Below are 103907 nucleotides of genomic sequence, written 5' to 3'. Positions count from 1 at the left end.
CTCACTTTGTAAAACAGGCTGGCCTTGAACTCACAGAGATCCATCTGCCCCTGCCTCCCAAGTGCTGGGATTATAGGACTGTACCACCACCACCACCACCTGAGGATTTTTGTTTTTTTAAATATAGGTTCTGGGGATCCATCTCAGATCCTCATGTTTACATAGCACAAAACATTTTTTTGTGACCAGGTCTTAGCCTAGGCAGGTTATAACCTTTAACTTCTGATTCTCTTGCCTGCACCTCCTGTGTGCATGCCTGACTTCTAGAGTGTTGGGGATTGAATCCAAGCCTCCGTGCATGCTAGGCAAGTACTCTGCTGACTGAGCTACATTCCATTCTGTCTTTGGGGAATGTTGTTTTGTACCCTTGACTGGACTTGAACTCATGGTCCCACTGATCAGGCTCAAGATTGCTGGGAACATAGGTAAGTGCCATCACACTCAGCAGAAAGTAGAATTTGAGAAGCCTCATGACTTTAAAGCTGTGTCTACTTGAAGTATGTGTGTAAATGTATGTGTATGTGTGTGAATGTGGTAGTGATTCAGAGTTTGGCCTCCACCAAGCTCAGACTGAACCACCAAGAGAACCCAGGAATAAAATTGCAGCCCTTCACCCCTTTGCACAAGCAGCAAGGGCTTTTTAGCATCTCTACAGCTTAGCAACTTAGGAAAGATGGCTGCCTGGCCAGATCTGGTTTCCCTACCTTGTATGGGACCAGCTAGCAACTGCTTTTCTTCTCCTGCTCCAGGCATCTGGGGGAGGTCTGCACTGCCTGCGTTCAAATCCTGGCTAGACCACTTCTTAACTGTGATCTTGAGAGATCCTAAGGTCTCTGAGGTTCAGTTTTCCTGCATATAGAGTGGGAGTGAGTGTGCCGTAAGTCAGTGCATATGGCAAGCTGGGAACAGTGCCTGGCATTAGGCAGTATGAGGAAGTGTCAGCTGCTGTGATCATGGAGAATGAATGACTGCCCACATTGCAGGTAGCAGGACGGATAGTTTGTCCATGTATTCATTCGCTTATTGGACAGGTATTTATTAAGAACCTAGACGGTGCTCATGGTTAGCAGTGAACGAAACACAGATGTTCCTTTTGCAGAGAGCAGCTTCTAGTGGGACTCAACCTCCCCAGATCACGGCTTCTCCCTGTGTAGTGGGGAGCTGTCTTTGTCCTCTGTGTCTCCAGACATGGAGGTTGGAGGAGGGGTATGACTTGCTGAGATGGTTGTCCCATTATCCCACTGTGGCAATACCTGCCTCCTTCATAGAGGAAGCTCACCATGGCTAGGAGCAACCAGGAAAGGGTTGGAAATTCTCACAAGCCCCTCTGCATCCGTGATGGTGAGGAAGGCTTCCACTCTCCCATTCACTCCAGGTCACAAGGACAAATGGAGAACTTAAGCTGGAGGTAATAACAGTGTGGCCATAAGGTGGCACCACTTCCAGGCCCGGTCATAAATATAATATAAACAGTTTTTTATTGTTGTTGTTTTGTTTTTCCCCAAGACAAGGTTTCTCTGTGCAGCCCAGGCTGTCTTAGAACTTGCTCGGTAGACCAGGCTAGCCTTGAATTCAGAGATCCTTCCGCCTCTGCCTCCCGAGTGCTGGGATTAAAGGTGTGCACCACCACTGCCCAACTAAAAATAAACTTTTTAATTATAGCATAGTGCAGGTCATACTATCACAAACATGCATGAAGAATTGCATGTCACTTAGAATGAGAAAGTGTAAAAATGGTCATGTTTTCGGGGCTGGAGAGATGGCTCAGTAGTTAAGAACACTGGCTGCTCTTTCAGAGGACACAGGTTCAGTTCCCAGCACCCTCATGGTGGCTCACAATGGTCTGTAACTCTGGTTCCAGGAGATCCAATGCCTGCTTCTGGCTTTCCTGGGTACTGCATTATGTGGTACATATATATACCTGCAGGCAAAAATACCCATACAAATAAAACAAAAATAAATAAAATAATCATGTTTTCTTTGTAAAATATGAAGGACATTACTTATTATAGAAAAAAAAAACGAAAGCAAGGGCTATGTTCTATCTCTTTGCTTATGCTATGCCGAGAGGCTCAAACATGCATCTCATTTGTATCTCCACTACTTGATATTAAAGCATGGATAACTGAAGAGTATGCAGTAGCTAGGCATGGTGGTGATGCTTGTAGTACTCAGAAAACTGGGCAGGAAGATAGAAAATTCGAGGCTAGCCTGGGCTATGTAATGAGACTGGTGGTTTGAATAAAAATTACCTCAATAGATCCAGAGGGAGTGGCAATATTAGGAGGTGTGGCCTTGCTGGAGTGGGTGTGGCTTTGTTGGAGGAAGTGTGTCACTGCAGGGGGTTGGGGGGGGGGGGGGGGGGGGGGGGAGGGCAGGCTTTGAGTCTCCTGCTTAAGCCAGGCCAGTCTGTCACTGTCTGTTCCTGCTGCCTGTGGATCTGGTGTAGAACTCTCTGCTACCTCTCCAGCACCATGTCTGCCTGCACGCCACCTTGCTTCCTGCCATGACAATATTGGCCTAAACCTCTGAAACTGTAAGCCAGGCCCAGCTGCATGTTTTCCTTTATAGGAGTTGCCATGGTCATGATGTCTCTACACAGCCTAACTAAGATAGGCCCTGTCTCAAACAAACAAACAAACAAACAAACAAACAAACAAACAAACACAGGCAGACAAACAAGACCCATGAAGAGGAGATAGCTGAGGGAGCAGGTAGCTGCTGTTAGGTCTGATGACGTGTTTGCGCTCTGTCCCCGGGTCCCATATGGTAAGAGAGAACTCCTGGAAGTTGTCCTCTTACACAGACACACACACACACACACACACACACACACACACCAAGTCTTTTTCTGTTCCGAGAGCCAGCTCCCAGATAATGACATGGAGACTTCTTATTAATTGTGAAAGCTTAGCCTTAGCTTAGTCTTGTTCCTAACTAGCTCTTATAACTTAAATTACCCCATTTCTATTAATCCATCACATGGCATTCTCTTCCATCTAGCACCTTCTCTTTCCTCTCCATGTCTCCTGGCATCTCCTGTGCACCTCAATGCCTCCTTCTCTTCTTTTCTCTCCTGGAAGTCCTGCCTATACCTCCTGCCTAGCTATTGGCCATTCAGCTTTTTATTACACCAATAACAGCAATACATCTTCATATAGTGTACAAATAAACCACGACACACACACACACACACATACACATAATAAACATAGTTTTTTAAAAAAAGAACAAATTATTTGCTAGAGGCCTGGGGAGATGGCTCAGTGGTTAAGAGCACTGGCTGCTCTTCCAGAGAACCTGTGCTTGGTTCCCAGCACCCACACAGCAGCTCACAACCATTTGTGACTCCAGTTCCAATGGATCTGAGGCCCTCTTCTGGCTTCCACAGGCACCAGACATACATGCAGACAATCATAGACAGGGAAACAAACAGCCTCTGCCAGACTTCCAGATCAAGAAACAGATCATGATTATGAGCCCAGGTTACTGGGTCCCAATTATATCTCCCTGGGCTATTGGAGGCACCCTGGGGTGGAACCCCAATGGGGGACACAGAAGCCAACATCATTGACACAGCACAATCAAGCTGTCAGTCCCACAGTGTCATTTAATCTCCCTTGGCACCTTGTGAGTCAGACACCAAATTCTGCCAACTGTGGCTGAAGAGATTGGGGGGGACTGAAGAGATGGGGAGGCTGAAGGATCAGGTGCCACTGGCCCTGAATGTGCAGAACCACTGAGCAGTGATGCTGGGATCTCCAGGTGGTCTCTGACTCTCCATGCAGCAGTGACATTCTCTTCTTCAGGCCAAGTAGTATGGAGTGGGGGAGGGAGAGCAGGCCTTTGCCTGCTGCTGCTGGCTCCACCCAGGTGTGAGCTCTGAGCTCCATAGTTCCATACCACTCAAAGCGTGAGTGGGTACTGCCTCTCTGAGGATTCATGTAGGAGGCATCTTGACCACTTGCGCTGGTCTCTTTCTGCGTTGGGCACCTGGCAGATCTGAGCCATTTCCCACTTGATTGCTTGGTGCTGGTGACCTCTGCAGAGCTTCTTGACCTCTCTGAGCCTCAGCTTGACACCTTTTTGGCATTATAGTCGGAGTAGATATTGCAGGACAAACAACGCTCGTGACTGGAGTGGGCCCTTCTAAGTGGGAGGTATTTCTTTCTTTTTTGTTTTGTTTTGTTTTTTCTGTGTAGGGTTTCTCTGTGTAGCTTTGGCACCTTTCCTGGAACTCACTCTGTAGTCCAGGCTGGCCTCGAACTCACAGAGATCCTCCTGCTTCTGCTTCCCGAGTGCTGGGATTAAAGGCGTGTGCCACCACCGCCGGCTAGGTATTTCTATTTCGGAAAAGATCCACCAGGTTCTCTCCATATTGCTGTGTATTTTCTTTCTTTCTTTCCCCTATAGAAATGGCCACTTTATGTTTTCTTTGCCCGTTTCTTGTCTGTTTTCTTCTGTGGAAGTTCACAGATGGGAAGCACCGTCTGATGGAGTAGAGTCCACATTGGCCAGAGCAGTACCTGGTACCTACTAGGTGCGAAGAAAAATTTGTCACCACTAGGAGGCGCTATGCCATGCCCCTTGGCTTGCAGTAACACTACCCTTCCAACCGCTTGGAGATTTCCAAATCCTTCCTCTAAGACTTGGCCCTCCAACAGGCCAGGAGGGACCTTCATGAATAGCACTCAGTGCTGTTGGAGAACTGGATGGGGCGACTCAAAGGTGAAGAATGGCAGAAATTATTTACCCATTGTATAGATCCAGCAACTGAGACCCAGAGGGGTGTCAAACGATTTGCTCGGTGTTTCCCAGCTGACTCCCCTTGAAAGCGTGTTGACTCTCACAGTGAGGGACCAGAGCCCACTGGGGAGCAGTCTCCGGGTACAGAAAGGTCACATCCCCCTTCCTTGAGTTCTGCCTGCGCCATCACCACGTGTGGGCAGGGGAGCCGCAGGCGGAGGTGTGGGGGATGCAGGCGCCCAGGAGCGCTCGCTCCGAGCATCTTCTCCAGGCCTAAGGTAGGGCGACCTGGCTCGCCTGCCAGAGGGGCTCGGCTCTGCCCGCCCACCGCGGGGCGGGGCGCACGCTCGGAGGCTCGGGGACCGCGCGGGGCTGAAGCGTCGCGGGCTCCTGCGCGCGTCTCCCCGGCTCGGGAGCCCCTTGCCCGCCGCGCCGCCAGCCGCCGCCTGTAGTGTCCAGCCCGGCGGCGCTTGCCGCAGTCGCCGGCAGCGGATCACCCGCGAGCGCCCAGGTAGGGAGCGCGGCCGGGAAGGCGGAGCGCGGCGCTGCGCTCTTCTGCCGAGCCGCTCACCCCGGCCCAGTCTGGCCCGGCCCAGCCCGCGGCCTCCGGTACCCCGAATCCCACGGAGACCTGCCTTCCGCGCCTGGGTTGCGCTCCCGCTCCCGGGCCATCCCTTTGAGACCCCCACTCGCCACAGCTTGTGATCTAGCGTACGCACACGCCCACCCTCCCCAGACAGCCTGCACTGGCCCGAGGGTGCGAGTTCGCCTCCTTCTCCCATCTTCCCAGCTGTGCCTCTGGCCAGGAGCCCCACCCCCATCTTGTGCCATCCCAGGTGGCCCTCTTCACCCCAGGGCTCTCTCATCCAACGCCAGCCTAACTTTAATTGACTCGGCGCATCAGGTACCCCTCCCCAAACTTCTTACCCGAGTTCTCCAGGTGGCCCCACCGTTGGAGACAGCCCCACAGTCCCTCCTCGACCTCTTCTAATCACTGCTTGGTGACCTAAGGACCCCGTTTTTGTTACATACTCCTCCGGGGCGCAGTTTTTACCCAGCTTCCTTCCTCTTCTTTTGGTTTTATCCTGTCCCCGCATCCACCATATCCCGTCCTGGTCCTCAACCCTAGTCCCCATGGTCCCAGAGCCGGGCCCTGTCAACAATAGCAGCCCAGCCTGGGGGCCCGGGCCACCGCCTCTCCCAGGGGGAAGCGGCTGGGTAGCAGCCGCTCTCTGCGTGGTCATCGTACTGACAGCTGCGGCCAATTCGCTGCTGATCTTGCTCATCTGCACGCAGCCCGCGCTGCGCAACACGTCTAACTTCTTCCTGGTGTCGCTCTTCACGTCGGACCTGATGGTGGGGTTGGTGGTGATGCCCCCGGCCATGCTGAACTCGCTGTATGGGCGCTGGGTGCTAGCGGGCGGCCTCTGCCTGCTTTGGACCGCCTTCGACGTGATGTGCTGCAGCGCCTCCATCCTCAACCTCTGCCTCATCAGCCTGGACCGCTACCTGCTCATCCTCTCGCCGCTGCGCTACAAGCTGCGCATGACAGCCCCGCGGGCCTTGGCTCTCATCCTGGGTGCCTGGACTCTCGCGGCGCTTGCCTCCTTCCTGCCCCTGTTGCTGGGCTGGCACAAACTGGGCAACGCTCGGACACCTGCCCCCGGCCAGTGCCACCTATTGGCCAGCTTGCCTTATGTCCTCGTGGCATCCGGAGTCACCTTTTTCCTGCCTTCAGGTGCCATATGCTTCACCTACTGCAGGATTCTGCTGGCTGCCCGCAAGCAGGCAGTGCAAGTGGCCTCGCTCACCACGGGCATGGCTGGTCAGGCCTTGGAGACCTTGCAGGTACTCACCGTGAGTTTGGGGGGACTTGGGCTCTTGGGCTGGGAAGGAATAAACAGCCATTGGGAATCCACTCAGTGACTGTCTCATAGTAAGCGCTTGCTGCTGATCCTATAAGGCCTCATGGCTCTGCCTTTCTAACGAATTTCAAACTCTGACTGTGGTGGGTTAGCTGCTATATATGGATACGGAGGAGGAAGCTGGCATGCTTCTCCATGACAGGCCCCGTCGTGCATCACATGTAGGAAACTTAGAGAGCATTCACCTCATGTTCACATTCCTTTCTCAGGGCCTGTTGGTCCTGCCCACAGGTCTAGGCATACCTCCCATCCTGTTTCCCTCTGCTAAGCCACTGCCCCTTCTCACCAGCGAGCCTTGATGGACTCCAGCTGGCCCCCACTACGGTCCACTTTCCCAGCTGGAGCCAGAGAGACCGAAAAGAAAGTGGTCATGTTGTTTTCCTCCTGCATCCCCACCTAGCTTACCATCTCAGAATGTGGCCTGAAGATCCTTCCAGGCGAAACTCCACCCTTCCTTTCTCCTCTCCCGCTCTCTCCCGCATGGTCTACATCAGCCTCAGGACCCCATGGCAGTCCTTAAAGTTACCAAACTTAATTCTGTGCCAAGATTTTGGCTTTTACTTTGAGACAGAGTCTCATGTAGCTTCGACCGGCTTCAGACTTACTATGTAGCTTAGGATGATCTTGAACTTGTGATTTTGCTGCCTCTGCCTCCCAAGTGTTGGGACTCTAGGTGTGAGCCACCATGCCCAGCTTCTGGTCTCTGCATTTGCTGTGCCCTCTCCTTGAATGCTTTTCTCTGGAGCTGCTCTTGCCTAGCTCTCTTTCAACCCACTCTTCCCAGCTGACCCTGACTTCCGGTCTGCAGGCCCATTGCCATCACAACCCCTCTGGCTTGCTGACTTGGGAGCTGTGTGAGGCCAGGTCAGTTTCAACCCCTGGTACACAGCTCAGTAATAACCTGTGAATAGGGCGGGGCTCTTGCCATCCAGGTCATACTGGACTCCAGGCTGAGGTCCACCCTGAGGGGTGAGATGTAGACTGACCAGGCTTGAGCTTCTGAGACTTAGGTCTAAATCTAAGCCACTGGCAAAGGTCCCAGTTAGACTCTGCAAGGACATCTTGGTATAGCCTCAGGTGAAGGAGGTTCTTTGAAGGTGGTAGCCTTGGGGTCATGTAGCAGCAAGGGAGTAGGCTGAGATGGGAAAGGTACCAGTCTCTGGGCAGCCCCTGGGGTAGCTGAGCTATAGTGCCCTGAAGAGAGGCCCGATCTTCCAAGGTCCGGTCCCCTAGGACAGTGGTGTCAGGATGGGCAGGAACCCTGGCTGCAGCTCTCTTTGCCTCCCTCGGCATTCTGAGAACATTCTGGAGTTCCAGCAGCTGTCTGTGGTCCTGACACAGAGGCAGGATGGATACCCCAGGCCTTCCACGCTTTCCTGACCACTTTGGAGGTTTCCTTTTTTGTTTGTAAAGATTGACTTCATTCTTGCTCGGTGAGTCATTCCTGCCTTGTCATGATTTCATTGACTTTCCCATTTGTCTTGAGACTGAGAGGTGACAGCCCCTGCTTCTCATGTGTGTAAATTTCCTGGCCTCAAAGGCAGGTGGCTTCTCCCGAGGAGTCCTGAATGTGAATGAGCTACAGTCAGTGTTGGTGATGTAAACAGATAATATACGATGTCCCTATACAGTGGGGGCTTGTTTCTTACTCAGCAAAGAAGTCAAATGGTTCAGTGGTTAAGAGAGCTTGCTGCAAAATCATGAAGATGGGAGAGTGGATCCCAGCATCCACATAACAAGCTGGGCATTCCACAGTCACTAATAACTCCATGCATCAGTGCTGTTTCTTGGATTTGGTGCATGTGAGAGTGAGCATGCCAGCACACACACACAGACAGACACAAACACACAGACACACTGAAACAGCAACACACAGACACACACACATAGACACACTGACACAAACACATAGACACACTGAAACAGCAACACACAGACACACAGCCACAGCCACACAGCCACACAGCCACACACACACACACACACACACACACACACACACACACACACACACTGTGTAAATGAAAACTGTGAAATACAAATGGAAGCTTCTGGGTTCTTGAAGACACTGACTGACTGGCACAGGCTCTCCAGGGGTCTGCCACGGAGCCACCCCTCCCTTGCTCTCTGAGATTTTGTAAAGGAAGAGAATCATGGGGGGGGGGGCTTCTCTGCCTTCCTGTCTCTCCCACCCCCAACCCCCATCTCAAGTCTGTCAATTGGTCTCTACCTGATATTTTCTTTGTACCCCTCATTTATCTTCTTACTTCCATGAATGTGTTCAGAAAGAAAACATCCTATCTCTTCCAGGAATGGAAAACCAGTATCCCTTACCATGCACAATCACAGGAAACATAAGTGTAGGAATGTCAGAGGGGCCCCACCAGTGTTAGTGAAGCGTTTTTGGTCTGTCTGCTGTGCCTAAACCTGAGGCTGGCTGTCTCGTTATGAGTTCTAGGAGGGGTATTAGGAACAAAGAACACGCCCTCTCTTTCTGGGAAGACAGCTCACAGCTCACACCCTGTGTTTGTATTTTTAAGTTTTAATTTATTATTATGTTTGTGTGTGAGCACATACATGTGTGCCAGGATAGGTGTGTGGAAGACAGATGGCAGTTTTCAGGAGTTGGTTCTCTTCCCTACCACATGGGAGCCCGGAGTCTAATCAAGCTCTGGGCAGGTAGGCGCCTTGACCCGCTGAGCCCTCTCACTGGCTCTGTGAGTTCTAAATTTTTCACTTGTAGCTGAAAAGTCCTGAATGCTCGTTCTTAAGGAAGCTCTGTACCAGACATCAAGGATGTTAGAGGTTGGCCTGTCGGGCTCCCTGTCCCAGCAGGGCCCCCACACAGGTGTTCTTTTGGTGAAGTGAGCCAGCTGGTACCAGGATGGCACATGGTGACCTCAGGACCTGTGCAGGACCCTCCCACAGTCACACGTTGTCTTGAGCAGTGGGTCAGGCACCAAGCCAAGCTTGGTGTCCAAAACACCTGCTGAGCATCTCTCCCTCAGCCCTGCTTCATAGTAGGGAAACTGAGGCCCAGAGAGAGCAGATGTGGCTAAGTGACAGTCGATCAACACCATGATCAGTGACATCATTGTGGTGGTATTGTGTTCCCCAAAATATTGTGTGTTCCCCAAAATAAACTTATCTGGGGTCAGAGAACAGGACGGACACAATATTAAACATGAGGACAGGCAGTGGTAGCACATGCCTTTAATCCTAGCACTCAGAGGCAGAACCAGGCGGATCTCTGTGAGTTCAAGGCCACATTGGAAACAGCTAGGCATGGTGACACACGCCTTTAATCCCAGAAAGTGGGGGCAGAAAGAGAAAGATTATATAAGGCATGAAGACCAGAAACTAGCAGCATTTGGCTGGTTAAGCTTTTAGGCTTTTGAGCAGCAGTTCAGCTGAGAGCCATTAAGATGAGGACACAGAAGCTTGCAGTCTGAGGAAACAAGACCAGCTGAGGAACTGGCGAGGTGAGGAAACTGTGGCTTGTTCTGCTTCTCTGATCTTCCATCATTCACCCCAATAACTGGCCTCAGGTTTGATTTCATTAATAAGAACTTTTAAGATCATGCTACACATCATACCATGTCCCCTGATAACTGTTTTCCAGGTACTCCCTGAGCCTTGATCTGCCAGTGCAGTCTGCACCATGTGGCTCTGACCCAGGTCCCCATTGCTCTTTCCCCACATTCTCTCTGGAGTGGTTTTATTTTAACAGGGTTTCTCTGTGTAGCTTTGCGCCTTTCCTGGATCTGGCTCTATAGACCAGGCTGGCCTCGAACTCACAAAGATCCGCCTGCCTCTGCCTCCCGAGTGCTGGGATTAAAGGCGTGTGCCACCAACGCCCGGCTGGAGTGGTTTTATTTTGTCTCAGGCCTGGAAATACTGTCTACGAGTTGCCAGGCCAAGCCCTGCTCAAGTGCAGACAGAACTGTGCACTTTCCAGGCTCCAGACTGGGCCCACAGGGTCTTTTCCATGTCAGTAGATGGTGAGCTAGCTCCTTTTTCCAGTCTCCCAGGCCAGGAGCTCTGGAAGCAGCCTGGATGCCTCTCTGTTTCTCACACGTGTACCCAGTCCTCTCCTCTCTACCTGTGACACACGTCCAGGCTCTGGGCATCTTGCATCTCTCCACTGCCACTTGGGGCTGAGTCCCTTTACCAATGCCTGGGTTACAACAGTAATCTTCTACCTGACAGGTCCTGTCCTGTGCGATGATGCTCTATGCTTGGGACAGCTTTTGTCCCAAGACTCCCTGATCCTTGTCTATATTCTCTTCTTTCTCCCCTTGATCACTCTTCCTCTTTCAGCCACATTGGCCTCCCTGTGTATCAAGCACATTCCTGTCCCAGGACCTTTGCACATGCTGTTCCCCCCTTTCATTTCTAGATGGTCCTTCTTCAGCTTCTGCCACATCTTCTGGTTTCTTCTGTTCTCATGCTTCTGAGTAGGGACTGCTACCCTTCCTAAGTGCTCTCCAGGCCGCTGCTCTCCCAGCAGCTTCTGTAAACATCTTGCCAGTTGACGGATGATTGATTGATGGCTTCTCCTGAGTAGGAAGCGAGCAGTAAGAGGACAGGAGCTTGTCATGTTCGCTGCTGTGTTTTCAGCACCCAGAACCATGCCAAGCCTATCACAGCCACTCAGCCTGTGTTGATGGTGGGAAGGAAATGGACACAGAGCTGCAGAGGGCCCGGGGCTCCACCCTGGCTCACACGGCTGCTTGTTTTCACCTCCTGCAGGCTCAGTATATGGAATGAGTCCTTAAGCTTTTCATAACATGAATTCATTAGCCCAACCAGTGGCATGTGTTAGACACCTACTGTGTGCAGGAGCTAGTGTGTGTGTGTGTGTGTGTGTGTGTGTGTGTGTGTGTGTGTGTGTGGCTTAAATTTATGCTGGTTGGAGAGATGGCCTTTGACCTTAAGCACTAGCAGAAAGGGAGGAGGGTAGATCTTAGAGGAGGAGAGAACTCCAAAAGCCATGTTCTGTGTGTAGCTGAAGGCCTAGGCAGTCACAGTGAACCCTGAAGCCAAAGGATATCCTTTCTGTCCCCAAAGCCACCATCCTACTCAGAGATGGGACGAGCTTTCAAGTGAGAGGCATGTCTATTCTATCTCTCTCCTCCCATGAAACACCTGCTGGAAAGCCTATTCATTTTCTCTCCCCTCCTTTTTTTTGTGGAATCTCTCTATGTAGCCCAGGCTGGCCTAGAACTTACAGAGATCTGCCTGCCTCTGCCTCCCAAGTGCTGGGATAAGCATGTGCCACCCTCATGCCCAGCCTCATTCTCTTTTAAAAACAGTATCTATTTTATTTTTAACTGTGTGTGTGTGTGTGTGTGTGTGTGTGTGTGTGTGTGTGTGTACATATGTAACTGCATGTGTCTTTGGAGGCCAGAGTTGTTCAATCCCCTGGATCAGGAGCTACAAGCAGTGGTGAGCCACCAGACATGGATGCTGGAAATGGAACTGGTCCTCTGCAAGAGCAAGGCATGCCCTTAACTGCTGAACTGTATTTCCAGCTCCAAGCCTGTTCTCTTGGCTGGTGAAGCATCAGACCCTCCACTGCCCTGCTTTCAAAGCCACTTGGCTGAGAGCGAGCCTTCTGTGTGCCTGTTTCCCGAGTGCCGGGACGCTGCCTGCCTGTGGAGGATTGTGTGGGGTGTGGCACTCTTGCTCCGTCCACTTGGGGTTTGAATCTGTTCCTCCTTCTTTGTCTGTTCCTCCTTCTGAGCCGGCTTATCCTGAAAGGCAGCTTACCAGGCATGGTGGTGCACACCTTTAATCCTGGCACTTCAACTCAGGAGGCAGAGGCAGGTAGATCTCGAGATTAAGGTCAGCCTGATTTATGTAGTGAGTTCCAGGCCAGTTGGAGCTGCATAGTTAGAGCCCATCTGAAAACCACAAAACAACAACAACCAGAAGGAAAAACAAAAAAACCAAACAGACATGGAGGGAACTTGCAGTCTGGAGGTGGAGATGGTCTTAGCACTCAGGTCCACAGGAAGGGTGAGGATAGATACAGACAAGGCAGCATGAGGCCCGTCCCTTCTAGGATCAGCATCTCTTAGCTCTTCTCTTTACCAGTGTGGCCTCTAGTTCCCTGCAGACGGAAAGGAGGCAGGAACAGGCCCTCCAGTCTCTGGCATGGGCGACATAGGAGCTAGCCAGCATTTCTCTCTGCTGACCCACATATGCCTCTGTGTGAAAATGGCCTTTAAAGAGCCACTCTTGGCCAGTGGTTCCCACCAGGTTTCCCAGGATTCCCAGAGGCTGGGGGAGAGGGGAGCTATGTTTAGAACTGTGGTATTGGGGGATTTGTGGGGGATAGAGGTGTCTCAGTGACAAGATACCAAGACAGTGAGTTATGGGGAGGGAGGAGAAAAAATAGAGATGTGTTAATGCACACTTGTTACTTTGGCATGGGAGAAAGGCTGAGGCAGGAGGATTGCTGTGAGCTTGAGGCCAGCCTGATTGACCAAGTGTGTTCCAGGACAGCGTGGGCTACAGAGTGAGGTCCTGTCTCAAAACACACACACACACACACACACACACACACACACACACACACACACACATACCCCTCCAGAACTGAGGGAGGGAGGGAAGGATGGAGGGAGGAGAGAGAGGACTGGATGGAGGGGTATTCATCCTTGGCTGACCCCAGAGAGTCAAGAGCATTGTTAGGCAGTACCAAGCTTCAGTGTGAGTGCAGAGAGAGGCAGGAAGGGCGAGCCAGGAGTTCCCCCTCTGCCTCACCTAGCTTTTGCACCCTCAGCTCCTAACCCGCTCTCATATCCCCTGCTCCTGGGTGCTCCTCTCCCCATGGTCTTTCCCCTGCCTCCCTTGACTTCCCCCTCCTCCACCTACCTCCTATCTTCCTCCCAGCTGTGCCCTCCCCTCCCAACTGCACATCCCTCTGTCTCAGTGACAAGTTTTCCCTCCACCCCCACCCTCTGAGGAGGAGGAGGTGACATTCACTGTTGGAGGAGGTGGCTGTGGCAGCTGCGTGAAGGTGGCTGCTGTGCTGAGCTGGGGCCTTGGAGCAGAAACTTGGTGTTCCCTCTTTCAGCCCCTGCCTGCTCCTGTCACAGCTGGATGACCTCAGAGAAGTCATTTGGCCTCTCTGTATCTCAGGGCTAGAGATGACTACCCATAGGGCATGGAGGTGATACACGGTGGCTCTGGCACATAGTAAGTAGGTTCTCAACAGGTTCCCCCCTCGCCTGTTGGTGGTAGAATAGACAGATAGCTCTGAGGACTTCTGTCTTCTGTCCAGCCTTTCCAGGGAAAAGATTGCCATGGTGGTCACCAAGAGCATCACCATTAAGTAGGTGAGACTCGTGGGATGCTTACAATATATATTATAACAGCTAACCTACATGGCACTTCCAGGGTTTGAGGAGCTGTTCCAACAGGTTTACACTACCTTATTTAACACTTACCACATGCCTGTGAGGTGGATAGTGTTAGTGGTGTCTTTTTACAGAAGAGACGAGAGAGGCACTGTAGCTTGCCAAACTTTGCTCAACTGCCAGAAGAGAGTTGGGGTGGGAAGTCCTGTGGTCTGTCTGGCTCAAGTCCATCTTGTCAGCCTCACATGTGACTAGACGACTATTGAATTGTTTTTAACATTTATTTAATTTTAATTAAATTTTGGATTTATTTACTTATTTTATATATTTATGTATTTAAAAAAACATTTATTTATTTATTTATTTATTTATTTATTTATTTATTTATTTATTTATTTATTATGTATACAGCATGTATGCCTGCAGGCCAGAAGAGGGCACCAGATTTCATTACAGATGGTTGTGAGCCACCATGTGGTTGCTGGGAATTGAACTCAGGACCTCTGGAAGAGCAGTCAGTGCTCTTAACCTCTGAGCCATCTCTCCAGCCCTATTTAAGTATTTTTATGTGCATGATTGTTTTGTCCACCTGAATATATGTGCAGCGAGTATATTGTAACACCCACAGAGGTCAGAAGAGGGCATAGGATCTCCTGGTACTGGAATCATGCATGGTTGTAAACTGCTATGTGGGTGCTGGGAATTGAACCCAGGTCTTCTGAAAGAGCAAGAAAGTCATTTTAAGCACTGAGCCATCTCTCTAGTCCCATATGTAAATTTTTATGTGTACCTATGTGTGCCTGCTTGTCTGTATATGCACCACATGGGTGCAATGCCCATGGTGGCCGGAAAAGTGCATCCGATGCCCTGAAGCTGGAGTTCCAGATGGCTGTGAGCTGTTCATTGTGAGTGCGGAGAACAGAACTCAGGTCCTCTGCAAGAGCAGCCAGTGCTCTTAACTGCTGAGCCATCTCTCCAGCCCTTGATCCTTAGCAATTTAAATAATAAGGGAATTTATACATGCAGTTCCTTTTAGTTTTTCATGATGTTAGGTGGTGGAGCCCAGGACCTTGTGCTTGATGGGAAAGTGCTGTACACAGCCCAAGAAGTACAAGCAAGAGAAAAAGATCCTTTGAACCTGGTCTCGGCACTGCTGGTGACACTCCTGCCCACTTATGGCTCATTCCATGTGCTTCTGGATTTGTGTCAGGTCCTCAAGAACCAGTGTTTCATGTTAGTGCTTACATGATGGAGGCATGTTATGTGGCCACCAACCTCACTTTATAATACACCCCTTCTGACCACCATGCTCTTTATCTATATTTATTTATTTACTTTAATTTTTAAAAAAGATGCATACATTTTATGCAGTTTTGTATTTTGCTTGGATGTCTGTATGTGCACCTTGTGCATGTCTGTTGCCTGAAGAGGTTGAAGTGGGTGTTGGGTCCCCCGGAACTTGAGTTATGGATGGATGTGAGCCATTATGCAGGTGCTAGGAATTGAACTCAGGTCCTCTGGAGGAGCAGCAAGTGCTCTTAATTAACCACTGAGTCCCTGTTTGAAGAACAAATGACTGAATGCTAGGGCTGAGGATATGACTCTGTTGAGAGAATGCTTGACTATTTATTTTTGAGACAGGGTCTCATGTATCCCAGGCTGGCCTTGAATTTACTGTGTAGCAGAGGATGGTCTTGAACTCCTAATCCTCCTGCCTTTACCTTCTGAGTGCTGGGTTACAGGCATGTTTCACTATACATGGTTTATACAGTGCTGAGCACGGAACTCGGGGCAAGCACTGTACCAATTAAAGTACATCTCCAGCCCCTTGCCAACTACATTAACATTTTTGTTATATCATATTCATTCATTGTGTGTATATTCATTTTGTGTGTGTGGTGGGTGGGGCATTGTGCCATGGCATGCTTGTGGAAGTCAGAGGGCAACTTGTGGGAATCAGTTCTTTATTTTTTTCCCCCCAAGACATGGTCTGACTATATAGCTCTGGCTGTCCTGGAACTCATTATGTAGCCCAGGCTGGCCTCAAGTGCACAGAGATCCTCCTGCCTTCTGCTTCCCCAGTGCTGGGATTAAAGGTATGTACCACTATACCCAGCTTAGTTCTGTTTTTTCCTCCAGGAACCAAACTCTTGTTGTGGGACTTGGTAGTAGGTACCTTTACCTGAGGGGCCATCTGTCTGGTCTCAGTGCAGGAAAAAAGTGCTGCATCCTAAGGTGGGAACATGCATGGCTTATTTGGCTGCCTGTCCTTGGGTGGACAGCCAGTGGCCGTGGTGCTCATACTTGTCTATGCCATGCATATAGTTGAGTTGTTAGCTGAGCAGGAGTGTCCATGTGGAGTTGCTGGCCGGAAGGGGCACTGCTGGATTGCACTGGATGATAAGTCACCTTCTGTTACTGGCACATTCCACAGACATATAAAGGGACATACAGACAATAGAAGGAGGCCTAGCAGGGGTGGGCATGGCTCCTGGGGAGAGAACAGTAAGACATTGGCATCACCCTGTGCATGCATGTGTAGTCTACACTCTCTCAGTGGCTCTGGGAGCTGAGGATCATCTCTCTTGTAACCATTGAGCTATCTCTAAGGCCCCCATCCTCTCTCTCTCTCTCTCTCTCTTTACAGTTGTAGACAAGGGACTCTTTCTCAAGTTTGTAGAGCTAGTGTGGGGTGGGGCTGTGATTTGCTGCAGACCACCCATGATAAAGGCTTAGCTTTTGCCTCTGCCAACCTTTCAAGGCCAAGGGGAAGAGACCAGGGCTTCTCCCTGGCTGCTCTTTTGTGGATTTGCCCCTGATACTCATATCATCAGATTTCACCTGGAAAATTCATTACAATGTGCTTTGCCCTTCGACTTACATTCCAGAGCAAGACCCTGAGTCCTGCAGAAGGGCAGCTCAAAGCTGGGGTTCCAGTATTGTAGACAGGCCTCTGCTCTGCAAGCCCAGTTGGCAGGGAGCTAGGCAGAAGACTGTTCCTGTGTGAGAGTGCATTTGGCTGGCTTTGAAGCTCCCTGGCTCCGATAGAACCTGACTTTGCCTCCTCCACCCCCTCTCCATCTGTAGAGAGTTGCCTGGGAATCTGGTTCCCTTCCCACCTCTGCCTGATCTTTGCATCTCTCCACACCCTTCCCATCTCTGGCTGCCTCCAGAACCCAGCCAGGCATGCTGGAACTTACCTGTCATCCTGGATCTAGTAAGACCGAGGCAGGAATATTTCCAGTTTGAGGCTAGCCTGGACTACATGTCTCTAAATAAGTTAAAAGAAAAAGAATGAAGCTGGGCAAATCCCTGAATTTAAAACCCAAGTATGTAAAGGAGGCAAGAGCATAGCTAGGAATGTGGCTCAGTTGGTAGAGTGCTTGCCTAGCATGTGTTAAGCCCTGGATTCCATCCCCAGATCTGCATAAACCAGGTATGGTGGCACATGCTTGTAATATTCAGGAGGTAAATCTTGGAAAATTAGGAGTTCAAGGTCATCTCCGGGGCTCGAACACAGGTCATCAGGCTCAGTGGCAGTCACCTTTACTTGAGAGCCTCATGCTTTTTCTTTTGTATGTGTGAAAATAAACTTTTATGAGTATTCTTTTCTTGGGAGATGTTTCTCATATTTTCAAAAGGGTCTCAGAGTTCAAGGTGGTCCAGCCTCGTTCCAAGCCTCATAATGATCTGGGACAGATGGCTGCCAGGTGGCAGCCTCAAGCTCAGATCTCTCCAGGTGTTTGTCCCCTTCTTGGTGTGCTGGGGAGTGTCACCTTTCTCCTTCCCTGGTCCCCACCAGTGTTCACGAGGAGAATGGAGTTGGATGTCAGTCTGGATTGGAAAGGAGATGTGGTCACCAGCCAGCATCCCTGTGCATTTACACAGGACCTCATCACAACCATTTGCTTCATGCACATAGTAAAAAGGAACACTTCTGTTTTGTGGACCATGAGGGTAAAAACCATAATTCCAAAACGTGCAGGGAATCCATGCACTGAACAAATAATCTGCTCTTCGGCCATGACTGTTTTTCCTCAAGTGTAGCTGAGTCTTGAAGTGCCAAAGCTTGGAAAGTAATGGAGCTTCTTATGCTGTGTGCCCGACTGTGTTGAATGTCATTATCTATCCATCCACCCAGCCACCCAACCACCCAGTCAACTACCCAGCCACCCAGCCACCCAGCCATCCCATCCATCCATCCACCTACCCAGCCACCCACCTACCATCCATCCATCCATCCATCCATCCATCCATCCATCCATCCATCCATATTATTTATTCTTGAGACTGTGTCTCCTGTAGCCCAGGCTGGTCTCAAGTCATTTTGTAGCTGAGGGTGGCCTTGAATTTCTGAGCTTGCTTCGATTCCAGGCACTCCCTACACCTAGTTTGTGAGGTAGCAGAAATGGAACCCAGGGCTTCCTGCATGCTAGGTAAGCACTATCAACTGAGCTACATTCTGATGCCCCCATGTGTTGAGTATTGGTCTTGCAGGAAGGTTGTTTGTAGCTATCTACCTCTGGATCTGAACTGCCTCAAACTCCTGTGAACTGCTGCATGGACAAGGTGTAGTGCAGGACCTGGATCAGGGCTCAGTACAGGCCATGCTGGAGGCTCAGCTTGAGGCCTTGGGCACACGAGGACCTATGGGCAGACTGTGCTGTGCTTAGTGGTAATGTCAGGTTTGGTCTGCAGCCAGCATCAAGTTCAGTATGGAACTGGAGTTAGACATGGTGCTTCAGCTGGGCCTCAGGCAAGGACCAGGGCTCAGTTATTTGCTGGTATACTAGGACTTGGTCTAGTATTAGGGTTGAGGCTCAGCCTGTGACTAAGATCAGTCAACTTATGTGGCCTTCCTTTCTACAGGTGCCCAGGACCCCACGCCCAGGGATGGAGTCGGCTGACAGTAGGCGTTTGGCCACCAAGCATAGTAGGAAGGCCTTGAAGGCCAGCTTGACCCTGGGCATCCTGCTGGGCATGTTCTTTGTCACCTGGCTGCCCTTCTTTGTGGCCAACATAGCTCAGGTAAAAAGAAATGACTGTGAGGGAAGGTAAAAAAACAAAACAAAACAAAAAAAAACCCCAACATGCCTCACTGTGCAAAGGCGGGAGGGAGGAGGATGGCTCATCTGTGGCACCTGTGTCTGTGTGTCTGTCCCATCCCTGCCGGGTGAGGTAGCCTGGGTCCCTGCTCAGGAGCAGGTGTGATGAATCCTATCCCCACAGGCTGTGTGCGACTGCATCTCCCCAGGCCTCTTTGATGTCCTCACGTGGCTCGGGTATTGCAATAGCGCCATGAACCCCATCATCTACCCACTCTTCATGCGGGACTTCAAGAGAGCCCTGGGTAGGTTCCTGCCATGCATCCACTGTCCCCCGGAGCACCGGGCCAGCCCTGCCTCCCCCTCCATGTGGACTTCTCACAGTGGTGCGAGACCAGGCCTCAGCCTGCAGCAGGTGCTGCCTCTGCCCCTGCCGCCGAACTCAGATTCAGACTCAGCTTCGGGGGGTACCTCGGGCCTTCAGCTCACAGCTCAGCTTCTGCTGCCTGGAGAAGCAACCCGGGACCCCCTGCCACCCACCAGGGCCACTGCTGTGGTCAACTTCTTTGTTGCGGACTCTGTGGAGCCCGAGATACGGCAGCATCCACTCAGTTCTCCCACGAACTGACCAGCTCAAGACCTGGCCAGAGGAGAGCCACATTCCTGAGACCTCAGCCCACTCTCCCTAAGACTGGGAGGTGGTAGGCCTCCTGGGAGTCTGCTGAGCTCCATGAGACATCCTCAGCTAGCCCCCATCTTCCGCTACAGGCCCCTTGACATGAGGGATGACCAGAAACACCTCTGCAGGGTGTAGGGTGCTCCAGTGTGGAGTGTCATTGTGGTTAGTGTAGTGTGGCTGGCGGAGCTGAGGGAGACGGGCCATTTGGTTCAGGCCAGCAGGAAAGCAATCTGTTCGTAGTCCTTTCTCTTTTGGTGAGCGGAAAGAGCACATCCATCTAGACACCCCGGTTCTTGTCTGGCCCAATCCCCTGCTATCCAAAGTGCCATCAATGGGCTACTTGGGTCTCTCACAGGCTCTGGGGAGTTTATTCAAAGTGCCCACCCTCTCCACTGAAGATGTGCTCAATCAAAATTGTATGTTCATGAGCTTCCCCACATATGTGTTCGCTGGACACTTCAGACCTGCCAGCCCTTAGGATGGGGATTGCAGCACTAAAGAGCACCTTAGGGGAAACCGGGCAGTCAGAAACATGACCCTTTCCTCAACTGTATATGGCAGTTTGGGTCTTGGCACAGGTCTCGAGGGACAGTAGTGTTACCACCTTATAAGACAAACTGAAGGCTGTGCCCAGCACCCGTGAAAGGTCAGTAGGTGGTAGATTCTGTGGCTTTAACCCCTGGTCAGCCAGGGCTTGGCTCTCGTAGAAGGCTACCAAGCACCTCTCTCTTCTCCCCTCCCCTCCCTTCCTCTCTTCCCTGTTCTTACCCCCCTTTTATTATTATTTTCCCCTAGGGTCTCATGTAGCCCAGGCTGCCCTCAAGTTCCCTGTGTGGCCAAGGATGACCTTGAACTTCTGATCCTTCTGCCTCTACCTCCCAAGTACTGGGATCACAGGCATGTAGCACACACCAGGTTTATGTGGTGCTGGGGATGGACCTCAGGGCTTCATGTATTCTAGGAAAGCAATCTATCAACTGAGCATTGTCCCCAGCAGCCCACCCCCCTTTTCTGTTAGGACAGCCTTGCGCATACTAGGCAAATGCTCTCTGCCCAGCCACACCTTAGTTAGCCCCACTATTCTTTTCCAGCCTAGGTTCCCATACCTTAACTCAGGCTCCCAGCTTCCTTGTTCTGGTGGGTGGGAACCCCGCCACTCAGGGACCCTTCCAGCCCCGTCTGCCTCTAGAGGCCCAGGGGCTGGTGACAGATCTTGTGCAACCTCAAGATTGGGTTTCCTCCACCCTGGGCTTCCTGGAGAGGAAGCGGCTGATGGAGGCGGACCCAGTTCCTCACCCTGCCTCTTTGGTCCTTCCTAGGGTCACTGAAAGAAAGGACAGCTGCTTGGGTGGGTAGAGCACAGTTGAAGAGGAATGTCCCTGACTTTGGGGGGAAGCCACAGACAGGCAGGTGGGCTCCAGCTTGGGCCTGCCTTTTGTGGGCAAGGGCAGGGGACTCTTTGACTCCATGCTTCTCTGCAATGAGTTCCTTTTCAGCTCTGTTCCGGGTCTTTCTTCAAGCCCTTATTATGTTCCATCAACCAGGTTCCCAGGCTTGCCCAGAGTGACCAGGAGCTCTCCTTGGTGCTGATCATATTCAACTGGGCCCTGGCAGCAGGGTTTTTTGGTGCTTGCCAGGGTTTCTCTGCCTCAAGGCCTGCCTGAGGGACTCAATAAACAAAGGCTGAAGAAAGGGCCGTGTGTGGACTGGATCTTATTGAGGCCCCCGGTGGTGGGAAAGTAGCTATGTCTCCACCCAAGCGTCCTGGGCTCTGATCTGACTCTGTGACTAGCTTGCTTTGTGACACCCCCGCGCCTCCCCCCCACAACAAATCACTGCCAACTGAGCCTTTTCCACACAGACACAGCAGCTTGTCCTAAAGACAGCTTGAGTTGGGTAGGTGTCTGTAAAGTGAATAAGTGATGCACATTGGAGGGCATCCAGTTTCTGCATGCTATGACACCTACAGCCTTGTATGGGTCTTATTTCTCCATGTGCACAATGCGGGTGGGCCACCTCTGTCTCTGACACCCAGAGGAGGTGGAAGAAACAAAGAGGAGGTTCTCATGGATGCAGATGCAGGGCCATAGGGCTCGGGTCTGAAGTCTCAACCAGCTAGACTTCATGGCGACTCCATCACTGATCAGCTGTGTGGCCTTCAACAGGCTTTATAATTACACAGAGGATCAGTTTCCCCAGAACAAAATAAAAGGTAGCCATGAAGGTCAAGAGAAAAGCCTTTAGTATTTATTGGCCCCCTCCCTGTGTGTAATCCACATTTACCACCAGGCCCAGCTATCTCTATGCCGACTGTGAATTCTGCCTTTATTCCTCTTGCTATAGTTCTACCCAGGGCCACCATGTTCCCCAAGCTCAGGGTGGAGTGCCATTCACATCACATCTGTGTCTCAGTTCCTCTGCACTTGTGCGGCTCACACAGGCTGCACATCTGTACAGGACCGAGCTGACTGGACCTCCCAAGAAGAACAGAGGGAGGAAACTGCCTCATTGGCACCTGAAAACGGGGCTGGTGGGCAGCCCTGGAGAGCTGATAAAAGGTCAAGAAGACACTTGGTTCCACTGAAGTTGGAGGAAGAAGGAGCATAGGGACCTCCTGGGCCTCTGGGAGGGACCTGCAGGGCAGGAGCCTCCACTGGCCTGGGGCTGGTTGACGTTGCAGGTCACACAGTGTTTCCTCAGGAGCAGGTGCTTTCTCCATTAGTTCTCCATTGTAGGCTCTTTCTGTTTAAGAAAGGCACTTGGGGGAATTTCACACTTCCAGAACTCTCTGAGGAGCCCAGAGGTATTAGAGAGAGTTGCATACAGAAGTCTGGAGAGAGAGTCCAGGCTCCTGCTGGGGTCAGTCCAGTTCTGCACAGGACTCCTGGGTCCCCTGTGTGCAGTCAGGGCAGCCCAATGGGTTAGGACCCACACCATGGCTGCAGATCAGGGGCCCTTCTGCTGGATTGGTAGCCGTAGGGAGCAAGGCTTCTGTGGATTGGTCCAGCTCTGTTGGCATCTGGGCTAGCCTGGCACTGGAAGATATGGCGGTTTTGAGACAGTCTCCTGGGCTAGGTCCCTGGGTTTGCCCATCCTGGTGGATCACCTCATCTGTGGAGACTGTGGATGTCTGGAGAGGCTCTTCTTGGGGCAGGCTGCCAGGGGCCAGTGGGAATCCCTTCTCACCCCAGCCTGGCTTGGTGCGGATGCCAACAGCCTTCAGGATGACATCCATTTGCTTTGCATAGTCCAAGTGCCCATTGACCTGCAAGGAGACCATGAGTGAGGACCCTGGTGGGAGGTGGGCAGGGCCCACCCTTTCCCTGGGATCCATGCTAAGCTCTACCCTCAGCCAGTCACTCAGTATCCCAGGGTCCCAATTATTGATGGTTCTCAAGTCCAGAGTGCACTTACGGGGGTAGGAGTGGGGATTATAGGAGCTGAGCTAGGGAAAGTTGAGGAAAATTTTCCAAATGTGTGGGTCCTCTGGGGCAGGAAGGCCCATCCTGATAGCTAGCAGGCAGAGGGGGGGTGCTCAGTGTTTGATCTTCAGTAGCCACGGGACCTTGGGTGGCTTTTCTGTCTCCAACATTAGGAGTAGCTCACCAGAGGGTGCCTGGGAGGGTTTCCCCAGGAAAAATCCCAAGTTGGAAATAAAATTTTGTCACAGCCTATAGGCTCAGTGTCTTCACAGCTCTCTGGTCCCCGTCACACCTCTGCTTCACCCAGTTCCCCTCCTAGGAACTCCCCATTTGCTCTCCTCAATGTGTGCTGAAAACTTATCTCCTAAAACAGCAGTGTTGAGAGAAGAGGCTTTGGGCTCTGTCTCTGGCTTGACAGAGAAGTCACCCCAAGGACAGATTTGTTACAAGGCCAGCTTGCCACTCCACCATGAGATGATGCAGCCAGAAGCCGCCACTAGACGGCAGTGCCACAGCCGTAGGTACCAGTTGCCACTGTTAAAAGTCAAATAACCTGGCTGGGCGGTGGTGGCGCATGTCTTTAATCCCAGCACTCGGGAGGCAGAGGCAGGCAGATCTTTGTGAGTTCGAGGCCAGCCTGGGTTACCAAGTGAGTGCCAGGAAAGGCGCAAAACTACACAGAGAAACCCTGTCTCAAAAAACCAAAAAACCAAAAAAACAAAACAAAACAAAAAGTCAAATAACCTTGTTCTGTTCATGGTACATCATGGTACCATGCATGATCTAGTCCCAGGCATTAACCTGGGTCCAGAGGGGTCAAGATGAGAAGAAGCAGTGTTGTGAGAGAATGGGTGTCTTTTCTTACCCCCATCCCCGCCGTGCGTGCTTGTGTGTGTGTGTGTGTGTGTGTGTGTGTGTGTGTGTGTGTGTGTAGGACAAAGATCAGGGGTCTTCCTTAATCTATCCCCCTTATTTTTTGAGATAGGGCCTCTCCCTGGCCCTGGAGCATCTCTACTTGGCTAGACAGGCTGTCTAACAAGCTCCAGGGATCCTCCTGTCTCTGCTCCCCCCTACCCTACCCCAGCATGTTCTGGGGACCTGAACTTAGACCCTCATGCTTTTGTGGAAAGCACTTTGCTGACTGAGCAATATCGCCAGGCCCCAAGGCATCTCATAGAGGTGTCTCCCAATGTGGGTCAGTGCTAATGCATTTCAATGGAATGTGAGAAGTACATGCAGAGCATAACACACTGTGCCTGGTGCTTAGCAGGCGCTGCATAAATGTGTGTTCTCTGACTTCAGTTTACCTCACGGGGGAGACGAAGATGGGGACTTAGCTGGGCTGATCCATCTGGGAGCCCAAGGTGGCTGCGTAAGCTCTAGCCATCACTTCTGAATTCCAGCCAACAGAAACTCCAGACCCACAGGGACAAACACTAACCAGTTCCCTATGGACAAATAAGAGCTGCTTCCCTGAGCCTTCTGAATCCTGGGGAAGGCCTGGTGCCAGGGCTGTGTGGGAACAGGCAGCCAGGAAGGACAGTGTCCTAGCCATGGCTGCAGCTGATTTCAGGTGACCATCATACCTACAGCCCACAGCTCTAGCCTCCTGGCCATGCACAGTCCCCCAGCTCCTACTATAGAGAGACCCAAGATGGAGTCACGCTCCATGTTTACAGTCAGCAACAGGAAGGCCTCACAAGGGCAAGGTGGATCACGGGTGGATATGACACAGCTGTTGTTGACCCAATTTTCAGCCCGTGACCATCTCCCCAGCTGTCCCACTGAGCCAAGCCCACTGCCCTGTACAGCCAGACATCACTCATGCAAAGCAGCCATCTTCCATGATGATTCTGGGTAGAGGGTGCAGCCTCGGGACACACCAGGCAGCTCTCACCACATACTGTCAATTAGCAAAGGCTCATTAGACTATGAGCTGACAGACCATGAACTTGAGGAGTCATCGGGTCCATGTGGGTAGGAATGGACTCCAGCATTTCCCCTTTCCTGCTTTGCAAGAGACCTGGCCTGGCTGCCACCACCCCATCTGTCTGTCTCGAGGCCCGGGGTTCGCTGGCGTCCCATGCTGCTTCTGTAAACTGAAATGACAAGAACCCCAGCACCATGTGGGCTGGCATGAGCAGGAGACCACGCGGATACAGGCGTGCTGGCAGGGCTGCAAACTGTTGACAAGATTTAGGAGTGCAGGTGGCACAAATGTGTGGCCGAGGGCCCAAGCTCTGAGGTGGCGTCCCTCGGTTTCTGGCTTGAATTTACACGTTCTTGACCGTTCATTCTCCAGCTGGTGGTGTTGGGAGGGCGTGGAACCTTTAGGAGGCAGGTCACTAGAAGTGGGCTGTGAATGGATGCCCAGGCCCTGACACCCCCCTCCCCACCCCGCTGCCGCCGCTGCCGCCCTTTGCTGTCAATCCACCCCTCTGCTGGCCCCTGCCCGGGCAGACTGCTGCCTTGTCTAAACCATGAGTGCAAATAGATCCTCGCTTAAGTTATTTATGCCAAGGAGCAAGGTCACAAGTGACTCAGAAAGTCACTAACATGCCCGTGTTTGTCACTCACTGCAGCCTCAGTTTCCACATCTGAATGACGGATCAGCATGTTTTCCTGGGACCTTTTGCAGGGTCACCTGGTGCTGGTGCCATTACTGACTCTTGTGCTCTGTGGTTGGCCCTTCGTTAAGTTCTAGAGACCAAGGACATCCTCTGGGATACGGAGAGATTTATCCTGGACCAGGGCTTCCTGAACAGTGTCAAACAATGAGCCTTGGGGTGGTAAGATCCTCCACCTGCTGCAGCCCAGGGCAGCATCCTAGCCAGGCCAGGGTTCCTTTATCTCCCCCAGAGATGGTCACAGGGAGGAGGGATGGGACAGGTCTGCAGCCGCTGGTGCAAAGGGAGCTGCCTGGCAAGTCCTAGCGAGGGAGCCCTGCCAGCCCCTCCTCCAGCAGCGAGCTGCCAAGGAAAGCCAGGGACACAAAGGCAATGCTAATTACCTCTAATTACTCAGAGGAGGAAAGCACCGCTTTGCCGAGGCCCCTAATGTGATAAAGAGCTATTATTAGGCAGAAGCTGAACCAAAGCCAAGGTGTTTGAGGAGGGAGGGGTTGGAGAAGTGAGGGGTGGTGGGGTGGCTGAAGAGGAAGGGGCTAGTATTAGGGAGCATGCATGAGCCCAAGGCTCTGGGCCCTGCATCTTAAGTAAATTCCCCATATGATGGACTCAGTGCTGGATGTGCTCTTGCTTGGCCAACATCAGGGTCTACTGCTTTGAGTGTAGACAATGTCCTGCACCTGAGTCCTCTGCTTGCTTTGGTTATTGCTAGGGCGGGGGGTGGGGTGAGGGTGGGGGTGGGGTGGTGGTGGTGGTGGTGGAGGGGCAGCTCTGACTGGTGATCGATCTGGTTATTGCTTCGGAGGTCCAGGGGTGGGGGTGGTAATTTAAAGACTCTAGGGGTTTCGATCCAGCCCTGTGAATTGCTAGTCGAGAGACAGGAATTCTTCCAAGCTTTGATATCCTCGTCTGTAAATGGGACACAACTGTTTCTGCCTGGCAGTAGCTTGAGGATTACAGCCAAGGCGGAAAGGCTCGCATGGAGCCCACAGGAGGCAGGTCCGTGCAGGTACCATCTCCAAGTGCTGCAATGACCTGGGGTCCCTCATATACATGCCAATGGGGAGCCCTTGCGGGGACAGCCCAGGACTCACCACTGAGGACAGGTCCACGTTCTCCATCCTCCGGTCCTGCAGCAGCACGGGCTGGAGGCCTGCGACTCGGAGCTGCACAGATGATGTGCGGTACACGAAGCTCAGCAACCAGTCTCCCCTTAAGGCAGAAACAGGCACCGTCAGCCTGAGCCTGGGTGGGTTGGGCCTCTGACCCCTGGGCGACTGACGAACTGGACACAGTTGGACACTGTGTAGCCTGGGTTGGCCTCACAATCCTCCTGCCTCAGCCTCCAAATTCTGGGATGCCAGAGTGGTCGGTTAGACACTCTGAGGGACTCTCACTCACAGCGGGTGCCTCCTCCTTCCTCCTCCTGAGATGAATCCCTTCAAATGGGAATCCCACCATTTGCTCTTTTCCTGCAGGCTCATCCATCATAGGCCCTCTGCTGTCTGTCCCTCTGCCTTCAGCTGTCAACACCAGAACCTCTGGTTCAGTCGTCCCTCTGATTCTGACCTCTGAGCCCTGCGTTACTTTACAGTGTGGGTTGCATACTTTTGCTCAAACCTGCAGCCACCTCCCCGTCAAGTCCCTCAATGTATGTATATTATATACATGCACACATATCTATTTACATAATTTTTCTTTAAATTGTAATATTTAAGTTGGGTTCCTGGGGCCTGGGAAAGCACTCTGCTCAGTTGACAGGATATTTGCCTAGCATGAATAAATCCTGCTTTTGACCCTCAGCACCGCATAAACCAGAATTGGTGGTACATGTCTGTGCATCTCAACAGTTGGAAGGTGGAGGCAGGAGGATCCTTGGCGATATAGAGTTCAAAGCCAGCCTGAGCTCAATGAGAGCCTGCCTCAAAAAGATAAAGGTCACTGTTTCATCCTTTTAGCCTGCCCTTTGATTCTGAGCTTAGAGTGTCACCTCCTTCAGGTGACTTGGTCATCATCATCCTATGTTTTCACTGCAGGTCCCTTATCCCAAACCCTTGAGACCTGTGACAGTTCATGAGCCTTGGGATGTTTACAGCTAACTAGCCTGTAGCCTGCAAAATACAGGATACTCACTCTTGCAAGCTTGTGGTGAGGGGCTGCTTTTTTGGGAGCTCGGGGTTACTGTTCAGAATGAAATGCCGAGGGCATCTCCTCAGACTCCAAATGGGGCTGCTCCCCCAGCCTAACCCCAGGTCCCTCCGCTTGCCAGAGGACTTGCTGCCAGGGGGCTGGCTCTCTCTGAACTGACAGCTGCTTCTTCCACCTTCTCGCCCTGCTCAGAAATCAGGTTCCCAAAACAGAGCCCAGACACCTCCACTGCCAATGGCACACACGTGCGTGCCTGAGCCTCAAAGGACTCCCATATGGATCCCTTGTGTGTTTCAGTCTCAGGTGTCACCTCCAGGCTTCCCCCTCCAATTCTAATCTGCCGAGTCATCCTGCAGGTGACCTTGGGCCTGATGCAAGGGTGAATCCTACAAGACCCTCCTCTGTCCACAGCATCCTGCAGGGTGGGATGGTTCCCAGATCTGAACCTCCTGCCCTGGCTGCACTGCTGACAGCCAGCAGCCAGCTTCTGGTATCTTCTAGCACAGAGGCTTCTTGTCTCCAGCAAGGATGTGGGGGGCACTAGGTGCTCAGGAAATATTATTTCCTCCCCCAGGGCATGAGGTTCAGACAGACCTGCAGTAGCCATTGATGATTCTCCCAGACACCACCTTCCGGAATGGTTCCCAGTGCTTGGGGTCCCCTTCTACTGGTGCGCCCAGAAGGACCACATCCTCGATGATCCCTTGGCAATCTGGTGAGAGATACCAGCAGAGTCTGTCAGTGTTCCAGGTCACAGTGGGTCCTGATGGGAGGGAGATGGGTGATGCACGTGTGGGATGGATGGAGAAAGGCAGAGGGTGACTGGGGACTTAATAATGACAAAGGCAATCATTGTTGTGCACATATACATACACACTTGCACATGAATACACACACAAACATTTGCCTATATTGTTCTATTATTAATAAAAACTCAGGAGTCAGATATTAGGTTTAAACCTGATAGATCCAAAGAGCGGCAGAGGCGATCAGCTGACCCTAACTCTCCACGCTTCCCAGATTGAAAAGACCGAGAATCTCCTGAGCCCCTTCTGATATCTTCCTGTGCCCCTCTATCTGGGCCCTCCAAAATCTCTATGGCCAATTCTGGTCAGCTAATTGCTGACTCCATCCCCTGATTCAAGGTAAACTTGGAGTGTCTTGGAGTGTAAGTGTGAACAAATATCCCAAAATACACACACACACACACACACACACACACACGCATGGCAATGGGGGGTAGGTGAAACTTACAGGGTTCCAGGCCCTGAGTCAGACCCTCACATGCCTGATCTAGTCCTGCAAAGTGTCACTGTCACAGTTAAGGTAAACATCTGCACAGTCACACAGACAGCAAGTGACACAGCTCGAGTTGGAACAGGGCAAACACCCACTGAGAACATGGATGACCTGCCTCCCTCTTTTTGAACCCTTCCCTTGGAAGATGGGGAAATGGCTCAGAGAGGGGTTGGTAGCAGCTCAAGGCCACACAGCCAGAGAGACTCCAGCAAGGACCGGAACCCAGAATATCTGGATAGCTGTGAGGTCCCTGGGACCATTCTTTCTTTTGATGCAGTATCCAAGAGGGATGCTGTGAATCTGGGGCCAGGATTGCCATTCAGATGCTTCCTTTGCCCTAGGGGATTCCATCACCTTTCCTTTCCATGGCCTATTTGCCATGGGACAGCTGGTGGAGTGCCACACCTCCTTATGGCCAACAGGGACAATAGCAGGATTTCTGAGCAACTGTTAGATCTAGGGAGAGCCACAGAGAAAAACCTAAAAAGGCACTTGCTTTTACCTTGAACCTCCCACGGTAGTCCAGAGTGAACGTAAACCAGGTTGGGTTGGACATGCATTTCATCATTCCTTCACTAAATCCCTCTTTCCACACTAAATCATTCAAAAGATTTGCTCTCTGTATGGGGGTAAAACCTGGACACAAACTACAAGATGGGCCCCTAGTAACACACAGGCGTGGGCGAAGGGAAGCCGGCAAGAACCACCCACCGCAGAACCCTGGATGGGGATCAGAGGCCATTACCCACCCTCTGAAGGTTCTAGAAGTGGAAAGGACAAGAGGAGGCTGTGTTAGGAAAAAGGAGAAAGGGCGGGGTGAGGGGGGAATGTACAGCATCAATCTACTGTTTGAAGATGGGCATGGGTCACACACCAGTGATCCCAGCACTGCTGAGGTGGAAGTGGGAGGGTCAAGAGTTCAAGACCATCGTTTGGTATGGAGCAAGATCAAGGCAAGTCTGGAATACAATCAACCAGCCCACCCCTAAAACGAGTCTGAAACTTTAAAAACCCAGATAATTTAGGCCTTTCAGGCAGGGAACAGAAACATCCTTCTGAGGGGTTGGGATCATCACTCAGGGTTAATGTGTGTGTGTAGTGTGTGCAAGGCCTTGCATTGCAAAAAAAAAAAAAAAAAAAAAAAAAAAATCCTTATCAGGTTGCACCTTCAGTATCTTCATAAGAACACGTGATCTGGAGGAAGTGAGATAGCTGACTGATGTTCCAGAGGACCTGGGTTCAATTCCCAGGCCATCCCGTGTCTGATCTGTGGTAAGGCTGTGGAGTTGGTACAGAATGCACCCATTTTTCCAGACCAATGAAAGATGCCGAGGGCCAGTGAGATGACTCAGGGTAAAAGTGCCTGAGTTTGATCCAGGAACCTACATGGTAGGAGAGACCGAGTCCAATTGTCTTCACACCCTCACATGGGAAGAGAGACATGCAGGTATGCACTCGTGTGCACACACATCTCCCTCCTCATACAAACATACATGCACCACACTCACACATACAACACACACAAACTCCCACTCCTACACACATACACATATACAACACACACAACATACATACACAGCACACACACATACAAAGCCCACACACATACCCCCCCCACATTTACAACACACACATAACACATACAAACAACACATACTCACACATTACATACATAACACACACATACATACATAACACACACATATACATACACAACCCACACACATAATGCCCCCACCCCACACATAGACACACAAATAAGTAAATGTAAAAATGTAAAAATGCCAGAGATGAGCATTTAATGGCCCTGCTGTTCTCTTGCTGTGGGGACAGTGTCTGATCATTTTCTGGTTCGGTGTCCCCTCCAGTGAAAGTTTGAGGTATTAGGTACAGACCCACAGGGCTGAGGATACAGCTCACAGTAGAGCACCTGCTTAGAATGTTCCTTCCACCCCACCCCCAGAAGCTTATAAATATTCACATTCTTCTGCAAAAGGGGTGAGATCATCTTCAAGTTCAGAAGTCACAGACACGGGCAGCCTCTGTGCTTGGATTTCTCACTTTTGCCTCAGCTCCTTAGCTCTTAATCATATTCTGCTGTTACCATGGGGTGGGTGGTTCTCCACCCCGCTATAACCTATAACTTCGGCCTCCCATCAAAAAGGAAAGCTTGTCAGTCAAGCCTTCAGCCTCCACTCTAGGACTTTCTGTCATCCCATGCGTGGTCAGGCATCCTTCTTTCCACTGTTCTTTTTGCGTTTACCAATTCTGTTATTCTCTAGCCCGGGAACGACCCATTTGTCAAGACTGAGGAGGTGGCAGGTGTCATGCCCAGCATTGAATGAACTGGGCGAGCTGGTGGATGTCTGAAAACCCAGCATCTGAGAGGCAGAGGCAAGAGGATCAGAAGTTCAAGGTTGTCGCAGTTTGAGAATGATCCCATAGGCTCATAGATCTGAATGTGTGGTCCCCAGCTGGTGACTGTTCAGGAGGAATTAGGAGGTGTGGCCTTGCTGTGGAAGGTGTGTCGCTGGGGGCAGGCTTCCAGGCTCCCTCTTTCTCTGCCTGCTGACTGTAGATCAGGATGTAGCTCTCAGCTACTTCTCCAGCACCATGCCTGCCTGCTTCCATGCTCCCCACCACAATGATCACGGACTAACCCTCTGAAACTGCAAGCAAGTCCCCAGCTAAATGCTTACTTTAATAAGTTGTCATGGTTATGGCGTCCTCTCCTAGCAATGAAACAGTAACCAACACAAAGGTCACCCTTGGCTATATTGCTAGTTCTAGGCCAGCCTGGGATACACGAAACCCTATGTCAAAAACAAAACAAAACAAAACCCCAACAAAGTGACTGGAGAATGCCAACTGCTGACAGGGCATGGAAGAGTATTTAACTATTGTTTCTAAATCTCTTAAAATATTTTATTTTTATTTATCTGTTTTGTATGTGATAGTACAAGAGTTGTATGTACAGGTGCCCTTGGAGGCCAGAAGAGGGTTCCCTGGATCCTATGAGTTATAGGCAGTTGTGAGTTGCCTGATGTGGGTGTTGGGAACTGAACGTGGATCCTCCGCAAGTGCTCTTAACCACAGAGCCAACTCCTTAGCACCACTTTAAAATTTTTAAGTACAAATTAAGCAAATGTTCTGCCACAGCCATCTTCCATCTCTGGTTTTAAAATTTTAATTGTGAGAAAATACATATAACGTTTCCCATCTTGTCATTTGTTTGTTTTGAGACAGGATTTCATGCATCATAGGATAGTCTTGAACTTGCCACCTTTCTGTTTTCTTTTCCCTACTGCTGGGATTACAGGTGTAGGCCACCACTCCAAGTTTATGAGGCCCTGGGGATGGAACTCAGGGTTTCATGTATGCTACACGAGCACTCTACCAACCAGAGCCCCATGACCAGTCCCTACCACTTTAAAGTGTTCAAACCAGGGGGCTGGAAAGATGGCTCAGTGGTTAAGAGCTTTTGCCACTCTTGCCTAGGACCCCGGTTCAGTTCCTAGCACCCACATTGGGCAACTCACAACTACCAAAACTTCACACACGAGGGGATCTGACACCTCCTTCTGGCTTGCATGGACAATTGCACTCATACCCTCACACATAATGGAAGACTGAAAATAAATCTTTAAAAATAAAGTGTTCACTCAGTCGCATGGAGAGCATCGTGTCATTGTGCAACATTCTTCCTTCAATTGTTCGTTCGTTTGTTTGTTTTTGGTTCTTTTGGTTTTTCAAGACAGGGTTTCTCTGTGTAGACCTGGCTATCCTGAAACTCACACTCTGTAGACCAGGTTGACCTTGAACTCACAGAGATCCGCCTGCCTCTACTTCCCTAGTGCTGGGATTAAAGGTGTGCACCACCACTGCCCAGCACCGCCCAGCTTCTTCCTTTGCTTTAGGTCAGCATTTTGCTCTCAGTTTGCACCTCTCAGCTGCCCCCTGACCTCCTGGGGTGACACTTTAACCACTTGGCACGCCTAGACGTCTAGAGATGGCTGGGCTCCAGTTTTCCAAAACCCATCCAGGACCCAGAAGGGACTCCCTTTTCCCAGTGACAGCCTTGAACACTATGTATGTATAAATTCTAAAACCAAACATTTAAAGAACATGCCACAGGGGCCAGCTTCATCCCTGGGAACCACCACAGCTGGCCTCACCTTTGCTAGTCCCCCTGTTCCCACAGCGGGCCTCGTTAAAGGGAAGCCAGTGTGCACAGAGCTTTTGTGTCTCCCCAGATGGCCAGAGAGGCACAAGCACACTCCCCATGCCTGTCACGATGTCAGTAAGGAGACTCTCTCAGCTGGAAAAGCCAGAGTGTCTCAAGTCAGACCTGCAAAGTGGACGGTTCCTCCCCTCTCATCAGGGGTTCATGTGTGCAGAAAGTGATAAGGTGGGAATGGGGGAGAGGCGGAGGCAGCATCTGCCTGTCTGCGGATTTGCAAGCAAGGCCCTGGACACGATCTGAGCTGTGTCTAACAAACCAAGTCCACTGAACAGATACTCACACACGCACCCCATAGAGGGAAACTACAAAGGGAGAAGAGAGATGAATCGGGAGAATGGGGGCTCTGACGACAGTGCTGCCCCCACGGGAGGCTTGGCTCACACAGCAGGACATCATCTAGAGGAACCTGTGTGGCCATCTGATCAGGGTTTGGGATGGATTCTTCAAGGGGACAACCAAGCTTTCATTTCTGCTCTCTGATACCCACACAGAGTGAGACAGCTATTACTGCACCCCAGGAACCTCAAAATTAATCTGTTCCACCTGGCTTCTCCTGGCTGCCCCCCAGGTTCAAGCAACTGGTGGGTACAGTTTCAGGGCTGGGAAATCAATCACATCAAACGTGATTGTGGACTGCGTGTTATCGTGGCGATGAAAGAGCCATTTGACTGAGCCACTGACGTCCATGTTTCTCTGCTGGTGTCTGGTGACAGGCAAGTTAATGTCCGGTCAACTGGGAGTGTACGGATTCTAGGGTTGGGCTATTCAAATAATTCTTCAAAGAAATCTTTTATTATTATTTTTAAAATTACCTATGTGTATGTCCAGGTGTGTGTGCACATGAGTGCAGCACCCAGTGGATGCCAGAAGCTGACAGACCCTGGAACCAGAGTTACAGGCAGTTGTGAACAGCTGGACATGGGTACTGGGAATCAAATTGCGGTCTTCTGAAAGAGTACTATGTGCTCTTAACCACTAAGTCATTTTTCCAGCCTGCCCCCTCTTTTTGAGACGGGGTCTTAATATGTAGCCCCTTGCTGGCTTGGAACACATTATATAGACAGATGGGCCTAGAACTCATGGAGATCCACCTGCCTCTGCCTCCAGAGTGCTGGAAATAAAGGCATGTAGCACTATGTGTGGCTCCCTTTTCTTTCTGTAGAAGAATTGTGTGTGTGTGGTATGGGCATGTAGCAATGCATATATGTGTGCAGGGAGGGTGGAGGCTGGAGGCTGACGCTGGGTGTCTTCCTCAATCACTGTCTTCCTTATCTTTGGAGACAGCATCCGTCACTGAACTGGGTGCCTACTAACTGGCTAGGCTGACTGGTCAGCAAACTCTGGGGCCCCACCTGTCCTCTGTCACAGATGTGCCCAGCCAAGCCTGGTTGTCTTACATGGATCTGAACTCAGGTCCTCATGCTTACAGTGACAGGAACTTTACCGACGGAGTCATCTTAACCACCTCTAACACCCACCCTACCCCTTTAAAAATTGTTTTTTCCCCCTGTGGGACAGTGTCTCCCACTTTTTGAATTTGTAATCCTCCTGCCTCAGACACCTAGTGCTGAGATACTAAGCGTATGCCACCATGCCTGGCTCTATTTATTTATTTATTTATTTATTTATTTATTTACTTACTTACTTATTCATTCATTCATCCATTCATTCATTCATTCATTTATTTATTTATTTACTTTAACCAACATCACCTCTTACTTTAGGAAAAGTTTGGGAACAAGTGATCCTGGAAGGTAAGCAGACCTCCTCTTTTCTATCATGGGACATCCAGCCTCAGAGACCTACAAAACCTTCCTTGGTCACACAACAAGTACCACATAAGATTTGACTATTTCTACATTTCATCACCCTCCTTCCTTTCTCACTTCCCTTTGTGATCTGACACAATTTTGACTAAATATGTTTTGATACCTATGATGCCTTCTGAAACGGAGTTATTACAAACAGATCACAGGTACCCACAAAGATGGCTACTTCCAGATGGTACTTGTGAGAGACATCCTGGCACCCTGGCACCCTGGCAGCCTGATGACTGGGCTGAGGGCACATCTGACCCATGTGTGAAACCAAAGTGGGTGAACAGATATGGCTAAGAAAGAGAGAGAGGCCCATGAAAATATCTGTTACTTTCCATCCTTGAGAATGGAACCTAGGGTCTTGCACATACTAGACAAGTGCTCTGACACACAGCTATTCCCCTAGCCTTTGGATTTTTAATACACACTGTGGAGGTTTGAATGAGAAGGACCCAATAGGCTCTTATTTTGAATATTTGATGTCCAGCTGGTGGAACTATTTGGGAAGGGTTAGGAGGTGTGGCCTTGCTGAAGGAGGTGTGTCCCTGGGGGTGATGAGCCTTTCTTATAGCTCTCTCTGCCTCACGCTTGTGGATTTGAGATGTGAGTTCTTAGCAATGGCTACAGCACCATGCCGGCTTTCCTACAGCTATCCTCTCTGCCAGGACAGTCATGAAGTCTAACCCTGTGGAACTGTGACCCTCAAATTAAACACTTTGCTTGATAAGTTGCCTTGGACATAGTGTCTAAGACAGAAGTTGGTACTAGGGAGCGGGCCATTGCTGTGACTGGCCGGACTATGCTGTTCTTTGGAGGAAGGTAGACAGAAGAGCTTGGGACTTTGGACTAGGAAGATGGTTGAGTGTTGTAAGTGAGGCTTAGTGGGCCATGCTAGTAGAAGCTTGGAAGGTAATAGTGCTGAGAGAAATGTGGACTGTGGAGGCCCAGATCCAGAGGTTTCAGAGGGGAACAAAATTAGCAACGGGGCTAGAGACCATTCTTATGCTACTGTGGCAAAGAATGTGGCTTTTTTGTTCTTGTCTGAAGAATCTGCCTGAGGCTAAATTGAAGAGTTTTGGTCTGGTTTTGTTGGCTGGAGTTTGTATTCTGACACACAGGATCTTGGCTTTCCCATCAGAAAGGTTGACATCTATTTACTTATTAACTGACAAGATCTCACATAGCCAAGGAGGGCCCCAGACTCACTGTGTAGCCAGAGCTGGCCTCCACCTCTCAGGTGCTGGGATTCCAGGCATGCACCAGTGTCCCTTAATTGAGTATATATAATTTAGAAATACAAATTCTGGTAAACTGAGGACGGCAATCTGTAGTTGGTTGTTTTTACTCTTTGCTCTTTTGGGGCCAGCCACCAGCTCCCAAATAAATCCTGCAGACTCTTATTCTTTCTTATGAATGACTGGCCTTAGCTTTAATTAACTTTGCCAGCTTTTCTTGATTTAAATTATCCCATCTACCTTTTGCCTCTGGGCTTTTACCTTTCTCTATTTCTGTATATCTTTTGTTTCCTTCTTATTATATCTCTGGCTGTGTGGCTGGACGGCTACTCCTTATTTTCTCACTCCGCACTCGCTCTCTTGTCTAGATTTCTCCCTCTATTTATTCTTTCTACCTGCCAGCCCCGCCTATCCTTTCTCCTGCCTTGCTATTGGCCATTCAGCTCTTTATTAGACCAATCAGGTGTTTTAGACAGACTCAGTAACACAGCTTCACAGAGTTAAACACATGCAACATGAAAGAATGCAACACATCTTTGCATCATTAAACCCATGTTCCACAGCATAAACAAAAGCAACACACCTTAAACTAATATTCTCCCACAGCGAGCTAGGCAGGAACAGACTTGTTTCCTATGTGCTTGCGCACACTCGAGTAAAAGTGGCAGCCGCTGCTTTGCGCAAACCGTGCCTGCTCAGCAGCTCGCAGTGAGCAGTGTTCATTCCCAAGAGTCTGCTAAGCAGGCGTGGCTGCTCCCGAAAGCTCAGGACTCACTTCTGGAAAATTCTCAGGCATTCAACTCTCTCTCTCCACTCCTCTTTTTAGGTTTTGCACTAGGTGGCCGAGGAACTTCCTCTTTTCCATTCCCTTATCCCCCGTCATGATGCATGACGGGTAATTTCTACAACTGGATCTTGTGGAGGTTTCTCTCTTCCTCTGTCTAACCTGCCATTGCGCCCTCCAGTATGGTTTCCACCCTGCTTTCTCACGCCCAGAAATTTCATTTGGTCTACTTTCAATCTCTCATTTTTTTTTCTTTTTATTCTAGTGTCTTGTTCATCTGCTGGTTTTTTCCTATCTTTAAATTTTCAGACAGAATCTCTACATGAAACCCAGGCTGGCCTGGACCGCATGGTTCTCCTGCTTCAGCCTCCTGGGTGCTAGGGGCAGAGGGCTCTGCACTGCCACCCCTCTGGCTTCTTTCTACTTTTTCCCCCTTTTTGAGACAGGGTCTCACTATGTAGACCTGATTGACCTGGAACTTGATTTGTAGACCAGGCTAGCCTCGAACTCACAAAGATCTGCATGCCTCTGCCTCCTAAGTGCTGGGGATAGAGGTGGGCGCCACCACACCTCTGGCCCTTTTCTACTTACTTTCAGTCTTTAAACCTACGATGTGGACAACTGTAACGTGCTGCCTTTCTAAGCATGAGGTCTGAGCCCGCGGCTTGATTCCTTCTGCCTCGGCCTCCTAAGTGCTGGGTCACCGGCCCCCCGGCCTCCTAAGTGCTGGGTCACCGGCCCCCCCCCCCCCCCCCCCCCCCCGCCTCCTAAGTGCTGGGTCACCGGCAGTGCCCTCACACCCTCCCAGTACCTCCCAGTACTTTGGTTTTCTATTCCTTTCATATCTCTTTGCCTCTTGGGGGCTCAGCTCAGCACTTCCAGGAGTATCTGCTGCAACTTCATTAGCATTTCTGGGGTATTTGTAATGGGAGAATTTTCACTGCAATGCAGTCAGTGGGGAAGCTAATTAGTCTATATAGTCGCCACTCTAGAAATATGCTAATACAGACCTGTTTCTGCCCACCCCTGACCTGCTCTCACGGTTGCTCTCTTTGAGACAGGAGCTCATCTAGAGCCCAGGCTGACCTTGAACTTGTGGTAATTCTTCTCCCTGAGTTCAAGTGTGAGCTATGACATCCATTATTTGTTTAGTTAGTTTTAGTATTTCGTTTCGGCAGTGAGGAGGAGGTTTAAACCCAGGGCCTCACACATACTGTGCAAATTCTCTACCACTGAAATACATGCAGCCTCTTCCCCTTGTATGTATTTTATTTTAATTTATTTATTATTATTTTTTTCTGAGACAGACTCTCACCATGTAGCCATGGCTGGCCTGGACCACGCTCTTGTAGACCAGGCTGGCCTCAAACTCCTAGAGGTCTTACCTGCCTCTGCCTTTTGAGGGCTGGGATTAAAGATAAACACCACCATACCCAGCTCTCTCCCTGTTTTAAAGATGGGGTCTCACTCTGTTGTACAGATTGGCCTTGAACTCTTAGACCCAAATAGTCCTCTCGCTTCAGTCTCCTAGCTGAATAGGCAGAAGCTTTGCGGCTCTTTACTCTATCTCTGGATCGGCTGACGTGGCTGTCAGCAGAGAACAGTGGTTACTCCTTGCCTGAGCAGCCCTGTGTTGCAGAGTTCTCCATGCCAGGACTGAGGCCCGGCACAACCCGTGTCTCTCAATGTCCTTGAAACACGAGAATGTGTCTGTGGACCTCCTAAGTCTTGACTCCCATCTTAGAAGAGTCTCCATCACCAGGTGGCTCCCCTTAACCCAGAGAAAACAATCCTTCCTTGAATGTAGCTTCCCCTCTTCTCTGACTGGACTGTGCCCCCATCCCACGAGCCAAAAATAAGCCCTTCCTCCTGTAAAGCACCGCTTGTCAAGTGTTGGGCCACAAGAGAGACTAACACCACACTTGGCCATATTCTCATCTGGAAAATGTCCCAAGAACCCTTGCGGGCTGTTGGGATGGCTCTACGGGAGGCTGTCTGGAAACAACCATCAAACGGGTAAATATCAACCCCTTCTCTGCTTTGTAGATTTGGTGCCTAATAAATGTTTATCCAGTAAAACAAAAGCAAGGATCACACTGGTGGCCATTTCTCAGGAAATCTGAAGAGCTGCCGAGTTCTGCACAGGCTCCCAGTGCAAGGCAGACTCTCCAGCGGGGGCTTCTAAATGCTAGCCCCGGAGATAGGAACACAACAAGTGGCTGATGGGCCCTCTGCTTCTGTGAGGTGTGCCCCCCAAAGCCACAGCAAGGTGGAGCTGTGCTGACCACAGCTCCGAGGTGTCTCTAAGTAGGACAGGACCTGAGAAACCGGCATGGAAGGTACACCATACAAAGTAGAACACCATCCTCATGAGACACTAGGAAGAGCCCTGATGTGCATGTCAGCAAGGGGCGGACCTGCTGCATCTCCTAGACCAAATACTCTGTGACAGAGTCCTTAAATTCTCTGAGACCATTCTCTTGAAAACAGGGATAGTAGTCAGAGGGTGGGGGTTGAGGGGAGGGAGGAAAAAGGAAAAGAGGGTGGGAGAGGGAAGGGGCTAGGTAAAGAGAGAGCCTGGGGGGAGGGGAAGAGAGATGGGGGGCAGGGAGAGGAATGGGGGTGGGTGATTACCCATAGGTAGGAAGGGAGGCTGCTGGACAGCCGTGCCTGTGGTTCTGAGCTCCACACACACTAGCTCTCCCCTCCTTGGCGCACTGGGGAGGGCACAGTATTCTCCATCAGAGCCCTGCCAAGGCTGGGCAGGGCTGATTAACTCCACACTGTGATCACTCTCTGAGTGTGTGATTAGCACACGCCAGGCTCACGAAGCTGCACCAGCTAACAGACACTGGATTACACAATGTAAAACTAACCAGACTCCAGACTCCAGACTTGTGGCCTAATTAAGTCTTCGGGTCCCTAGGCGCTCACCAAAAGTCACAGCAGTAATTATCTGAAGAAGTCCCTGCTGCGGTTCCCTGGGGCCAGTTCTCAGTTCAAGCTGATAAAGATCTTTCCAGCCTGACATTCTGCCCATAGCTCCCAGTTTGGGACCTCCAACCTGACCTTTCTAATGAGTAAAGGCCAGAGACACTGAGGTTCCAACGGCTGGCTAATTAAGTCTGAACAGAGAACCTAGTCCCTTTAAGGAAATGGCTCAAGGCAGACTGCACATGCTGGGTTGAAATGGAAGGCCTTGTTCTCTGTGGAGCTGGCATCTCCATGTCCCCATGCATCCCCTGGTCAGTACTTTTTGTTTTTTTGCCTTGACTAAGAGGAAGCTGATAGCTAAATTCATAGCATAATTACTGCACAGGCTAATAATAGAGAAACACACAGTGTCCTGCTCTTTTCTTTTTTCCCTTTCCAACTTGACACAAGCTAGAGTCATCTGGGAAGAGACTTCAATGGAGAAACCAAGCTCAGCCTGCAGGCAAGTCTGTGAGGCACCTTCTGGATGAGTGAGTGTGGTGGAGGAGGGCTCAGCCCACTGTGGGTGGTGCCACACCTGGGCTGGTGGTTCTGGGGTATATAAGAAAAAAGGTTGAGCAAACCATGGGGAGCAAGCCAGTAAGCAGCACCCCTCCAGAGCCTCTGCATCAGTTCCTGCCTCCAGGTTCCTGTCTTGAGTTCCTGTGTTGGCTTCCCTCAGGGATGGACTGTAAAAGTGTAAGGTGAAATAAACCCTTTCTTCCCCAGGTTGCTTTTGGTCATGATGTTTATCACAGTGACAGAAATGCTGAGACATAGGGTAATAATAACTGTAGCAAAATCTCCTGCATGGCTACTGCTTCCTGGCCAGCCATGGACCTAACTGCTGTAGAGATCTATTCCCACTTAACTGTATGGCTAGTTCTGTGAAGAAAGCATCACTGGGCCCTTTTCTCAGGAGATTGAACGTGTGGGATTTGCTTGCTCAGCTGGGAAGGGGGCACAAATGGGTTTGGATGCACTTCTGCTGGATCCAGGCTCTACTCTCTTGCATGGAACCTTCCTGATGGCTTTATATCTCCCATACTGTCCCACCCTTCTCTTTGTGGTATTGGGGACTGAACTTGGGGTCTTGTGCATGCTAGGCAGGCACTTTATCTCTGAGTCATACCCTAGCTCTGCTATGCACATTGATGTATTTTCTGGCCTTCACCTCACCAGAGCCAAGATGGGGATAGCAGTGCCTACCTCTCAGTGATGTTGGTTTTACTCAGTTAGAGAAAACAGGCAAAGCCCTTCACACATGGCCTGTCACACAGTCCACAGCCAGCAAGTGGCAACTGTTAAAACCCAGAATAACTACCACAGGCAGTGGAATCATTTTTCTAATCAGCCTAAGGTTTGGAGCGTTGAAGTGACTTGCCCAAGGTCACCCAGACAAAAATCAGCAGAGTCTGGACTTGAATTCGAGTCTCTAAACTCTACATCCAGTGCTCCTCTGTTCCTCTGATTCTCCCCTGTTGTCCTGCATCTCAAAGACACTTGGAAGGGTGACAAAATGAGTCTGTAGATGGGGGAGGGATGAGGAGCCAGCTGGGGTGGACAGAAGTGAGGGACCCCAGGGTCCAGCAGAAGCAGGCTTTTTAATTGCTTAGCAAATATGCCCCCAAGGCATGCTGGCTCAGTGTGGACCGCATGGACAGAGCCACCGGGCAGAGACAATATGTCGCGCCCTTAATTAATTCCCTTCAAGTCCCTCTAGAATGAAGAGGAGAATAAATGCATAAATAAGCTGAAGCAGGAATTGATTTCTTGGTTCATAGGGCTTTTTTTCCTGGCGGAGCCAGCTAGTATGAGTCAGTCTGAATTGAACTCCCTCTCTGTCCAATTTTAAAAATCTTTTCAGAGCAAATACATAGAAAAAAATGAAGGAACGGTTCATTATGATCTGGGGCCCGGGGTCTCTCAGTGAGTGCTACAACTGAGACCCTACTTGGCAGCAGACATCATCACCTTTACCCCTGCCACCAGCTGGCATCATTTCCAAGGCAAATTTATGATGTCCTTGGCTGGTGAGACAGTCCACTATTGCGGCGGGGGAGGGGGGCACTGTTTATCTCGGGTAATTCTGGCATTGCTCATATCCTGCTCACTTGGCAGGTGTGCTTCCTGTCTGGGTTTTGAGAGGGCAGCGGGGGTGGGGTGGGTATCCACACAATCCATGTGAACTGCTAGGCAGGCTAGAGTGGAGCATCTTGGTGTGGCAAGGTCACTGGGAGGCTTGGACAATGGTTCAATCAGTTGGCTCATGCATCCTGTGGTGTCCTTTAGGCTAAGGGGGCTCAGGACCCTCTCCTTCAAAGGCCTTGGCTGTTTTCTTCTGTAGGAGGAGCTCGCAGCATGCTTCATGGCTGTCTTCATATATCCCAGTCATAAGTCAGTTAGCTGGAAATATAGAGGCAGCAAAACGGTTGTTCTGGGAAGCTGGTTTTAGTGACGGTGACTATCTCCTAAGCCACATGCTCAGTGTTTGAAGTGGTGGAAATAATGGTCTACACTCCAGGATGCAGTGTGAAGAGATAGCATCCTTAACCAGGTGGCTTCCAAGACTGTGATGTGCAAGGCAGGGAGAGCACCCATTTCAAAGCACCTGCTATGTGCCAGCGGCTGGGTTGGATGATGGGCATCCCCACTGCTGGCTCTCCTCCTCCACCTCAGATCCCAACCTATGTCTCTGGGAGGGCTTTTATTTCAATCCACCTAGCTCTGCGAGGGTGAGAATGTCTCTATCATCTCTCCACAGCCTGGTACAGAACTTGGCACACAGTAAGCACTCCACAAAGGAGCCAATGGAGTGGAATACCACTGTGGTCTGTGATCTGGGATGTGGCTGTGGTTGAAAGCACACCACTAGGAGTGGCTGCCATAAAATCCTATGGTGAAGTAGGAACTCTAGAGTTGGGGAAAGACCCTAGTGAGTCCATCTTCTCTAAATTCCTGTTTCTTAATGTGTGTGTATATGTAGATGTATGCTTGTATGTGGAGGTCAGAGGTTAACCTCAGTGTCACTCCTCAGGGACTGTCCACCTCATTTTTACTTGAACTCGACTTCTTGGCTAGACTGACCCTAGGAATCCACCTCCACCTGGCTCTGCCTCCACAGCACTAGGATTACACACCGCCGTGGCCAATTGCTTCTTACGTGGGTACAGGGGATCAAACTCAGGTCCTTGTGCTTGTAGGGCAGGCACTGCACCCACTGAGCCATCTCTCCTGTCCTTACTTCACTATTGCTGAATCCCAGCTTGCATGTAGAAAACAGAGGCGGGATTACCTGTCTCATGGGTTGGGTGAGACTTGAGGAGAATGAGTATTAAAGTATAAGCTGATGAAGGAGCAGAGGGTTGGGCCTTCCCGGGTGGACTGTAGCAGCCATTCCTGCTACACACTCATCCCCACCCTTAGTGCCCTACATGTCCAGGTGCCTCTCCACCAGCCCATGCCCTGAGTCCTTGCACAATGGGCACAGTCTAGAGCTGACTGCTATCAAAGCAGCTCTTGCTTTGGCTGGGATCTGCCTGGCCGCACTCCCAGGGTGAGGGGACCCAAGGCTGGGCAGTGGCTTTGGCTCTGCCCCTTTGCTGCTGATACCCTGGGTGCTGCAGGAGAGCTGGAGGCTGGGCTTCTGAGCTCCTGGGACCACACACGGAGGCTCTGCCCTAAGGGCCTCAGGGCTTGCTTCATCTGGGTTTCCTAGGAAGGTTTTCCACAACTTCCAAGCTGGAAGGATTGTTCTGTGAGGGAGAGCTAGGGAAGGAAGTTCTCTTACTGCAGACAAAGAAAGTGTGGCTCAGATATTTGAATGCTTGATCATCAGGGAGCAGAACTGTTTGAGAAGGATTAGAAGCATAGGGGGCGTGACCTTATTGGAGGAAGTGGGCCCATGTCAGCCAAGTGTCTGTGCCCCTCTCTACTGCCTGCAGATCAGGATGTAAAGCTCCAGCTCTATGCCTGCCTGCTTCCCACCATGATCATCATGGACTAACTCTCTGAAACTGTAAACAAAGCCCCAATTAAATGCTTTTCTAAGAGTTGCCTTGGCCATGGTGTTTCTAAGACAGGGCCCGTATTGTCTTGGCTGACCCCTTAGCTGAGAATTCATCACAGAGGCCAGAGTCCCATTGAGGCCTTCTGGATGCTAGTTTCTAGTGTGGGTTCAGGAAATAGAGCCTGCCCACAGTATTGTTGTTGTGGGACTGTGAGGCCCCAAAGTAGACGCAAGAAGACTAAGACGTCTTGGCTTTCAGCCCTTCAGCACCTTCTAGGAGGCCATCATCTGTCCCTTCCCTATGTTAAGGACATCTGCATTTCTGATGAAATGTGGCATATATTACTTCAAGATAAAAGCCCTTTAGGGGCCAGAGCATGACTCACATTCTGTGACCTTACAGAGGAGGCGCCTAGTGAAGTGTTAGGCTGAGTGGCTATAGCTAGCAGCACACCTGGCAACCCACAGTGGAAACTCTCCATCGTTCTATAGCTTTAAGAGTGGGGGACATGGGGCTGGAGAGGTTGCTCAGTGGTTAGAGCACTGGCTGCTCTTTCAGAGGACCTGGGTTCAATTCCAGCACCCACATGGTGGCTCACAACCATCAGTAATGAGATCTGGTGCCCTCTTCTGGCCTGCAGGCATACTGTATACATAATAAATAAATCTTTAAGAAAAAAAAAAAAGAGTGGGGGGCATGGGGTTGGAGAGGTGGCTCAGTGGTTAAGAGCACTGGCTGCTCTTTCAGAGGACCCGGGTTCAAATCTCAGTACCCACATGGTGGCTCACAACTCTTTCTCACACTAGTCCCTGGGAATCCTACTTTCTCCTTTGGCCTCCCAGGGCACGAGGCACTCAGGTGGGGCTCAGACAAGCATGCAGGCAAAATACTCATTACATAAAATACACACAGTGAAACGGAGTGGGGGATGCTGGGGCTGGGGAGACGGCTCAGTGGTGAAAGTGTTGTCCCTGCAAGTGAGGACTGGAGCTCATCCCCAGAGCCCATGTAAATGTCAGGTGGGTCTGGCAGCCCAACCACGACTCCAGCTCCAGAAGGTGGAGGCAGAGGATCCCCAGAGTGAGCCACCTAACGAGACTAGCCATATCCAAAAGCTCTGGGTGAACCAAGCCTCAATGAAGAAGGTGACAGTGTTTTGAGGATTCACACGAATGTGCACACATGTACACACATGCATGTGTATCCCACCTACATGCAAACATGAATGTATACATGTACATAACACACATGAAAAATAAAAGTTGAAAAAAGAGAGTTGGGGATGTTTGTCACTACCCTATAACCTTGTCTACCTGACTGATACACTGTAATGGCTTGCTAGGCATCAAGTTCAAATCACTCACAGCACACATCCTGATGGATTTATTCCAGGTACAGGCGCCACAGAAGTCAATGAGACAGATCCCTATGCTCAAGGGGCTTCCAGGTGACGCTTATCTGAAATGAAGCTAACCTGCTGAACCTGAAGGAAGGGCAGGCTGTGAGAGGCCCCCGTGAACTGTGGCTCAATCCTCAGAGCAACACCCAAGGTCCACAGCATCACCTCACAAGGGACCTTAGGCATGAAGACAATGGTCCACCCCCTCACCCCCTGCACCTTGGGGAGAGGGGAGGAAGGATGAGCCAGTGTTGGGAGGGTGAAGGGGAGCCTGCAAGAGACTTACAGGTGACTCTGGGATTTATAACCACAGGTCATTATTGGCTCCCAGGGGACTCCAGAAAACAGTGTGTGGATTCTGATATGCTAGAGTAAATCCTTCTCTTCACCCCTCAGATCATGGCAGCTTGTCTGCCATTAGGAGAGGCTCTCCTGTCTGCAATTAATTAGGTGCTAAATGACCAGGGCTGTCTAGAACCAGACAGGGAGCTGGGAAGAGCTGGTTGTGGAACAAGAGCCTGGGAAAGAGGGTAAGGAATCCATTCAAGATGGCGGCCGGCTGGGGATTGCTGCCCTTGTCAGTAACCCAGTGCGGGACTTAAAAGGAGAATTACTCAGGTAGGGCATGGCGACAGGAAGAAACAGGACCTGCCATGCCTGACCCTTACGGTGGCTAAGTTTCCTCCAGTGAGGATTACAGGTGAGGCCACCTACATGCCACCTCATGTCTGCTGGACTCTGGAAAATTCCAGCACATTCTGCACATTTATTTACTTACTGTGTGTGTGTGATTGCATGTGCCTTGGAACACATGTGAAGGTCAGAGGATAACATGCAGAATGGTTTTCTCCTACCACGTGGGTCCCGGGAACTGAACTCATGTACCTTTCTCCCTGAACCATTATACCAGCCCTCTAGCATGTTCTACACACTCAGAAAGTCTCCCCAGCCTCTGTTATGGACCCACATCTCTGTGTCATGTCACTGCTAAGGTGGAAGTGAGAAGCCAAACCACTCCCCTCCATTCTCAAGGTCCTTCCTTCTCACCTTCCATTCCTGGGTTCTGGGGAATGAACTCAGCTCTTGGTGACAGACACCCTACCCACTGAGACATCCTACCAGCCCTGAGCCCGGGTGGCTCTCAGGTACACTCCTAGGTCACAGTCACTCACGGGCCTGTAGGGCAGGTGTGCGAAGGAGCAAGTACAGGGAGGGACACCTGGGGAGAGTGAACGGTAGCCAGGAGTGCAGTCTAGCACTGGGGTGTATGTCACATGGTCCGGCTACCTGCTCTGCCACCTGCTGGCCTGTGATCAGGCTCCCCAGTAAGCTCAGGTCCTTCAGTGACCTCATCCGTGGACTCGCTAATCAGAGCTCTCTCCCAGGGCTGCTGATTACACAAGCCACTGTCTGTTGAGAGTTCAGCACTTCTAGGTGCAGGAGGATAGTTAATGTCAATGTGATTACTGCTACTGTTGAAGGAGAACGTTCCAGATGGAGCGAGGCCTACACTGGGGAAGGGGGCAGGGGTTGTTAGGAGCAGAGATGGGAGAGCACTGAGAGAGAACATGGGTTGGCTGGGTGTGTGAGCTGCTGAGTGTGGGCTGCAGCACCATAGGGCGGGCAGCAGGTGGTAGAGAAGATGCTGGAAGGGAGGTCAGCTGTGGGCCTCAGGTGTCACTGAGAAGTCTGTGCCTTGTGCAGAGAGAGAAGTGGGGCTCTGTGGGCCCCTGGAATCTGTAGAGTTGCTGTGTGTGTCGGGTGTGGGATTGAGCACGCATGGGTGGGCTACAGGTGGTCCAGAGCCCACACCCCTCCAGCAACTCATTTGTGGGATTGATTCAACTGCTCATTTGTTCCAGGATTCAGAGACTTCAGCCTTCCCTAGCCTCCAACCAGTCAGCTCCAGCTCCACCTCGCATCCCAGCATGCCAGCACCCCCCCACCTAACTTCCCACCCCCGTGCACACATGTAGGCTGTGGAAACCCCAGACATACCACTTCCAGACGCACTCTGGAACTCCACCTTTGTCTGTGTTGATGATTACCTTAGAGGACCTCTTTGTAAGCCCTTTCTACATGGTTTGAGGGTCTGTGTCCTCTCTATACAACACTGATGAAGAATGGTACCTGCTCCATACTTAGATCCTTCTCATCTGTGAAGCAGGGAGAGAGCCCCTACACCCACCTCCAGGGACTGAGAAACGAAGAGATACTTGCACAAGCTCAGAGCATGGCTGTTGCCAGTGCACACCAACTCACATGCAGGTGACCTTGCTTGCTTCCCTCACCCTCGCACGTCAAGCTCCTGTCTGTGCCAAATACCCTGACATGCCAGACAGTGGGGTGACAGACCCTGCCCATCTGGAGTTCTTGTCCACTGTGGGGCTGGAAAGGGGACCCTTTGAAGCTCAAGGACCCAGAGACTCGGGTGTCCCCTCATCTATCTACACAGCACCCTCTCCCTTCTTGTGCCCTCTACGATCTTACGTTAGAGCTTATAGATAGAAATCAGTCTTTGCTGAGCGCACACATTGGAGCCAGCTGCTTCCACATCTGTGATCTCATTTTAATCCCTTAACCACCCTTTGGGGTAAGGATACAAAGTCCCATATTTAGGTGAAGACTGAGGCATAGAGAGGTTAGGTAAGTGGCACCTAGTGACAAAGCCAAGTGTGCATCCTGTCCTTACCCGCAGGCCAGGAAAGGTGCAAGAGACCCAGAGAGAAAGTTGTTTTGGGAGCCATTACCAAAGGCTGTGTGCAGGCACACCCAAGGGTCATGCTGCTCTAACCAACCCCTGAGCAGCCACCTGCCCTTACCTCTCTCTTTCTTCTGTCTCCAGCTTCCAGACTCAGCATAGGGGAGGCAGCTGCTAGGCAGTCTCATTTTCAGTGACCATGTTAAATGGTACTGAGACTCAACGTGCCCAGCGGGGGAGCTAAAGCCTGGCTTGCATTAAACCAGTGGTTCTCAACCTGTGGGTCTTGACCCCATGGCGGGGGGGGGGGGGTAGAACAATCCTTTCACAGAGGTCACATATCAGACATCTTTCATATCAGATATTTACTTTATGATTCATAACAGCAGCAAAATTATAGTTACGAAGTATCAATGGAAATAATTTTATGGCTGAGGGTCATCACAACATGAGGAACTGTGTTAAAGGGTTGTAGCTTTAGGAAGGTTGAGAACTACTGCATTAGATGGATGGTGGTAATGTGTAATTTATACCATCTGGAGGCAGAGTCTGGCTTTTTTTTTTTCTTCTCCATGAAGAACTGCTTCTACTGATAAGAGCATGTCACTCCAAGTGAGGAGCCAGGTGCGCGGTTTGCACATGGGGTCAGGAAATGGCAGAAAAGATGACAGCGTTCCAAAGGCCTCCTGGGGGACAGCCTCAGAGAGAGCGAGGGCCAGCAACAACAGACAGATTCACAGGTGAGGCCACTGGGCTGTCCAGGGGCTCCAGCTGTGACCCGCTGCAGGAGGGGCACAGTGGAGATGGAGACCTCATTAGGCTGCCAGGGAATCATGGGAAGTGGTCCGGCTTTGCCGTCTCAAGTCCCAGCGTATGGAGAGGGGATTTTTATGGCAGTCTCTAACAACAGACAGGATGTTGGGGTCTGGGATACAAGTGAAGGGTGTCTTATGTGTGTCTGCCTGTTTGCTTGGTGTTGGTACTCCAGGGGGCTATCAAAATCAGAGTTCATCCCAGGTGGCCACTGTTCCTGCAACCTTCCAAATGAATACACACAGAAATGACCTAAATTTAGCTAGCTCCTGGCATCAAGGCCCACCAACTTCACAGCCAGAACACGGCCTGTGTCAGATCAATCAAACCACAGCCAGCCATTAGCTCCTGAGTATATTTGTGTTGCAACCCTGAGTCTAGGGATGTTTTGTCATGTAGTGCCACTGTAACCATAGCTGACTGATACACCCCTCTCACGTGTATGTTTTTATATAGAAGATTTCACCACTTGAGAAGTTTACCCCTGCTTTTTCCTAAGACAGATAAGCAGTGAAGTGACCATTTATATAAAGTAGAACACAGAACATAACAGTTTGAAGCTGTTGGGACTCAGAAAAGTCATAGGGGGTGGCAAAGAGCTGAGGAAAGGGAGGCATGGTGGCTCTCTCGGGGTTCAGCCAGTAGTTCAGAGCATCATAGGTGGATTGACTTGCTATACATCAATATCATATCATATATCATCCATCCATCCATCCATCCATCCATCCATCCATCCATCCATCCATCCATCCATCCATCCATCCATCATCTATACCTACCTATCTACCTATCTACCTACCTACCTACCTACCTACCTACCTTTCTTTCTACCTACCTATCTTTCTTTCTATCTATCTATCTATCTATCTATCTATCTATCTATCTATCTATCTATCTATCTATCTATCAATCATCTATACCTATCTATCTACCTATCTACCTATCTACCTATCTACCTATCTACCTATCTACCTATCTATCTATCTATCATCCATCCATGGTACTTAAGAGAGGGAAGAATGTGTACAGAAAGACATGTTCAACATCTTCCATCTTTACTAATGTTCACCCTTGCTTCCTTGCTGGTTCTTGCCTAACCTTTGACCTCCGCTTGGATTTCCCTGGTGAGCAGAGCCCAGAGCTGGCTGCCAGGCCCTTTTGTATGGTTACGGGTAAACCGGAACTACCTGAAATAGGACCACAGCATCTCCCCATTGCTTGCACTGACTAGATACAAACAGGGGAAGAAGGTCGCCATAAGCTAAAGGAGACTGGAGGTGGGGTGGGAAAAGGGGCCAGGTGTGGACCTTCTGTGGCCAATGCCAAGGGTGGTATGTCCACATTATCTGTAACCAGGAAAACACCCCCTACTGTCAGTCTGATGGTGGGGAGACATTTTGTCCACAAAGAGCAAGAATGGGCTGACCACACTCTTAAGCTCTGGACTTTTCCAGGGCCTTTTGGTAATGCCAGTGCTGAAGTGGATCCTGGCCTTTCCAGGTCTAGCTGATGGCAGACCTTTGCTCTTGCTGGTTGGGGAGCAACTGTGTCATATTCTTAGGCTGACCAAGGAGAGGGGTAGCTCTGGGTAAGCAGAAACTGATGGGTCAAGGCTTCCCATGCCATCCTTTCACTGGCTGGTTTAATGGTTGGCCAAAACACTGTGTGGCTACCCCACTTGCTCTTCAGAACAAGGAGTAGGGCCCTCAGTTCTGTAACTGGGGAAAAGGAAGCTCAGAGTGGTGCTCAGTGAGGTCTTGGGAACAGTGGCTGCCACTCCGAGCTGTTCGCTGTCTATCTGCCCTGCTGTGCATGTGTGCTGGAGCTCTTTTCCAGATCTTTCTCTTGTCTTCAGTGTCTTGTGTCACCAGGAGCAGGGAAGCCTGTGTTCTAGCAAGAGTGGCATACCCAGAGTGCTCTGCAGCTCACTTTCCCAACAGCATCCTTCCCCGATAGCTTCTGCAGATGGATCTGAACAGAGCTGCCTTGGTATTGTGTCTCCTAGCTCTCACTTGCCAGTGGCAGCCCACCCCACCTGAAGCTCTCGCCTGCCAGTGGCGCCCCCTCATCTCCCACTGCAGCTCTCCCCTGCCAGTGCCCCCCACCCGAAGCTCTCACCCACCAGTGGCAGGCCCCTCAGACCTTTTGTTTCTTTAGTACAGTACAGAGAGAATGATACAGGGGCCTTACACACTCCCCGGGGGATCTATGGTTGGCTGAATGTGGGCTCCTAGAAGAGTTGTTTAGCTAGAATTTGTGAATAAAGTCTTTCTGGGAAAAGGGTCTCTGCAGGTGTAATTAAAGATCATGCAATTGTCCCGGGTCAGAATGGCTCTAAAGCCAATGACTCTGTTCTTGGAAGAAGAGGAACAAAAAGTGGTTGTATGGAAGATGAACACAGAGACTGGAGCAAAGTATTTACAGTGCAAGGACCACCAAGGCATGCCAGGAACCACCAAAGATGGCCAAGAGCAGCTAAGGCTTGTCAAGGGCCACCAAAGATGGCCAAGAACAGCTAATGCATGTCAGGAACCACCATGGATGCTAAGGACTGCCAAGGACCATTGGGGGGGGGGCAAGCACCATCAAGGACCAACAAAGGATGCCATGGACTTCAGTGAACTGCTAACAATAGCCAAGGACCACTAAGGACAGCTAAGGACTGCTGAGGGATGCCAAGCCACCAGAAGCTGGATGAGATAATGGAGGCTCCTCCTTCATGGGCTTCTTGGTAAGTGTGGTCCTGCAGACCCCTTGGCTTTGCGCTCCTCACTGTCACTCCCACACAAGAACATGCATCAGAGCACAAAGACCACTGTTGTCATGATGGGACAGTCTGGCATGCACATACTCTAACGTATGTCCAGAACTAAGCCTCTTTCCATTAAAGACCATTCATTTTCACCATTATTTTAAGGACTAGGAATGTACTTGGCAAAACTGATGACCCCAGGCCCAGAACCAGTGTCCTGGGCACCAACTTGAGAAGGATATTTGTTTGTGACAATGAGTGGACTTACCTTGCTCCTGAGCCATCTCTTGCAGACAGAAGTAGATGACTCTGGCTCCCAGGCTGAACCCAATTAAGGTGACAGGTCTCCGGCCCTGAGGGAAAACAGGACACAGGTGTCTGGAGAGGTTACAGCAAGTTTAAATATATCAGTACTCGCAGGGACTGCAAACTCCTCAGCCATTGCTTGTGTGCACAACATTCCAGTTCTCACACTCTGAAGTATTTATTCATCAGTGGTGTCAGGGCCCTTGCATAGGCAGGAGTTGGCAGCTCTGGAGTTGGTTTCCTCAAGAGCAGGAGGCTGCTGGCTAGGCTAATCCCCTTTCATCTCAAACCATTATCAGCCATGGCTCTTCTTCCCAGGGAGACAGAATGAGTCCATTACAAGGGGGCCCTCCCTTAGACTCATCTGCCTACAGCAAAAGACTGGAGTGATGTGGGGTCCTTCTGGAGATGGAGAGATTAGACACAAGGTGTGATGTGATGAGGAAAAAGCAGGAAGGCATGGGAGGGAACTTCGTTTTCTGGATAGGAAATGACAGGATGCTGACTTGGGAGCCTGGAGAAGAGGTAAGGCATTATGGGAAATAGGAAATTGGGGAACAGAGTCCAGCTCTACACAGGAGGTGTAGGAAAAAGCACTAAGAGCTGCTGATCATCTTAGTGTCCTTTCTCTTTCTGTCCTGACTCTTTCTAGGCACACAGCTGGAGAGGAAGCTTTTGGAAGTCCTTTGTGGCTAAGGGTGTTCTCACGGTGAGAGTCCTCACCAGGGACTGAAGACCAGGGACAGCTATGACTTCTAGGAATGCCTTTCATTCCTATGTTCCAACTTCTGAAAGTCTGGAATGTGCACACAATGTTGGGGGATGCCCTCAGGCACAGAGAGAAACCAGTGCTTGGCAAAAGAGGTCACAAGACTGTAGGAGCCCAGAAGACAGTGTGGTGGTCTGAATGAGAACAGCCCCCATAGGCTCATATATTTAAATGCTTGGCCCCCAGTTGGTGCAACTGTTTGGGAAGGATCAGGAGGTGTGGCCCTGTTGAAGGAAGTGTGTCACTGGGGGTGGACTTAGAGGTTTCAAAGCCCACACCATTTCTCATTAGCTTTCTTTGCCTCCTGCTTGTAGACTGAGATGTGAGCCTTCGGCGCCATGCCTGCCTGCCTGCCTAACTCTCTGGAACTGTGAGCTTCAAATTAAACTCTTTCTTTTATGTTTCCTTGGTCACGGTGTCTTGTCACAGACATTGAAAAGTAACTAAGACAGAGTAATGGCTCCTACTGAGGTGTGCACACCCTAGGTCCCAGAACCTGTGAATGTCACCTAACGTATAGGACAGGGACTATGGTGGTTTGAATAGGTTTGGCCCCCATAGACTGACTCATGTGTTTGACTTCTTGGTCCATAGGGAGTGGCACTATTAGGAGGTGTGTTGGAAGAAGTGTGTCACTGTGGGGATGGGCTTTGAGTTCTCATATGCTCAAGCTACACCCAGTGTGGCTCAGTTTCCTGCTGCCTGCAGATCAAGATGCAGAACTTTCAGCTACTCTCCCACACTACCTGCCTGCATGCCACCATGCTTCTTGCCATGATGATAATGGACTAAACTTCCAAAACTGGAAGCCAGCCCCGATTAAATGTTTTTCTTTCTAAGAGTTGCCATGGTCATGGTGTCTCTTCACAGCAATAGAACGAAGACAGGGACTTTGCAGATGTGGGCTAGTCAAGAATCTTAGCTGGGTGTAGTGGCTCATGCCTGTGACAGGCAGCTGAGGCTGCATGACTGCTAGGAATTTGAGGCCAGCCTGGGCTACACTGTGAGTTCTTGTGTAGCCTGGGATACAGAGTGAGGCGCTATCTCAACCAAAACCAAACAAAGAGGGGAAGAGGAATCAGAGGGACAAAGGAGTCAGAGGGATGCAGGTGTCAGAGGGATGCTGGAGCCAGGCAGAAGGGAGGAGGAGCAGAGAGGAAGAAGCCTGTGGATACTCCAGACACTGCTGGCTTTGAAGATGGAGGAGGGTGCCCAGCAGAGGAGGACAGAGGCCTCTGGGAGCCTGAGAAGGCTAGGAAATGGATGCTTCCTTGCAGTCTCCCAAAGGAAGGCAGCCTGTGGAGGCATATCGGACATCTGCTCTCCACACCGTGAGGTGAAGATGCTGAGAACTGTCACCTTCCCTGGTTGTTAAGACTCACGCTACTACACGGCAGATGATAAAGTTCCACCTTGTTTAGCCAATGCCGCTTTGGTCTTTGCCAAAGGGCTACTTGGGTTTGGGAGGGAAAGATACAGGAATTGGCTGGAGTGAGCAGTTTCCCAGGCAACATTTCCATGTTGGCAGAAACTACTGGGTCTCTCAGTGTCTACTTCCCCCTTTGTCTGCAGTAATTGAGTTTCAGCTGGCTGCATGCTTTTTCAGAATAAAGCCTGAATTTCCTGGCTTTGGGGGCAGTGAAGTGTGATCATGTGACCACTCTCTGGCCAAGGAGCAGACACGGGAAGGCTGTATGGCCCCTGTCTTCCTCTCCAGCTCTTCCTTTCTCCTGCCTCCTGTATCTCAGATACTGTCATTTTGGGGCAGGAAGTCAAAACCATACCCAGGGCAACAATGGTGTGGCCTTGACTTCCTGCTAAAGGCAAGAGGCCTCTCTCTGATGGCACACACCATTAGAGTACATGACATTTGCTCTAGGCTTCTCCAGAGAAAATAAACTTCCACCTTGAGTGTGTGTGTGTGTGTGTGTGTGTGTGTGTGTGTGTGTGTGTGTGTCTGTGTGTGTGTGTGTCTGTGTGTGTGTGTGCAAGCCAGGGGGCAGCACAGAGTGTCATTCCTCAGGAACTGCCTACCTTGTTTTATGAGGCAGGGTCTCTCACTGGTGGGGGGAGTTCTGATTTAGCCTTGGTGAGCAGCAAGTCCCAGGGAGCCCCTTGTTTCTACCGCCCCAGTGATGGGATTAAAGGTGTGTACCACCACATCCGTGTGTTGTGTTTTGTTTTTAACCCCAGTGATGGGATTAAAAGTGTGTACCATCACATCTGGTGTGTTGTGTTCTGTTTTAAAATGTAGGTTCTGGGGCTGGAGCGATGGCTCAGTGGTTAAGAGCATTGGCTGTTCTTCCAGAGGACCCGGATTTAATTCCCAGCACCCACATGACAGTTCATAACTGTCTGTTAACTCCAGTTCCAGGGAATCTGACACTCTCATAGAGACATACACCCAGGCAAAACACCAATGCATATAAAATAAAAATGAGTTTAAAAAAAAAAAAAGAAAAAAATGTAGGTTCTGGGGAAAATGTACTTTATCGAATCTTTCTGGCCCTGGATCTAATTTTATTTTAAAGCTATTTTTTAAAAAAAGACTTATTTTTATTTATGTGTATATGTGTATGTATGCTATGTGTGTGCAGGTGCACACATGAGATTTCCTGGAGCTGCACTTATAGGTGGTTTTGAGTATCCTAAGATACTTTCCTGCTTTGAATTTGAATGGTAGCCAAGATGACTTTCTCTCTCAAAGCTGCTGGGCTGCTTCCAACCGACTTACTGTTGGGGTTCCTGTCGGTAGACATGGTGTACGAATTGGTATTCAATTTCCCCTGCCTGCCTCCCCTCCCACTCCACCTCCCCCATTCTGGGGTACCTGCTGCCTTGAGAGGAGGATGTGTGCCAGGTGCTTGCCAACCTCTGCAGACCGGTGAAGACACACCCCCCAGGGGTTGTCAATGACGTTGGCGACACTGAGGAGGGAAGCCGGCCAGGTCAGGGCAGCCACGATACCTGGGGAGGTGGGAGCCCAGAGATGAAGCGGGGGAGCCTTGCTGGAGTAGTGTGGCTGATGGATGCTCTAGTGAATGTGCATGGAGTCTGTATAGCCAGAAATCTGAAAGATTTTCTAGCCAGCGTCAGACTCTGACTAGCAAAGGGGGAGACTTGAAACAAACATTTCTGATACACATACTGCATCTCTTGCCCAAGCACACATCATTGTGAGATGCCAAAGACAGCCCATCTACTCACACCATCCAGTATCCTAGATCCACCATTCTGCCCAGCTCACCTGACTAATGTAGGGCAAAGAGACAGCAGCTGTGAGGTTTGGGCTAGCCTTGGGTATGAGACTGCCTCTGCTGCACTTCTCCCACTGGTATGGGCTAGCTTGGTTGTCTTCAAGAGGTGAGACACGTGGGACAGAGTCTAGCTGTTTAAATTGCCCCTGAAAAGCTGGCCTGAGTCAGGGGACAGTTGGCTGACCCACAGATCTAGGAACAGGCCCAGATGAGATGAGCCAACTCTAGTCTTGCCTCTCCTGAGCTGTTAGTATAAAGGATTATTATGCCATGAGTTCGGGGTATCTTGTTATGCAGCAATAGCCAATGGATACATTATGCAATTGGCTGTTGCCTTGTCTCTTGGCACAAAAATCCCGGACTTTTCACAGAGGAAGCTGAGGCAGGAGGGTTGCCAAGTTTAAAGTCTGCCTGGGCTACCCAGTGAGTTCAAGGTCAGCCTGGACAAATTTAATGAAACCCTGCCTTGAGATAAAAAGTAAAAAACAAGCCGGGCGGTGGTGGCGCACGCCTGTAATCCCAGCCCTCGGGAGGCAGAGGCAGGCGGATCTTTGTGAGTTCAAGGACAGCCTGGTCTACAAAGCGAGTTCCAGGACAGCCTCTAAAGCTACAGAGAAACCCTGTCTCGAAAAACCAAACCAAACCAAACCAAACCAAACCAAAACAAAACAAAAAAGTAAAAAACAAACTTGGGGAGGGGAAAAATATGATCAAAATATATTTAAATTTAAGAACTGCTTTAAATAACAATAAAAATATCCTAGTTTCAGGTTGAGATTGCTGTAGCCGTTTGTCTAGTCTCCAAATGCACAATAAAACTGTGAGTTTTCTCTCTCCACTCAAAATAAAAACAAACAAGGTTTGTCTCTAGCACAGTGCCAAGCTCCCTTGGGTCATAAGCATTCGAGGATTTGGTGCCACTGTGTCATACCATGGCTGATCAGGGAGGGGTGCTTACCAGAGAGCACAGTGTACTTGAGAGCCTCCTGGGCCACCATGTTAGCCAGGCCACTGAGGATGGTCTCCATGGCATTGCCCAGCTCCATCAGGTACTTAGCTTCCCAGGCCAGACAGTACTGCTCCTGGCTTCGGGCTAGGGCCGTCCATGGGGCGCTGAATGTGCCTGAAGAGAACACAGATAGTATAGGCAGGCTCCTCTATTGGCTGTGGCAGAGGATGCCCCGCCCACTGAATCAGACAGACAGCAACAGGGGCCTCTTGCTCCTAAGGGGTTGCCCTGCCATCAGGCAGATTCAGTCAGGAGGGCAGATGAGTGTACTGCTGCCCTATAAGTCTGCACAGAGGTGGCTTCTATTAAGAGCTAGGTGACCTTGGGAGCATCACCATCTGACCGTGAGCCTCACTTTGCTCATCTATGAATCAGGAAGACGTCAGGTAAGCATTTGAATTCCTCCAAGGTAAAGGATTCCTTCCCCTCACCCAGGAGGCATTCCAACAACAATCCACCAGCACACAGGGGGACTAGCATGGAGGCCCCATGAGTTTGCAGCACCCAGACTCCAGAAACAGGAACTGGGAATAATGTAGAAGCCCGAGTCTGGAGTAGGAAGAGGCAGGACCACTCCATGGTTCTCAGCCTCCATTTCCTCACCTAGAACATGGAAATGGGAAATGACCCTGAATGAGGACCAGGAGACAGCATGACCACAGAGACCAACACTCACCATGACCCCTGCTCCATCCTCTCCTCCCTATGGCTCTCTGTCTTCAGAGCCCAGCAGGGTACCAGATCTGGTGCTACCTGTTTCCGCTTGTGGCAGGATACATACCTGCTCCAGCCCCTTGTACAGGCGCTTAAAGAACGCTCCCCCCCCCCCCCCCCCGCCTGCTTTGAATCAGTTCCTTACTTTCTTCTCTGGTCCTTGGGGTTCCAGCCCCATGTCTCTTCCATGGCCCTTCTGACATATCATAGACACTTGTGCTCCCCCAGCCCCCAAGTTCCTGTCACTTGGCTTCTCTGCTATATTGTGCATCCGGCAAGAGCACAGGAAATGGCCGTGTTGCCCTCCATTGACTATCGAGGGCTTGGTTTGCTGTGGGGGCGAATGGTAAGCCTGATATTTTATAAATACAGCTTAGTGACTGAATGATGGTGCATAACGGATGATAGCTGGATGGAGGGTGGACAGTCTATAGTTATTGCTGGCTGGATGAATGAATGGCTGGCTGGCTGGCTGGGTGAATTCTTGTCTGGATAATGGGTAGTTAGGTGCACAGGTGGATGGATAGAAGATGGTTTTCTCCCCTCTCTGGATCTATTTTCTGCTGTGTGAAATGAGCCCCCCACACCCACCCCTTAGAGGCACAGAGAAAGAACTAGGCCAGGGTCTGACCAACAGCCACAGACGTGGTTCTATCTGAGTCCCTCTCTGCCCCGGTCCTCACGGTATCTGCCGGACCCGAGCCAGCCAGTGATGGCAATGGTGATGTGTAGCTGCCTTCCTTCTGTCAGAGGTAGGAACATGAACTCCTCAATGGCCCCGACTCGCTTCTTCATCTTGTATCCTAAGGACATAGAAATGAGCAACCGTGGTCACGTATTCACACAGCAAACACTGCCTATATTCTCTGCTCCTGGACAAATACATTTCATCTGTGAACTCTTTAAGACAGGCACCACTAGTGTCCTGATCAGAGGATAGTAAGACACTGCCCAAGGCCACCAGAGCCAGACTAGAGTCTGAACCATCGCTGTGTTCCAAGTTTCCTGCTGGGCCTTAACTCTCACAGAGGTGATGCTGACTGCGATTCTTGGCAGTGTTCCACATGTCTGAGTGTGACTGGGGGCCACGGGCATGGGCGAGGCTGGAAGGCTGAGGCAAGGCCACGAGGAAGCTTCATGCCTCCAAGGGATGGTGCCTGGGTCCTTCCTGGTTGATGGCAACAGACTCAGCTGGACTCTTTCTCAGCAAGTACTCACAAGGTGCCCATGGGACAAATGAGTTTGTCAAACTTTGTCCTGACCCTGGCTGTGCTGAATATAAGTCCAGCAACTTCTGAGGTCTGTGAAAGTCTAGTTTGGCGGGACTCAGAAGGGGCAAAGCCACATTTCTTCCTCGTCCCCTCAAGTAGTCATCTTGGCATCCTTTTGGCTGAGTCATGCTGAATAAAAATCCTTTCCAACTCCCTGTTCCTTCTTAACTGTACCTGTCAGGCCAGCTCCGGCTGCACCGAACAGTGAGGTCAGAACAGCTATGCCAGCCACCGAGCCCAACGCGGCTGCCCCAGCACTGCCAATGATTGTTGCGGCTCCCGCGGCAACAAGGGGGGCGGCTAGCCCCCCAGTCACACCTGTAGGGTAAGAGCTCAGTTAGGATTAATGGGTTCTTTTTCCATGAGCTGCCCACTGCCTTCAGTGGAAGCTTCCAGCAATACCTTTAAATTACTTTTTATTTTTAGAGACATTCTCATGCAGCTTTGGGTGGCCCCAGCCTTACTAGGCAGCCAAGGATGACCTTGAACTCCTGATCCTTTTGCCTCTATCTCCAAGTGCTGGGATTATAGGCATGCACCACCATGCACAGGCAGCTCCTATCAGTGTTAATGAGTGTATTTACCACTGAGCTGAGTGCCTGTCACGTGCTGGGGCCACCTCCCTACTGATACACAGACCATGAGCTACCCCCTACAGCAGGCCTCACCAATCACTGTCCCGCCTCCAACTGTGGCCAGGCCTATCAGGAGATAGCGTTTCCACTTCCTCCGTTTTTCTTTCTTCTTTCGGGATGCCTCTGCAGTCCTGGAGGGAAGACGTTGGTATATGGTTAGCTATGGGCCAGGATCCCTTGAGATCTCCCACCTCACCAACCCCTAAACCTGAAGATCAATAGTAGGCAGGTCCTAGGTTCTTCAGTAGTTGGGGGAAATCTCAGTGAATGAGGCACACTACTTACCCAGCAGATCCATCCTAATGGGTGCAATTCAAATAATGAAAAGATAATAATAATAATAATAATAATAATAATAATAATAATAATAGCAACAACAGCAAAAGAATTGGAGATTAGCTTCTACAGAACAGAATACAGTATGTACCCCCATCTTGCCAGCAGAATCCACCTCCCCTGGGGGTTTTGGGAAACCCATGCCCTCCAGAGCAATTACTGTGGGATGGGCTAGTGAAACATCTGTATAGGTGATGATGGTCTTGGGACAACAGCTGAGTTGGTCCAGACTCAGAACACAGATACTAGAAATCCTGTCAAAGGTAAGAAGGCATCTGCAGGACAGTGGTTGGGGTTTTGTAATTTGAGAGAGGGTCTCAAGGCCCAGGCAGGCCTCTAACTCTCTATAGGGCTGAGAATAACCCTGAACTTGGACCCTCCAGCCTCCATTTTCCAAGTGCTGGAATTGCAGGCATGTACCCCCATGTTCAGTTTATATAGGACAGGTGAGGAACCCAGGGTTTTGAGAATGCTGGGTGAGCCCACCACCCACTGAGTGGCCATCACCAGCCCCTCTGAGAATGACCGTCTCAAGCGTCAGAGTCAAGATGCTCAGTTCTCCAGACGGACCTTTAGCCCTTGACTGCTTTAAGGTGATTGGAGGCAAGAAGAGAGGTGGAGGGTGGGTGGAGAGGCCATTACAAGAGAACTCTGGACCGAAGCTGGAATTTGGACAGCTGAACTTGGGAGCAATCATAAATGATGAGAAACGGTTAATATTTAGTGAGGGCTTCCTCAACACCATCCTCCACACTGTGCACTTCCCATATTGTGCCAAGAAGCAAAGCAGTTTATTGCGGTCCCATAGTCTGGATGCTTTAAGAGATAATAGTGGTTATCCCAGAGGGGCGCTGTGTGTGTGTGTGTGTGTGTGTGTGTGTGTGTGTGTGTGTGTGTGTGTGTGATCTAAGAGAATGCTTAAAATCTTCAAGGATAGGGGCTCATGTAGTACATGCACATCCTTGGAGGTAACAGTGGCCATTGCTGCCACACAACATAGGCCTGAGCTTTTGTCTTCTACAAAATGAGGACAATAATACATACTTTTTGAAAGAGAAATTTTTTACTATTGTGTGCGTGTGTTTATGTGTCGGTTTGAGCACAACATATGGGCATAGGTTTTCTCCTGCCACCATGTGGTTCCTAGGGATAGCACTCAAGTCACACATTAGCCCAATGACAAATTGCTTTTCAAGGATGAAGCTTAACTGTGCTATGGCTATTTAGCTGACAAACCTATTGTAAATGGACAATACACTACCCCCCTCCCCCCAGAGTCTACATATCTGTGGGCTGAACCCCCACCCCCAATCCATGATCAACCAACATGCCCATATCTTTCCTCACAAGCAAACCAAGAAATGGATTTGCCTCAGGCACCAAGAGCTGGAGAACATTCGGCTTCCCACCGGCGCCAGCTCACCTCAACACACTTTTCTCCTGTGAGGGCCCTGTGTGGAAAGCAGCCTCTCTCAGCTGCTTCCCTCTGGAGAACAGAAACCAGTGATAAAATCTTTGCCTGCCATGGGTTTCTGTGATGAGATGGAGCATGCTGCCAGCAGGTGGAAGGTGAGGTGTGACCAGGAGTGAGGGGGTCTGGTGTCAGGATTGAAACTGTGACATTCTGCAGTCGCCCCTCAGTATTGCCAGAGGTTGATTGTAGGTGTCCCAGAGTGTACCAGAATCCACCACAGGGGCTCAAGTCCCTTACATGGTTGTACATTTGCATATAACTTCTGCATATCTTCTTGAATGCTTTAAAGATGTTTAGATTTCATATATCTCATATAATATAGCAAGCTATGTGTTATGGTATTTATACTGTTCATATAAAATGACAAAGGGAGTAAGGTACATTCAGTACAGACAGACCTTATTTTTAAAAATAATTGTTTTAGGCTAGGCATGGTAGAACATGCTTGAATTCCCAGAACTAAGGAAGTGGAGACAGGAGGATCAGAAGATCAACTTGTACAGCCTTGGCTATTATATTGAAGTCCAGGCCAGACTGAGCTACATGACACCTTGTAAACATTTTTTAAAAAAACAAACAAAAATATTTTGTGATCCATGGTTGGCTGACTTGGAGGGTGTAGAAATGTCAGTCAGGGTCAAAGCTACTGGCCAGCGTTCCTCAGGGCAACCTGGGAGGAAATGACGCTGCCATTTCTGCCAGAATCTTTAGAAGCCAGCACTGGAGACTGACAGGTCTCCTTTCGTTCTAACCTGAGAGGAACAGCATTCCAGACAGATGCTGATCCGTCAGTCTGGAGATCAGAACCAGAACAAGGAGGACAAGACCCGTAGCCAATCTTCAGTGGTCACCGAGAGCATGAAATAAGCCCTTGGTGCTGCGAGCCATGGGGACCTGGGGGCTATCTGTTACAACAGCAAAATCTCCCCATTTCACTGAGCGCGTGACTCTGTACAGATTACATTTGAACCTCTTCACCTGGCAAACACTCTGGGGGTGGGGTGGGGAGTGTCTGAAGGCCTACATGAGATGGCTGGCCAAGATGACTGGCTTATTGTCACTGATCAATATGTGTGTTGCTGCTGCCATGTAGCTCCTGACTAAGATCACTTCCTCCTACACAGAGGCCCTTTGACCCTTAATGGCTTTGACCCTTCATTAATGACCTTTCTTTCCATTAGTTCAAACAGGAGACCTGGAAACGACCGGCTTCTGGTGCAGTGGAAGGCCCATGTGAAACATTCTAGTGGCTGACAACACACAGTGAGGACCAGCCGTGTGGCTTAGAGTCAGTGGCACCTCCACTTGGTGGTCATGGACTATGGAGCAGATGGATGCTGAGGGAGAGGTGCAGAGGCCTGCACTGCTGCCTCGTCCATTCCTAGCTCTCTCCACCCCCTGCGGTTTTCCCTGGGCATGGGTGGTGCTCAGGGTGGGTTTCTTTTTGGGGTCTGAGTACAGATGTGTTCAAAAGCATGTGCCCATTGGGTGCACATGGAGGCCAGAGGCTGGCATCAGGTGTCCTCCTCAGTTGCTCTCCACCTTATTTTTTGAGTCAGGGTCTCTCCGTGGACCTGCAGCTCACTTCTGATTCAGTTACACTAGCTGGCTGGTGAGTTTCCAGGATCTGCCTGTCTCCACCAAACCTTACTCCACGAACTGGGGGCTGTAGGCTCAGGCTGCCACATCTGGATTTTTCACATGGGTGCTGGGATCCAGCTCAGGTCCTCATGTTTACACAGCAAATACTACCCATGGAGACCACTCCCCGGCCCCGGGGTATGTTTCTCAAATAGAACTGATTATTCCAGGAAGTGCTGACTACTCCGCTTCAGTGGTACAGCTCCCCAACCACTTTGAAAACCCGAGGGACACAGAGGGACACAGGCTAAATGACAACTTGCAAGTGAAGCCAGTCACCATCCAGTTAGATACTTAGAGAACAAACAGGAAGTGTTAGAACATGTCTATGAGCTCGAGGCCACTCTGGTCTACATGGCGAGTTTCAGACCAGCTGGGGCTATAGAGTGAGGCCTTGTCTCAAGTAAATAAAGAAGTAAAATGTTCATAACTATTATTAATGTATTTTACTAAGAACCTAGTAAACTTTGCAAATTAGTGCCATTGACGTGACTTGGCACTGCTGACTTCTGGATTGTTCCCACAGTGACATCCGTATAATGATGGCACCAGATGGGCAGCGGGCTTAGCTAAGCTTGATGGAGTCAAATGACAACAAAATCAATAGGGTCCCTGAGGTCTGTGTGACTTAAATGTATAAAGCTAGTATAACAGAGCATTTCTGTAGAGACCATGCTCATGAGATGCTCTGGCCCCTCACAGTCTCCTCCACGTTATCATTTCTGTGTTTACAAACATTTTTTAGCTAGAAAAGTTTTTAAAAGAAAAAATTTTTCTTTCTTTTAAAAAAGCTTTATTATTTTATTTTTTGTGTGTGTCTACATGTAGTCTGTGCATCAGATGTATGCAATACCTGTGGAGGCCAGAAGAGGGCAACAGATCTGGAACTGGAGTTACAGCTGGCTGGGAGCCACCATGTGGATGCTGGGAACTGAACCTGGGTCCTCTAGAAGAGCATCAAGCACTCTTAACTTCTGACCCAACTCTACAGCCACCTTTTGTAAACAAAATAACTTTTATTTATTCTTTTAAAAACAAAATAACTGTTATTTTACTTTTTCAAGTTTTTATTAATTTTTACAGTAAGTATATATGTATGTGTGTATGTGTATGTATGTGTATATAAGTGGAGGACAGAGGATAAATTGTGGGGATCAGTTTTCTGCTTCCACCACGTGGGTCCCAGGGATTGAACTCAGGTTGTCAGGCTTGGCAGCAAGGGCCTTGACATTGTGAACTATCTTGCCAGCCCTCAAGGAGGTGTTTTTCTTAGTTACTTAGTGGAAGCCTGCTCTCTGACACTCACTTGCATGGCCTACTGATTTCCAGATGTGCACCCATCTTAATAACTGCTTTCCTTGTAAAGGGAATAGGCTCCTTATCTTCTCTGATTATCACAGCATTTTTTTCTTGCAATGATTCCAGGTGTCTGGTGACTTTCCACACTGAGCACCCAAAGGGAGACATCTGCTCTGAGTCACAGCTAGGATACTTTCTTCCTTTTCCTTGGATGCTGACATTCTGAGAACTCTAAATCGAAATGACGGCTTTACTCCTGCCATGGACTTTGCCATCTGATTAGACAGAACGGCATCAGTCAGTTGCTGGCCACACTCAACCCTTTAGAATGCTAGGCATGAACTTCAGCTGGCGTTTCCATGTCAGCCAAGGTCAGACCCCACACTGGCTGTGAAAATGGCTCAAGAAGAGCAAGATGCCGACACTGTTCACGGTGCGGAGCCACCAATCAAATGTACCCAAAGGCATCTGGTCTCCCACAAGAGCATGTTCTCTCCAGCCTTCTCCCTACCACCTGTTGCCAAGGGAGCTCAGGGCCCCACATATGCTAGGCGAGCACTCTACACTATGTTTGCTGGCCATCAGCTTAGCTCCAGGTTCAGTGAGAGACTCTGTTTCAAGGGAATAAGGTGGACAGTGATAGGGCAGGACACCCAATGTCCTTGTCTGTCCTCATGTGTGTGTGTATGTGTGATTTACCTGCAAATGGTGCACACACACCCCCCAGCCCACCCTGAGAGCCTTTTTTAGTTAAAGCTGGGAAGGAGGGAATCTGGATTTCGAATTGGGCCTCAAGAAAATAACACACAAACTGGGTATGGTGGCGCATACCTTTAATCCCAGCACTCAGGAGGCAGAGGCTGGTAGATCTCTGTGAGTTCGAGGCCAGCCTGGTCTACAGAGTGAGTTCTAGAACAGCCAGAGCTACACAGTGAGATTCTGTATTGGGAAAAAAGAAAAGAAAGAAAACAACACATGGGCAGGATGACATGGTTGAATCAGGGTGCCATTGAACGGCTCTGTGACCTGAGCTGAATAAATCACCCAGCTGAATCCTCACAAGGACTGTACAAGTCTTAGATGGGGCAGCACTGGGGCCTACATCAGGAAGCCCTTGAGTTAGACATTCTTGTAGGAGCTATGAAATCCAGCCTCATTTCAGTTGAGGGTCACCAAGGCCCGCAGTATACCTGGCACTGCCCCAAGCTTTTGATGTGAGGTAATTAATTTAGTCCTACAGCCCTCTGATGCAGAACTACCATCAACTCCACACCAAAGCTGAAGTAACCAAGACACAGAGAGGTGAGGTCACTCAATACACAGGGAGGCTGGGGTGGCCTCAGCATTCAGGTGAGGACCGAGCACATTGGGGTGGCATACCACATTCTGAGTCCCACCTACAAAGAAACACGCAGTTAAGCTCACTAAACAGCCTTAGTATTAAAAGAAATTTCTATAGAAGCGTAGGTGACAAACTGGTCCAGGTGCCCAGAGAAGGCAAGGAACCTGCCCAAGGCCACACAGGAGAATCATTGGAGACCTGATCTGAAGAGCTGCTTTCCTTTGATCTCAAATCCTTCTAGAGAACTCTAGAGTTTTCTACAGTGCTTAAAATGCCACATTCAGATATAGTAATAACAATTGCAATCCCACTGCTAACATATAGATGATGACCTATATGGTCCCATCACTCGGCTTCTTTCTGTCACACAGGAAACTGAGGCGAAAGTTATCCCCACTTTACAGGTAAGGAAACTGAGGCTCAGAGAACTTCAATAACTTGCCCAAGATCACAAAACTGGGGAAGTCTGGTGCTGGACTGTGTTGGGACTTCTGGTGTCCATCTTCTTGGACTCTGTGATATGGACAGAGGGAGAAACAGGCCTCCCTGGGTAACATGCTCCTGTCTAACAAGGTCCTCAGGCACTAACTGCGAAGTCTCTCCATCTCAAGGCTGTGAGGCCCGACACACTTTGAACCTAGCTGAAGAATGTGGTAATTGTTCTTGTGACAATGACCTTGTGATTAAGGTCATTGGCCTGGGTCCAGCTGTTTGCTCCCTGGCATAGTTCTGAGCATCAAAACATAAATATTTTCAGATTATTTCTTGTGTGTGTGTGTGTGTGTGTCTGAAGATAAGTGTGTACATATGTGTGTTTATGGGGGTAAGTGTGCACATGCATGTGTGGTAAGTGTGCACATGCACGCATGTGTATGTTTGTGTGTGTGTATGAAGACCAGAGGTTGACACCAAGTATCTTTCTCGACCATTTCTACATTTGATTTTTTGAGACAGGGTCTCCCGCTGAACCTGGAGCTCCCCACCTAGCACCAGGGACTCTCTTGTTTCCACCTGTCCATTGCTAGGGTTACAGGTGCTCAGTGCTGTGCCCAGCTCTTACATGGGTGCTGCAGGCCTACATTCAGGTCCTCATGCTTGCCTGGCAAACTACTGACGGAGCCATCTCCTCACCTTCCCTTTAGGTTGTTTTAACACCCGAGCCTCTGGTGGCACACACCTTCAATCCCAGTATTCAGGCGGCAGAAGCAGGTGGATCCCTGTGAATCTGAGGCTAGCCTGGTCTATAGAGCAAGTTCCAGAACAGGTCAGGAATACATAGAGAGACCTGTCTTAAAACAAAACAACCCATGGCCGGGTGGTGGTGGCACACGCCTTTAATCCCAGCACTCGAGAGGCAGAGCCTGGCAGATCTCTGTGAGTTCAAGGCCAGTCTGGGGGCTACAGAGCAAGATCCAGGATAGGAGCTAAAACTACACAGAGAAACCTTGTCTTGAAAAACCAAAACCAAACAACCCACAACCCCAATACCCAAAACCCCAAACCAAAAACTACCCTTGCCACTGCTAACACCTCCCTTTTGTTTTGGAGGGGGACGGCTCTGCCTCTGAGCTGGGCTTCAGAGTTCTATCTCCCACTGGGTTAAACTGGTGTAACTGGGGGATGAGGAGAAGCCTGTGCTGGGCTGCAGTGCCTGGTGCCTGGTGTAGTAGGTCAGCATCTGGGGTTGATACTGGGGTTGATACTGGGATTAGATGACTCCCAGAGCTGGGCTCTGGCCAAGTCACGAGGATGATTTTCCTTTCCACATTCTTAGTGTGTATATGGGTGGTGGCAGGGTGCATGATGTATGCATGTACGTGCTTGTGTGTGTGTGTGTGTGTGTGTGTGTGTGTGTGTGTGTGTGTGTGTGTGCATTGTCAGAGGACAAGCTCTGTTTGACACTTCTCAGACACCACCCACCGTTTCTTACATTTAATTTTGAAGCAGGGTCTCCCAGTGGCCTGAGACTCACCAATTTGGCTAGGCTAGCTGACCAGTGAGTGCTAGGGATCCACCCATCTTAGTGAATGCTGGGATTACAAGTGTGTACCACAGTAACTGGCCTTTTCTGGTTCTAGGATCAACCTCAGGTCTAGTGCTTAGAAGGCAAGCTCCTTGAGCTATCTCCCCACACCCTTTCCCATTCCTGACCACACATACAGCACAGGGGCTTCTGAGTGGTTCCCATCTGTGAGGTCCTTGCCGCCTGCCAGCCCTGGGATGAGCATGTTCTTTTTCCTTTCCTTTCTTTCTTTCTTTTATTTTTTTTTAAAGATTTATTTATTATGTATATGGTGTCCTGCCTGCAGGCCAGAAGAGGGCACCAGATCTCATTACAGATGGTTGTGAGCCACCATGTGGTTGTTGGGAATTGAACTCAGGACCTCTAGAAGAGCAGCCAGTTCTCTTAACCGCTGAGCCATCTCTCCAGCCTGGGTTGAGCATTTTCTGACAGAATCACATTCCTTTCTCCAATGACCCTGAGAGGGCACTATCCTTATAGCCACCTTATATCCAGGGATACTGTCATTAGGGAAAGGAGACCACCTGTCCACAGACAAGTAGCAGATGGTTCATGAGGGCCCAGAGACGGTGTCATAAAAGCTAGAGGTAGACTAGGGCGTCAGGACCGTTGGATGGTGGTCATATATTCAGGGCCTTTAATGAATATCTCTTCTTGCAAACACAGCCAAGCCCAAAGAGGGTGGCAAGTGACTTGCTAAGGTCATTCAGCAAGGTGGGGCCACTTGGACTCTACCTAGCGGCCCTTCCACCTCACTGCATGGCCTCCACATGAAAAGGGAAGCCCTCAAGTGGAATTCAGGTGTCTCCCAGGGACTGCCAGGGTGTCTTACTCAGACTCCTCCTTGGTGTCCTTCAGACTCTCCAGGAACGCCTCTTCGAGTATATCAAGCTCCCCCAAGGGCACCTGGAGCAGGGAAGTCACGTGACAAACCAGGACTCTGGCCCGGGCATCGTAGTGTCCTTGAAAGGAAACAGAATGCCCAAAGAATCAGTCAGGTTTTAATCCAGAGCTGTCAGCAGAGGCACAAAGCACAAACCTGGAGGCAAAAATAAGAGCCCCAGGGAAGCCAGGCGGGCTCAGCAGCTGCCACCTTCCTCGGTGTCGTCCCCTGACCCAAGCACACCAGGCCACACATCCCTGTGTGCCTATAACGCTCCAAGTGGACACTCTCCATTTTCTGTCCTAGTGACCTTGGGTCATGTGATGTTCTGATTCCTAAATAACAAATGTGAGTTTCTCACAGCAGGGCTTCAGAATGTTAAGCTCTATGAATTTGTTTTCGTTGCGGCCATAAACTGCCCAGGCACAATTTTTTTAAATTAATTGTGTGCATGTAAGCCATGGCATATGTGTGGAGGCCAAAGGACAACCTGCAGGAATCCGTTCTCCCCTTCCACTATGTGGGTTCCAGGGATCGAACTCGGGTTATTGGGCTTGTTAACAAGCTCTTTAACTGTGGAGCCATCTCACTGGCCCAGATGGAGTATCTTAAGACAACGCAAGTTCATCATTTTACAGTGCTGTGGACAGATTCCAAATCAAGGTGACACCCGGACTGTTTCTCTCAGGGAGTCAGGAAAGATGTGTTCCTAGCCTTTCTGAGATCTTGTACATGCTGTGTGTGTGTGTAAGAGTGAGAGAGAGAGGAATGTGTATGTGTTCATATGTATTTGTGTACTCATCTGTGTGGAGGTCAGAGGTCAACAGGTTTTTTCTCCATATCTTTCCACCAGTTCCTGCTTGGCTGGTGGGGGTAGGGTGGGGGGGTGTCCTTAGACATATATGTTATAATGGGAGCTGCCTACGTGCCCAGGGACAGACAAATATGTGTTGCATCTTGGAGTCACTGGGTTAACACAGACAAAGGCACTCCTTTTTCTTTGAAGAGAAGCTTGTGACGCCCAGGTGATAATCGGGTTGCAGAGAAGGCTTGGCTGGGGTGATTAATGGGTGGCGATTGTAATTAGCTGGTAATATACGCTCCATGGGTCAAGGCTGTGGTGATTCAGGCTGCCACGTGCATGGGCACTTAATAAGGAGGGGTTAATATCAGACGCAAGGCCCCTTCCTATGAAGGGGGAGCTGCCGGGAAGAGTCATTCAAAGACTGTGGGGGCTGGGCTGCTGTTTGAGGCAGTTTGGAGCTAGCCTCCTACCAGCTTACTAGGTGGTCAATTCACTTGTAAGAAGTGGCCCAGCCACCCATCCACTCTGACTCTGGGCATTGGTCTCAAGCAGTGGCTCTCAACTTGTGGGTCGTGACCCCTTCGGGCGTTGAACAATTCTTCCACAGGGATCACATACTAGATATCCTGTGCATCTGATATTTACACATTACAATTAATAACAGTAGCAAAATTACAACTAAGAAGTAGCAATGAACTAGTGGACCAATAGCTGAGGAGCCCCCAACTGGAGCAGACCCTCTGGATAAGTGAGACAGTTGTTAACTTGAACGGTTTGGGAGGCCCCCAGGCAGTGGGACCCGGACCTGTACTTAGTGCATGGACTGGCTGTTTGGAACCTGGGGCTTATGCAGGGACACTTTGCTCAGCCTGGGCAAAGGGAGGAGGAGACTGGACCTGCCTGGACTGAATCTACCAGGCTGAGCTGAATCCCCAGGGGAGTCCTTGCCCTAGAGGAGATGGGAATGGGGGGTGGGCTGGGGAGAGAGGGGGAGGACTGGAGGAGGGAGGACAGGGGAATCCATGGCTGATATGTAAAATTAAATTAAATTATATTTAAAAAAAAAAAAAGAAGTAGCAATGAGGGAGCTGGAGTGATGGCTCAGTGGTTAAGAGCACTGGCTGCTCTTCCAGAGGACCCAGGTTCAATTCCCAGCACCCACATGGCAGCTCACAATGTGACGCCCTCTTCTGGTCTGCAGGCAAAGTGCCTGACACACTAAAACAAATAGTAAGGAAAATAATGCTATGGCTGGGGATCACCACAACATGAGGAACTGTATTAAAGGGTCGCAGCATTCGGAAGGTTGAGAACCACTGCTCTAGAGGCTTCTGATTCTCCCAGCCTAACATCCAGGCCATCAGCTAAGGCCAGAGCTGTGTCTCCTAAGAACAGACTGGTTTGAGCACTCTGCACCCCTCCGTTGCTACCAGCTGGCATGCTGTGGCCATTGCTTCTCCCACCTCCAGTTCCCCTGCTGGCTCCTCCTTTCTCATGCTGGCCTCATGCATTCCATTTTCCCCACGGTAGCCAGAAAGACCCATTAAAACCTTCTGTCAGATCATTTTCTGTCCCAGCTTAAAACTCAAACAGCTCCCAATGTCTTTAGAAAAAAAACAACACATCTTGCCATGGCTTGCAAGACTGTCCGTTCCCTGGCCCCACTTGACAGCTTCCCTTAGGCCCTTTATACTTGCATGCTTGCTGTCTGCAAAGCCCCTCCCCCAGTGTACTGCCAGGCTGGCTCTTGTCCACCAGTCACGCTTCAACTTAAATATCGACTCCTTGGAAAGGCCACTGGCTCCTCACCAAGAGCAGCACATGCTCAGTCATTGTTTCCCACAATTGTGCAGACTCTAGTCTGGCTCGGCCCATCAGCATGTCGGTCCCACAGGGCAGGGCTCTCTGCCCGCTCCAGTCTGTGTCTTCATGCCTGGCTTAGTAGCTGCACTCTCTACACATCACACTCCTCTTGGCCCACCAGGTCCTCTGCCGTGTCCACAGCCCCACATGACACAAAAGACCTTCGCCACCTCTGCGTGAGATATTTTTTTCAGGAACTCAGAGTCTTTTCTTCCTAGCGGACATAGGGGTGGGGTACAGGGCATAGCTGGCTAAGCCCCTCCCCCAAGTTCTTATTATGAGCCCAGCTCTGGTGATGGTTAGAACATTCTGTCTGAGGTTTATGCATATCTCAGTTCCTTCTTAGGGGTCACCTCCTCTGGGAAGCCCTTGTAGATGCCACGCCATAGCTCTGCCTCAGCAGCAGCAATTCCTGCTGATCACCATTTAGATGGGCAGTTCTGGAGCTGGGGATGTAGCTCAGCTGATATAGCACTTCCCTGACATGCATGAAGCCCTGGCTTCCATCCTGCATGCCTGTTATCCCAGCGCATGGGAGGTAGAGGTGGGAGGATGGATCACCTTGGGACCTTGTCTCAAACAAACAAAAATAAATATGTTGTTGGTTTCGATGGCCTACATTTTTACTGTCTGCCTACTTGTGTGAGATATCTGACTACATCGTGTAAAGATATGTCACTGTAATTGGTTTAAAAACAAGCTGAATGGCCAATAGCTAGGCAGGATATCCAGGCATACAGAATGCTGGGAAGAAGGTGGTGGAGAAACCAGGGATGCAGAGCAAGCAGCATGGGCATTACAATAACTGAGACATGTAAAATAACATAGATTGCTGGGCAGTGGTGGTGCATGCCTTTAATCCCAGCACTTGGGAGGCAGAGCCAGGCAGATCTCTGTGAGTTCGAGTCCAGCCTGGTCTACAGAGAGAGATCCAGGACAGGCACCAAAAAAAAAAAAAAAAAAAAAAAAGAAAAGAAAAGAAAAAAAATCCTGTGATTGTAATCACACGAATCTAGAAGTTTCAGCTCTCTACTGCCCACTCTAGGCCACCTTCTGAGCTATACTTTTGTTCTACCCTGCTTTCCAACCTTCTCAACTTCTGAGGCGGCAGGCATTCACACCATCGTGTCAGAGGAAACTGCACTAGGCTGGGTCTCTTGCTCAGGACCATTGGCTCCTTGGTAGAGAAGCAGGCCAGGCCCTTGACCCCAGCTGCAGTGTGTGTGTGTGTGTCTGCGTGTGCATGAGCACTAGGATGGAACCCAGGGTCTTGGGCATGCTACATCTGGACCCAGACTATGTTTAAATCTGGCTTTGTTGAGATACCAGGAGGCTCCTGGGTCTGGCCAGCACTAGGGGCATGAAGCACACAGCCAAAGGCACTCAGAATTGCTGTTTGTTTTGTTTAAAGGCAAAGACTTACTGTAGCCCATTCTCAGTCCTCCAGCCTCTGCATCCTGAGTGCTCAATTACAGGCACGTGCCACCCGACTGTCCCTACTATTTCTCATCCTGCCACCTGTAAGATGGTCCTGCATGGTGAAGAACAAGGCGCAACCATGTCCATCCTCTCTAGTACATCACACTGAATAGCTGGCCTCTGACCCGGGGCTTTGAGCAAGGCTGTCAGCTGCTTCTGCTGTGCAAGAGCTATGTCCTTTAACTCTCTTCTTCCCAGGGTCTGGGGACACCCCTCCCAGACCCACTGCACCTCTCATGCACCTGCTGGCCTGCCTACTGCTCTGCTAGCTCCCCGTTCACCAGCTTTCTCGATTATGCATTTCCAGGAATATTTATTATTTATCCCTTTTCTTACTCTTAGTGAAAATTCTCCTGTGAAAGAGAAGCCATCCCATATTTCGATCCCATTTGTGGATTGCGTGTGGCTAGGGCAGAGGGCACAGAGATAGACTTCAGAGGCTGCCTCCAGCTCTGCCTCCTCAGAGGCCATGCCAGCCATGTGGCTGCACACATGCCTGTACCATTCAGGCCTGGAGGAAGGACAGCAAGGGATGGATTGTGGGCGACTCTTCAGGGTTAGAATCCCACCACTTGGCTTCCAGCTATGTGGTCTCAGACCGGTTACCCTATCCTCTGTGCCATACTGTCCCCTTCCGTAAGATGGGACAGCCATTGCACCTGTCCCCTGGGGGGTTGTGTGGCTTCCACCAGAGTGCTTGGAAAGGAAGCTCCCAGCTGGGAGCCAAGCATTCCGCTATAGGAACTGTTCCTAGGGCCGGTGCACACAGCAGCAGTTCAGAGCTTATTTGCTGAATAGAGGAAGCAGGATGTTGCAAACTTAATCATCTCAAGGACACAGCCAGGGAACTCAGCAACTCGGTCACAGGAGGGACATTTCAGCCAGGCCAGCCTCATTTCACAAAGACTTGATCATTAGCGGGGAGCAGTGCAATCCCTCCAGAAAGACTTCTCACAGAAAGTCGAGTCGAGTGGGAGGTGCACACTGCTATGGCTCACGTGCATGCACGTGCAGGGGCGCTGGCTTTCTATTGATCCGTGGGGGATCCATGATAGGTACCGAGAGGGCAGAGGGCAAAACTCAGGGTTCAGCTGCTCTGGCTCTGATTCAGAGTTCACACTGAGGTTCGAGCTGCCTTAAATGGAATTTTGAAGTGTAACCCTGGGCTACCTGCTTAACCTCTGGGGCCTTGATTTCCTCCCTGTAAGCAGGGACAACAATATGGATTCCAGTAGCTGATCTGAGGTTACATACTATGCAATAACTCACAATCTATAGAAAGGGCCCAAAGAGCAACTTGAATGACTTGTAAGGATTACTGAGTGCACATAAACAGGTCTCAACTGTGATAGCAACGTTGGATATGGCACTGGCATTTGTGTGTGGGTGGATGCATAAGCACATATATGAGGTCAGAGGTAGGTATCGGCTGTCTTCCTCAGTTGTCCTGTCATGGGACCTAAAGCTCACCGAGTTGGCTAGGCAGGCCAGCTGGCTGATGAGCTCCAATAATCTGCCTGTCTCCATATCCCCAGTGCCTAATTTAGAGGATTGCTACTGTGCTTGGCTTTTGCGTGGGTGCCAGGGATCCGAACTCAGATCCTCACACTTGTGCAGCAAGTACTTTACTGACTGAGGCCATCTCCCCAGCCCTGGAGCCCCTGTTGATGGTCTCATAATATGTGCTATTGACATCTAATGGATAGAGGGCAGGGAGGCTGCTTGACATCCCACAGCAGGCAGGATGCCCTACCACACAGGATCCTCTGCTCCAAACATCCACAGAGCCCGCTGGGCGAGAGCTGCCAGCTCAGGCCGGTTACCTGTACTGCACGGCTGGCTTTTACAGTTGTGTGGGCAAACAGCTTTGGGAGGTACTACAGGATAAAAGAACATGACTGGGAGCCAATATAGCACTGCTTTGTGACAATCATCCCCAGACTGTCAGGAAAGGTCAATTTTCCAGCAAGTTTTGAGAAATGCAGCCTTTCCTGTTGGTTTCCTGGGCTGATTCCATGATTACTCATCCTGCCCCACACAGGGAGAAATCCTGGGCAACCCCAGCCGGTCTCTGGAGGAGAAGATGTTCAGAGGGGCTGACAACTCTGATCTAGGCTTGTTCTCTGAAGAAAGACTATCTGCCTATCACTCTGCTCCTTCCTTTGTCCCCTCTCCTTCTTTCCTCTCATCCATCCATCCATCCATCCATCCTTCCTTCCTTCCTTCCTTCCTTCCATCCATCCATCCATCCATCCATCCATCCACCCATCCTTCCTTCCTTCCTTCCTTCCTTCCTTCCATCCATCCATCCATCCATCCATCCATCCATCCATCCTTCCATCCATCCATCCATCCATCCATCCATCCATCCATCCACTCACCCAATCCACCCATCCATCCATCCACCCATCCATCCATCCATCCATCCTTCCATCCACCCACCCATCCATCCATCCATCCATCCATCCTTCCATCCATCCATCCTTCCATCCATCCATCCATCCATCCATCCATCCATCCATCCATCACCCATCAGAGTTCTGATCCTCTGAACCCAAGTAATGCAAGTGGGCGACAAGGGGATCTCTAGTAGCTCATGAGCCAGCTAGCCTGGTGTATGGCATAGGAAATAACAAAGAGTCTGTCTCAAACCAGGTGGAAGGTGAAGACTGACACACGAGATGGTCCTCTGACCTCCACATGTGCACCTGCAATGTGTGCGCACTTTGCAGCATACCCCCCCCCCAACTTCTAAAATAAAGGACCAAAAATATTCTCTGTGGCAATCAGCAGTTATAGATGGCACTGTGGGTCTTCTGAGGCCCAGACTATGCATTTCCGGCAAAGCTCTGGGGGCTGCTGGTGCTGATGCTGACACTGGTGCTGGTGGTCTGTGGACCATACTGGGAACAGCATGGATCTTAGAGATCTTTTCTAACAACACAGAATTCTTACTGTCCTCACAAGCAGCAGCCTCCACGAAGGGGTGACATGTAAGCTCTGCCACCCTGTGGGGCAGGGACCACATCACACAACCCCTCCTTAGCAACTAAGCATGAGAAGGCAGTCTACACAGTCCATGTGTGGCCTGAGGAAGCCCCAGCTCCCCACTCTTCAAGGGTTTCCAAACACCACCTTGCATAAAAGGGTCACCAGAGACAAACTCAGCATCCCTAAGACACCCTGACCATAGGTACCAGACAACCAGAACCCCAGAGCTGAGACAACACTCTGGAACTCCCTCTCCTCCCTTGCCACAGCTGTCTGTCAGCAATTCTGCAGGTTCTGTCACAGGAGGCCTTCTCCACAGCTCTCTCTGCTGCTTGGCCAAGGCTGTGAGCCTCACAGCTGCCCAGCTCCCCAGACTGATCACCTAGGCCCTGAACCCACCCACATCTGTCGCCTCACTGCCTGCCAACCCCAGGACTCCTTCTTGCCAGTTCCTGACCTTGAACTGCTGTGCTTCATACCCCTCCCCTGGGAGTTTCCCAGGTGGTTTTTTGAGCAAACTTTCACATAGCCCAGGTTGGCATTAAACTCCAGATCCTCACGAGTCTACCTCACAAGTTTTGTGAATGAAAGCATGTGCCATCACTCTTGGCATTAATCACCTGGCTGGGGATTTCCTCATCAGTTTTTCCCCTTTCCCATTGGTTAGCAGAATAAGCACCTAAGGTTTGAGGACTAAAGGCTCAAATTAGGGAACAGGCAATACCCATGAGTCAGAGGAAGACAGTGGGCAGCAGGTGCATTAGAGGCAGCCACAGCTGCTCAGTAATTGAATGGTGTCCTGTAGTGGCATTTGCTCTGCTCATGACCTTGGCCTATCGGTTGCAAAGGAGGCAGTGCTTCCTGACATTGTATGTGACCTCTTAAAAGGAGAGGGAGAAGCATCACATGGCCCTTCTCCTTGCCTACAAGGTGGATTTACTCCTGGTCAGATCAGAGGATGACTTCAGTTGTCTATTCCATTCTGTATTCATGAGTGTATTTCCTCAATTTACCTTAATAAATTTCCCTAATACTTTTTATACAGACTCCCGTGGATTTATCGCTTTATCTGGTGCCCAACATGGGGCATGAAAATACAGCTGTACAAGATGCCAGCAGACCGGTAATGCCACGGCCATGTGGCAACATATAGATGAATAGAAATGGGTTGAGTTAAGTTATAAGAGCTAGCTAGCAAGAAGCCTGAGCCATAGGCCATACAGTTTATAAATAATATAAGCCTCTGTGTGTTTTCTTGGGGCTAAGCAGCTGTGGGATGCCGGTGGGAGAGATTCATCTTGATTGTGGGCCTGGGCAGGATCAGAGAACCTTACAGCTACAGTTCACCCCACCCTCCACCCCAATTAAGATGTACCTGGGCTGGAAAGTGACTTTATGTCAGAAAGACACTTTTTCAGATATCAAACTAAAGCTCTTGAGATAAGGTTGTCCTGACGAGGTGTCCTTCCGAGAGATACATAGAGGGGAAGAAGGCAAAGTCCTTGGGAAGGCCAGGAAGGGATTGGGACCCAGGCCAAGGTGCTCTGACAGCAAACAGAAACTGAAAGAGTCATGAAGGATCTCATTAGAGCCTCCAGGGGGAGTGCCACTCCGCTGTCTGCATTTCAGACTCATGGCTTCTCAGAGGGTACAGAGGAGTCAGGTGGATGGCAGCGCTTTGTCACAGGAAGCTAACACAGGCCTTGCCACTCACTAACTCTGGCAGATGAAATGGTTGAACGACCCTGAACTGTCTCCCTCCATAAAGAGAACTATTTCCCAAACTTATTCAACAGGAGTTTGCTAAGTGCCTGGTGCTATGCTCAACCTAATGGAAGCTTCCCAGGAGTAAGGAAGTGGTTACCAAGAGTCACATAAGAAAATGCAAAGCTGCCTTTAATCCCAGCACTTGGGAGGCAGAGGCAGGCAGATCTTTGTGAGTTCAAGGCCAGCCTGGTCTACAGAGCGAGCTCCAGGAAAGGTGCAAAGTTGCACAGAGAAACCCTATCTCAAAAAAACAAACAAACAAACAAACAAAAAAAAAAGAAAGAAAGAAAGAAAAAAGAAAATGAAAAGCTACTCTGTTGTCCACACTGAGAGACCCAGTGGCTTCCCCTTGTGTGGCAGTTCAACTTCTTCATCAATCGGACTGGATTTGGAATCACTGTGGGACTGTTTCTGGCAAACTTCAACCGAGGAGGGAAGGCCAGCCCAGAATAAAAAGAGAGAAAGGAGAAAGCCAGCTAGATGTGAGTGAGCATCCACCGTTCTCTGCTTCCTGACTGGAGGCGTCATGGGACCTTGCCTCATGTTCCTCCACTACAGCCAGGAAGGCTTTCATCACTGTGCCATCCCCTCCATGATGGACTGTATGCATCCTGAAACCATGAGCCAAAATTGTTAGGTCTCACACCTGGGACAAATGGCTGAGGTGCCTATCTGACATATCAAAGCGGACCTGGCCACCAGGTTCTCCCAGCATCCCTCAGTACCTACCTGTTAGAGGGTATGCTGGCATATCCCGCCCTACCCTAAGCTTCTCCAGCCCAGTAGCTAGAGTCAGGTCCTCCCTTTTCTTTCTTCTTCTTTTTTTTTCATTAAAAAAGAAACCCTTTCTTCCTTGAGCTGGTGGGTTTTTAAAAACTTTTTTATGTGGGAGGGTATTTTGACTACATGTGTGTCTATGTACCATATGTGTGCAGTGACCAAGGAGGCCAGAGAGGTGCTGGAATTGAACCCAGGTCGTCTGGAAGAGCAGCCAGTGCTCTTAACCACTGAACCATCTCTCCAGCTCCAATACTCTATTTTAAAACACAAGGGAAAACAGCCCCCCCTTAACCATAAATTATGCGTTGAACTTCCCACACTTGGGAAAACCGTGGGGGTCAGAACACCTGGAATGAAATGAACGATCCTCACCCTGGGAAAACCGCTTTCTTGTGGCGTCTTTCCCGCCAGCAGAGTATCCTTAGGTTGTTTTGCTCAGGTCCTTTGTCACAGCGATAAGAAGAGTGCATGCAACTGATGCATGAAATGCACCCCAACAAGGGGCCATCCCTGTACCCCACAGTGCGGCCCATAGGCCTTGGGAAGACTTCCCAGGACCAGAACAGTCTGACCTGCAGGCTACAGAATTTTAGAATGCTGTAAGCCAGGCATAATGGGCCTTTCTGGAGAGTTTGAAGACCTCACCTATGGAAGGCTTCAACTCGTGAAAATGAAAATTTATTTGAAAAAAAAAAAAGCCCAAACTGAACGTCAGGAGGCTTTCTCAGCTTGAACTCAACTTCCTAGAAGTGGTTTCTCAGGGTCAGGCCCTAGTATAGAAGAGACACCGTTGTTTAGCAGCTGTGGGGGACAGTTTTCTGTTGACTTGACTCAAGGAAGTCATCTGAGAGGAGACCTCATTAAAAAATGTCTCTGTATGATCTGGCTGTAGGCATTTTCTTAATTAGTAATTGATGGGGGTGGGCCATCCCTGGGCTCATGATGGTCCTGGCTTCTATAAGAAAGCAGGCTGAGCAGCAAATGAGGAGCAAGCCAGTAAATGCAGCACCCCTTCATGGCCTCTGCATCAGCTCCTGCCTCCAGGTTCCTGGCCTGTTTGAGTTCCTGCCCTATTTCCTTCAAAGATGAATTACAATGTGGAAGTGGAAGTCGAATAAACCCTTTCCTCCCCAACTTGCTTTTTGATCATGGTGTTTCACTTCAGCCATAGAAACCCTGACAGAGGGTATGCACAGTGCATGAGTTACTGGGTCATGGAAGCTTGCATTGAAGTTCCAGTAAGCTGTGGACTCTAGGTAATGTGTGGCAGTTAGATTCCCTAGAAGGAGGTCCTGAGAAACCAGTGGATGAAGCTGTGAAGGTGAACCCTAAAATCCGATGGCGACCCCAAAAAGGGTGGAGAAAAACTAAGGCCACGGGACATAAGCCAGGGAAAGCTACAGTACACAGAGTGAAGTTGCCCAAAGAGACCTGGTGCTGCAGGGGCAGAACTGGAGAGGCGGGCTGCTGAAGCTTGCTGGGGCGCAGGTGTCACATGAGGAGGGACTGCTGAAAGCTCCAGATGTCAGATGTGGGGTTGCAGGATACGTTCCTTGTCCTCCTGGGTTTTGGTCCTGATTGGGCCCATTCTATCCTCTCTCTGCCCCCACTCCTTCCTTTTGGAATAGGAATGTCTACTCTGTGCCTTTGTAATTGGGAATATATATATATATTCGAAATAGGGTTTCTCTGTGTATCCCTGGCTGTCCTGGAACTCACTCTGTAGACCAGGCTAGCCTCAAACTCACAGAGATCCTCCTGCCTCTGCCTCCCGAGTGCTGGGATTAAAGGTGTGCACTACCACCATAACTTTATTTATTTATTTATTTTGGATTTATAGAGACTTATAGTTAAAATCTTGAGCATTAGAAGAGACTTTGGACTTTTGAACACTGTTAGAAGTGTTAAGATGAACTAAATACATGTTGCATTATGAGACGGCCACAGACATTGAGGTCTATGGGTAGAATGTTACCATTAAAAATTATGTGTTAGAGTATCACATTGATGAGGGGTGGTACCGAGAGGGTTAGCCTTCACTGAATAACCTCTGGGCATGTCTGTGAGGGTGTTTCCAGATAGGTTTAACTTAGAGAGGAAGGGTTACCCCGAGTGGGTAGCACATGGGCTGGGGTCTTGCTCTGAATAAAAAGGAGAACACAGACAGGGAACCAGCACTGAGCTCTCTGCCCCCTGACTGTGACTGGAATGCCACCAGCTACCCCAGTCTCCTGCTCCCACACCTTCCCCACCACGATGGGCTGTGCCCCCAGACTGTGAGCCAAAGTCAACCCGCCACCCTTAAGTCACTTCTGCCAGACATTTGTGACAGCCATGAGAACAGATGCTGACATGCTGGGACCGAGCAAGCAGGTGGACCAGGGACAGTGAGTCATGGTGCCCAGCCTGGAGAGTGTATGCGAAAGGGTCAGGGGAGGGTGTGTGCAAGGACTCTAAGGCGCAGAAAGCACCGGACACCAGGGAGCCGCAAGGAGCCACAGCTGGTAGAAGCCACACTCGGGGCTGCGACTTGACTATATTGACGGAGAAGGTGGGAGAGGATGTGGAGACTGACTCCACAGGGCAGGGAGACAAGGGCGGCCAGACACGCCTCTGGAAACATCGTTGAGATGTAAGTGGAGAGAGAGCAGGGTACTGGCTGGAGTGACAGGGAGGAGACCCCAGCTATCACCTAGGTGGCCCCAGGATGATGAACTGTGGGAAGAGGACAGACGTGAGGCAGAAATTAAAAAAGCCCCATCAACGTCACACGGTTGCCCTGCACGCACATCACAAAGGCAGCAAATCCACTTACCATCCTTGAGTGAGAAGCTGAGGAGGTCCTGTGGAGGAAGGAGACAGTTATCAGTGAGGTTCTGACAGCCCACCACCCAGCTCATGCGACAGATAAGCACTGAGTCCTATCAAGTGGGGATGGCATAACAGTGGTGAGCCAGGTAGCCACTCTGCATGTAAGTGAATAAGCAGGCCAAGGTGAGGAGTGAAAGGCCCTGCTTCCTGCCTGTTCACGTGTCCACCAGCAGCCCATGTCTGTCACAGCTTCTGCCTACTTAAACTGCAGAGAGGGTGAGTGATATGCTCAAGGCCACACAGCAAAGCTGCTGCTTCAGAAAAAAGTCATAGCTTGGTAGAATGCAGGCTCTAGGGGCAGGCTACCGAGGTTCGAATCCTGGCTTTGGTTCCTTATGAGCTGTGTGACCTTGGGCAAGTGACTTAACCTCTCTATACCTCAGTCTCCTCAGCTACAAAGTAGGGATGATTACCCAGGTTAAACATCCTAATTTAAAAAATCCCAATTCCAAAACTACATTTTAAAAGATTTATTTATTTAGTGTATGTATGTGAGCATGTGTGAATTTATGTGCACCATATGCGTGCAGGAACCTGAGAAGGCCAGAAGAGGGCACTGCATTCCCCCAAACTGGAGTTCTAGGAACAGCAAGTATTGTTATTGATTGAACCATCCCTCCAGTACCTCACTCCCAGGTCCAAAAATTTTTCAAGTGAAAAAACTCCATACTGTGAACTGCAGTTCTATGTACAAAATTATTCAAAATGTACAAAATTACCCCCAGACTATGTGTATAAGATGCAGAGGACACATGCATCAATTTTGTGCATAGGATGCGTGCCTCATCTAAAGCTACCTTATAATGTGTACGTAAATATTCAAGCCTTGGAACTGCTGGTGACAGAGAATGAGTCATTTCCCTCCAACTCAGTCATATGGGCTGGGGTGGTGCATGGCCCAGTACTCCATTGTGATATATTACAGTGATGATCACAGCTGATGCTGAATTGTCATGGTAGAAACCATCACTACCCATTCAACACTCAGAGTGCTTATAATGAGATCTTGCTTTTATAGAGGTTAGCACATTTAATTCTCAAACAACCTCCTAGGGCATGTGACACAGGCTCAGTAGCCCATGTCCAAAGTGCTTACAACCAGAAGTGCTTGTAAGACTTCCAGTTGGGAGGGGGAGGCTGGGATACTTTTAGACTTATTTTTATTTTATGCATATGGGTGTTTTGTATGCATAAATGTCTGTGCACCACATGTGTACAGTGCCCGCGAAGCCCAGAAGAGGGCGTCAGAGCCTCCAGAGCTGGAGTTGTAAGATGGTTCTGAGCCACCACCCAGGGGCCAGCGCACCTGAGTGACTGCTGATGGGTCTCCTTTCAGGATGGGGTCCTTCAGTAAAGTCTGAGCAAAGATATCGGCTTCTTCGCCTCCCAGGCCACTGGCAAAGGCAGTCATGGTTGGGAGGACAGCTTCGGACAAATGCAGCCATTTCACCAGGCCCGTGACAAATTCTATGCAGAAGGAACTATAAAGAGATGTAGTTAGATCCCAGCCCTCTGGAGAACATGGCCTGGAGAGGCCCGTGGTGGATGGACAGGGTCACATATGTCAGCCTGTGACTCAGGTGCAGGAAACATGGAGACGGTCTGAATGGAATCTCAGGTGACGCAGCTCCTTCCTTCAGTTTGCGCCAAGACTTTTCACCAAGAGGCATGTGAACCACAGGGATGAAGGGCCAGCCACCACCGCCGCATATGTGACCTGAACCGTGATGGGGAATAAGGGATCCAGGGCAGAAGTCACCCCCAGAGTGGTGTGATGTGTGAGGACAGAGGGAGGGACCATGTCCTAGGCAACCCTAGGTCCACCTGCAGAACTGGACAGCAACCCTGGGAAACCAGGAGATGTGCCTGGATGTCACCACGGGCTCATTTCTGGAAAGATGTCCCCTGCAAAGCTCACTCCAGCAGGTGTGCTGCCATGGGGCCTGCTAGGAGACAGCGGGGCCACTGTGGAGAGCTGGGAGCCCCATCATCTGAGATAGAAGCACACTGTATCTTCTTGGGGACCACGGCAGAGTCCACACCAGACGTCTGATGCAGGCTGCCCTCTGGGCGGGGCTGAGGTTTTGGTGAAGGGTGGTGGGATGTGGGGAACAGAATTCATCAGGAAGTAAAGAAAAGGGAAAAGGTTGAAGTCTAGATCCCTCATTTAAACTCTGCAAGTGGAATTCCAGCTTGCACACACTGCCCTGGGCCTCCAGCCCTGGGCTCTGCTCCTGCAGGGAAACTGGCAAGACCATGGTGGACTCCTGGAGATATTTAGAGGTCCCTGGTGGTGAAGGAACCTAAGGAGTCCCCCCATGCCACCCCTCTCACCCATCCCACCCTTCCCATTCCTTTTAGCTGCTGTGGGGCAGAGAGAGCTCTAAGGTTAGTGCTATTGGGGGGTGGGGTGGAAGCTGGGATCCAGATCCTGGCTTTGCTGCCACCAGAACGTGGTCTGAAGGAGAGATTATTGCTCCCCCACCTAGGACCAGCACCTATTGAAGGGAAGGCGGGGGTGGAACTTGGCGGAGGGAGGGCAGCAAGTTGCCACCTTGAGGGACACCTCAGCTGACACTGCCATTGACCCTAGTGGAAGTTCTGAAGATGGTCCCTCCACAGAGGTTTCGAGGGGTGACTCTATGCCAGGTATCCTGGGGAGTCAGTTGACATCTTGGAAACATGGTCCTGTATAGCTGAGGCAGGCCCCAGAGGTGTAGAGAGCTCAGGGCTGTGATAACAGCCCCTCCTGCATTCCTCTGAGGAGAACATGAGGGCCACAGCAACTTGGGAAGGTAGCTTGTCCTGTCTGTGCTTCTGAATTACTTATCTGTAAAATGGGTTCAAGAGACTAGCTTCCCAAGGCAGAACACAGCAAGCAGAAAATGTCTGAGCAATGCTAGTCTGTAGTGTAACTGATGGACAGGTGACTGAGGGAGACAGGGAGGAAAGGGTGAGAATTGGACTGTGACGTCCAACCATCCTGGGAAATCCTCGGAGAACCCACTCCACCTTATTTTCTAAGGCTATAAAAGGTAGGTGACATCGGGATCCACTCTAGGAGTTGTATAAGAAGATAAGATGACAGGAAGAGTGTGAGGCATCTGCAGACTTGCAGTAAATGTTATCTCCCATGATGGCCTCCTGACAGATAACTCTCTTCCCACTGGGCCATCCCAGGGATAGCAGGTGGGTGTGGACGGCGATGTCTTCAGGAGTGATTAAGTGGATAAACATGACGTGCAGTCAATGTAGTAGAGGAATGGCTTAGGGCCAAGGCAGTAGTCTAGCCTGCTGTCTGTCAAGGAAAGGCTTAGACCCAAAGAACTATCTTGTCACAAGAGCACAAGGTTAAAGACCATAGCACCGGTGTACCATCAGCTGTGCGGTCCTGGGATCGGTTACTCCAGCTCTCCATGCCTCGGATTTTTAATATATAAAATAGTTGTGATGATGATGAAACCTAATTCATGGGGTTGCTAGAAAGATCAACAGATCTTACTGTCTGTCCTGGGCTAAGAAGGGCACCTGTGAGGCACTACTTACTGACATATTTCTATAATGGGTGCTCTAGTTCCTTCTCTGTTGGTGTGATAAAACATCCTGAGGAAAAGCAGCTTAGGGAAGAAAAGGGTTATGTGGCTAACAACTCCAGGTTACAGTCCACCACTGTGGGGAAGTCAGGACCGGAACTTGAAACATCCTATCTGCAGTCATAAACAGAGAAGGAACAAGTCCATGGACTCTTGCTTGCTTGCTGCTCTCAGCTAGCTTTTTCCTCTCATACTGTTCAGGACCCCTGCAGAGGGAATGGTGCTGCCTGCAGTGGGCTGGGATCTTCCAACATCAATTAACAAAGAGACAGTCCTCCACAGACATAGCCACAAGCCACCCTCATCTGGACAGTTCTTCATTAAGACTTTTCCCAGGTATACTAGGCTGTGTCAAGTTTCTAGTTAAAACTAAACAGCACAATGGTCTAGTGGAAGTGTGTGTGTGTGTGTGTGTGTGTGTGTGTGTGTGTGTGTGTGTAGCCAGCATAGCAAATGAACAATTTAAGTAGTATGTCAAATGGGCAGGGCCTTGGCAATTGCTGTAACTATGGGACACTGGGTTGCAATATATAAAAATAAGGCAATGATGGGCTAGGGGTTTAGCTTGGTGGTAAAGTGCAAGCATAGTGTGTGCAAGGCCTCAGGTTCCATCCCCAGCACCATCAAAAATGAAACAAAACACCATCAGCAAAGGCAATGATGCTCATCACACAGCTGAGTCTGCCTGAGCTGTCTTTCCATAAAGAGACTTGAATTCTTACCACAGCCCCATGAGGCCAGGAAGGTCTTATGTCAACCTGTCCCCTTGTATATGGCAACCTAGATACAGACATGTCTAGGGGATACATTTGTCTTGTATCCCCACCACCATGATTACACACCATGGAGCTAGCCCCTGTTAGCAACTGCATCACCCAGGGTCATCATGTGCTGGTCACTCACTAAGACTGTCCTTACAGGAAGGGCACCTGGCTTTTGGAGTTCAAGCTCACCAGAGTCCCAAAGGGGAACACAGGCAAGGTTTTCTTGGAATCTTGGCTTCCTCATTCTTCCTCCTAAGTTCTTCCCCTCAAGGACCACAAACTATAGCCTTCAGGAATCTGGCCCCTAGCCTGCTTTTATGAATAAAGTTTTATTGACAAACAGCTATGCTCTTGTTGTGGCCACTTCGGGTCCACAACAGTGAGGCTGAATAACTGACACAGGCCTCAGCCTGAGAACCAAAAGTACCTGAGCCTTGGCAGAAGGAGTTTGTGTGTGTCTACCCAACTAGTTTTGACTTCTTCTGAGACGTGGTCTCAGCATATAGCCAGCCCAGATTGGCCTTGAACTTGTGATTCTTCAGCCTCAGAGCATGCAGCAGGAGAGAGGTCTGAGCCTGGAGCTGCTGCATCTGACTCTATGCTGCTTCTTTGGTCTTATTTTTGTCTTTTTTCTTTCATTTATCTTTTTGTGGTGTGGGACTGAGCCTCATGCAAACTAGGCAGGCATTCCCCTGCTGCTCTTCATCCCTGCCCTGCCTGGCTTTACATTCTGAATAAATTGAATCAATTGTAAGGAGCAGCATCTGGGATGCTCACAGGACAGATAAGAAATAAATATTCGGGACATTTGCTTTGATGTCCCAGGAGGACAAAAACCCGGCTACTGAATGTTTTCCAAAGATAACAGAACCCAACAGCCTAGCTGGGCTTTAAAAGGACAGAGATTTTTTTTTAAAGTGTGTTCTGCCTTAAAATTCAGATGGGCAGCAACTTGGAACACAGCATGGGAAACTGGGAAGCTCAGGGAGAATGCTGTGGACATGGGAACAGAACTCACATCTCTAGTGTCCTTTTAATAGTGTCTAGGACAGGCCTGCAGTTGGGGGGCATCAGGATCTGCTTTTGGAGGGTCCTTGGTGGTGATGGTGGCGGTGGCAGCGATGGAGGTGGTGGTGGTGATGGTGGTGGTGATGGTGGTGGTGGTGGTGGTGGTGATGGTGGTGGTGGTGGTGGTGGTGGTGGTGGTGGTGGTGGTGAAGGTGCGTGGGGGCTACCTGACTCATCTACTTAGAGGAGCTTTTGGGAAGATGGCGGCTTCCCAGGTTTGGTACAAGTAAGGGACAGAGTAGATGTTGAGCTGAACTCTTGTAGGAGACAGACACAGGCTTGTCTGGTGAGGTGGTTTTAATGAGATGTCCCTTAGAAGTCTCAGGCACCTGAATACTTGGTCCCCAGTTGGTGGTTGTTGGGGAAGGATTAGGAGGTGTGGCCTTGTTGGAGGAGGTGTGTCCCTGGGAGTGAGCATTGAGGTCTCAAAAGCCTCCTGTCATTCCCTAGTGTGCTCTCTGCCTCCTGCTTGCAGCTCTGAGATGTGAGCTCTCAGTTGCTCCCACCACCATGCCTTTGCTTTGCAGCCATGGACTCTACCCCTCAGAAACCACAAGGGTAATCGAGCATTTTCTTCTATAAGTTAGTTGAGCTGGTTGTGATGTTTATCACAGCCATAGAAAAGTAACTCAGACGCCTGGGAACAGAATATCCCAAATGTTTCTCTCTGCCAGATGGAGGCTATGGGAACGATGGCATCATCATCATTATCATCATTTGAAACAGGGTCTTACATAGCCCAGGCTGGCTTCAAGTTTACTATGTGGATGAGGTTGGCTCTGAGCTCCTGATCTTCCCACCGTCACATCACCAGTGCTGGGATTGCAATCCTGTGCCACCATGTCCAATCTGATGCAGGGCTGTAGCTCTGAGCCAGGTTCCCCAGAGGCCATTTACACACATCCCCTGCCCTGCTACCCCCTGTGACATCAAAGCAGTGCCAGTTGTTCTTCTGGTAGCCCAAACTGCCAAATACTCCCTCCCCTGAGCTCTCCCCCATCCAAGACTGAGGCTTGGCCATGTGACTGGATCTAACCAATGACACAAAAGGAAGCCTTGGGGCGGTGGTGGGGGTTGAGGAGTAGGTTAGGAAAGACTTTCTGTCTGTCTGTCCTCCCACCTTGGGCCTAGTCCTGTGAAGATGTGATATATAGAACTGAAGCAGCTATTTTGTGATCACAAATCTTATAAATAAGCAAGTGTCTCTGGAGGCAGCCCATCAACTGGGTATTATTTACCCTTGGTTTGTTTGTTTTTAGCACATAAGGAAAAGAAATCAACCACTTACTCTCTTTTAGTTCTGTGGTTTAGAACTCATACCCCAAAGTACCCTGGCTGCAGGAACAGGTTCCACTGTTATCCTCATGCTATGAAGAAACTAGTGTTGTGGGATACCTGTACACTGTGTGAAGATGTATTTGCTGTGATTGATGTAATAAAGAGCTGAACAGCCAATAGCTAGACCAATAGCCCAATAGGAAGAGATTAGGTGGGACTTCCGGGGACAGAGAGGACTCTGGAAAGAAGAAAGGAGTCACCAGCCAGATGGAGAGGAGGTGCAAGATGAAAGAAAGTTAAAAAGCCCTGTGGCAAAACGTAGATTAATATAAATGGGTTCATTTAAGTTATAAGAGCTAATGGGACAAGCCTAAGCTAAGGCTGAGCTTTCATAATGAATAAGAAGTCTCTGTGTTGTTATTTGGGAGCTGGCTGAAGAAGACTCATTACAGACTAGGGCAAAGGGAGTAAGGTGTATGTAGAGTTGGTAAACACCTGTAACTACGTACTGCGCACCTACTGTGTGCTAGGCACTGTGATGCTTATCCTACAGATGCAGAGCCAGACTGCTGCTCCTCACCTGCTCAAATCACCCTCCCAAAGTCACAGGATGTAATGAGAGCTGAGCGTGAACCTGTGGAAGGTTCCCTTGCTTCTGAAGCCAGCTGCTGCTGTCATTTTTTCAGGGACTCACTGAGGGCCAGGGCGCCACTGAAATGTGGGAAGGTCCTGGGATTCAAAGGTGACTAAGGTGCCTTCTGCCTTCCAATAAGCTCAGGGTGCAGGGGTGGCAGGTCTGGGAAGCAATCTACTGGGTATTGGGGGAAGTAGCCATGTGCCCTATGCAGAACAGTGGGCCCATATTGCCCTGATGGGGTGAGGGCAGGTTGAGGAAGGCCACTCAGAGGCCACCCCAGGCTGGCAGGCAGTACATTCAGGAGGTCACTGGGTGTTTGTGGGAACATTAGACTGTGAGGTCCCTTTAGGTCTCTCACCTTTAGGCTCTCTTTCCTCCTCAGGGTTAGTCCGTTAGCTCCTGCTTCTCCCTCACCCTAACATTAAGCAGGTTCCCATACCAGCTCTGCCCTACCGCCAACAGATGGACTCCGCTGCACCCTCCTTCCATGCCGCTTTCAGCCTCCAAACTCTGTCTCAACTGCCATCCTTGCAGACTGAAGCGCAGGCTCCTAACCACCCCACTACACTGCCACCAAACGCATGATTGAAGCCCACACCTGGTAGGCAGCAGCAGGGACAGACATCAAATGCACGCACGCATGCACGCATGCACCTAGCATTCCTTTCCCTCAGGAAGCCCCTCTTCTCAGCTCTGATTGCCACTGTCTCATCTATGGGGGTGGGGGTGACCCCAGGAATAAGCACCAAGGGCTCAGGAGCCAGGTCTCAAGCTTTTCAGTTTCATCTACAAGGCTGGCACTATGCCCAGCACGTGGTAAGTGCTCAATAAACACACATTTTGGGGTTGGGGATTTAGCTCAGTGGTAGAGCGCTTGCCTAGCAAGCACAAGGCCCTGGGTTCGATCCTCAGCTCAAAACAAAACAAAACAAAAAACCCCCACACATTTTATGAATGAATACATCTCTTGTCTTCTATAGACAGTAACCTGCCTGAGGGGAGGAATGGGGTTGGTCTCATTTATCATACACACAATGCCATCCATAAACTGAGAATTATGCCTGGCATCCAGCAGGACCTCCAAAGATGCTTGGGGACAGCATACATGAGAGAGAACTGAACAAGGGGCATCTCATCTCCCTCTGAGACTGTGGTTTCTGAAGGCCAGGATGTGCCCTGAGGCTTGTGGTTGCCTGTGGGGCTGCCAGCTAACTGGCTTTTGGGAGTTACCTCCCTGAAGAAGCCTGGGCTTTCTTTCCTCTGAGAGACAGAAAAGCTCACCTTTGCTCAGGTTCTGGAAACAGCTGTGACAAAGAGATGCCACAGAGGGCGGCATAGGCAAAGCGGTTGGCCTCTGTCAGCTCTCGGCCCAGGGGCTGCTGAGACTCCCCTTCGGCAGCTGGCTCTGCTGCCAGAGGCTGCCTCAGAGGTGGCCTGTTCCACGTGGCCATTCCCAGCCCTGCAAGAGAGGATTCCAGTGAGCAGCTTCCAGGGGAAGGTAGAGGTTACTAGAAGGGACACAAAGTAATAAACTGTGGTGGCGCTCGTCTGTTATCCCAGCACTGGAGAGGCTGAGGCAGGAGGCCTCCAAGTTCCCAGTCAGCCTAGGCTACACAGTGAGACCACAAAACAACAGCTGTGAGAGAAGAGACTAACATATTCATGTCACTAAAATGATGAGTTTCTGTTCAGAACCCTGTTTTGTTTTGAGTTGGGTCTCGTGCAGCCCAGGCTGGCCTCAAACTTGCTACATAGCTGAAGATGACCTCGGACTCATGCTTTTTCTACATCCACGTCCCATGCTGGGATTACAAGCTAGGCCACTATGATGTACATGTACAGGCTCTATTCAGGTATAGGCTGGGGAGGGGGGTGGGTGCACATCTTTAGTTCCGGCATTTGAGAGACCAAGGCAGGTGTATCTTTGTGAATTTGAGGCCAGCCCCCTCAGTAGAGGACAGGCACAGAGACAGGCAGGTATCTGGAGTTCTCTGGCCAACCATCCTAACTCTGAGCTGCTGAGGTCCAGGCTCAGTGAGAGAGAGATTGTCTCAAAAGAATAAGGTGGAGAGGGATTGAGGGAAACACTTGAGATTGACTCTGGCTTCCACATGCAAGCATTTGCATGTGCACACACAGGAATACACATACATATATACTGTAAAACACACACACACACACACACACACACACACACACACACACACACACACTGTCATTGTCATTACCCCCCACAGTGCAGAGTAACAACTATAAACATATGCTATTTAGAGATGACTCAAAGTCCACTTTGGAAGTGTGCAGCTTATACATGAATACTATGCTGCTTTGGACAAGGGAACTTGAGCATCACCACATTTGGGGTGTCTGTGAGTGGTTCTACAACCTATCCCTACATGATACCAAGAAGTGACCATAGTCCCAAACTGAAAGCAGCCTAAATGACACCCACAGCAGAGGGTGTAGATTGAGTCACATGACTATGGAACACTACATAGTAATGAAAAAGAATGAACCCTGGAGGAAACCATCACAACAGAGACACGTCCCCAGACAAGACACAATTAGCAGAAAGCCACACATACCCTGAATGTGGCTGAGTCTTGAGCATAGGATGTGGACACATAGGTAAGAAACAGTAAACAGTGACAGAAGACAGAAACAGTGTCTCCAAAGGACATGTGGAGGCTTCTGGGTGATGAAAATGTGCCCTATCTTGAAGGGGGTGGTGGTTATATGTGTGTAAATATGATCAACAATCATGAGGTGTGTACTTTAGATCCATGAGCTTGGTGTGTACTTCATTTGGATGAGTGAAGGAGGAGAGGTAGAGAGGGAAGCTCCCCTCATTCCTTGGGGAGAAGGGAGGCATAGAAAAGCAGGGAGGAGAAGAGGGGCAAGCCAAGCCCAGCCAGGCATCCATGCGAGGAGGAAAGATCCAGGGAAGGACGCACCCCAAGCATCCAAACATCTGGGATAAGAACACACATTCAGACCCTCATGGACCTCCAGTCCCCTCCACCTGACGGAGAGGAGACCCTGGGAATTCCACCTCACCATACTTAGATGTATTCACTGAAAGATGACTGTGTAACTGCCCAGGAAAGCCACTTCTCAGTCACCAACAGAGCCCACGTGTGATCAGAGCTGGGGCCAGGGCTCACACTACAAATCACTTGTTAAAGAAATGAACGCCGCTGGGTGTGGTGGCACACGCCTCTCATCACAGTGCTTGGGAGGCAGAGGTAGGCAGATCTCTGAATTCCAGGCCAGCCTGATCTAGGCAAGCCAGGGTTATACAGTGAGAATCCGACTAAAAAAAAAAAAAAATGCCTAGGATACCCATTAAAGAAACAAGTGTTTCTCTGGTGCCTGGAACATAGCATGAGTATAACAAACAATAAAAACTGATACTGGGCTGGGAATATAGCTGAGTACTTGCCCTGCATGCACTTGACTGTGGGTCCATCCCCAGTACTGCATACATCAGGTGTTGGATACACACCTAGAATCACAGCACTTGGGAAGTAGAGGCAGGGGAATCCCAAGTTTAATGTCACCCCAGACTATATACAGCTGGAGGCCATCCTGGGATATACAGATCTAATCTTGAAGTCTAAACTGTCTGTCCCTGGGTGCTGGGGCTGGGATTCTAACTCCAGATGGTAAGAAGGGCCATAATGTACAGTTTGCACATCCTCAGCATCCTCGGAGGAGAAGCCATGGGCCTGGGTCACACAATGGCAGACTGAGAGAAGGCAGGCTTAGCTCTGGGCCACTGCCTCTGTTTCAAACAATGGTCATGATTCCGAGAATTTCTGAGTTTAATAGCCATCCCCACACTGTCCTCAGCCCATAGGTTTGTTCTCATCCAGTTGGTATATATGTTACTCATCTGTCCACAACCAATAATACATTAGTTTTAAAAATATAATTAAAAGCAATAAATGTTTTGTTTTGTTTTCTGAGACTCGGTTACTCTGTGTAGCCCTGGCTGTCCTAGAATTCACTTTGTAGACCAGACTGGCCTCAAACTCAGATCTGCCAGCCTCTGCCAGCCTCTGCCTCCCGAGTGCTGAGATTAAAGGTGTGTACCACCACCACCACCACCACCACCACCACCACCACCACCACCACCACCACCCAACAGCAAGCTTTTTTTTTTTTTAAAGGATGCATTTAAATACCAGCTTCATTTAGGGTAAATTGAACTCAGACTAGTCTCTGAATTTTTTTTTTTTTTTTTTTTTTTTTTTTTTTTTTAGACAGGATTTCTCTGTGTATCTTTGCACCTTTCCTGGAACTCACTCTGTAGTCCGGGCTGGCCTCGAACTCACAGAGATCCACCTGGCTCTCCCTCCCGAGTGCTGGGATTAAAGGTGTACACCATCATCACCCAACAAATATTTGTATTTCTTTAACAGTGAATCAGCTTGCAAAGCATTTTCTAATCCATTTAATTCTTACAAGTACCATGTAAGGTTAAGTGGGCAGGGAATGAGGCAGTAGGGATCCCTCCTACAGCTGAGGGGTGGGCTCAGGGAGGCCACGCCCTTTCCCCAATGTTACAAAGTAATGAGTGATGAGATCCGACTCAGACTTTTGATTCCAAGCCTCTACTTCTCTCCTCTACCCCAGCTTGTGAATCTTCCTTCCCTTGTCTCAGATGGAGAAACTGAGGACCAGAGAAGTTAAGACCTTTACCAAAGTCACCCAGGAGACTGGCCTCCAGTGGTTGCTCTAGGAATCTAGGTTGGGGACTGCAAGTGGGTTGGTCCTGTCCTGAGGACCAGCTGCCAACCTGGAGGTGGGGTAAGGACTCCTCAGGTATGACCGGAGGGAGAGCCACAGGGCCGGCAGCTCCAGCCATCTCTGTGTGTGCTGTTTGCCGTCAATGGTGATTGCACCTGTCACCCAGGGGAGCCCAAGATGGTATTGTACTGTGGCATCTGGGGGAGCTCCAGTTAGTTCTCTGTTGAAGAAAAAGCAGTCTGCGACCAGACAAGTGTGTGCCAGCTCGCTCCTAATCATGGGGGATGGGTGTGTGTGTGCTAGGCTCACTCTGAAAGCTCCACTCTGGCTCATTCTCCATAGTGCCCTGCTGATCCCCTCCAAAGCACTGTCTACATGGTGGCCTAGTGGCCTTTGTGTCAAGTACACTGAAGTTGTCACTCTCCTGTTTAAAAGCGTCCCAACGATGGCCTGCCTACATCAGTGGTTCTCAACCACTCATGTTGTGTGACCCCCAACCATGAAATTATAATATATAACTATAATTTTATTCATGTTATGAATTGTGATGTAAATTCAATATGCAACCCAAGAGGGGTCATGACACACAGGTTGAGAACCACTGGCTTCCACGCTCTTTCTGTTGTAGGACCCTATCTTGTGGCCTGGGGACTGTCTAGTCCCTCACTCTCTAGCCACACTGGCTGCCCTTCTGTTCTCACATCTGCAAGCTGTTCTCTTAGGAGCCTCTGCACTTGCCCTGCCTGGAACGCCCCTCCCCTGCCTGGAACCCCCTCCCCTGCCTAGAACCCTTCCACCCCTGCCTGGAACCCTCCTCCCCTGCCATCACGTCTGGCCTCAGCCTGAATGTCACCTCCTCTGGCAAGCCTTCACTGACCATCTAAAAGTATCTTTGCCCCTCTCTTCCAGCACCCTGCTCTATCTTAATAATGCTTATTAATAACTAAAGAGTGTGTTTTCCCAGATTGGCTTGCCTGTGCATACACACAGAATGTAAGATGGTGCCCTTGCTATTCCCACTAGCTTTCTCTGGCTTAGAACACTGCAGGCATCCAACATACTTGCTGCAGAATGAAGAGGCTTCCTTCCTGCTGGGAGACAGATGTTAACACACTGACACACAGTGACACAAAAGTCATGTAACTGGTCAAAGTTACAGAAGTGAGATGGGAGGAACCGATCAGTGGTTAAGAGCCCTTGCTGCTCTTGCCGAGGACCCAGATTTGGATCCCAGCATGGACATGGTAGCTCACAACCACCTGTAACTCCAGCTCCAGGATATCTGGTGCCTTCTGGCCTCTGTGGGAACCTGCACACATGGTATCTGTATATATACACACACACACATATATATGTATATGTATATATATATATATATATATATATATATATATATATATATATATACATACATACATACATACATACATACATACATTCAGGCACACACACATACACATAAAATAAAAATTTTTAAATCTTAAAAAAGAAAAGGGGAGGGATCAAGACTCTCACTCAGGTCCAGTTCACTAAAGAAGCCAAGAAAGAAGCTGGGTGTGGTGACGCACGCCTTTAATCCCAGCACTTGGGAGGCAGAGGCAGGCGGATCTCTGAGTTTGAGGACAGCCTGGAATACAGAGTGAGACCCCATCTCAAAATGGGGGTGGATAAACACTGTCCTAATACGAGAGATGAAAGGTTGCCAAAACAAAGCTGGAGTTGGAAAAGATGAAGACAAGGATGTGGCCTGAAGGACAAACAGAAGCAAATCAGATAGGGTGGGTGGGCAGAAAGGACATGGCAGAGGTGACAGCATGTGGCAGACCTCGAGGCAGAAGAGAGACAGGATTTTGAAGCACCAAAGAGATTCTCCAGGGAAGCCAGGACTCTGTGGATGGGCATGGAGGACGGTCCAACTCATGAGACACTGGGGGTAGTTGTCATGGTGACCAGGCAGGGCCCAGTGGTCCAGGGAAGGCTTTTCTCGTGTTCAAAGCCAGTGGCCACCCAGAGAGGGGTGAGGGAACACAGGAGCTTCCGGTATTAGTTCTGTAACTTCCTTTACATTCAACATCACTTTGAAACAGCAGTCAAAAGAATCCACTAGGAGCATGTAGAACATAAAGTGGCCGTTTCTTGGGGCCCAAGTCAGTCCTAAGTGTCCATCCCCACTACAAGCTAACCAGCATGTGAGATTTAACAAGCATGTACTGGCACTTACCAGTGCCGGACACCAGGCTGTCTGGTGGGGACACAGGAGGACTGTGCCAAGATGGACAGACAGACAATGGCTCCCCTCATGGGGACTCTAGGCTGGAGAGAGACACTCTAAAGCAATGCAGCAAAGGAAAGCCCCAGGGTCCTTACCCAGTTCTGGAGAACCAACGTGGGCGTCCCTTTCTCTAAGTCCCAGGACAAGCTGTTCGGCTTCGGAGGGTTCTTCAAGGAAATATGCAAATTGCTTTAGAGACCAAACGAGAAAAACCTGCCATGGGTCCAGAGGGTGTGGAACCTGGAGCAGGTGGGAGAAGGGGCAGTCAGCCACAACCACCAAGCAGAGAAAATCCACAGTGGAGCACATTCCATCCAGCTGCCTGCAGTGATTGGTTCTGGCCTAAGCAAAGCCAATGAGATTAGATTTTGGGACTCCTGTTGGAAGTCCTGTTGAGGGTAGCTTTCTGCTGGGTTCCCAAGCTTAAGGATGGAGCCCTTGGGGAGGGGATAGGGCCACAGTGTGCAAATAACTTGCCCAGGGAGAGGATCGAGGCATAAGACATTCTTTTAGCACCTGGATCTGGCCATGCCTGAAGCCAGGAAACTTATGTGTAGATTTTTCAATTATATTAATTGATGAAACATACTTTTCTTTTTCTTAGTGCTTGGGCTAGAACCTAAGGCCTCATGCAAACCAACTCCCCAGTTCCTAGTAAGTCAATTCAAACTGGATTCCTGTTTCCTGAAAGTGAAAGATACCTGGATAGCATCACAGTAGCTGAGGAAAAGCAGCCTCGGCTCTCTGAGTGAGTGAGAATCCACAAGACAGCGTGCACTCAGCCGTGGGTGAGGCAGCGTGTCACTCTGCTAAGACACTGGCTTTCCCTGCCTTAGCCTCGGGGAGTGTTCCTTTCTTTTTGCTGGGTCTAGACGGGGTTGAGGAAGGAAGAGGAGAAACTTATCCAGCCACATTCATTTATTATATAATAAATACATAATAAAATTCAAAATTTAAAAAAATCAGGCAGACTGTAGAGAGACGTGGGATGGCCACTGTCTTCTTTCTCCGACCCACCTACGGGAAGTCAGGTTCTCAGAAGGTCATTAAGGGAGGGCTAAGGGATGTAGCTCAGTTGATAGAGTGTTTGCCTAGATTGACATGTGATCAAGGAAGGAACAACCTTTTGATGTCCTTGGGTATCTGTCAAGGGACTGAAAATATGGGTTAGAGGTAGATGCTTCTCCAGCATGACCAAGGCCCTGGGTTGGATCTTATCAACGCAAAAGATAAAATCATGGTCGTAGTAACCAAAAAATTACAGAAAGATACAGCAGAGAATATGAGCTGGGAGTGGTGGCTCAGGCCTGCAATTTTAGGACTCCCAATACTGAGGGCAGAAGGATCGTATATAAAGGATGGCCTGGGTTAGATGGTGAGTTCTAGGCCAGTGTGGGCTATAGAATGAAACCCTCTGTCCAATAAAACAAAGCAATTAAAATGTGAGCATTCCTTTTACTACTGCCCCTGAGACATGGCCTCCATTATCAGTGGACCCTGCATGGTTTCTTCGTCTTGGCTTGCAAACTGACTCCCCACCCCTTCCTTTTCCTTTCTCCCTTCTTTTCTTTGTTGATACAGGTCCTCCCCATGGAGCTCAGGCTGGTTTTGAATATAATCCTCCTGCCTCATCCTCCCCAGTCCACACTTAGCCTCACAATTTTGTTTCACGAAGGCTGCCTGACTTAGCCATCATCTGAACCAACTTCCCAGCTGGAAATCTGGCTCCTGTCGGTTTGCTGTGTGCGGTTCAGCAAGACTTTCTGGGCTGGGCCCCTTGACTCACTCAGGTGCCTGTCCCAGCACAGCAGCAGGCAGCCTCTGAGTGCCAGGCACAGCTCGGACCACCTCACAGATGTCCCTGTGTCTTGGACTGTGGCTACACTTGGTCCCTGGGTTAGCCTGGTCACTACAGGCAGGAATTATCTCTCCGTAGGGCGGCTCGCTGGGTCCATGAAGCGTCCAGCAGAGCTGCTGCTCAGAAAACACCTATTCGTGAACAAGTTAACGAGCTGAGGTTAGATGGGAAACTCTTCACACCCTAACTGGACCCAGATGGGGAAGGGAGATGGGGCTGTGTATGAGATCACTCAGGGATGGTTCTGAACCAGGGCACCCTGAAATGTCAAACAATTTGGACTCCAGTCTGTCCATTTGTTTTCAACATTGCCTCACACATGTGCTAGGCAACAGCTCTACCACTGAGCTACAACCCTTCCCCTTACACACACACACACACACACACACACACACACACACACACACACACGCCTGCACAGAGTCCACTAAGTTGCATAGGCTATCCACAAACCTGAGATCTTTTTATAAGATAGAAATTCACTATATATCCCTGACTGGCCTGGAACAGACTATGTAGATCAGGCTGGACCCAAACTCAAAGAGATCCACCTGCCTCTGCCTCCCAGGACTCTTGACTGCTAAGATTACAGACATGAGTTGCTATGCCTGGCCATTGGCCTTTACATCTTTGTTGGGAATCACTGTCTGTATGTCTGGGTGTCTTGTGTCTCTGCTTTGTCTGGCCATCTGTTTGTCTATCTTTTGTGCCTTAATGTAGCTGTAGAAGCCTTGAAAGCAGGGAGTGTTCTTCTTGAACTTAGTTCTTCTTTTTCTTTTTTTTTCTTTTCCTATTTAAAAGGTCATTGTGTAACATGGTACTGGCATCTCCAAAACGCTGGAATCTTCTATAGCAACTGGGTCTGCATTCCACTAGCCACTCCTGGGTTCTCTTCATGGTGCCCAAACCTCAACTTCTCTCCATGACCCCTTCAACCTTGGGCCTTCAACTGCTACTCTGGCTGCACCTACACCAATGGCCACTCCTGGCCTCTCACAGTGCCAAGCCCCAGCTGCTCTCCATCACCCCTGCATGCCTTCAAAACCGGTACCTGGGAGACTTGATACATGAACCTCAATGTTCTGGTCAGGCAGCTAAGCTCGCAGTTACGAGAGGCGGTAAATTCATACTTTGTGACTGCCTCTGCACCACGGTTTTTTTTTACGCTGGCTTTGGCTACGCGCACATTTTTTTTGGTTACGGATACTCGGTTCTATGTTTGTTGTTTATTGGCGTTGACTGCGCGTTCTTGAGAATACACTTTTTCTTCTATGGAATGTGGATTTTCGTTCTGCAGTTGATCGCCTGGTTTGGTATGTGACTTGTTTCGTTAGTGTCGACAGTATGAATTTATCTCGCAGCGTCAGCTGGAGCGCGCGAGCGATCCTTGAGCCTGAGCAACGTCACGTGGGTGTTCTACTTAGCGGTTGTGTCTGTGGCTTCTTTTGCTATATGCACAGAGGGCTGGGACTTTCTTCTGTGTGATGCCGCCGCTGGGCCAGATACACGAATATGTATTCTTTATTTGAAAATCATCGCAATTGGCTGTAATCCAAGGGATTTTTCTTTTTTTTTTTCTTTGTTTTTGCTATGGACAGGGTTATTGCCTTCTTCGTGTGTCTGATGTTCTTATGGTTTGCTCCTCTTCTTCGTCGGATCCTCTACACGTCTGGTCATGGAGCCGGACGGGCGCGTGTGCTTGAACTCACAGAAGTATTGTGGGCGGTCGTGCGGAGTACTGTATGTGCCGTTCTCCGACAGCAAGGGCTTGGTAGTGGATGAAATGTCCATGCAGCTTACCCGCAGCGGTTGGTGCCTCCTGCGCTAGTCAGGACGGGTCGTTTTAGAGAGGGATCTTCGCCTCATAGACTTATGTCTTGGTAACTTTCAGAAGCAGGCCTTCATGTGTGGCTCTCACTATTGTGTCTTGGCCATTATACTTGATGTTGTTTGTTTCCTCTATAGGATCTTCTGAGAGAAGCATGCTTCAGATCCGAATGGTTATTTGGCGACGAACTGTGTTTTCTTAGTTCCATAGATATGTTCGTCATATATGTCCTTCACCACGAAGCCGCCGCTGAGATACTACACGTTACGGGGTTCTCTAGTCACAGCACGTGCACCACTCTATCCTGGTACCAAATTTCGTGTCCTTAGTTAATGTTTCTGTTGCGGCTGATGTAATACTCCTATGCACACTACTGTTCAAGGCAAGCTGGAAGAGGTCAAAGGTGCTGTATTCCAATCTTACTGTCCGTGTTCATCTGTTTCTATTGTCATGGGAATTGGCAGTAGGGTGGTCACGATATTTAACTTTGCGAAGCTTCGTGGTAGGTAACCTGGAGGCAGTTATGTTTGTGTAGTAGACGAGTATGTTGTCCTATTGGGGGGACGGTCTGTATATACTGCTTATTGCGTCAGCCACGCTTTTTCCATTGTTGTCCTATGAAGTAGCAACTCCCAGGATCCCCGCATCCTAGATCTGGCTGTTCGCTTGCGAATTGCCTGCGACATATGTTGGGGGTGAGTGGCACGTCCCCCATCAATCACTAATAAGAAGATGCTCTAGCAGGCGTTGTCCAGAGCCCTGATCTTACGGAGACATTTCTAATTAATTTGGTCTGCCTGCTGCTTCAAGATGACCCTCGCCTTGTCATGCGTCATGAGTTTGACATAAATAACTAAGCCCGCACAGAATCACATTTGCAGTATCAGTTGGCCAATCGCGGTGGCAGCCAAACTGGTGCGCCGCGAGTGTCTGTCTTGTATCCACAGCTATACCTTGGCTTCAGTTAATATATCATCGGACATCGACAGTAGGCCATCGGATGCCTGCGCGTGTCGTAGGCTTCCGACTCTGATCTAGTGTCCGGCGGGGGCATGAGGGAGCTCTGGGTTCCGCGAAATCAGTGCTGGGTTATTATTAGCTTGGGTTGGGCGGCTGGTCTCCTCTTTCTGCTCCATCGCGCCACGTATATGGTACGTGGAGGCTTGACCTTGTGGGGGAGGGCTAGGCGGTCCGCACCCTGAGTTGGATGCACTGGTTGTCTAGGAGGGACTCCAACTCACTTGCTTGGGGTAAGACCTCAGGACCCAGCACAGGTTACTAACTTTGAGATACGGCGTCGCAAGAGCGTGTGAGTGGTATACTATCTAGGTGGATGCTAAAGAAATACCGGATTCGTGGCAACGATAGAACGGTCATTGGCGTGCTGGTCCCCAGTACGTTCTGTGTGCACGCCTGGGTGCGGGTGCTCCAGCAGCACCTAGTCGGACACGTTCATGATGGTGGTGGGGGACCGTTAGGCGCTAGTTTCCAGTCTCCGGGCGATTCATGTACAGGTGTATGCTGTATAGAACATCCTCTAGGGAATTCCAGCAGTGTCCATCAGTTTGATATCGTGAGTATATGTTATGTCGTACCTGCCAGGGTATTACATAACTTGACAGACTCTGAGCAGGCATACCCATATGACTCTCCACAATGAGGGGCCTTATGGCCGCCGAAAGGACTCGTAGGGACTAGGGGATTGACACCGAGCAATCCACGAGGGAGAGAGAGACTCATGTGCATGCTCGACTTCTTGCTGCCAACGCTATGGCCAGTACGATTGTCTATGTTAATAAGAATTGCGGTCTCTGAACGCTGTGTATTTCTAGCAGTCTTATCTGGTTGCAGGTACGAGAGCTGAGGCACTTTCCACAAGACTAGCAGCCTTTGGCGCCGCAGCCAGCTCCGTGCTGATGCATCCTCCATGTGGCGTTTGCTGATCTGGCAATCCAAAGATGTGACTCTGGAAGAGTTGGGTCACAGCCGGAAGTCATCTGTGGGGGAGGGGGGGAGGTGCGGGGGGGGGGGGCGGCAGGGGGGGGGAGTACAATCGGTTCCTGAGGACTGAACCGGCCTAGCAAGGTAGAATGCGCCCTGTGGCGAATTGCCATGGTGTTGGGATCCTTCCAGCTCTCCAAGTCAAACTTTCGTTTGTTTTATTGTACAGATTGTACATTGCTGTCCAGATAGAAACCTTAATTTTCAGTAAAGCTTGTGGGGTTTTGTTTATTTGTTTTTGCTTGGAGCTGCAGACTCTCCATTTTGAGGCTTCTGACAGCCTGGGGCTGATACAGACTTGAGTGGTGGTAGAATGTTCTGCCTCAAAGCCAGAGGAAACCAAGAGGTAGCTGTTAGAGAGGACTGTCCTGGAAGTCACACTGCTGATGTCACCTGATCAAGATATTTCCACCTAGGTGGACAGCGGTGGCACATGCCTTTAATCCCCAGCACTTGGGAGCCAGGAAGATCTCTGTGACTTTGAGGCCAGCCTGGTTTACAGAGCGAGATCCAGGGCAGGCAGCAAAACTTCACAGAGAAACCCTGTCTGGAAAAAAAAAAAAAAACAAAAAAACAAAAAAAAACAAAAACAACTCAAAAAACCCAAAACAAAACAACAAAAAAAGACACTTCCATTTGAGCTTTAGGTCCAGACCATGCCTAATTCTCTTGCGATCAGCTCACCCTGGGGATGCAGACAGCCAAGTCCTAGCCAGCTACACACACACACACACACACACACACACACACACACACACACCCCACATGCTTCTTTTATCTTCTGGAACTGGCTACCTGCAGTCTCCTCCCACATTTTTGTCCCAGAATTCTCTGCTCTGTGCTTTCAGACCTTATCGACAGTAAAAACTAAACACCAGACAGACAAACTTGATTCTGTTAATCCTGACTTTACCACTAACATATTTACTTGTGGCATCCACCCTCCCCTCTCCCCTGTTTGGGGCCGTGCTGGGAATCAAACCCAGGGACTTGCTCTGTCACTGAGCTACTTTCTCAGTCTCAGAAACGTTATCTTTTTTAGATTTATTCCTCTTACTTTTTGGCACATGAGTGCTTTGCCTGCATGCATGTCTGTGCCCACAGAGTGCAGAAGAAGACATGGGATCCCCTGGAACTGGAGTTATAGATGGCTGTGAGCTGCCTTGTAGGTGCTGGGAATAAAGCCTGGGTCCTCTCCAAGATCAGCTAGTGCTCTTAACTACTAAGCCAACTCTCTAGTTTTCTGAAGGCTCTGATGGAGTTGTATTTTGGGAGCCACTCTGACTGCTTTCTTTAACGGTTTTGAAACCTGTTTCTAGATCTGGAGGCCAGGCCAGCACACTGGGTGTGACAGTCCTCAGTATCCCCTGCACACAACATGGGAAACTGGTCTAGGCTTCCCCGATGGCATGTTCTGTCCGTCTACACCACTCAGGTTTTCTGAACTGTACAGTTGTCTGCTTACCAGTTTTATGTTGGCTATCAAGAAGCTCAGCCCCGGCTAACAGTGAAATACCATTTTTATTACACACTGCCCTACTTTCTTAGCTTGTACTTTATACTCCACTTGATGGCCTACCCAGTCTTGGTGCCTGGTATTTGATTTGTTTATTTGTTTGTTTTTCGAGACAGTAGTTTTGTTTTGGTACTTGTCCTGGATCTCACTCTGTAGACCAGGCTGGCCTCGAACTCACCGAGATCTGCCTGGCTCTGCCTCCTGAGTGCTGGGATTAAAGGCGTGTGCCACCGCCGTCCGGCCGGTATTTGATTTTTGTATTTACATTTTGTTTGTAACTATTTCTTGTCAGCAATCCCAGTGCTTTCTGATTAAGAAGAAATGAAGATAAAACAATGAAGTAGAGGGAGAGACGGCAAACACAGGCCAGAAGGCAGAGGTGGCAGCAAAAGTGGGCTCTACCTGGCATCCTCAAGACTAAAACCCTGGGGGGTCTCCCTCTTCCCCTCACACTGTCCTGGATGTGTAAGGCTGGAGTTGACGTGTGCCTATCCTAGTGAGAACATTTCTCTGCCTGTTCCTACTCACATTCCAGGGAGCAGAAATAGGGATGTGGTTCACTGGACCATGTGAAATTAAGCCTCCCAAGTACAGTTTGTGATCCATTAAATCACTCTCTGCGGTGTTCAGCCTGAGTTCAGGAGGCTGCCTGACCACCCCCTCTTTTCTCTTCAGATGTCAGGTTTCACCTTTGTGGAAACTCCCCAAAAGAAAGAACATTTGACTAGAAAATAATGAGGGTCCTGAGCACATGGGCTTTAGTGGCAGGTGTAAAGGCTACTTTTCTGAGTAGACTGATAGGTCAAACAGACCCTGTGTTCAAACTTGAGCTGTGTGTCC

At 49.8% G+C, this 103907-nt stretch overlaps 2 protein-coding genes and 1 pseudogene across 3 annotated transcripts; 1 reads left to right on the top strand and 2 right to left on the bottom strand.

The window, feature by feature from the left end:
* Positions 1-4961: 4961 nt before the first annotated feature.
* Htr6 (5-hydroxytryptamine receptor 6) lies at positions 4962-20528 on the top strand. Its single transcript, XM_036177063.1, has 3 exons — positions 4962-6594; positions 18908-19066; positions 19268-20528. The coding sequence occupies exons 1-3, from the start codon at positions 5881-5883 to the stop codon at positions 19709-19711; spliced, it is 1317 nt and encodes a 438-aa protein (XP_036032956.1). The 5' UTR covers positions 4962-5880; the 3' UTR covers positions 19712-20528.
* Positions 20529-21987: 1459 nt separating this feature from the next.
* Positions 21988-96099, bottom strand: Tmco4 (transmembrane and coiled-coil domains 4). Of its 2 annotated transcripts, XM_036179841.1 has the most exons (14): positions 95960-96099; positions 90122-90299; positions 82807-82981; positions 81445-81472; positions 68894-69023; positions 59980-60077; positions 59486-59629; positions 58724-58843; positions 57276-57440; positions 55891-56027; positions 52254-52338; positions 28554-28671; positions 26906-27023; positions 21988-23027 (listed from the first exon to the last, which is right to left on the bottom strand). In XM_036179841.1, the coding sequence occupies exons 2-14, from the start codon at positions 90289-90291 to the stop codon at positions 22623-22625; spliced, it is 1893 nt and encodes a 630-aa protein (XP_036035734.1). In that variant the 5' UTR covers positions 90292-90299; positions 95960-96099; the 3' UTR covers positions 21988-22622. The 2 variants fall into 2 exon arrangements, with proteins under 2 accessions (XP_036035734.1, XP_036035735.1); XM_036179842.1 differs by lacking the exons at positions 21988-23027; positions 26906-27023; positions 28554-28671 and adding an exon at positions 42562-42716.
* Positions 78897-79048, bottom strand: LOC118579060 (annotated as a pseudogene).
* Positions 96100-103907: the final 7808 nt, after the last annotated feature.

The sequence above is a fragment of the Onychomys torridus genome, chromosome 2, assembly GCF_903995425.1.
Source record: "Onychomys torridus chromosome 2, mOncTor1.1, whole genome shotgun sequence".
In the NCBI taxonomy this organism is placed as follows: Eukaryota; Metazoa; Chordata; class Mammalia; order Rodentia; family Cricetidae; genus Onychomys; species Onychomys torridus.
Note: the sequence above shows the minus strand (reverse complement) of the source record. Positions and strands in the feature narration are given on the sequence as shown.

Excerpts from the sequence above, each read along its gene's own strand:
- Htr6 (XM_036177063.1), top strand. The coding sequence starts at position 5,881 with ATGGTCCCAGAGCCGGGCCCTGTCAACAATAGCAGCCCAGCCTGGGGG. Across the intron at positions 6,595-18,907 it reads AGGCCTTGGAGACCTTGCAG|GTGCCCAGGACCCCACGCCC; the intron begins GTACTCACCGTG and ends TCCTTTCTACAG. Across the intron at positions 19,067-19,267 it reads TTGTGGCCAACATAGCTCAG|GCTGTGTGCGACTGCATCTC; the intron begins GTAAAAAGAAAT and ends CTATCCCCACAG.
- Tmco4 (XM_036179841.1), bottom strand. The coding sequence starts at position 90,291 with ATGGCCACGTGGAACAGGCCACCTCTGAGGCAGCCTCTGGCAGCAGAG. Across the intron at positions 58,844-59,485 it reads AGCCGGAGCTGGCCTGACAG|GATACAAGATGAAGAAGCGA; the intron begins GTACAGTTAAGA and ends CTATGTCCTTAG. Across the intron at positions 28,672-52,253 it reads AGAGATGGCTCAGGAGCAAG|ATTGCCAAGGGATCATCGAG; the intron begins GTAAGTCCACTC and ends ATCTCTCACCAG.